Raw genomic sequence first — 102,311 nt, forward strand, 5'->3', positions numbered from 1 at the left:
CAACTGTTCCGAATAGTCCAAGGTAAGTTTATCATTTATTCAAAAATGATTCCATCAACGGTTTGTGTGTCATTACGGGTTTCGTGAGGTTTCACCCATTTTGCTGGGTTCCATATTACTGCATAACTTTGCTCAAAACAATTTCTCATAGTTAAAAACGAAGTTTTCGACGTAATCGAGTGTTTGAGCCTTTCGTCGGCCATTTTGAGGGTTTATGGTCAAGTTTAGGGCTTTTCTGGTCGAGATTTATTATTATGGGGGTCGAGCATATCTATTATGTGGTCGAGCATTTCATATTTACTGGTCGAGCATTCATATTTACTGGTCGAGCATTCATATTGTTTTGGTCGAGTATTCATATTTACTGGTCGAGTATTCATATTGATTTGGTCGAGCAATCATATTGATTTGGTCGAACATTGTTAGCTTATATTTATTTCACTTATTTTTTTTTATCTTAGGTTTATAATGGCTTACATGATTCCAATGGACTCAAAAATGTTGTGGGAACAATGGTTGGCAAAGTTAAAAAAAAGCCAAAGGTTGTTATAAATGAGATTGAAGAGGAGGAAGAGGAAGAGGAAGTTCAAACACATAGGGACATTCCACCTGTTACAGAGGTAGTAATATGAATTTTTATTGATTGAGCAATTAGTTGTGTTTGTGTTTGGTCGAGCATTAATTTTTTTGGTCGAGTATTGTATCTTATGGTTGAGCATTAATTTTTATTGGTCGAGCATTATATTTTTTGGTCGGGCAATAAGTATTTATATGGTCGAGCATTATATGTATTGGTCGAGCATTGAGTATTTATATGGTCGAGCATATTTTCAGATTAAGGTCGAGCATTTATATCTATTCTAGTTTAGCATTATTCATTTCTGGTCAATCACAAACTTAATAATCCAATTTGTATATTTTCCATTTGCAGAAATATGTTTTAAGGGATAATATTACAAGCAAGATTGATGTATTTGATAGTTTGCTTAAGGATCACTCCAAGAAGCATAAAGATCTGAAGGTGGAATTGTGTTTGATGTTGCAATTCATTGAAAAATCCATGGGGACTCTTCTAGAAGTTGTTAAAAAACAAAATGCAGGAAATGAGGGGGATGGGAATGCCATTGATGGTTCAAGTGTGTATTTCTTTCTCAACATCTTCTTGAACAATATCATCATGAAACCAATGATCCTCAAATAGATAACCCTCATTAGGCTTATAATGATGTTCATTGTCATCATCACCGCCATTATCCGGATTTGATGATGCATCTATATCGTTGAATCCACAATCAACAAAACCCTTACACACGTTTGCCGATTGTCTAATAAACTCCTCCTGCGTTTGGGGAATGAAACTCGGGGAACATTATCTTCATGTATAGGAAGAATTGATGCACAAAGTGGAGTGGCAGGTCTTCGAGGATCATCATTTTGCCTTAAGAAGAATTTGAGATCACGGTCAGTACTTAAGACCATTGGTTCCATGTCAAAGTGTGTATTATATGCAAACCTCAACTCCAAAACATGTGTATTACTATCAACTCCAAACAACTCATAGATCATATCCACCAACTCCGAATACGTAATGCTATCATTAACAATGACACCTTGACTTCTTCCACCTTGGAACTTGTACATACCGCGAAAAATTTCCCATTGGCCATCATACAAGACCACGAAATCAATTGATGTCATCCCTGCAAAACAAAAGGTATATGATAAATGATTGATGACCAGAAAAAAAGGTTGATCGACCACTAAAAACATTTCTCGACCAAATATTAATTATTGCTCGGCCAAATAATTTCGTTATACTCATCCAAAAAAAAAACAATGCCCGATCAGATAATTCAATGTTGCTCAACCAAAGATAATGCTCAATCAGATAATTCACTATTGCTCGACCAAATAAGTTCACTATACTCGACTAAACAAAATAATGCTTGACCAGATAATTCACTGTTGCTCGACCAAATAAGTTCACTATACTCGACCAAACAAAATAATGCTCGACCAGATAATTCACTGTTGCTCGACCAAACAAAATAATGCTCGACCATATAATTCACTGTTGCTCGACCAAACAAAATAATGCTCGACCATATAATTCACTGTTGCTCGACCAAATACTCGACTAAAAATAGATTGATCGACTATATAAAATGCTCGAGCAATTTGCTCAACTATAGCAGGGCAAGTAAATGAAACTGAAGACGACCATTGTATATATATGTACTTACTTGCAATGAGAAATGTGCGAAGTAACAACGAATATTGTCGACACAATGGGTATTTCCGATATGTGCTTTCCGATCAAGGTTTTAGTGTTTTCCAGTGCAGATTGAGGTGGAGTAGCTGCGTCGTAAGGTAGAAAGATTGTTATTTTGTGTTTCGGGAGAGAAGGATGAGAGAATGATATTCAGATCTGTGTTTGTTTTATAAAGATAATGGTATATTTTACTTTAAAAATTAAAAAGAGGTCATTTTTTCAGTTTTTAACAAAACAGGTTATTTTTACAGTTTTGTTAGTGGGTGAGGTCATTTGGAGAAATTTCCCCGGGTTTCAGTCTAAAACAGACCAAGCACGCAAATCCGCCCAGAGACGCAACGATCAGGTTTGCGGGAGACACAGCTTAGCTAGCGGAGCAAAGTTGAACAGAAGAGAAGTAAATTGATTTCGAGATTCAAGTGATTTTTCTCTTTCTGTGAACAAGTAAGCTTTCTCTCTTTCTCTCTCTCGCAGCCATTGTAGCAACGGAGGTTGTTTGTTTGATTCTGTGCGTTTTAGTGTAATCATTTTGACCTTTTATTTTGTATTTGGATAAGGTGATGGAGTCGAACGAGTCATCATACATGTATTCACCGGAGGCGCCGAGGATGGGATCTCCACCACCTCCGGAATCACCGACTTCAGGTGTCCGATCTGATATGCTCTTGATGTGCAGAGAATTTTATTGTTTCGTCAATGGCATTTTCATTTCGTTGATTCATTGTTGACTTTATTACGTCTTTTGGAATTGTGGAGTTAGTGTAGAGATGATGTCTGCTCATTCGAATTTTAGTCTTGTTGCCGTAGCTGTTCCATAGCTGACGAAGTTGTGGGAAAAAGAGTTAGAGATTTGTTGACTGTCTCATTTTCTTTTCATTTTAATTGCAAACAAAGAGAAAAGTGAAAACCTAGGGTAATCAGTTTTGCGAGTTATGTTTTGATTTGGGATTTATGAAGTGAGGAGTCTTACAATAAGCTTTTTTGATGAGTAACAATGTGAACTGAGTTGTTTATTTCCGGTCTCATAGGATTGAACTTGACAAATCATGGTATGTATTCTGAGTCCTCTTGCATGTGTATGAGAAATCTGGAGGGAGCTGATTCTATTTCCCGAGGGAAATAGTTTCTTTTGTTTGGTCTATTGTCTCCATGATTTTATAGACTGTCTTTTTGTTTCTGGAGAGAGCAATGAGAGATGTTTAAGTATAGGGAAATTGGGTGCTGAGGAAGAATCTTGACAGTTATTAATTTCGTGAAGCATTTCTGTTTCTTTCTGTCAAATCTTTGTGGTGTCACAGATGTTGAGTGTGAGATAGTGTAAGATCTCTCTTTGTTCAAGTAGTTTTCTTCCCATTTCATTTCATCTGATCAGATGCATATGGTTGTGTAATGTGGATGTTAGGGAAAGCAAATTTATGGGTGAGTTGACTTTGAACAATTATCTTACTATACCCTGTCAAGTGGGGGGACTGAAGCACTGCTGTAAAATTCTGAGAATTGTTGCATGTTCGTGGGTTCCCCCCCCCCCCCCCCCCCCCCCCCTCAATTTTTAGAATTTACGGTTACTTTTGCATGATGGAAGGAATACATGGTAATCACTGTTTTGCCGTACTGGTATTAAGGAGAAGATGTTTATTAAGTGATATACGTAGTGACGTTGATAGATACCATATTTAGGTGGAAGATGGATCATTTTCCTTCTCAAAAGTTTTATATCTCTTCATCTTGCATGCAGCTGTTATAGATCATTTGGAGCTACGGAGTTCAGTTATGCGATATATTTTAACTGGTTTGCAGTTTTAAATGCCACCATGCATTTACTCTCCTGAAGTTCAAGCAAGTGATTGCCACTGCTTTATTCTTCAAATATTTTTTATTGTCTTATGATTTAACTGCCGCTTCAAAGGTCATTCATCAGCTCTGTACTCTAGTATATGCCTAGAAGTATAATCTGCTGCAGATCGTTTCCTTCTAATTTTCTTTATGAGGAGGGAATTTTAGATGTTCTGCTTTTTTGATGAAATCATCCGACCCAAATGATATTACCATAGAATGCTTGTGTCAATGATGTCAAATACCAGCACTTCAGTAACTTCTTAGGTTAGCTTGTCATGATGTTTAGCTTGTCATGGATTGAGATTATGTTCTTTGTACCACAGTACTTGCCTTTAGCGAGACATAAGGGTGTCATTTTTGTCCGTAGAGAGAATGCTGATAATGCTACCCAAATGATAAATTGAAAGTGTTAGCAACTCCATCCAATTCATTCATAAGTTAAATCACATATTCATTTATTTCGTGCATAATTTTATTCCAGTTTGGACAATTCTACTACTCATCTTTCTTCTATCTTTCTTTTTCATGTCAGATTCTGCAGAGAAGCAAACATATGTTAGGTTTCTTGTGTCAAATGCTGCAGCTGGTTCTGTCATTGGAAAGGGTGGCTCGATGATAACTGATTTTCAGTCTCAATCTGGAGCCCGAATCCAGCTATCACGCAATCATGAATTTTTCCCGGGAACCACAGATAGGATAATTATGATATCTGGAACATTTGATGATGTGTTAAAAGCTATGGAACTTGTTCTTATAAAATTGTTGAGTGAGGTACTACATCAGAACATGGTTTCTTCTCCATAGATGTTATAAAGTCTTGATGGTGATTTAGTCTCCTTTTTCTGTTTTGTTGATCAGCTTCGCAGTGAAGAAGGCAGTGATGTTGAACCAAGAACAAGAGTGAGACTAATTGTTCCAAATAGTTCTTGTGGTGGCATAATTGGGAAAGGAGGGTCGACAATAAAGTATGGTTTTTACTGCTTTTTCTGTAATAGAACTAAATAATTAATTTAGTTTACTTGGTCTGGTAGCTTTCAGATGAAGTAAGAAAACTTTATTGGGTTAGGAAATTTTCAACCACCTCATGTAACTTTCTTTAACTATTTTTAAAACTGGGTAAGCAGTTGCATCAGTTGTATTTATTTATCCTGCTGTTTTTTAAAGAAATTTGCCTTGAAATTTTCAACAGCAAAACAAAAAATCTTCTATACGAAGCGTACATTTTAGTGTTTTTTTTTATAAAAAATTTAGTTACGTGATTATATTCTTAATTTTTTGAGGATGAGGGGAATCAAACCTTTCAGTTTTTGCATACGCGATGAGTTCTATGGATCATTTTCAATATGGACTAGGGTACAAGTCAGCAGATTTTTAGTTATAATCATAAATTAGCAAGAACTGTCAATTATTAAACTTAGTTCTGTAGTTGAAACCCGGGTAGAATATATTAGCATAATATGGAGCGGCTCTGTGCAAATGTTTGGCATTTCGCTTAGCTGATCTAGTGTATGACACGTTACGAGTGTTTGAGTATGCATGTTGCTGATCTTAAGGAAGCAAAAACAATACAGTTTTTTGCAGGAAGAACAGCTTTGAAACATGCACACAATTATTAAATGTATTGACTGTTAAATTGCATCTCCATAGAGTCATAGAAAATCATTTCTCAATGACCTTTCTGGCAAGATGAGCAGCCAGCCAATTTATGCTTTTGGGTCCCTTCTTTTATTTTTGAATCTGGATAGGGAAAAAAATAAAAAATGAGGCTGATGCTGATCTGCTGATGTCAAGGTTTGTCGATATGCAGGTCATTTATTGAAGACTCTCAAGCTGGGATTAAGATATCTCCTCAAGACAATAACTTTTATGGATTCAGTGACAGGCTAGTGACACTCACAGGCTCTCTAGATGAGCAAATGCGCGCTATTGAATTGATTTTATCAAAGCTATCTGAAGATTCTAACTACTACAAAACTATGAATGCCCCTCTGGCATATCCAGGTTTGTGTGTGTGCTATTTTTCTTTTCATCTTAAGTCAAATTTTAATTTCCTCGTTTTCTGCTTCAAGTCAAGTTACTGTACTTTACAATAATTTTATGTTTTCTTGATCTTTCTTTGTCCTTTAAGACTCAATTTCACCAGATTTAGGACGACAACTGTGTTCAGTGCCCCCAACACACACATAACAAAGGGATAAGTATTAGAGAAATTGTAAATGATTTCAAGGGAATCGGTTTTACCCCATGGTTGCATGTTCTATTAGGTGTTTCACGGGCTTCAATTTATATTGCCCCTCTTTTTTTCGATAGGATCAACTTTAACATTCCTTAAGATATGTGCATCCAAGTGAAATTGAAGCCGTGGCATGTACTCTGCACAATTTTGGTGTGGAGGGAGATGGTATTAAGTTTCAGATAAACTTTTAGTGGTTCAAATAATTTTCTAATCTGACATATGGGCCCACTGCTATTGCCTAGTGGCATGTCCAGACAAGGCTGCAAGGTTCAAATAAACCTGAATGCAAAAATGTTGCCTTTCATGCAGCCTTAACTTCTCCATGGGTGCTCTATTTGTGACTTCTATATGTATGGAGTATGATGCACAAAGTGATTGGACTTTTGCTAGCTCTCTAAGCACCTTCTCTTACTTCAGTAAGAGCTCTTATTGCTACAAGACTGCATATTATGCTCAACTACACCATTCATTTTATCTGTTGCATTAAATTATAATTTTCACCATCATCAAAATTTGTTCAGAAGGGCTTTGAATGAAGGCCATGACATGAAAGTGTTCATTTGTTGGAGAAGGTTATTTAGTTTGGAAGCCAATAGGGAAGAAACTGTGGACTCACTGCAAAATGTTAATGATTCCTAAGGAAATTCTCCCATACAACATATAAAAGTAATCCATTTTAGCATTCTTTATTTGGATAGGGAATCAGTAATGTCTGAAATGAGAAGTGCCCATACTATTGGTAAATCTATTCAACAATTCAGGAGAATTTCTCGCAATTTAGCTCAATAATATGGTTGAACACTTGTGCCGATTTGTCATCTTTTGTAATTTTGGGATCTGTATGAAGTGCTTCAAAAGTTGAAACACCATTGTCCTTTATCTCTTGCTGATATTGGGTTATGTTGATTTTTTGTGAAAATTTTGTGATAGGTAACAAGAAGTAATAACTCGGAAACAGAGACAAATATTGATATAGATAATAATAAGATGATGAACAACTGAAAGTACCAGGGAGCATAAGGATAACAGAAACCCTAGCTTTTGAGAAGCATTGGACCTCCAATATTTACGTCCTTACCTATCTAAATACGCATAAACCCTAAAATAACAAAATACACCAATTTCAAAGCTACAAGTGTTCCATTCCACATCAGCCATGTGTCCCAACTTGTTGTGCGACCCTTTCCTATTATAGATCTAAGTAATAGGTCTATCATTTTGGTTCATAGTATTAGCTTGAATATCTTGGTGTTATTTTGTTTGGTTTTTGTGGTATTTTACATTTAATATTTGTTTCTTTCTGTTTTAGCGGTGTCATACAATTCGATGAGCTATGGACCAAGTGCTGCTGTAGGGAAGTTTCAGAATAACAAGGTTCATTATATTCAATGTCTTTCTATTTCTAATTTTACTCTTTGACAGTGTTATTTACTTCATCGGTTTTTTAGTAAATAAACTTATTATTCAGCTTAATTTACATGATATTAATAGATTGTCATTGTGAATTTTGATTGGGGTATAGAAGCCATCTTTTTGTAAATTCTTATTATTCAGCTTAATTTACATGATATTAATAGATTGTCATTGTGAATTTTGATTGGGGTATAGAAGCCATCGTGTTGTAAATTCTCTTCTTTTGTTGGTTGGTAGGGTCGCAACCCCTTGCTGTCTCTTTGATAAATCCTTTTTCGTTCAAAAAACAACTTGTATTTTCTTTGGAAAGTCCATTTATTCTTTGTCTGGAGTTACAATATTTGAACATTCATTAGGATGGTCCAGAGTTTCAAACATGGAGTTCTTAGGAGGTAGAACGACAATGAAGATGGTGCCTCTGTCTCTACCCCCAGATCCATTTCAACTTACAGAGGAGCATATTCAGTTTCGTTTGTAAAATTTTTTGGGTGGTTTGGCTGCCTCAAAACTATGTTGAATTAGATCTTGCAGAGGCTACCAAACCGGATTATTGAGAAGTCTCTATGAGGAGGGCTACTCTGAAACAATGAAATAAAAAAAAGGGTCCGTATAGATATATGGGCAAGTTAATCTATAACTAGAAATCAACTTGCTTTTGGTGGCCTCAGTGTCAGAGAAAGGATTTAGTTATAAAAATATGTTGCATTGGGGAAATTATTGGTGGCTCCAGGAGAAGATGTGAGCTACATGATTACTATTGGTTTCGTCAAGGATAGAGATTATGATGAGTTTTGATAGGCTATGGTAATATCCAAATACTTGTAGAAACTGATCCCTTATGTCTTCTCTTTTGCAATTTATGCATAGGGTGGCTTTCTGTGAATTTCAGGAAAATATTGTATAACTTCAACAATATGTTCACATTTGCATGTGGTAGCACATACATCTTGTAAACTTTGATGAGACAAGGCTGTCTGATATTTTCCAGGAGGATCGCTTTGACTCCATAACAATTGGTGTTTCTGACAGTCACATTGGGTTGGTTGTTGGTCGGGGAGGAAGGAATATCATGGAAATCAGCCAGGTCTGCTAGTGGCAAACATTTCAAATTTGTCTGTTACCAAGCATAGACATTTTAAGACATTTGTTTTTGCAGGTTAGTGGAGCCAAGATAAAAGTATCCGATAGAGGTGATTTCATGACGGGAACAACTGACAGGTATGTATCCAAGGATTTTGGGTTCATCAATCCGCTGATTAAGAGGGGGGAATTTTTGGGTGACAAATATTCTAAAATTTGGTTCTCTTTACCTTTGGCAGGAAAGTCACAATCACTGGACCTCCTAGAGCAATCCAGACAGCTGAGTCCATGATTATGCAGAAGGTGGCGTATGCTGCGGAGAAGGCAATGGATTAGGTTTCAAGTATCCATTGTTATTGTTAATTCTTTCTGGACATGCTTGCTATTTCCTAATTATTTTGGCAATCTTTACAACACATCCACATAGCTTGTCCTAATGAGTTTCTTTGAATGCAAAAGAGTGTGATAAGTCTGATAGAGAAACGAGAACTGGAGACAAGTACACAGGCAAAGTTCTTTACAAGAAATTTTCATGGGAATACATACTCTCTTGGGGAAAAAAAAAAACAAAGGAAGAAATGTTGTCGGAATAGGTCAGTGTCAACTTGACCAAATATAGAATTAGCATAATTTAATTTTTTTTTCACAGAGTTTGTAAGTGTCCAGTTAGCTAAGTGTTGTCTTGTGTTTTCCTAGGATGCTATGGTTGAGGATTTTGCTGTTGTAACATTTGTTCATTTGGTTATGTGCTTCTTCATTTACACATTTGTTCTCAGATATTATTTTAGAACTTCTAAACATACTTGTCTGCTGTTCTGAAGTGCATTAAATTCCTCATGTATCTGTTTTGGTAGAGGCTTTAATCTTTCTGGGTCAAATCACAGTGGAGAGGTCCAAAGTATTGAATATTTAACACTGAAGATTTTGAAGAAGGTTCCATAATATAATACTTCCATGGTCTTGGTGACTAGGAGTGAAACAATGTCTCTGAGGGATGCATCAATCAGCATCCTAGTACCTCACTTTTCATGCTACCGAGTGCTCTTTAGGACAACCCCATTATAAATGTTGAACCATTTGTAGAATTGAAATCCCAAGAAAAGTGTATGTTGCTGTTATGAATCTAATAGTTATTTTAATAAGTATGTAGTAGGTTAAGAATCTAATAGTTATTTGAGTTATTATCGAATTAGTTTGATTTCATATTTAGCGATAGATATAGGTTGGCGGTGGATGTTCCGACGATCAAGTTAATCTCGAGATCAAAGAGGACAAATAATCACCGACTCACCGAGTAGTGTCGATCTTTTATAGCTAATTCTTCTCTCTTTTTATAGCGAGTGATATGAATGCTCATCCCCTCAGTTCGATCGGCTGATCTTAATCACTAAATTAAAATCTGATTTAATGGACGATCACTTGTGGATATCTCTGGGCTTTCTGATTTGAGTTTGGTCAACTTGACTTTCTACCTAATGAGAGCTTCACACGTGTCTAATGTGAAATAACCCCAGAAAATAAATAAACATAGCCATGTAAAAATATTTTTGATAGATCTCTGCATATGGAAGGCAGGCGACCACCTTGACTGAAACTGCTGGAGATTAGCTAAGCATGCAAATTACATCTCTTTTGCTCAATGAGAGAGGAGAAAAACAGCATCACTGCATCAGCACGTGTAGAATTAACCGTAACTTTCATTAATTTATTCATGTAATGCATAGTACTGGGAATTACAATATTATGACTTATGATGATCAGTGGTGTATATATAGATCATAGACATACATAAACATAGTTTTTTCATGCATGGCTGGAAGCTAAGTAACTGTATACGTACGTATACTTTGCATGCACTGAAAGTCTATGCTTTATTTCACCAAATACAAACCCTAAAGATGGAAATATTTTGCAAACCGAAAGAAAGTAGGAACCTCTTGTAATTGATAATATTGTTCATGGAGACTCATAACCTCCTGCTCCACCTCCGTACCCGCTGCCATAACCCGACCCGCTACCATATCCTGATCCATTACCACCACCACCTCCTCCTCCGCCTCCTTCACCTCCACCACCGCCTCCACCTCTGCCACCACCATTTCCATATCCGGATCCACTACCATATCCAGATCCATACCCGGATCCACCACCATTTCCTCCACCACCTCCTCCTCCTCTACCACCACCTCCACCTCCACCGCCTCCTGTTCCACCACCAGACCCGTATCCAGAACCGGACCCGTAACCTGATCCATAACCACTACCCCACCCACCTGACCCTCCTCCACCACCACCACCACCTCCTCCTCCTCCTCCACCACCTCCTATTCCACCACCAGACCCGTACCCAGAACCGGACCCGTACCCTGATCCATATCCACTACCCGACCCACCTGACCCTCCACCACCTCCTCCTCCTTCTCCACCACCACCACCGCCACCACTTCCTTTAAGTACTCCCTTAGGGACCCTAGCAGCAAAGGTAATGTCCAAAAGGAGCAAAGCCAGGAATGCCCCAGCTATGATCACCTTTGAAGAAGTGGCCATGTTTTGCAGTTTCAAAATTAACTATGCAAGTATATATCTATATAGATGAGTGTATAGGTATATATCTTACGTGTTTGAGTGAGTGACGATGTGGTAAGGCAGGGTTCCCTTTATATAGGCATTGTGTAAAGTGTCACGTACGGCCAATTTCTAGCAGCTTCTTTTCACATACATTCAGAAAATATTAATATATATTTTGTGTGTGTGTGTGTGTATATATATATATATATATGAATCATAACAAGAAACGTGTGATTTGGTGTGCGTGGTAGTGGTGTTGTTGGTGGTGGTAGACTGACTTATATTTGTAAATCTTGTCTTGTGTATTTGTTGGTGGGGTGGTGGTGGTGGTGGTGGTGGTGGAGTAACTTATATATTGTATATCTTGTCTTGTGTTTCAAACAAAGTACTGTTTCTGTTTCCCACTTTTGACTTGTATAATTTATTTAAGCTTTTTATATATATATATATATATAATGCTTTCACATTCTTGTCGATGATCTGTTCACATCCCGATCGAACATACCAATTTCTGAGTTTCTGCACTGACACTCTTGTGGCGATATACGATACACATGTCTTCTTAAGTAATCTATCAGTGTTTCGACTCATTGCTATTTGAGTCGGACTTATTCTTAAAAAGAGACGAGGCAAGAGGCAAATAATTGAGACAAATGGAAGCTAAAAACCCTAAAGCTATCAGTGAGATGGCGTTACTAGTCGGTGCGCCCGAGTAATCAAAAGTGGTTGCTTTATAATTCTTACGCGCATTATATGCCTATAGTAGTACATTGGGGTTTCAAATGATGGTGATAATTGACACCATATACTTTAAAGAAACCCTAAAATTCGATGCCACATAATCCCACTACCTACCTCACCTAGCCTAATATATATATATGTATGTATATTCCATTCCACTCTGTCAAAATCTGTAATAGTTGGGGTGTGGTTCTTGGTCTAATATTGACGCAGAGAATGACAGCGTTCGCATATCTCTGCCTATGTTAGCATGCTTGCGTAATTGCGTTCAATCATATCTTTTCTTTTTTATCAAAACATGCACATGATAGGTTACCATCACTTTCTTGTCAACATTGCAGGCCCTTGATTGATTGTTTTATTCAGTGCGGATCTGGAAAAATGGATTAAGGTCATTGTATGGATGAAAAACTTCCACATGCGCCAGAGTGGCAGGGAGTGATCGTCCCTGTTTATCGGGAGGCTAACCAATGTGCTGATAATCTTGTTTCTCATGCTTTTGACTTACCTATGGACATTCATCATCTTTCAAATCCCCCTTCTTCTTATTGTAATGATCTCATTCGAGCTAATATTGTATGGATTGCCTATCCCATAATGGTTTTTGAATAAAGTTGATCATATATCCTTAGCATTCAAAAAAAAACCGTCCACATGCAAGTCTACTCTACAAGGTCCATGAGAACTTCAATCGACAGATACTAGATCCATGAGAGTCTAAGAATTCGATAGACCAAGACCCAAGATCTAGTCAACACTAACACTAGACCCACGAATGTTTAAGTTGAACTTGGTAAGCCCAAAATCAATTGACAATTAGACCCATGAGCAGGGGCGGCCCTGGGCCTGGGCGAGCTGGGCCGCCGCCCAGGGCCCCCAATTTTTTAGGGCCCCAAATTAAAAAAATTTAGTTATAGGATAGTTTATTTTAAAACTAATCCCAACCTACTTTAAAGCCTACAAAAATCACTTATAAAGCTCAAAAAGAATTGAGAGTTAAAACAAACTAATAAAAGTGAGGGGCCCAACCCAATTAGAAAGTAAGAAAGACCACTTAAGGTTTTAGACTCTTAAAAGTTAGATCAGCCCATAAAGAAATTAAGGGAAAAAAAAATCAAAAGTCTCTTCAAAAATCACAAGACTTTTTAAAGTGTGACCCTTTTTATGATACTGATGGAAGATTTAATTTTAGAATCAAAAGTTTTGTGTAACATTTTACCTAAAGAAATAAAAAAGCCTATTTAAATACTAAATCATTTGCAAACAATGGATGATGGTTTTTTAAATGCATGGATTGCATATAAAATATTGTTGACTATTCCAATAACGGTAGCATTCGCAGAGAGAAGTTTTTCAAAGTTAAAGTTGATAAAATCATATATTCGGTCCACTATGTCGCAAGAAAGGTTAAATGAGTTAGCTTTGTTGTATATTGAAAGTGATTTGATGAAAAAAGTTGATTATATTAAAGTAATTCATGATTTTGCATATCAAAATGTTAGAAGAGTCATATTTAAGTAATTTTTTTAGAGTTAAACTTTTAAGAACTATATGATAATAACGAAAAAAAATTAAGGGGCCCCTTTTTTAAAGTTTGCTCAGGATCCCCGTAAACTCAGGTACGCCACTGCCCATGAGAGTCTAAAGCTTAGCTCAACAAGTCTCATGAGCTAGAGTCTTGAGCAATCTACAAGGAGGTCCATGAGAGCCAACTCCAACAGGTTCATAGACGCCCATATATTCCTCAAAGGCTCAAGGCCCATGTTGTCAGGAAGCTCCCTCAAAGGATCTTGAGTCCAATCAAAACCCAAGACCCATCCATACAGTCGACACATGCCAAGTCACGTGACCTGGAACACTACAAATGCAGGAGGTCTTAGCCTCATTAAATTACTTGAGGTATCTCTTATTGCTCTCTAAAAGACTCCTCTCACTAAATACCTTCACCGTCTATTGACTTGACCGTCGGTACTTCTCCGGTCGGTACCACACCGGTGTCAAGCTTCACAGTATACCTATTGTGTTCTTTGTAGGGTTGTCGAAAGTCTCGCTCGACATTTTATTTTGATTGCAAAATTTTGGGTCTACAATAAATACCTTCTCAGAATGAGCTATGCAAATCGATAGAGAGTGGCTTCAATCCTTGCCATAAGAAGTAAGAACGGATTCACAGAGTTAAATTATTATCATTTCAGCTCGATAGCTTTGGAGGGAGCTTAGCGTGCCTATCATCTCTATCTATAGTAACCGAGGGACTGAGAGTTGTCGGTGGAGTAGAGTTTAGAGTTTTTCATCTTTCTTTATCGTGTGGCTAGATATGCTTGAACTCATGTCAAGAGAAGATAAATGTTTGGGTTGTGGCTAGGGCTCGGCATCGGATCGGACCGGCCCGGAAATATGAGGTCCGGACCCTATTTTGAGAATTGGGTTTCTGGTTGGGTCCGGCTTGGCTCTCAAAATGAGGCCTAGGCCCGGCCTGAGCCCTTAAGGCTCGGGCCTTTGGGCCGGGCCGGGCCCGAGTTTTTTATTAATAATATTTATATATGTATTTTTTTGAGGAAAATGTATTATGTAATATATATGTATTATGTATATATATATATACACACACACATACATTGTAATAATATATATATATATTATATATGTATATATTACATTTACATATACATATATATATGTAGACAGTGCATGCACTGTCCGTGTATGTGTGTGTGTATATATATAATGTATATCACCTAATCGGGTTTGGGCCTGATCAAAATTGGCCCGAGGTATCGGGCCTAAAATGGAACCCATGCCCTCCCAAGGTGTCAGGTCGGGCTGTCCAGACCCGATCTAATTTCGGGTTGGACCGGACTTTAGCTTGTAGGTCCGGGTTGGGCTCGGGCCGGGCCTAGGCCTACGAGCCAAATGGTGACCCCTAGTTGTGGCCTATGGATCAGATTATGTGGATTTATTATTCCTTTGATGATGTGGGCTTTCATCAACATAAGAAGCCCATATGTGAATTAAACATGGCTGAAGTGCCCAGCCCATAATGTTTTTATATTCAACAAGTCATTACCATTTGGAGCTATGGTTACTCAAGTTTTGGTCATCAAACTTAGGTTTGCAATCCCTATTTTATCATATATATATAGTAGATTGCTCGGATTTGCCCTGTGGTTTTTCCCTCTACACCAAAGGGTTTTTCACCTAAATTTGGTGTTCCTTTGTTCTTGTTTTTTTGCTCTTATCCTACTTGTTTCCTCCAAAACTAAACCACCTTACCTCTTGAGGAGGCTCAAAACACACACCCCTCGCCGAGGAGGTCAAGCATATATATCCCTAACAAGTTATTGTAGTAAGATAGCCAACAACATATTATTATGAAAAGTTAAGGAAAAAGTGCGTAGCTAAATAGATAGGGGGAAGGCAAGAAGGATTCACCCAAATGGCTCGAGAGGTGAAGGCTTGAAGATGGATATGGAGAAGAGAGATCTTGGCATTTACCCTCTTGTAGTAAACATAAATATTCTTTTGTATCATCCAACAAGAATATATTGATCTTCAATTTTATGGAGTGGTAAAGGCTTGTGTCTTTAGTTTTGCATAAACTTTGGGATATTTAGTTGATCAGTAAGATTGTTCTTAATAAGTAATTAACGGTTTCCAATGCTAACGAGGCAAAATTAGTTGTCATTATTGCAATATTTAAGTCACGTAATGACCTGAATCTGTTGTGTGTCGAGGGTGGTTGATAGTCGATTTCAATCAATGTCTTTGACATATATAAAACCGACCGAAGGGTTGTCAATTTTTTCTTTGGTTTGGTTTGGTATTTAATGGATAAATATGTAAATTTTTTTAAAAATTGATCAATTGATTCGGTTGCGGTTGGTTTCGATCTTGACAGTTTTTTTTTGAACAACTCCAAGTCTCCAATTTATGTGTTGCCCTTTAAAAAAGCGAAAAATGATAAATATTTACACATATAATTTTAATATCCCAGATTTTCAATATTTGAACACAAAATTCAAGTCAATTCCTGAACTCACATATGTTTTGTACATGCAACTTAACAACAAATCTCAATTGTTGAGCCCAAAATTAAATAAATCTATGAACTCCACATACTCCACGCATAAAATTTTGTGCATCCAACCAAGCAAATGAGATCCGAGCTCCATCCCTATCACTATACGTGTGGGAATTAGATCTAGGTGGGCCCTATGGCGTCTTAAATACAGAATTGAGTGTTTTATTATGGTCTCTCAAATCCTTCAATTCTGTCTGCACAAAGACATCCAAAACCGCGGACTCTAGACCCGACTGGCACGATATATAGATCTTGACGATTTGGTGTTGGGTTCTTCGTCTCGACGAAGAGTCAACGCTCCCAGATCATCTTTCCCCGCATTGTTCATACTTTCTCAGATCTCCGTCTCACTTCCTTTGTCTCCTCCAAACAACTATTTTCAGGTACGTCACGGTCCAATTTGGAATTTCAATCGTTGCCTTTGGAATTGAATTGATTCAGATCTCCATGAATTTAATTGCATTACCGTTCTGTTTGAGATAATTTGAGAATATTATGTGAATTGTATTCTCTGTTTGGTTGCTGAGAAATTGGAGGTTCACAAATTTGATATTTGGAGTGGTTTTCAGTCTTGGAGTGATCTTGTATTTAAATTAAGCACGTTATCGGCTAATTATGCTAGGTTTTAAGTTAATTTCTTGAATTCTTGAATTCTTTCACTCTTTGGTTGAGTATTTTAGCTGAGGGATCTCTTATAGTTTGCCTAACACTTAAAACTGGTTAATGAATTAGGATCACCAAATTTTACATCTTTTGATTTCCCTGGTCATTCTAAATGCAATCCATGGGGGACATTTTCTCTCTCCTCCTGTTTCTGTGTTCCTTATCTAATTAACACCTATAATTTGGTCATTTGTAACTTAGATGATTTTCTTTGACATATAAGCTGATGAATTTGAGCAACATGGAAACAGCTTCTATGGCAACGGAAGAGATAAGGAAAGAGATTGTTATTGGCACTGGGAATTTAGAATTGGCCTATGACCAGTGGGTTGCCCTCCCTGTTTCTGGTACACAACCATCCGCTCGATACAAGGTGATCTTTGTTTTAGAAATTGACTGAGCTTTTGAATCAAGCACAATGTTTCCTTTAGTATGCTTTAACCAACTTTTAGCTCGTCATGTCAATTTTACATTAGTATGCTCTCATATAGTGTCAGTGATGCAGATGTAACCGTTAGAGATGTTGTGATGCAGTAACTTACTAACTTCTACTGTAATGACGTTTGGGAATTATCAAGTGGTGGTGCATTCTTTTAGAATATCAATCTGTCTTGGTATCTTACTTAGTTATTGGGAATTATCTATCATTTATTAGTAGTTTGACTGCCTGTAGGACTCTTAGTTTCTATCTATAAGTTTATGCTTCCATTCCATGTTAGTGAAGGCAGACAGCGTGATAAGCATATTTTATGAATGAAATTCAGAACATTCAGCTACTTTAAAGTGCTGTTCTGTTTTCTTTAGCTATCATTTCTCCTTCAACTCCGTTTAGTTGACGATCCCATTTTGCTTCCTACATCATGCCATGACTAGATGGAAAAATGTAAAGCATTGGAAATATAATTGTTATCAGCATTGTTTTAGAATGATCACTTTATATGCTTCATCAAAAATCTGATTCTTTCTCCGACGTTTTGTTGTTTAATTGTAGCATGCTGCAGCAGTTGTTGATGAGAAGCTATATGTCATTGGCGGAAGTCGTAATGGTCGGTACCTGTCTGACGTTCAGGTATTGGACATGCCAATGCGTTTATGCTTATGAAATTTCTCTCTTGTTTGGTCATGTGCTATTTTGCTTTTCTTGAAGGTTTTTGATCTTCGAAGTCTGGCATGGTCTAGTCTAAACCTGAAGAGTGAAAATGCTGATAAGTTGGGGGATAGTAGTCCACAGGAAGCTCTTCCAGCCATCTCCGATCATAGCGCGGTAAGAAGTTCATGATGTGCACAATTATCCCCCGCGAATGCACACACCTGTATCCTTCTTCTTGCACTCCCATACAACATGCAACCTGTACTCTTTCCCTCTCTTCTTTGACTTCTATTATTATAATTACTTCTGCTATTCATTAATATTTTGACAGGTTAAGTGGGGAAACAAACTCCTCCTCCTCGGTGGGCATTCCAGGAAACCTTCTGATAGCATGATAGGTTTGTGTCTTTCAAAGCCATTCTGATTGCCTCTGATCATCTATTCGACTGGTCGATGGTTCCATGAAATGCTCGATCGTTAGACTCTTATGTCATGTAGTTGTATTTGTAGTGCGGTTCATTGACCTAGAAACACACATCTGTGGTGTGGTGGAGACCTCAGGGAAAGTTCCGGTAAGTAAATCTATTGAATGCCATATTATGACTCCTTCCTTCATCTTATTGTTTTCATAATCTGCTTTATTGGTTCAATTCTTGATTTTAGTTATCTTTTCCAAGTGTCAATATATAATTTGGTTAGTGGAAATTTGATTATTTGCTTATGGGGGCATATCTCAGGCAGCTCGTGGGGGACATTCTGTGACGTTGTTCGGTAGTAGATTGATAGTGTTTGGTGGAGAAGATAGGAGCAGGAGATTGATGAATGATGTCCATGTCCTGGATTTGGAGACAATGACTTGGGATGTGGTAGAGCCAAGGTAAGTGTTTATTCTATTTTTATGGACATTGTAATTGCTTGCTTTCAGTCATTTGGACCAGTTTATTGTATTTTGATAGGCAGACACCTCCAGCTCCGAGATTTGACCATACAGCTGCAGTACATTCAGAGCGGTACCTTCTGATATTTGGAGGTTGTTCTCATTCGGTCTTCTTCAATGATCTTCATGTCCTGGACTTGCAGTCGGTAAGTATTTCTTTTTCTCTTTCTTCTTTTCTCTTGTATCCTCTCTTTGTCCTTTTGGGGGTATGGGTGGTAGTTTTTCTGATCTAACTTCAATAAGTGACCTTTTGACACATGACCTTGGGGGATTATGATGGATCATGTGGTTCCCAAAATAATAACTTAACAAACAATTTGTTAGAAGATAGTGTGTTTGATAATGCTTTCTATTCCTTGAAGTATATGGTGTGGAAGGTTAGTTTATTGACCTCTAGCTTTGACCTAAAGTCGACCAAAACATATTTTCTTTGCTGGAAGGTTTTGGTGTGATAATGTCATTATCTTTTAGTAAGTTGTTGCTAGCATCTTTCTCTCCCTATTTCCCAGTGTTGAACATGCCTATATTGCAGATGGAATGGTCTCAACCAGAAATTCCGATTGACTTGGTGGCTCCTAGGGCGGGTCATGCCGGTATTACCATTGATGAGAATTGGTATATTGTTGGTGGTGGAGATAACAGGAATGGTATGTAAAAATGTGGAAATCTTTCCTGACATTTGATGTGCCTATGATCTGTTTTCTACATTGCTTCCTTTATTAGGATGAATGAAATTCACCTCTGTTCCCAGGTTGCCCAGAAACCCTGGTATTGAATACAACTAAGCTTGTTTGGTCAATGTTGACGAAAGGAAAAGAAAGGGATCCACTTGCCAGTGAGGTCAGTACTTTGTGCCTTGACTATCCCTTGGCCTCCTTTTGTAAGTTTTGTTTTGGGCTGGGGATTTACTTGTTTATCACCATGGATTTTCATAGAGAAGTTTGACTGTTCAACAATTTCAGAAAGTTGAACTTTGGTTCCTGCCATTGATTTAATAGAGATAAACTATGCATGGTGGAACATATAAATTATCTTTATTCTAGGGTTATTTTCATAACTTAATAGAATTGCTCAAAGCTATTAATTTCCTCAAGAATAATGTCCTAATGAGACTATGAGTTATATTCTTATAAATAGCTATCTATTTTGATCGATGAATGAATGAATGAATACAACTTTGATAGAATATGCTAGCATGTGATTTGCTTTCCGATTGTGTGATGCAATCATCCTTTGGTGTGATGCCGAGGTACCCTAGGTGTGATACACTGATACTTAGGTCATCTTTTTATTTTCTTCATTTCTTCTATATTCCTTGCAAATTCAGACCTGATTCTGCTATTCTGCTATTCTAAACGAGGATTGCGAAGGCTGTTCTACGTCAGATATTCTTTCTGCTTTTCTTTGCAACCCGACAAAGTATCAAATCTTGACTGCTTGCGACATATTTGTTTATTTTTCTTTAGATTATGGTCTTTATAATCTCTAACTTGTAGCTTTCAGCTCATACTTTTGGTTAAGAGTCATTACTATATTTTTTTGTGGCTTGTGCATCCATTTGATATGTAAAGGAATTCCCATAGATGGGTCTTTATAAGATTGATTCTGCTATGCGTCATGTCAATGCATTATTTGTCAACAGGGACTCAGTGTTTCCTCAGCATTGATTGATGGGGAGAGGCATTTGGTTGCTTTTGGTGGTTACAATGGGAAATATAACTCTGAGGTATGCTGTCTGTTAAACAGTTCATATTAAGAATTTAAATGAACTATTTTTTTGAGTTTTGGCATCATTTTCAACTACTGTTCCGCAGATCTCTTGGTGCTTTTTCATGGTAACATACTCGATCTTATGGTTTCATTTCTAGGTCTTTGTCATGAGACTCAAACATAGAGACTCTTCACGTCCGAAGATCTTTCAGTCACCAGCAGCTGCAGCAGCGGCAGCATCTGTTACTGCTGCATACGCACTGGCAAAATCTGAAAAGTTGGATTTCTCACATTTCAATTTGAGCTCCAAGGGAGTTGAAAATGGGCTTGTAAAACAAGATGTAACAATTGAAATTGATGCACTGAAAGAAGAAAAGAAGACATTGGAAATGTCACTCGGAGAAGTCAGAGCAGAAAATTCTAGGCTTTGTGAGAAGATTGATGAAGTAAATGGTACACACGCTGAATTGTCCAAAGTATGCTCTTACTGGAAATTTTGTTTTCAAAGTTGATCTCTGTCATTTAAATGTCTAACATATATACCGTTTTCTTGCAGGAACTACGCTCTGTCCAAGGTCAACTGGTAGCTGAGAGATCGAGATGCTTCAAACTGGAGGTTTCTTTATTATGATTCTTATATTTCTTTTTTCGTATGCTCAACTCCATAACTCTTCTTGTAGAACTCGGACACAAAGTTTCTCTCGTCACAATTTAATTCTGTTTGAATGATGGTGACTGCCAGGCACAAATTGCAGAACTGCAGAAGATGCTGGAGTCCATGCAGTCCATAGAAAATGAAGTGCAATTGCTTAGGAGACAGAAGTCTGCATTTGAAAAAGAACTGGAGCTTGGTAAAGCCAGCCAGAAGCAAGGTTCTGGTGGTGTCTGGAGTTGGATAGCTGGGTGAACGGGCCACCGTATCAGTTCCAACGGTCTGTACCTCAAATTTGAAGATATGAAGTTTTTGGCATTGGTAGCTTCCTGTCCAAAAACGTTACTTGTTTGATCTCGAGCTGAAGCAGACATCAGAGTGATACTTACTTCAAGATCCCCTGCTCTGATGAGTGTGTCTGGCCACTGCGCCCAGGAAAATATTTCAAAAACACTTGTTAATTCTTGGCCATTATAAGAACTTCCTTAGGACATGTTCTAATCAAACTAGATAAAAGATGCAGGCTATTCTGTCAAATTATAGTTTTCCTTGGTCTAATAGGATATTTTATTTCAGTACTTTCTTGTGGCATTGAGTAATAAAAATCTTTGTTTTACAAAGAGCACTTGACCAAGCCTGGCTGTACATTATGCAGATACAAATACAATTGTTCCGAGTCTATAAACCTCTTGAACCAGGAATATCAATCCATTCTAATTGCAGTTCCAATTCGCCGCGCTCCACATTTTTCAGTCTAAGAAACAGATTTTGAACCACTTTGCCATTACTCCAAATAATGCAGCTCTCTTCAGCAAGGCAGTTTTCCCTGCTTGGCTGGATTTTTCTGATTATGGTTCCATTGGGAAGCCCTGCCAACCCCATCTTCATAGCTTCAAGAAATGGACGCAAATCAAACTCTGCGTCGCCCATTTTGTCATCCAAGCTGAATGTGTCATGGTCATAAACTGTCTGCATTTACATTCCAACAGAGTTATTCATTGGATCTTTTCAATGATATTCCAAACACAAGTCATCTCCAGAACAAAGTGCAAAGCATAAACTGAAGCTAGAACAATTTACTCACGAGATTGACTGGAAGATTTGGGTCTGATATTGAGAGAGTCAAGTCCTCATTCCACACAGGATTGATATTATGCTTCACCACACGAGTTTTCAGTTTCTGCAGTTTTTTTTTTGTTACATCAGCAATTCACAGATTTTAGTGGGTAATAAGGACAAAATTAGATGATAGAAAGAGAATTAGTATCAGAAAACGAAAACCCATCAATTAATTTTACAGGAAAACAAAAGGAATAAGAAGAGACAGTGAAAATAGTAGGACCTGTTTGCCCATCTTGAACAAAACATAAGGGTCACTGGCACCAGTGACATCTCTAACAGCAAGGTTTACTCCTCTCTGCACATGAATTCTGAGAAGACCCATCAGATTCTCCATGATTTTTCAACTGATAAGAGATCAGAAACACAACAGAGAGAGATGTTGACTGGTTATGGATTGGTTCTCTGCTTTGTATCAACAGGGAGTCTATGAATGACAGAGTAGTTGACTGGAGGTGAATATATACACACACACACACACAACCTTTTGCCTACCTGATCATTAACCTTGTGAACAACTTTTTTTTAATATGAGAAAGCAATGTTGACCGATTCTCTGAGGCTGCTACAAGTTTGGTGGCTGGATTTGTTTCACTCTTGAAAAGAACATTCAAATGACCAAACCCAATCTTTCTGATTTTACAAACAATTTTTGCAGTTTTGATGGGTTTTTTTAATATATGTATTAGTTGTAGAATCTTTCCTAACAATAATTCAATATTTGGAAGCTGAAATTTTATTTTAAACAATCATATTTAATCAAATAATAATACAACTATGTACTCAAAAAAAAAAAAAAATAATACAACTACTGGTATGTCCATAATTTTTAAATGTTTTTTTTTAAATTTTGGAGCACCAAAATGGTCTTCCTGTGGACTATCGGTGCTAAAAGAACCGGGGTGCCCCTCATCCATTATTTACAACCTTGGGCCAAAGGAACATAGTTTTTGACCTTATTATTATATTATTATCATGTTACACAAAAATAGTTTATTTTTCTTACACTTTTTTGGTAATCAATAATACTTCAGCTCAATATGTCCACGAGACAGCTTGGACAGTTCTAAACTCAAGCTACAACTTAACCCACCCCATATTGGTGACAGGAGAGACTAGGGGCGGACCCATGGTTTAGCTTTTTCTTAATATATATATATATATATATATATATATATATATATATATATATATATGATTTTGACACCACTAATAATAACAAATGGGCTCAATCTTATTGTAAATTGTTACTTTGTTAGTATGCTCTCATAAGGCCATAACTATAAGCCCATAACTTAACAATAAATTAATATATAAGTTTGAGATGGTAAGCACCAATCATAGCATTTTTGTTTCAATGTCTTTAATTCTTTCCCTCTTTGGAACTATTCGTTGATAAGGTATATAGCCCATTTAGAGTCCTTGAACTTTTAAGTGCTCATGTACACTTGTTTCTTTCTTATACCTCAAATATTTAATGGATATATAATGTACAAGCTAGATAGTTAAACAAGGATTTCTTTTGATAATCATATCATAGAAAAGTTGTTTAACTATAGTTGATTCAACCCACCAAATTGATTAGGTCTAGAAAGTGAGTCCAGCTAGCTAGAACAACTTGCTTTTGATTAATTTGAAAGTGCGAGATTTCATTTTCAAGCTTTTTTTGGGGTGAATTTCCTTTTTATCTTAATAATGTTTTTTTTAAAAAAAAAATATTTGTAATCCTATATACTTATGCTTTGAATGGAATCAAGTCAACCAAATTGATTCCTTGCTAGATTACTAGGTCACTGTTTAACCTTATATTGTTTGATGGAACAAGATTCTATAGGATTAGGGTTTTGTGTTAGATATGGCTTTTCAAGAGTAAAAAATCACACGGGGCATGGGCATTTATTTCGTTTGTATGGAGAGAACAAAATTGTTGGGTGTGAGAGTTGAATTTGTTATCTCTCGCTTTTGTAAAGATTAACATAGTAAATATTGATGGGGCTTTTCGAGTTAATGTAAACTGTGCTACTGTTGGATTCGAGAGTTGGGCTAGAGGAGGGTTATTTGTTGAGGTGGATTCTAAAATGGTTTCAGTCTTTCTGATACTCTGAGTAGTCATTCAGTTCTTGTGAATGCTTTATCGCATCCAAGAGCTTTTACCCAAAACTAACTGACGGGTTGATGTCAGACATGTTTATGATGAGGCTAATAAATGTGTTGATAATTTAGATTCTCTTGCTTTCAATTTAGCTAGGGATACTCATTATTATATCTCTCCTTCTGCTTCCTGTATTTCTTTCATGAGGACTCACTTTGTAATGATATCTTACCCCATAATAATTCATGAATAATAGTTTTCTTTTGGATTAATTTAAAATGTTTAATAGGTGTACATTCCACTGTGGCAGCTCTGGTGCCACGTGTGCAACTTTCGGCAATCACAGGCCGAAAAATAAAGATCGGGACATAATTGCTAATTCCATACCAAATTGAAACTTCAAGACATAATTGAGAAATTTTAAATATGGAGGATATAATCGAGAATCTAAGGAAACATCAAGGACATAAACAATGTTTTTGCCTAATCTAATCATAATAATTACCTTTTGGGTGTCAGAGTTCAATTTACAACCTCACACACGCACCCACTCTCTCACACATTCTCATTCTCATCTCTCTCTCCCTCACTCTTTTTCTACCATCCTTCTCCTCTCCCTCTCCTGTAGTGGCAACATCAACAATTTACTCTCTGTACTGACAGATGTTTCAAGCAACTCCCTCCTTTGGTTGCCACTAAACATCCTATTGGTTTTGATGGATACTAAAGAAAGGAGCAACTCTCGCTACAAGTTAATTCTGCTATGCTTAATGTATTGTCCAAAAGCTTGTTTTGATATATGCCGTCTCTGTATTGCCCCTACTTTTGATTAGTCCTGCCATCTGTTTTCTTTTGCTTGATTAGCTTGTACTTGGGTCTACCTTTGATTAGCCCTACTTTTGGTTTTAGACGATGCCATTTTGTACGTCTTCTGTTGATTAATATATTGCTTGCTTATACAATAAAAACAATTAGCTTTTTCAGTTCGTCTAAAACCATCTGCCCCTCTCTTATAATTCGTCTAAAACCCTTCTGCCTCTGTTAGGAATTGAAGAAATTGAGTGAGGAGAAGAATGGGGCAATAGAAGTTTGGACCAATACACACTCGAGGATTTTTGGAATCCTATCCTTAAAATTTAATAATTCAAGTATTCAACTGCCAGCCACTGCAAATACAGACCATGCACCTACTTTTCACCTTCAGGCACTCGGCCTTATTTGCAGATTCACGCACAAGAGGTGACGCCAAATACTTGGAGGTATCAAGCCACATCCGTAATTCACCACTCCCTAGGAATCATGAAGCACAAACTACATGTCCATTATCATTCACGCAAATAAGAAACATCTTCAGATGACATGCAATTTCTTCCTTACCATCAAATAACTATGCTTCCAATGAAGAATAGATGGAATCGAATGCCACAAAAAGGCAATGGATTTCTAAGCAGAACTTGATGACTGAAAGGAAGTAAAAAACTACCAAGTCTTGACGTGTTAACAGGATTATAGAGCAAATAATGTCAACACCTACCACCGTAAGACCAAATAGCAGGGTATACAACAAGAAGGACCAGTGACGAAGTCAGCATTACCTACAACGAGATAAAAGAAAGAATATCGGGCAACATTTTGTCCCAGTCGACCTTATTGAGCGTTCAACCAGTAGCTGACCTAGTAAAATACCTAGAGCCCATTTTTTTTTCTTGGAATTTATCACCATGCTATTGATAAAATATCAATTGGCACAAATATGGGTTCCAACTTTAAAACTCACTGCAAGAAGCAGGACCCAAAACAACGTCAAGAAGAACCAGCTCCATGATGTCCCAGATCCTGTCTTCCCCGAAAATAAGCTATCCATTGGCACCAAACTGGCAGGACTTTGTGAAATGCCAATAGAAAGGATGATGCTGAGGTCTCCATTCTTGCCAGATGACCAAGTCATGTTCTCTATTGTGATTATACCAGCAGTAACCCTAACCGAACTGGAAGATGATGACGCTGAATTTAGGCGGAGAGCTGCATCCTTCATAGGCAACTCAGAAGCAAATGCAGGAGGAGCAGAAATGCCTTCCAATAGGTGACTGGCCTTTTGAAGGAATGGATAGTCCCCTTCTGCAATACATGAACACAGCATGAGGAACTCTTGTACAACTTTAAAACCCCATGATTTACTATGAATGTAGCAAAATGGACGTAGTTGGGAACTGATGGAACTCATCAAATTTATATAAAAACTTACCAGGCTCAAATTGTTTAGCATCTTCATGCTTCTGCTTCGAGGAAGAAGCATCAGCATTTCCAAGTGTTTCTAATTGATCTTGGCCTTGCTTGGGTGTGTCCTCACAGACATCCTGTTAACAAGAGAAAACTTGTGTGAAGGCTGAAACATTAATCACCTAGGAGTTAGGACAGCTCTCAAATCATAAAATATAAATATCAACTTCACCTTTTGATTTTGAGGAACCTGTTCATAGGGAATGCTATCACTTTCCAGAAATTCTGAAGGATCAAAAAGAAAATTGTCATTTTCGGCATCGAAAAAGTTGAGGTACTCATCAACCATTTCAAAACCTCCATCATCTGCCTCAACGGAATGTGAAAGATCATTAGCTTCCAGGTAGAAACCATCAACAAGTGAAGGATGATCTGTAGCATCCATGTACGATTCAGAAACCAAGTAATTGACATCATTAGGAATCCCATTATTGCTCGATTCAGCAGCAAAATATTCATCTTTGACTGGTTTGGCATCAATCTCATATTGCTCAGGTGGTAAGTTACCAACGCCGGTCACTTGACCATACTGCAACCCACCATTGCCTATCATGGGCTTTTGATCATCTTCACTGAATCCCCTCAAATGGTCAAAATTATTACTTGTATCTTCATAATAGAAGTCTGGTGGGTAAGCAGGGTCCTCGAAAAATATACCATTTTCATTCTGGCAGGAAAAATATACCAACTCAATCAGGGGAGCGGAATACATAGAAGTGCAAGAAAAGTAAGTAGTGATGACTGATGCAGAGGAAGCCCAAAATGTCGAAAACAAATAACTGGAAAAAAAAAATTCCCAAAGAAGCTTGTGCAAAAAAATCCCATAGCAGCTTCTATAGTCATACAAATAAACTTACCAAAGTTTTTTAACAAGGATTCCACATCTAAACCAAGGAGCACAGCTTGAGCTATAGTTCTTGAATTAAGTTTTAATCTAAATATATACACAAAGGAAATACCTGTTCCAGGTTATCAGCCTCAACGGGGGGACCATAACTAAAATCAACCTCATCAGCAGTTGGCAGGGCTTTCTCAGCAGGCAAGGGCACCTCCTCATAGTCGTCCCATTCCTCCTCAATAAAAGGCGCTCCGTATTGCTCCCCATTCTTTGGACCCGAGCCACTCTTCTGAAATATCCTAACCAAAACAAATGCATCCTACCCAAACCCAAAACCCACAATCAACAACAGACAATCAAATTTAATTGCAACAGATAAAACCCCAAAAAAGGCATGATATCTGAGCTCATTTGAATTTCAAACCAAAATTTAATTGCTTAGTAGAAAACATAGATTGAATTTCAATTAGATTTTTCTCTCTCTTACCTGGGCTATCCCAGCTTTTTCCAGATCATCATCAGTAAGGCGGTACTCGTGCATGACCCAATTGGAGCGCTCGCCACGGGGAGCTCGGCCTAGATGATACACGAGGGTTTTCTTCATACCGACAGTCTTGTTATTCCAGCTAATCTGCCGGTCCTTACCAGTGGTCTTCCAGTAGCCTTTCTCTGTGGCCCGATTCGTCCTCGAGCCGTTCCCATACTTTTTGTCCAACGCACTAAAGAAATACCACTCCAAATCTCTGCTCTTCAGCTTCGACCTACCTAAAACCCCAAAAGAAAGGAAAAAAAAAAAAAACAACTATCAGCAACAGCACCGAAGAATTTCACCATCGCTATTGGAATTCACATATATCGAGTAGGAGAGAGAGACTTGGAAGGTCCCAGGGCTCGGATCTGTAGACGTCGATGACCGAGATTGGGTCGAAGCGGAAGGGTTTATTGCAGACCTTGCGCTTCAGGTAGTATCGAACGAGTTCCTCATCGGTTGGATGGAATCGGAACCCAGGAGCGAGAGAGGTCGCCGAATCACTGCCACTACCCATGCGATTAATCAACCAATCATAAAAAAAAGAGAAATCGTTGATGAATTTTACAAAAGAGACATCAAATTTACGATTCTAGAATTAGGTTTCAGATAGACGCTCGATGAGAGTCAGGAAGAAGGGAGAGAAAAAGCCATTGATCCGAACGAAGAGAGTCGTTAATGTATAGGGCCTGTTCATAATTCATATGGGAGATATTTCGTGGAAGAACTGATGGGGCCAAGCTAAAGTGACGGATAGTGCATCAAGAGTTCGTGACTTTCCAGTGGGCCCAAAATCCCATTTGGTGACGACGTGGCCGTGTTTGGTGTATGATGTAGCATTTGCTGACTTGCCACGTCGGATTGAATGGGATAACGTGTGGTCTCACGTTGGGAACTGATGGTGCTCTCTGCCTTCCCTGCGAAGGCACTGACGTAATAGCTCCCGTCAGGATTCTATTGAACGGAATGCAATGACAGATGTGCCCTTTTCTGGAATGTTCTATTTCATTTTTTTTTTTTCAATTCGACACCCCTTTGGAATCAGACCAAAGATATTTCAAATTACAATCACGAAACTAAAGTCTTGCACAGATTTTGCCTATGGTAAAAAACACTCCCAGGGGCGGATCCAGTCTCTCGGGAGTCTGAGATCGAGTTTACACTGAAAGTGAAAAATATTTGTGGAGACAGCGTCTTCAATTTTTTTTTTAGATTATTTATTAATTATGTCTTTAAAAATAAAAATATTATAAAACATATGTGAGTAATAATTAAAAATTGATCTACAAATCTTATCGAATATTTTGAAAGTGGATTATCGGGCCTTTTCATAAGGACTCTATTATGACTCTATCAAAGGATAAATAATGGGCTCTATCAATTGATAAATTATGAACTTTTAAAATACAATAATAATAATTTACTAATCTACAATACTAGACTAAACTCATTTATTGAGCCCTTTAAAATTTCTTATGGGTTATTGATGCCGGAACCAAGTGGTCAACAAGTAGTTAGAACAGTTCCAAGTCCCAGTTGATAAAATTGATCTTCCACATAACCTCCAAAACTACAAACAATCAACGTTAACAGGCAGCTAACAACCTCCTGAAGTTCAGACCAACTCACCACTCAAGAAGATTCGCTTCCTGAGATACAGAGTATTGACATATCAGCTAAGGACTCTGGAGATACAACAACACCACGCCAGAAGTGACCCTAGGAGCTTCCCAAATAGACACGGTCGCAGCTGTGAACATTCACCAAAATCAACCAACTCCTCCCCCTCTTTCGCTGCCTTAGATAAGGCAAAAGGAAGGGTTTCCAAGTACTAGGAAAATACTAAAAACACCCCAAAGAAACAAGTAAAGACTTAAAACTCCACTACTAATAAAATAGCAACAAATATACTAGCAGCTACTAATAGGCCCTTGGCATCCTTGGTCAATCTCCCCCAGTTGAGAAAAAGCTCGTCCTCGAGCTCACTTCGTCTTCGCCTTCATTGTCATAATAACGTGAAAGATCAGCTACATTGAAAGTTGCAGACACACCATAATCTCCTGGAAGTTCAACTTTGTAGGCATTCTCACCAAGACGCTTTAACACTTTGAAGGGACCGTCAGCTCGGGGCATTAATTTCCCGTGTTTACCAGGTGGAAAACGCTCCTTTCTCAAATGAATCCATACCAAATCGCCTTCGTGAAAAACTGCTGGTTTGCGGTGTTGATTCGCCCTCACACGATATTTTTCATTTTGTGTGATAATCTTCTCCCGGATTTGCTCATGCATGTTCTTGATCACTTTCACCCTCATATCAGCAGCTTCATCAAATTCTTGCATTGAAACAGTAGGAGCGAGGTCAAGAGGAGTAGTGGGATTAAGGCCATATACCACTTCAAAAGGACTACAACCCGTGGTTTGACTAAGTGAACGATTATAAGCAAATTCAGCTTGAGGTAGCACCAAATCTCATTGACGAATATTCTCCCCAACAAGACTTCTCAAGAGATTACCCAAACTGCGATTAACAACTTCGGTTTGCCATCGGTTTGGGGGTGATGGGAAGAACTAAAGAGTAGCTTAGTACCAAGCTTCCGCCATAAAAAACGTCAAAAATGACTTGTGAACTTTGTGTCACGATCTGAAACCATCGACTTAGGAATGCCATGAAGCCTCACAATATGCTCAAAATATAAATCTGCAATCCGTGAAGCCTCCATAGTCTTGTTGCAGGGCACAAAGTGTGCCATTTTTGAAAAGCGATCAACCACCACCATTATGGAATCCTTGTTTCGTTGAGTTCGAGGCAACCCCAACACAAAATCAAGACTAACTTCCTCCCAAGGAGCGGCTGGAACTGGTAGTGGAGTATATAGACCAGTACTCTTCTTGTGGGTCTTGGCAATATGGCAGGTCCTACACCTCTGGACATACTTCATGATATCACGTTCCATCCGGGGCCAATAGAAATGACAAGATACCAACGAATAGGTCCTGTCTCGCCCAAAATGACCAGCCAACCCTCCGCCATGAGCCTCGGATATGATGGCCTCCCGCAAAGAGCACTGTGGAATGCATAGCTTAGTACCCTTGAAAAGATAACCCTCTTGCACAACAAAAGTATCAAATGATGCTTTCAGACACTTGGTTAAGACTTCACCAAAGTAAGGATCATTTTGATAAAGCTCCTTAAGAACCTCAAAACCCAAGACCTTCACTTGAAGAGTAGTAAGTAATGAGTATCTTCGACTATGAGTATCAGCCACTTTATTCAACTTGCCCGCTTTATGGTTAATAGTGAAAGAGTATGCTTGCAAAACTTCCACCCACCTAGCATGCCTTCGATTGAGCTTATGTTGGCCATTAATATATTTGAGAGCCTCATGATCCGAAAATAATACAAATTCCTTCGGCAGTAAATAATGACTCCAATATTCGAGTGTACGAACAAGGGCAAAGAATTCCTTGTCATAAGTGGAGTATTTCTTGCGATGATCATTCAACTTTTCACTAAAAAAGGCAATGGGTCTTCCTTCTTGACTAAGGACAGCCCCATATTCCCACACCAGAAGCATCACAGTCCACTTCAAAAAGGGCTTCGAAATTGGGTAATGCCAAAACGGGAGCTTCGGTCACCTTTCGTTTAAGCAAATCAAAACTGTCTTGAGCTTCCTTTGACCACCGAAAAACTCTACCTTTCAAACAATCAGTGAGAGGAGAGATAAGGGTGCTGAAATTTCTAATAAAACGTCTATAAAATGATGCTAGACCATGAAAGCTTCGCACACTATGTATAGAATTTGGAGTGGGCCAGCTAGTTATGGCTTCTACTTTGCTTTCATCCATTTTAATCCCATCACGAGAGACCACAAAGCCTAAGAACACTAGGTTTGAAGTGCAGAAATGACATTTCTTTAAGTTGGCATAAAGCTTTTGCTCCCGAAGCTTCTCAAAAACTTGACGTAGATGAAATAAGTGCTGGTCTATGTGCTTGCTATATACCAAGATGTCATCAAAGTAAATGACCACAAAAAACCCCATAAAAGGCTTAAATATCTGAGTCATGAGTCTCATAAACGTACTTGGCGCATTAGATAGACCGAAGGGCATCACCATCCACTCATAGAGACCATTTCGAGCCTTGAAAGCAGTTTTCCATTCATCACCCGGTCGCATTCTAATTTGGTGGTAACCACTCCGAAGATCAATCTTTGAGAAGACACAAGCTCCATGTAATTGATCCAATAGATCATCAAGGCGTGGAATGGGAAAACGGTATTTCACTGTAATCTTATTAATTGCCCTACTATCAACACATAGGCGCCAAGATCCATCCTTTTTGGGAACTAATAGGGCGCATGGACTCATGCTCTCTTTCACTATACCCTTTGAAATCAGCTCGTCGACCTGTCTTTATAACTCCTCTTGCTCTTTTGGGTTCAATCGATAAGCTGGCTTATTGGGAAGACTCGCACCAGGTGAAAAATCAATACAATGATGAATATTTCTCATAGGCGGAAGTCCTGGAGGAATCTCATCAGGTATCACGTCAATAAACTCATGTAGTAAAGGTTGCATGATGGCTGGAATATCACTACTCCATTGATTCTCCTCTATCGCCACGAATGCTAATAACCTTCATGATTCAGAAATGGCTCTCTCAGTTTCTTTCCTGGTCAACAACCAGCTGCTCTTTTCTTGAGGGATCTTTACAGAAACTCCCTCCTTTGAAGGTCCTAACACCACCTTCAACCCATCCTTCGTAAAGGAGTATGTATTCTTGTGTCCATCATGAGTAACCCACCGATCATATTGCCATGGTCGGCCTAATAAAAGGTGACAAGCATCCATAGGGACCACATCACATAATACCTCATCCGAGTATTTAGTGCCAATGGAGAATTGGACTCAGCATTGCTTACTCACCTTCACATCATTGCCCTTACGAAGCCATAAAAGCTTATATGGTTTTGGATGATCTTCTATCAGTAATTGAAGTTTCTCCACCATTGTTTGGGCAACCACATTCTCACAACTTCCTCCATCAATGATCACGTCACACACCTTTCCCTTGCAAGTGCACTTAGTACGGAAGATATTATTTCGCAGCCAAACATCATCATCTCCATGGAAGGTACTCAAGCTCCGGCGAATAACTAAAGACTCTCCTTGATCCGCATAAGTAATCTCCTCTTTCTCTTCCACCTCGTCATACTTTGGTTCACCTAATGCAACATCATTCTCAACTACGTCTTCTTCCACAAAAGCAATGATCTTGAGATTTGGGCAGCTAGAAGCAATATGCCCAATGCCTTGGCATTTGAAACACCGCCGATTGGTGATTGAGTTGCTTGTAGTAGGCCTAGCTGCTAGATTTTCAGGTCTCCAAGGTGGTTTTGAAGGGGAAGCCTTGTTAAAAATAGCCTTAGAAATGCCTGAACTTCCCCGATTGAACGAAGTCACGGTTTACACGAGAAGGGGTACTTTTAGATCTAGCTAGCTGCTTTTCAACTCTCTCTACTAGCTTACAAACATCCCTATAAGTCCAATAAGGTTGTAACTCCACTACATCTTTAATTTCAGTTCGTAACGAACCAAGATGACGAGCTATTATTTCCTCCTCCGGCTGTATTAAGTCACACCTCAACATAAGGTTATCAAACTCTGCTGTAAAATCAATTACAGACAAGTCACCTTGCTTAAAATTATGATATTTGTAAAAGGCATCATGGCGATAATGGTCGGGAAGGAACTTCCCCTTGAGTAACTTTCGCATCTTTTCCCACGTTTCAATTCGGCTCTTGCCTTCTAGTGACCTCCGTCTTTTAAGATTTACCCACCACATAGAGGCATGCTTCTTTAACTTGATGGCAACAATCTTCACCTTCCGCTTCTCAGGTACCTCCTTGTAATCAAGCACTCTCTCCACTGTATTAAGCCAATCAATAAAATCATCGGGATCACCCTTCCCGTCAAAATCAAGTAAATCAACTCTCAAGTTAAAGGTTTCTTGCTGATAATTAGACTGCCTTCGGGAAGGAGTTGAAGGATCGTCTGTGTGAAAGGGATTAACATCTTCTTCTTCCTGACTGGAAATCTGACTCGCCAAATCATCCCTTGAATCCGGAGATCTCCCAATATGATTTTGTTCTAGTTGCTGCTGTAACGCATCTACCTGCTTTCTCAGCTCATCTATCTCTAGATCTCGCATATCACGTTCGTGGTTAGTCCGAGTAGCGGCTGCTCCACGACGACCACGACCTCTTGTAGCCATAATGCACAAACGAGCTAAACCTGGAGCTCCGATACCAAAACTGATGCCGGAACCAAGTGGTCAACAAGTAATTAGAACAGTTCCAAGTCCCAGTTGATAAAATTGATCTTCCACATAACCTCCAAAACTACAAACAATCAAGGTTAACAGGCAGCTAACAACCTCCTGAAGTTCAGACCAACTCACCACTCAAGAAGATTCGCTTCCTGAGATACAGAGTATTGACATATCAGCTAAGGACTCTGGAGATACAGCAACACCACGCCAGAAGTGACCCTAGGAGCTTCCCAAATAGACACGGCCGCAGCTGTGAACATTCACCAAAATCAACCAACTCCTCCCCCTCTTTCGCTGCCTTAGATAAGGCAAAAGGAAGGCTTTCCAAGTACTAGGAAAATACTAAAAACACCCCAAAGAAACAAGTAAAGACTTAAAACTCCACTACTAATAAAATAGCAACAAATATACTAGCAGCTACTAATAGGCCCTTGGCATCCTTGGTCAGTTATGGGCTTTAAAATACATTAATGCAATAAGAGCAACCACTATAATTATTGTTTCTTGGGGACAACAAAATGTATTAAGATATGTGTGTTTTGTTAATGTGATTGAGTGTTTTGTTAATATGATTAGGCCAACAAAATATATTAGTATAATGATTTAAATTTGTTGACTTGATTTTTATATAATAGATGTAGGATCCGTATTACTTTTAGTGTAAAAAGTGTGAATGTGAATGCTTTAGGACCCACTTAAGGGTAAACATGTGGGCATGTGTTTTGCCATGCCCACATCAATGCCACACCAAAATGAGGCCATTAGAAATGCATTGTTGGAGCATACATATTTTTGTTGACATATTAGAAATCCACTTTTTTCAATCCATGCCCCATCAAATGGCAACCATTGAGGTTGCTCTAATGCTTTTCAGCTATCGGGCTTACAGCACAAAAGACCACAGAAGAATCAAAAGACAAAGCCCAAAGAACAATTTATTAGTTATGGGTTTTAAATTACACTACATATTTAGATATATCTATTGGTGGGGTCAAATTTCAAATTTGACACCACTTGCTTAGTCATGGGTCTGCTCCTAAACACTTGTGCACAAGGCTCCTATGATGGAAGAGGTTTGGGAACAAACAATATGTATGCATACTTTATCCTCATATAATATGCAGAGAAGTTGTTTCCAAAAGTTGAAAATGTGACATTTTAGGTTACAACCATGCAACTCTACAATTTGGCAGCATGTTATGCCTATGGTAAACAACACCCGTGCACAAGACTTCTATGGTGGACGAGGTTGACAACATATAAAATATACACAGACTTTACTCTCACATAATATGTGGAGAGGTTTATTCCAAAAATTGAACATGTGACATTTGAGGTTACACCATGCAACTTTGTGTTAAAGAAAAATGTCGAGCACTCTTATGCGGAGGTATTTTTTAACAAGCTCTCTATATTTGTTCTCTAAAATAGAGAGAAAAAAAAAAAACCTTGTTCACCTAATATGATGTGGATACTTTTATACCTTCTATTTTCTTCCCATTTTCCTTTAATGAGTTTCTCCTCATCCCTCAATTCAAACACCTCAAGAAAATCATCGTCTAAAAATCTCATGTGTCTGGCCTTTTAGGTATTAAACGCTAAAAATAAAATTATTACTTATCCCAATAGATATTTAAACTTTATTTTACGTAATAAAACACCGTGCTTGGTATGAACACCCTGCCAAGTATAAATAAAAAATCAACCTATTCCGAGTTAAAATCCAAAAAGGAAAAAGATTTAACTATACTTTGTTATATTTATTTTATGAAAAAAAGAACCATAAGAGTACTTATTCATGTGTTTGAGCCACAACTACTGCCCAAATGACGAATCCGTCACTACAACCTCAATAGGGTACCAGCTGACAACAAGACCTTCTCCACAAGTATATGTGATGCGAAAAATTCTCGCTTCACTGAGTCTTGAACCCGCAATCCCCTTGAGTAAGAAAAAACTCTTGTCAATTTCCCTACCATTCCGTAGGGAAAGTATAAAGTTAAAAAAGTTTTTAACTTAAATATCCATTAAAGATTTAACAAAATCCGACACTCTGCTGCTTCTACAACAGAAAACATCACCACCCTTGTTTTACGGACACGGTCCCATCAGTGAGAGAGTAGTAGTCTTCCTCTGCTTCAGATCCTCGTTTTCCTTGCTCAGAGAATCAATCCGGGAACGAAGAATGTTAATCATCGCATGAGCATTGAACATATGACGCTTCAAAGTCTCCCTCTCAACATGCAGTTCATTAATCAACTTCACACACCTTGGAGGCATCGATGTGTCAATCTTGACATCAAAGGAGGGAGCGTGAACACGAGTCCCCTCTTTGGGTTCCACAGACGCCAGAAGTGAGAATTCCAGCATTGCAGACATCGCTGTTGTTGTTGCAGCATTAGGAGAACTTGTAGAAGAGGAACCATCTTGAGTTGTCCTCGTTGAATTATCTGAACCGTTTGAGTGGTTCGGACCTGAATCAGTATGCCTTCTCTTGCGCTGGAGTTGGGAGTCTCTCACAAGTTCGTTGCGACCAAGAGGGTCCTTATCCATGACATTACAATCCTGAAAAGAATATTGAACAAAGTAAAATTCACATATCAATGATTGGAAGTAGAAATCTGAACATCATAAACCAAACAAATCACGTTAAATGACTTCATAAATATAAGCAGTAAAACCGACCGAGCCATCATCGTCACTACTGCTTTACATGGCTCGAACCTATGAAGTGAATGTTGCAATAAGACAACTATTATTGTAACTATACAACTACGCCAAGGCTATTCTCAGAAAAGTAAATATCAATGTCACAGTCTAATCACGTATGGCAAAGATGAAGCATTATATCCAATCTTCCTGCATGCATCAAGGACGAAGACCTTGTGTCTCTCTCCACAAGAACAAAATACAAAATATATACAAAGGTAAACAGTTCTCGTGCACAAGGCTATCGCAGTAGTCGAGGACAGATATAATATGTACGCAGACTTTACGCCACATAATATGTGGAGCCACAATTTTCAGGAATTGAACACGTGTTTTCTACGAGCATCCCGACATAAAAATCTATAAGAAAGAAACAAAAAATGTGGTGAATTTTCTCATATCTTGGGTAGCAGTGCCAATGATGAAGAAAGTGATCATACTCATGGAATATCTAAGGAGGAAAAGACTCTCATTCATAATGATGAAAAATAATTAATCATAAGAAATAATCTCAAAATATGGTAATCTTCATTATCATACAAGAATTAAAAAGATTATCGCACAGCATAGAAAATTAGGAAACTTCAAAAGCCCACTATCAATCAATGAACAGGAACCTTTGACACAAGGATCACCACCCCATAGTAGTCTCAAACAAGTTGATTTTGACCCAGTAGTGGCGCATGCCTCAACAAAACAGGGTCATTGGCAGAAGAATCTAAAGCAATCCTACCTAACAACATATTTGAATGACCTAGGTCCCATGTCAAAAGTTCAATTACACAAGAACACACTTGTACAATCTTCCCATAACTAAGAACCAAACATCAGTCCACCTTGAAGAAGGCCCATATATATCTTTGTACCTTATGGTTTGCAAAATGTTGCTATAACTCTATGGTATTATATTATATCATCCATATGAATTTTAAAAAATTGCATATGAAAAACATGATCAGTTTTGCATTCCCAAAACAAGGAAATTCATTAAGATTAAAGAAGTTGTCTATTGCAAAGATTAAACAAGAAAATAGACATATCATATTGGCAACAGTAAAACATAGGAATTTTTTCAAAAAAAGATTAGGAAGTCATCAAAATACTAGGAATATAAACAAAAAAGGCAAAGTGTCATGCTCCTCATAATACAAATTTTTTAAAACAACTCCTGTCTACAAGACTCCCGCAATGGGCGGGGTCGGGGACAAGCAAACCACTAAGCCACATGTTCCCGCAACGAATGGTGTCGGGGACATGCAGGATGTATGCAAACCTTACCCTACATAATATGTGAATAGGTTGTTTTCAGAAATTAAACCTATAACCTATAGGTTGCACCCTTGCAACTCGATCACCGAGCCACATGTTCACTTATCTCCTCATAATATAATGCATCAAAAAAACGAATGAACAGGAACAAAATGTCCTGCAACAATATGTTCTTTAGATACAAGCAATTATTGTCAACTTTAATCATATCAACTATTTCAAACAATAGGATGTATCTGACAAATTGCGCACCACAAGATGGCAAATAATTTGGGCTGCTAGCCTCACATCTGAGTACTGCAGCAAGATGCTCTATATTCGTTGTTGTAGCGCCCGACTCTAGTGGGCGGGACCGTGCTGCCTGGGATAGCTACCAAGTAGACAATTGGCACAATGCTCTAAATCCCTATCATCCATGGGAAGAAGTAAAGTGCAGAATATAAAGGTCAAACTTCCAAACTAGTAACAATTGATTTTCAGTTGCAATTATGTTTCCATACTTTGGTTTCTTTAAAGCGGCTGCACACTAATAATCAATACATAAAAAATATTTCATTCAAGGCATGAGCTTCATACACCAACAGGATTCTTATTTGTTGGCTTCTGTCAAGCTGAAGGGCAAACGAAAATATTAATCGATTTTTATAGAGCATCTTTTTTAATCGATTTTATTCAATTCATTGACCAAACGAAAATATTAATTTATTATTCAATTGAATAATAAATTAATACAGAAATTAACATAATAATAATTAACATAATATAGGAAGGAAATAGAATATAAATAGAAAATCAAGTTCAATTTAGTTTAAATTACATAAACTTAGATTAACCAAGTATTGACTGATATTTCTATGCAATGCTTCGCACTAATGAATTGATCCATTTATATTGATCACCCCGGAATAATAAAAAAAAATCGAAAGGGTTTGTTTAGTCGAGGGGGGTCGAACTAGGTGTATGCAATAGAATTCCAACTTCCTTTGGTGGATGGTGGGAAAAAACAATTTCTATAGTGTGATTGGGTCTACGATACAAAAAGTGGGTTTACGTTATAGAAGAAGCACATGTATATGTGAGATTAGATATTAACTAGTTATATCTGAACTAAGTTATATCTAAAAGATATATCAAATCTGCCTTACTATATGTATATGTGAATTTCGATAAGGATTGAACTAGAAATCCTTCCCTTTCGCCTATAAATATAAATTGAATATTGAATGAAGAAAGAGACTCAATCAAGAAAAACCAAATGAAGAATGGTTCATAACCAATAAAGACATGGAAAAGCAAAAGTCGTATGGATTTAAAAAAACTCGTAGATAGGAACTAAAAAATAGATATCGAAGTAGTTCTGATGATTCAATCTTCAATAGTATTATTATACTTCTATTTCAACTCACTTCAATTCGGAGCTCTTAGTTCCTTCGACTGGATGAATCTTAGCGATGGAATAATTAAGTCATAGTTTTTCGGTTGATTGTATCATTAAGTATCATTAACTCTTTTTTTTTGGTACGAGGAATTTATCATGAATCCACTGATTTCTGCCGCTTCTGTGATTGCTGCTGGGTTGGCCGTCGGTCTTGCTTCTATTGGACCCGGGGTTGGTCAAGGGACTGCTGCGGGTCAAGCTGTAGAAGGCATTGCGAGACAGCCCGAGGCAGAGGGAAAAATACGAGGGACTTTATTGCTTAGTCTGGCTTTTATGGAAGCTTTAACAATTTATGGATTAGTTGTAGCATTAGCGCTTTTATTTGCGAATCCTTTTGTTTAATATTTCATCTTAATCCTATAAGAAAAATACGTATTTTTCTTATTGTTCTGGGCTTGATGCTTCCTTTTTCGAATTAATATCAAGAGTTAACTACTACAATTACTTTTATTCGTTGGGACAATAACCCATGGGAAGGAATGATTTGAGGATGAGGAATTAGTGATTCACTTTCGTCCTTCCCCCTCGATTTATTCCTTCCCCTTCTTATTCCAATAGACCCCTTTTTGAGGTGGAAGAGCAAAATTATTCAAAAAAAAGTCGACAAATAGAGAATTAGTCTATTTTATCTATAAAAGGAGATCATATGAAAAATGTAACCGATTCTTTCCTTTTCGTGGGTCACTGGCCATACGCCGGGAGTTTCGGGTTTAATACCGATATTTTAGCAACAAATCCAATAAATCTAAGCGTAGTCCTTGGTGTATTGATTTTTTTTGGAAAGGGGGTGTGTGCGAGTTGTTTATTTCAAGAATAAACTGGATCCGACCCGCTGCACTTTTTTCGTTATAAGGGTGCGTGATCCCGCGAATTACTTTTAAGAAATCCTCTTTGAGAACCATAGCATTTCGTGATTCATTGGTAAATCTACTTTGATTCTCTCTTAACCAATAAGATGGGACTATGAATATGGTTAAAGCTAAATCGTTTGAAGTCCAGACGCAGCATGTACTCTTTCTACTACTATGTTAATAAAAAATGGTTTAAAAATAAAAATGAAGGGTTGGAAGAAATTGTTTTCGATATAGAACACTCATGTCAAGAAAATGATTTGAGTCCATTATTAATTATTAGAAAAAATGGCTATTTCATCCGTTTTTATACAATGCTGAATTGATGACCTACGTAGAACGTAAGAAGAATTCTTTGGATTTGAAAAAAAAAAAGAAACAATTTTGCTGACAATTACTTTCTTTGTCAGAAGAGTCCTCCGAATATTCTGGTTTTGGATTAGTAATAAGTTTTGATATCTTTTTTTTTCAAATATGACTAGAGAAGAGAAGATAGGCTCATTACATTCAAGAAAAGATATGGGAATTTTTAATAAATAATTGAGCGTGAGAGCCAACTGAATCAAAAGATTGATATTTGGTTTGGGAAGGATTTTGAAATAAACGGAAAGAGAATCTACTTTCATTAAGTGATTTATTAGATAATCGAAAACATAGGATCTTGGATACTATTCGAAATTCAAAAGAACTCCGCAAAGGAGCTATTGAACAGTTGGAAAAGCCTATCATCATTTACGGAAAGTTGCACTGGAAGCAGATCAATTTCGAGCAAATGAATATTCTGAGATAGAACGAGAAAAATTAAATTTGATTAATTCAACTTCCAAGATTTTAGAACAATTAGAAAATTACAAAAATGAAACCATTCATTTTGAACAAGAACGAGCGATTAATCAAGTTCGACAATGGGTTTTTCAACAAGCCCTACAAGAAGCTCTAGGAACTCTGAATAGTTCTTTGACCTACAAGTTACATATACGTACTATTAGTGTTAATATTGGAATCTTTGGGACGATGAAAGAAATAACTAATTAGTCCTTGTATTGTAGGCATTATTTTTTTTGAATAAAAAAAATAATTAAGTACTCATGGTAACTTTTCAAGCTGACGAAATTAGTAATAATATCCGTGAATGTATTGAAGAATATAATAGAGAAGTAAAGATTGTAAATATCGGTACCGTACTTCAAGTAGGTGACGACATCACTCGTATTTACGGTCTTGATGAAGTAATGGCGGGTGAATTAGTAGAATTTGAAGAGGGTACAATCGGCATTGCTCTTAATTTGGAATCAAATAATGTTGGTGTTGTATTAATGGGTGATGGTTTAATGATAGAAGAGGGAAGCTCTGTAAAAGCAACAGGAAGAATTGCTCAGATACCAGTGAGTGAGGCTTATTTGGGTCGTGTTATAAATGCCCTGGCTAAACCTATTGATGGTCGAGGCGAAATTTCAGCTTCTGAATCTCGGTTAATTGAATCTCCCGCTCCAGGTATTATTTCGAGGCGCTCCGTATATGAGCCTCTTCAAACAGGCCTTATTGCTATTGATTCGATGATCCCTATAGGACGTGGTCAACGAGAATTAATTATTGGGGACAGACAGACCGGTAAAACAGCGGTAGCCACAGATACGATTCTCAATTAACAAGAGGAGAATGTAATAAGTGTTTATGTAGTAGCTATTGGTCAAAAAGCATCCTCTGTGACTTAGGTGGTGACTAATTTACAGGAAAGAGGACCAATGGAATATACTATTGTGGTAGCAGAATCGGCGAATTCTCCAGCTACATTACAGTACCTCGCCCCTTCTACCAGAGTGGCTCTAGCTGAATATTTTATGTATCGTGAACAACACACTTTAATCATTTATGATGATCTCTCCAAACGAGCACAGGCTTATCGCCAAATGTCTCTTCTATTACGAAGACCACCTAGCCGTGAAGCTTATCCGGGCGATGTTTTTTATTTGCATTCATGTCTTTTAGAAAGAGCCGCTAAATCAAGTTCTAGTTTAGGTGAAGGAAGTATGACTGCTTTACCAATAGTTGAGACCCAGTCGGGAGATGTTTCAGCTTATATTCCTACTAAGTAATTTCCATTACAAATGGACAAATCTTCTTATCCGCCGATCTGTTTAATGCTGTAATTGGCTCAATTCGCAGAATTAGAAGCCTTTGCGCAATTCGCTTCTGATCTCGATAAAGTACTCAAAATCAATTGGCAAGAGATCAATGATTACGTGAGTTGCTCAAACAATCCCCATCTGCTCCTCTCGCAGTGGAGGACTAGATAATGACTATTTATACCGGAACGAATGGCTATCTTGATCGTTAGAATTGGACAAGTAAGAAAATTTCTTGTTGAGTTACGTACTCAAAAAAAATAAACCTTAGTTCCAAGAAATCATATCTTCTACCAAGGTATTCACTGAAGAGGCACAGGAACAGATAAAACGTTTTCTACTTCCGGAACAATTATAAAATAAAAGCATTGATCACCCTGAATTTAAATACCAATTTAAAGCTTCTATCACTATCATTAAAAAAACGTCGAATAAAAGAAAATAATTTTAATAAAAATAATTAATCAAATTAAAGATATAAATTATATACCATAAAAAAGCTATAGCGATAGTCTAAGTGTCTACACCATTTAAAATGCTCTATCAACAACGAGATATCACGTCCTCACACACCCCTGCTGATTCTACCACTAAAGGTACGTGTAGTTCTTTATTCAAGGTATGGATTATTAGTTCAAACAATAAACATCAACCGAAGAAAGAATGCAAAATGCAAAACCAAAATGTCAAATTCTACCATGAGGACGTTGGCTTATTCCTGCATGTCAATGAAGTATTAGATTGCTCATCACCATCCATTGTTATTATTTGTGCTCTCTCGTATAGTTAGAACACTTCATACCTAAAGGAACGAATTATATGGAGAACAGACTCTACAAGAAAACTCAGCACTCATGATAAAGTTAAATAACAAGCTAAAAATGTAAGATGCAAAGTACAGACCTGCTGAAATTCGTTTCTGTCAACATAAGCATCATCACCAGCCACTCCATCTTCTGCAGCATCTAACCCTGGGACCAAAGCTTCTTGGCCATCATCCCATTCCTCTTCCACAAAAGGTGCATATCTATTCCCATTGGGCGGCCCTATATTATTCTTGTGAAACACTCGACACAAAACATAGCCGACATAGCCGTCCACCTTATACACAGGGGAGAGAAGAAACATCCATAAGATTCCAGTTAACAAAATGAAATAAGAACGTTTTTTGATGAGAAGAATTCAGAAAATGAAGTCTTGCCACTTCAATATGAAATTCCAGTAGGCGACCCCCAATAAACCAGTCGACATCCTAATACCTTCAAACAACAATTATTCTAAACATGGAATGACGTGCATTTTCAACAAAGTAGTTAGCACATGCGAGAGCTATAAGACTTTCTACCATCCCCAAATTTTACACAGCAGACAAGGTTTAGTCACAAATATGTAGAGTTTTTCAATCAGTATTATACCAAAGAGCAAAAATTGTATCGTATAAGAACTTCACTTCATTTACTAAAGCTTCTCGGGCAATCAACTTGAAAACATAAAGATGATCAAGACCATCAATGACAACTTTATTACAAGATCACCTGAGATGCTCCAATCCTTTCCAATTCCTCATCGATAAGTCGATACTCATGCATGACCCAATTAGTACGTTTCCCATCCGGTGCTCGGCCAGTATGGTACACAAGAGTCTTCTTCATTGCATTGACCTGAGAATCATGGCGAACCTCACGGTCCTTGCCAGTTGCCTTCCAATATCCTTTTTCAGTGGCCCTATTCATTCTTGCTCCATTCCCATACTTTTTGTCCAATGCACTGAAGAAGTACCATTCTTGGTCCCTTGTCTTCAACCTCGTCTTTCCTGACACTCCAAAACACACAAGCATCATAAACAGCAGAAGAAAAAAAATAAATTTTCAGGAGTGCCAAGAGCAACAATCCATTCCTCATCCCACCGCAGCGCCAAAAAGAATCTGAAATCCTAGCCTACCTTCTCCAGATGAAGTTCATAGAAAAAATTGCAGGGGACATGTCTTCTTGAAACAGGAAAATAGACCCATACATTCTGAACCCAGTCGAATTTTTTTTACCATGTCTCCAGGATTTAGAACAAAAAAGATAGATTAAAAAAATCGGAATAAAAATATGCAAACAACAAGCAAATTTTCTAAGAAGATGTGGAAACAACAAACAGGGAGACCCATCACAGAAACCCAAAGAAAAGGGGACAAAAAAAGGACTTTCTTTTAAACATAAAAATAAGCGGAAAAAACAGAGTACAACAAAAATCAATACCTGCAAGCTCCCAGGGCTCGGTCTTGTAGATATCGACTTCAGCAATGGCGTTAAAGCGGATGGGTTTCTTGGTGACTTTCCGCTTCAAATAATAACTCACAAGTTCCTCATCAGTCGGGTGGAATCGAAACCCAGGCGCCAAAACCGTCGAAGTCGCCGTTTTGGGCGTTCTAGCCGCCGTACCAGATGATCCCACCGCCACAGTTCCTTTTCCAGATATAGCTTCAACTCCGGTCGGCGATGGAATTGAGAGGGTTAACTCAGTAGACGTTTCACGACCCATGAGCGGCGGCTAGGGTTTGATTAGGTGGAGAGGAAGAGAAGGAAAAGATAGGGATTCGGCTTCGATTGATGGACGATGCAGGTACAAAGGACCTGCAAATGCCTTCAATGGCAAGCAAGTTGCTCCATTTCTGGAAAATTATTAAATTACAATATTTTTCTGGATTTACCATTCAAAAAAAAATTCCATTTCTAGAGATATGGACAAGACGATACAGTAGAATACATCAATACACCTCAAGACCATACAGTATAGTAACCCCCGTATGGTTGAGCATTTCAGTAGTTAATACGCAATACACGGACCAAACGACGTAGTTTTTAATCGGTTCACGATCGGGAATACGTGGAGGAAGGAGAGACGGGAGGACGGCCGCCCGCCGCCCTAGCAGAGTCAATTCGGATTTGACTCCACGCTTCCAGGAAGAAGTAAGCCCTACATAGGATCCATTACACGCTTTGTTCTCTCCAGAAACAACCCAGTGATCATCTCTTCTGGGTTATAGTGTTTGTGGCTTCTCTCGTTATCCATCTCTTCTTCATGATTCTGGGTTCAATTTTCGTTGGTTTATCATATGTTGATTTCGCTGTTTTATTTCTTCCTTGAATCTTGTTCTTATCTTTAAATGGCTCAGAATTCTACTCATCTTTTTCAATAGCAAGGCTCTGTATTGTCTGAATAATCATAACCAAGTGCTAAACTGTCGGAAACACAAACTAGATGAACTAGAAGAAAAGATTATACCTGCTGGTCATTAAATCATGAGATACCTAGCTGGTTGGCTTAGCTTTCTTAATCACAGTAATATATGAAGATTTCGCATGTCAACAGTCTTACAATATGGCGCCTTTTTACATCATTGCATTTCACCAGTCTTTAGCCATTGCATATTTCATCAGTTCACAATATATCGGTCGGCTCATTGTACTGAAATACTTTAGTGTCCTCTGTGTCAATGCTTATTTGTCCCTTTTGGTGATTGTTTTCACCAAGTTTCATACTATAAGGTGACACAGTCGTGTGGGCCTCTCTCAAGCATGGAAACCATATCCTTGCTAATAACTATATATATATATAAATAGTTGTATGTAAGTGTACTTCTGGTGCGAGAGGAAAAAACCTCATATTCACAGCCTCTCTTCGATTTCTTCAGCACCTAGTGGCTTATGCAGCTTTGCTTGCAATCTTATTTGCCAGTGCCAATGCAATTGATATCTTTTCGAGAGTGGAATGTTGCCATTCACACCACCGTAAAGCCTGTGTCTGTTTATCAACCAGTATGATCTATCGTGTTAAAAGAATTTTAGCATTATATTGAGTACTGTTTTGATTAAGATACATAGTGGTTATGGTGAATTGACTATATGCTTGTTTGTGACCGGTAATTATTGTCAAGGAAAGTTTCCAGAACCTCTTGTCAAAGCCACGTTCAACTATTTTGTCCATGTGAATGTGTTCAACAATCTGGATGAACCACTACTCTTTACTTGGTATGCAGTACAGAACAATGAGTCACATAGATGTTTTAGTTCAATTTGAGATAATGTTGAAGTGGATGTGGTGATGGTGCAGGAATGGCATACAACGACGGCTAAATTCATGGCAAGGAGTATCTGGCACCAACTGCCCAATTCTGCCAGGCACAAACTGGACTTATGTGTTCAAGACCAAGGACCAGATTGGTAGTTTCTTCTACTTTCCCTCTTAACTTCCAAAATGCTGGTGGAGGATTCAGTCCAATTTGGAGTCAATAATCCTGCAGTCATCCCTGTACCCTTTGCGAACCCTGAAGCTGAGCTCGATCTTCTCATCGGTGATCGGTACTATGATGGATACAAGGTAATTATTTCGAAAACAAAATTTCTAAGCACCATTTGGGTTCAAATAATCTGTCATGGTGATAGTAATTAGCAAACAAGGACAATGAGTCACTTAGACATTTTAGTTCAATTTGAGATAATGTTGAAGTGGATGTGGTGGTGGTGCAGGAATGGCATACAACAACGGCTAAATTCATGGCAAGGAGTATCAGGCACCAACTGCCCAATTCAGCCAGGCAAAACTGGACCTATGTGTTCCAGACCAAGGACCAGATTGGTAGTTTCTTCTACTTTCCCTCTCTTAACTTCCAAAATGCTGGTGGAGGATTCGGTCCAATTTTGGAGTCAATAATCATGCAGTCATCCTTGTACCCTTTGCGAATCCTGAAGCTGAGTTCGATCTTCTCATCGGTGATTGGTACTGTGACGGATACAAGGTAATTGTCTCAAAAAAAATGTTCTTAGCACCATTTGGGTTCAAATAATCTGTCATGGTGATAGCAATTAGCAAACAAGGACAATGATGGGCAACAAAGTGGTTGCATATGATAGTATTCCTGATATGAATGGCAAAGGCCCTTATGGACAATAATTTTCAAAAGCCTATGAGTCTTTCACTGTCACTCAAGGTATATATATAAATTGAAAAGTCAGTGATGCTACAATTCACATTGATCTAATTCATTGAGGTGTAGAATGAGTTCTGGGTTTTTCATTATGCATGGAAAACCTACAGGTACAGAATATCAAATGTAGGAAGTGCGTTGAGTTTCAATTTGAGGATTCAGAATCATCAAATGGTGCTGGTTGAAAGAGAAGGGTCTTATACCAGTCAGATAACCCTGGAGTCTCTTCATGTTCATCGGCCAGTCATACTCGATTCTTGTCATGGACGATCAAGCCGATGCTGATTAATACATTGTGGCTAGTCTAAAATTTCTCTATACAACCAATTCTACCAGCCTTGTGGGTTTAGGTGTGCTACAATATTCCAATTCCAATACACAAGTTACTGGTCCTCGGCGTAGTGGACCAGATCCATTTGATATAGATTTTTCAATCATTCAAGCTCTGTCTATCAGGAAACCGGCAATGTTAAATTACATATCTACACTAAAACCTTGTTAGTTGATATTTTAAAAATATAATCAAGACTTATTTGTTGATCTTTGGCTAGGTGGAACTTGACAGCAGGAGCAGCAAGGCCTAATCCGCAAGGAACCTTCAATGTTGCAAATGTAATGTAATCCTGTCACATACCTTCATCCTTCAAAGCTCAATGGGTGAGATCTATGGCGTGCCACGATATCTTGTCAACAATGTCTCAGATCAAGACGGGGAGACACCCCATTGAAACTTGCCGATGACTTTGTTAATGGATCCGGTGTATACCAACTTGATTCGCTTCCCATTCTATCTGTCAATGCTGCTGCATACGGAGTATCTGTTGTTACTTGAAACATTAAGGGTGGATAGAACTTTTGTTTAAAATAATCTTAACGCCATGGATTCTTGGCATTTAGGTGGCCTTGGGTTTCACGTTGTTGGATATGAAACAGAAGCAGCTAAGGAATGCCAAACTCAACTTTTCCATAAGAAAAAAGAGTTTTTTTTTTTTATTTTATTAATGATGGCCTTTTAGGTTTTGCTATGGAGATTGGACAACAGATTCTTGCAGTACCTACAAATACAATCTTGTTGATTCTGTGGTCCGCTCGATGGTGCAAGTGTACCCTGGAGGCTGGATTGCAGTTATTGCATTTTTATAAAATCCTGGAATGTGGAATTTGAGGTCACAACTCTTGAAAAATTTGTTCTTAGTCCAAGAACTCTACATAAGAGTCCATAATGATGATCCCAACCCTGTCAAGGAGAACCTTCTTCTATGTGGTTAGTGCACCATATTTTCGACTTTTTGGCCTTGACATATGACACCAGAATAGCTTTAGTAAATTGTTGCTGCAATCAGTCTGGCTCCTGCTCTTGAGGCAGGAATTGTCGGTGACTGTTAGCGATTCAGTTAGTTCACCATCTCCTGCTCCTTGGACAGCATAGTGATATGGAATGCTAACAACGAAGTGATGGTTAGTACAGACTAGTTTCTTGATCAGTTTTCTTAATTTGTTGCATCATTACAAACTTCTTGTACCATTGTAGTTAGTTTAGTCCGACAATTCTGTGATGGTGGCTGCACAATAATGAGAAGATCCAACAATTGTTCAACATTGGATTCTTATTTCTTATTAACTTTCTGATAAATATGTGCAAGTAAATTGTTGACGTAAATTAAATCCGGATTTGGCTCAATTGGTGTGGAAAGTCTGGTGAGATTAAGGACTCAAATCACATTTCCAGGACGAAACAGCTGATAAGGCACTTGTGATTGATGGAATATATAAATTGCAAAACCAGATGAGGAAGTTGTACCTTGCAAGTACGGTCAGATGGAATAACAGAAACACATACTATAAACTGACAGAATCCTTATGAGAAAATACAAAGAAAGACATTGTTCCAACAAAAGAACTTTGATAATCTACTTCTAAAACAGTCATCAAAACACCATTCTATATCGTGTAAGCTTATGCAAGTAAAAAATTTATGGTGAAGGGGAAAAAATCAAGGTCACAAATCAAAAAAAAATAATGATATAATTGCAGAATAAAAAAAGTTGGCTTTATTTTGATAAAGTTAAGAATTTTAAGAAATGATGTAATATGAAAGTTTATTAGAGTAGCAATGCATTTACTTCATTGAAATGCAAATCAAATACTAGTTTTGACTCCTATAATGGCAGTACCTAGTGTACAGATTGAGCCGGAACAGGACTTGTTGTAGAGTGCATAGGGAACAAAATAACTAATCTTTGTATTCTTTTGTTAGCTGTAACTAACTGGATCATTGTGATGAGGAAAACAAGACATTAGCTGTAACTAGCTGGATCATTGTGATGAGGAAAACAGGACATAAATCTTGTTCACTAATAATTTATTGTTTCCATCAATGTATTCTAGCGTTGCTTAATCCAAATCATTTGGGAAGATAATACTGGTAATAATCTGTGATATGGTATTCTCCGGTGAGCGCCCATGGCCGATCGTTAGTTTGGCAGTTTTGCTTGCACTCTTTGTTCCAAATGCTAATGGTGAAGGTCACCACATTTTTTATGAATGGCATGTAGCAATCGATGCAACAATCAAACCAGTGTCTTCAGACCAACCGGTACGAGTTCTTTCTATGTTATACAATCCTTTAGTCACCTGGAGATAGATTTTATATAGGTTGGTTTTTAATTTGATTCAAAGAAATGCATATGTTTTTAACAGGTTATTACCATCAATGGAATGTTCCCTGGACCCCCAATCAATGGAACAACTAACGATATCGTTCATGTCAATGTTTTCAATGAGATGGATGAGCCTCTCCTCTTTACATGGTATATAATCTAGAACAAAAAAAATTGTAGTGAATTGATAGTACTAAGTTTGGTTACATTGTCTTGTATTTGTGTAGGAATGGCATACAACAAAGGTTGAATTCATGGCAAGATGGAGTATCGGGCACAAATTGTCCAATCCTGCCAGGTATGAACTGGACTTATGTGTTTGTGCTCAAAGACCAAATTGGTACCTTCTTCTACTTCCCTTCCCTCAATTTCCAAAAAGCCGGAGGAGGTTTTGGTGCGATCAGAGTCAATAATCGGGCAGTGATTGAGGTACCTTTCGTTAGACCAGAGGCTGAATTTGATCTTCTTATTGGAGATTGGTACCACATGAGTTACAAGGTAATCCAACTTGATAGCTTTATTGCAATTTATGAGTTACAGGTTCAAACTACGAAATCAATCTTTCTGCTATTTGAGTTTAGGCTACATAAGCAAATGATTAATTGCAGTCCTCCTTGTGACAGATTGTTAGGTCCTTGATAAAGACTAAAGACGACTTACCCCAAACTGGCATACCTATTTGGATGCTCATGAATGGTAAAGGACCATATAAGAACCCTAAGTCTAAAACTTACGAGTCGTTTACAGTAACAAAAGGTACTAATACTTACAAATTCTATGACCCTTTTATGATTTACCCCATTGTAATCATTCTGCAACAATTTGATCATACTTGCTGTTGTACAGGGAAGACCTACCTTTTCCGGATATCGAATGTTGGGAGTACATGGAGCTTCAATTTTAGGATTCAAAACCATATGATGATGTTGGTTGAGACAGAAGGGTCTTACACTAATCAAATAATATTGGACTCTCTTGATGTTCATGTTGGACAATCTTATTCTGTTCTTGTCACAGCTGATCAAGAAGTCAAGGATTATTACATTGTGGCTAGTCCTAGTATGTATGAAACTCCTGAGTCAAGCAGCTTTGTTGGTGTAGGAGTTCTACACTATGACACTTCCACAGTCACTCCTAGTGGTCCTCTCCCTGTTGGGCCTAATCCATTTGATCTAGCGTTCTCGCTTAATCAAGCTAGGTCGATTAGGTATTTCAACTTTATAAATGAATCCTTGATTCAATATCTGTTTGATTGAATTTGACATTTTCCATAATTTGCTTAAGTTTAGAGTTTAGGGTCTAGGATTTAGTTCAACTTACTTTTCCTTTTCTGTGAACATCTATAAAGGTGGAACATAACAACGGGGGCCGCAAGGCCAAATCCACAAGGAAGCTTCAACGTCTCAAATGTGACACTTTCACAAACCTTCTACCTCCGCGGATCGAAGGCGATTATCAGTGGTGCACCTCACTACATAGTCAACAAGGTGTCTTACCTTACTCCTGATACCCCACTGAAACTGGCTGATCAGTTTTCTGACGGAGCAGGTGTGTATGTCCTTGACCAATATCAGACTAATACCAGCAATGCAGATTATGTTATTGGAACTTTTGTTGCAACCGGGATCCACAAGGTGTGGATTGAACTTGTATTCAAGAATGATTTACTGGTTATGGATTCTTGGCATTTGGATGGATTCGGATTCTTTGTTGTTGGGTAAGTTACATATATATAGTTTTTCTAGTTTTTGTAGCTCAAACTAGTTGAACTAATAATCCAATTGATCTTCGATTTTTAGATTTGGTGATGGAGAATGGACACCTGCTTCCCGTTTGACATACAACATCCATGATCCCGTTGTTCGCGCTACTGTTCAGGTTCTTTTCTTTTCCTCTCTGTAACATATCTTACTAATCCAAAGTTTGTACCTTTCTATGCATTGTGAACGGTTTTATCTATAGTCTGTAAATTTCTTATTTTAGGGTCTTATTAACGAGAAACAATTACTTTCTCGCCATATGGGGAAAGAATAACTCAATCAAAGTATATGGTTTATCGTTTCCCGATTCCGCATGTACACAGAAGTTGTTTACCTTTTTATATGTATTGCAGGTGTTTCCAGGAAAATGGAGTGCAGTATATGCATTTCTTGATAATCCTGGAATGTGGAACCTAAGATCTGCAACTCTGAAGAATTGGTATCTAGGGCAAGAGCTGTACATTAGAATTTTCGATCCCGATAAAAACCCGATCAAGGAGACCCCACCGCCGGATAATCTTATTTTGTGCGGTGGGTATCATGGTGCCTAATTCTTTATCTTGGATAATACAGAGTTTCATGTCGAAAATGCCATCTAATGTATAGTCTGTTCATGGCCTATTTACAGGGAAGTATAAAGTTGTACCTCCAGCTCCTGCTCCATCTCTGCCCTGATAGTGCAATATCTGCGCCAGCATTTGCTGCAACGCCATGGTAATCAAACTTTTGAACCATAACGATGATAGTAATAATAATAATTCATGGCATATACGTCATGAGAGAAGCTGAAGCAGATGTAATCTGACTTATGCAATTGTTCATTTTCATTTTCATTTTATTTGCTTACTTTAATCTACCTATATCTATTGTTTACTTTTTCAGAAAAATAGAACATGTAAGAATAATTAAGCTATACCAAATGCAAGCCCATAAGCCTGCAGATTGTGGTCAATTTTTGGCAATTAAATACAAAGCATTTATAATGCAGAATACTATTTTTTTGTTGTGTTGTGCCATATTTTTCAATTTTGTGAAGCAAAATATTCACAATAATAATTAAATTTAAGTAAAATCACTGCAATAAAATCATTATTTTAAACCTTTTATATTTTTAAAAAATGGTATTTGTAAAATGTTTTATAGTCGTCATCGTCTTCATGCGGGTTATGTGCACCCCTAATTGTCATCGTCTTAAGCTGGGTCGGGTTGGATCGGATTGTCGGGGTGGGGTCAGGTCGTGTCGGGTCACATGCGGATTATGTGCACCCCTAATTATCATGATACGAACGCAAAGAAAGATGCATACATACATATCGTTTCATTCATGTTTCTGTATATTGATCGGTTTGAAATCGTTATGAATGTGCTTGGTTCTCTGTCTAGTTTTCGAATTCACACACACGCACACTCAATAATTTGCAAAAAAAAAATTAATTTTAGATCAAATATAATTATAATGGTGCCGATGAAGACATGCAAATGTACAAATAAAAAAAGAACTTCCGCTGTCGAGAGTTGAACCCGGATATCTTAAATAGATTCCAACAGCATAGTGCTCCAGCGGATCAATCACTTTTAACATGTTAAACAACGTGAAACAAATTAATTAAAAACTCTTTCTTGGAGTGGATTAGTTCGATGAAAAGAATTTTAGCTCCATTCAGAATAAAATTCACCTCAATTTTAGTTTAATTTTTTAAATAAATAAGAAATGGGGCGATGCCAAGTGAGTACTCATTAGTGTATTGTCAGGATATTTAGGTCCAATAAAAAAATGTATGGACATAAAGTACACATAGAATGATCATTAGTGTTTTCTTCCTCTCTTCTTCGTCTGTTTCTTTCTTCTTCTTGTCTCTATTATCTTTCTTCTTTGTCTCTTTCTTCTCCTTTACACTTTCTTCTTCTTCTTGTTTCTCTCTAGATCTATTTTCCATAATTTAAAACTTAAAAAGCTTTAAATATGTTGTTTCTATTTTCCTTTCCTTTCATTTAGATGAACATTATTTACACCTCATTTTTTACTAAATGCACCCCACTCTAATGTGTTTTTAAATGGGTTAATGGGATGCAAATAATGTTCATCTTCATTTTAAGCATAGATGTTGGGTACTAAATTTTCATCCAACATTTTCTTAAGTTTATGATTGTTGAATCTGAAACAATCTACGAAATTCTCTCGATATATTCATGTTACTGTTTGAAACAGTAACATAAATAAACAAAACCTTGTCATATTTCATGTTACTGTAAAAAAAATTGCAATGTCAATATATTAATCTAATATTACTTTTTGTAAAACAGCACCACATGTTACTGTTTCAACAATAATATTAACATTAAAAAGCTCATCTGAGGCCCTAAAAACTAGAATTTGGCAAAAATAGAGTGTCTCCAACATTCATCAAGAGGATACTTACATGAAATTTTCCGACAAGAAAAAAATTAAAATTTAACATGAGAACTCCTATCTTCAAATTAAATATAATGGCCATGCAAGTAAAACACAATGTCGCAGAAGGGAAACCTATCGGTATGTAAGCCAACTATTAGTTCCCTAGAGGAAGTTCCTCTCAAATGAACCGGATGAGAACCTGCCAGTCAATCCCTCAGCCATGTTTTCTGAATCAAGTTTTATATTTTTCCTTCCAGCTACAAGATCCTTTTCACGATCCCAAGGTTTCCATGGATGGTTTCCAACCCACTCTTCTTTCTCTTTCACTTGCTTGGACTTTTTCTTCAAACGACTCCCCGACTCTTCCTGATGCTTTTGTACCAACGATTTTGAACGTTTCGCTTTGTTGTATTGATCCACCAAATCTGCGTCTGTATTTGCCTTCCTCTTTTGCTCGTTATTAGAAGCAAGGGCTGCTGCCTCATTGTATGCTTCTAGATAACTGAGATATTAAATTATTATTACAAACCATCATGAATTGCAGATATAAAACCCATAAGATATCAATAAATAAGGACCAGTCAAACCATTTACACCGTCAAAAGAAAATTCTTACTTCATTTTTGCTTTCTGGGCTCTGTCTGAGGGAGTGTCTGTCCAAACACTGGTATCACCCCGTCCTTCTTTAGTGCTTTTGCTAAATCTCGTAGTAGATTGCGAGGTCATACCAGGCTAAAAAAGAAAGTGTGTGTGAGGAATGAGGACTAGGCAAAAATTATTGAAAGCAGGAAAAGTAGAGTTGCAATTATTTCTAGTCATAAAAGCTTATTCACAGAAAATGAGTACATGATTGATGATCACCAGAAATGCTTAAATTTCAGACATGGGGATGACTCATATTGCTGGCCTACAAGAGTTTGTTTTTTACAACGTGCCAATAATGGGTTTCTAAAGTCCTCGTAGCAACTATAAACCACTGAAGAAAGGAGCTCACTTTTCATGAACATTAAATGGCATGGTGCTGGCAGCTTTCAGTACCAACTACGAACATCAAGTCGCTTCCCATATCTAACAATATCTCCAGTTTACCTAAAAGATATCCAGGACCTTGTTTACCTAGAGTCTTGACCAAGCACCTGACTCATACTCGAAACAATGTACAAAATACCCATATGCATGGTGCATGCCATGTTATGCCCATGATAATACCGCCATAAAAGGCACGTATAAGGACAAGTGGAAGCAAATACATGTCAGGCAGGCAGCACCATGATGGAGCTACAGCAATGCAGGGCATTATGAAACTATCTAGTTGAAAAAGTGCGTTCAGGTCTGGGGATGCATGCAATATGTTGGAAGGGATAAGATGAGCTGGAGAGCTCAAGAGTCAGAACCTCATACACCTCAAGATGCTTGCGTTCACCCATCCTTCAAAGGAGGAGTAGCCTCCATGCAAAATTCTTGATATGGTGACATGAGAATATTGAACAATGGATGTGGCAGGGGACATCCTAGATAGGTCAAGAGCCCTCAATTAATTCATGAATAACCAGAACTCACTGTCCTGAATTATAGACCAACAATTTAAGGGAAGGAGTTCTCAGCACACAACAGAGCCCTATTAAAGAGTTCAGGATTAAGTTGCAAGAAAACCACAATTCTTCAAGCGATCATAGTATTGTCAAAAATAAAACAAAATTAAGATGAGCCTCCCATTAGAAAGATTACAATTAAGATCATGGCTTAATGAGAACTTGACCTGTGCAGGAAACTTATAAACACACAGCAATAGGTAGAGAGGTCTTACCTTTCTCTCAGGAGGAACCGTTGTCATCCATTCATCTCTTTTTGGTGCTACTTTAACTTCCATCTCAGCCAGGAGCTCATCATCACCTTCCATTGATATACCTATGAGCACAACAGCATTTTTTTTATCATTTTAAGATCCAAAAGTTTTACCACCATGCAGTAGCTGGACCCACTCTAGAAAATATGGATGGAGGAAAATAAAATGCTGAACAATCCTGAAGTGTCAAGTACCTCATTTTTCCACAATTAAAAGGACCTAAACTTTTACCAAATGCTTAATTATTATTGAGCATAAACTATGATGGTTAAAGAAAAGGTTGTGCATGCTGGTTGATGCAAGAAAAAAGATATTGTTTGCAGTAGCTCAAATCACATCTACCATACAAAGCAATGGTCAGTACAATAGGTGTATAATAATGGAAAGCATCATATGACGCAATTTGCTCCAGCCAAATCAATCAATTCTAAATTTTGTGTAACAAAAGGTCCGCCAAGTGGCACCCAAAAACTATGAAGGTTACTGGGACTCCCCACTGTGACATTGTGCAAAAGAGTTGCAAACCTTGTAATTGTCTCCACCGTGCAGCTTCACGCATTGCTCGTAACTCAGCCTATAGAAGCAGGATACATTTGGATAAAAAATTGGTCTACTAAGTAAATTGCAATTCTATAACCACACTGTAACTTGGGGCTGACAGTCACACAAACCTTAAATTGTTCCTTTTCATCCTCAGCTTTAATTTTTTCGTCCAACATTTTTCGCTACAAAGAAAGAAATATCAAGGTCAAACACTGCCTCACAAACATAAAGCAGAGTTCAGAATATGCATGATCCACCAAACCTATCCAACTAACAATTTGCATTAACTTTCATATAATGAAGCACAAATCATCATGGCATGAAAACAAAGCATAATTTACAAATAAATTATTGGCTCATAACTTCAATTCTAAAATGCTGGCTCTGCAATATGATTTGATCCAGTTGATGTCACAAAAATTTCTTATTACTAGAAGAGGAAATATCATTTTGGGCGGATAATATAAAGCATCTTTCCATTTCCAATGTAAATATTGTCATTAGAGGTTTCACCTTATCTGGATCTTGCAATTCTTTAAAAGCTTTGTTTAGTATTATAAATGCCTGGTGGGCTTGAGGATGAGGGCATTTGTCTGGATGCACCAAAAGAGACAGCTTCCAATACCTGATAGCAAAGCATTTCACAAACTCACAATTAATTCAGAAATTCACTATCACATGAAAAGGCTAGGTATGAATATCAACTCGATGACCATTGAAATTATAGGACATTCTATAACATGTTCTAGCCTCACAAGCTCTGCTATTTCAGTTTCCTAATTCAAATTTGACACAAGATTTATAACAAATGCAAAACATAGCAAATCCAAGATGCAGACTTTTGAGTCTTGACATTATGTTAAAAGGTTTTTTTATAACATTTCAGCTTAGCGGAATTGGTATAAACTATAAAGTCCCACAAGATGGATGTTATAATATCTAAGCGAAATAGTAAAAGAAAATGGCCAAAGAAAATAAGAAAAGCTTAGTGAAAGGGGTACCTTCTCGGTGCAACCAACTCTCAAGAGTTTGATGTTATTCCTAGAGTCGATTTTCAAGAGTTTAATGTTATTCCTAGAGTCATCTAGTTTACCCTTGCCTAATTGTTATATGCAAATCATATTCTACCATGATCATATCTGATTTATACTCCATCAAACTCTAAAATTTCAGTGTCCCTTCGGGGACATCCAATTAAAAATAAAACTGTAAAATTTCCACAAAGCATTCAACAACTAAAACTCTCAATTTAGACAGATCCTTGAAACCCAAAAGTATTGACAGCACCTGGATAATTCCCAAAAAAGACGAAACACCAAGAAAACAAGATTATTTACCTACATTGAAGTACAAATCACATTATTTGAAAAGGTAAACAAGATGGAACATAAAACAGGCTTCAAGCAATTTGAATACGAGGATATAGACATGCATGTTGATTAGTAAAACTGAATTTTCATTTCCCAACTTAATTAAAGTGGGCCAGTTATTGACATGATTCACTAAGAGCCAAGGCCATTCATAATCTTTTAGAACCAACTTACGGCTTTGCATATCAAGCAATGAACAGAAAGTGAGGATAATAACTGGGCTTTTTGAAGCAGATAAGCCTCCTATAATAACCTTACCTTTTTTTAATATTATTCATAGAAGTGTCTCTGTTCAATCCTATAACATCATAAGGAGAATCTGCCTCTGCACTCATAATTCTTGTCACCTGTAAAAATAAATGTAAAAACTAAATCAGTTACTATAATTAAATGCAATTATAATGCATCATTACAACATTTAGAGGACATACAAGGCAAGAGGACAACAATTTGAACCACATATGCCTACATCTTATAAAAAGGCACATATACTAAGAGGTATATTATTATCCAATATATCTCAAAGTGGGCCATCAATTTGGCATGTGACATCACAAAGGAAAATTATGACAAAGGAGAAGGAATAAGCATGGATAGAACAGATAGAGAAAGGAGCTTTTCAGTTATGACAAACATAAAAAGAGAAACACGAAATAGAAGACAAACTTTAATAAAAAACTGACTGCAGAAGGAATATATAATCCAACTCCAAAAAACTACCACTATTTGAAAACATACCGATGTTAAAATGCTGGAATACTTATGATAATGGCCACAAAAAATGCTCTATTTTCTGAATCATGATTTCCTGGCTTGTTTAAAACCCAATTTACCAACATAAATAATAATGACTTCTAATCACCATAAACATCCCTTCGACGAAAGTTAAAAATTGAGAAATTTTCCAGATTAGATACATGGTTATGGTAATTGAATTTAGGTATCGCTGGTATGAGTAATGTAGCAACTCACTATTATGCAAGAACAAACATAAAACTGCTTAGATATTTTAAAGAGTGAAATAAAGGACCTCTTCAAAACGTTCAGCCTCATTTGCTGATTCAGCTTCAGCAACCATAGCAGGTGGTGGAGGTCCTATAAAGAGCTCAGAATCTTCCTCCAACTCTGCTTCTCTGGTAAATTATATTAAGTGAAAATAAGAAATTAAGAAATGCCACATCAACAAACATCACCATTTTGATAGGAATGTGACAAAAAACATACTCAATACAAAAAATAGTGTCAATTCATGTCAAAAAGAAAACATACTAGCTATTCAATATCTAATGTACCAACAAAAAAAAATTTCTTTATGAAACTCAATTAAACCACAAACCTGAGCTCCGCCTGTGCTTCTGTTAATTTGGCCGCTGCAGCAAGTAAATCAGCTGATGGCATTTCAGGGCCGATTATTCTGCAATGCAATGCGAGCAAGACAAGAACGGTAAGCAAGACTAGTGTGATTAAGGTAAACAAATGTATAGTGTCAAACTCAACCAATTTCAATTCTTCGCATCTCACTTTTTCAATACATGAATATAAGTACTCACTACAATTGCTAGACTGCAGGCTAAACTATTTGCTTGTTTGAAGAGAAAAATTATATCAGAACAAGAGCAATCACCTTCTTTTACTTGCAGACGAATTGTCACTTAGACCCATTACCGGTGAAGAGTTTTCATCTAGGGCTGGTATGTGATCTGGATTAGGAGGTACTGCATGAGCATCCTTCACTGGTAGAGAATGATCACATTGTTTATCTTTCCCCTCTACATTAGCTTCAATCAACGGTCCAACAACATCCAAAGTTGGACGGGCATTTGACCGCAGTAAGAAAACATCATCGCCACTTTCCTTGAGATTCAACGAAAGGAACAGCTTCTTCAGGTGCTTGATCAAAGAGCTTTCAGATATGCCTTTGATGTCAACAGCTTGTCCATCATCAATCATTTGCAGAAGCTATGGCAACAAGATTTAGGGAAAAGAAAATAGAGCCAACCATAAGTGAGGTTGGAAAAATAAATGAACTAATTAGCTGTTTAGAGAAGACTGTGAACCAAAACGAACATCAAGAAAATGAAACAAGGGGCACAAAAATATAGATTCAACTACAAATGCCTGTTATTTAGGTATATAATCATTCATACCACATCAAGAACCATAACGAAATTTTCACAATTCAAGAATATAATAGTCAGCTTGGTTAGCTTGCATTTGATAGGGGAGAGAGCCAAAAAAACTTTTTGGAATATAAATATAAATGGTCGGGATGATTTTCCGCTTAAATCCCATCTGAAACTGTTATATTGCCCCATATAATGAACCATTACCTTTTGCTAAACCAACATCTCTCATTCCTAACAAATCAACCTAGAGCCATAACTGCCAAATTGGAAAACCCAGGGTCATTCCCAATTGCAGATATGCATAATGTCTCATGCTCTTCATATAAAAAAAGAATATATAGATTTTTCTTTGATATTAAGAACTTGAATTTTGCTAATATGAAACTAAAAGGAATGGGTTTTATGCTCGCAAAGCTCTGTATTGGGTGGTGACACGAGGTCCCAAATAAAATGCATCAAAAATAATTGTTGCATTTGATCTTAGGGTTGAGAATTTTAGGGAAATGCCTGAGCCTGGAAATATGGACAAGAAAACGATCGCGAGAGATCAAGCAAAGCAATTAAGAAACAAATAAGCAAAGAGGAGAGAAACTCATAGTCACCTGCTTTAGGTCGCCACCAACGTTTGGAAACTCCCTCAACATATCTCGCATCACAAATTCTGGCCCAACTTGCGCGCTCTGAGGATCAGGATAGGAACCGCTCAACGCAGACTCGGAATCAGACTCATAACTTTTCTTTTTTCTTGATTTCGAATGTTTTCTATCTTTTTCCCTTCCCTTCTTCCTCTCCTTTCTCCTCTTCCTCTTCTCTTCTTCTCTGGCTCTCTTCCTCTCCTTCTCCCTCCTTGAGGAAGCGTCATGCTTACGGTGCCTTCGTCGCCTTCTTGAGACGTCGGAATTGGAGTCCGAATCGTCGGAGGAGGAAGTAGACACAGATGACTGTGAAAGCTTCCTCTTGCTCCCACTGCCCATTCTACAAGCTGAAAATTGTCGAAAGCCTTTACAAATAAATATTTTTCTTTAGTATTTCAATTAAATATATAAATTATATTTTGTCTCGTCATATCTCATGTTTTCAAAGAATATTTTTGCAACTATTTTATTTTTTAACTCTCACTTTACGGGAATGACTATAATACCCTCATTTTCTCTCCATATTTTTTCATCTCACCTTTCTAGTTTGGATTAGTTAATAATTTAATTCTTTAATTATTTTTTAAATAAAAATTATTTAAAATTATTTGAAAAGTAATTGCTGCTAGTATATTTATTTTAATTTTTTATTTATTTTATAATTTTTTTGTTATTTATTTGTAATCTATTACAACTTAAATGCATAATACTCCTAAACTTAATTTACACAACAATTTTAACAATATATATGCTATCAACAAAAATACAATCAAACACTATCTACATTTCAAGAACCATATTTGTTACCATTTTTTTTTCCATATGCTACCGTCAAAATTGTTTATTAAATGGACCCTTAAACAAGTCGAGCTAGGGTAATTAGAGCCACACAATTTTATATATCTCAACTGACCTCTCTCTCCCAACTAACAACCCATACATCCAACACTTTTCTCCGTCATTCGGCCACCGATCGAGGCAAACAATCTATCAAATCGAAGCTCTTGATCTTCATAAATCATTTTCAACCATCAACTGTCTCCAAAAGCTGCTCGTTTCACATGAATCACGTGCGCAAATCAGTGTGGCCGACGTGAGAAAAGAAGTCCAATATCGCCACAGTAGACCACCCCGCCGCACGCCACCATAGCAGAAAGGTTACCTAGCCCTAGCTTTCTACTCCTTTTATCTGCCAAAATAGAAACTGAAGGCTTGAGTTATAGTTGCTTGGACAAAACTGTAATAACTATTGTACATGAGGGCATAAATGAAAAATGTCGCGTGTTTTTGGCAGCAATAACGCGTTGCAACACCCTCAGAAGCAGCTAAAATCCGCTCACCGTCCCACGCAAATTGTTGTGGCAACACCTCGACAAGACTCACTACCACACAAGTTCTTCACCAACGCGATGAGAATTCGCTGCAACGAGGTGCGTTCAGCATTGTGAAAAACAAACTGCCAACAACACCCATAGAGTTTAGGGACGAGCATCCACGGTGGTGGACACTTGAGAGACACTCCATATACATAAGAACTTTTGCAACGTTGTTAATATCAAGTGCTAGATAAAACTACAGCCACAACGACACACACTATCAAGCACTTGAGAATCACCAAAACAAAGGGAAAAAGGGAGATGGGAGAAATTGTGGCTTATGTACATTGCTAAGGGCCCTTTTACTAAACAAGCCCAGCTATATCAGCTCGACTCGGCTTGTTTATAGCTTTTGCCCGGCTTGTGAACTATAATACAAATGGAGTAACGTATAACTCCATATATATTGAATTGATCAGGTGGTGTATCATGTATGGGGTAGGCCAGCAGTAACTGAAAACCAACAAAAATTAGGTATTGGGGTTTATATAGGACAAGAACTGGATTTCATTTTTGTGATTGCTGTTACTTACTGGTTTTAATTTCTTTAGATTTTTATTCTATTATTGTCATGATAGAGAGACACAACCAACTCAACCCAACACTTTTTGGCATGTGGTGTTGTCAATCCCAAACCTCTCTCTCTCTCTGAGTCTGTTTTTACCTCTCCAAGTTTGCAAGTGTGCAACACATTCTCTTCCACTGAAAAAGATCATCAGAAGCAATGGTACAGAAGAAGAAGAAGAAGAAGAAGAAGAAGAAGAAGAAATAGGTGGTTTCCTAGCATGCACTTTCTATGAATCAATTAGTGCCCTTTTTGTGAGCACATACAAAGAATGAATTCAAGTATTACTATTGATCAAAGATTAAAAATAAGAAATAAAGAATGTTCTAATCTGGGAATTATAAAAATATGTTTGACAAAAGAAAACAAATGAATCTCTGTAATCAACATTGATTTCAGCTTCAAGAATTGGTCAAATTGTAGGCAATTAACCTTGTTAGTAATGACAGTCAACCAAGGCCGGGGTGGAGAAGAAAATATTGGGTGATTGCTGCTGTTGCTTGGAAGCGAAGGCGAATTTGGATTCACTGTTGTGATTATCGTCTTGAGGGGTAGAAGGAGGAAGATTCAGATCCAAATCCAATGAAAGTACCTTTCTTGGCCGCTTAACTTGCTCCGATTCCAATTCCATTGTTGCTTTTGTTGTTATTGTTGTTGGAGTCGATGTCAAGGCTTTGTTGTTTATCGTCCCAACACTACTCGACCGGTGACGCCTCATGTGACCTCCTAGGGCCTGCCCCGATGCAAACTCTGCTCCACAAACAGAGCATTCATGAACCTTATTATTATTTCCACCACCACCACCACCACCACCACCACCACCAACCTTGTACAAATTTCTGGTATTGTGACTCAATTGAAGAGAAAGTGAAGAGATGTTCTTGTAACGTTTATCTAATTCTTTGTCCGAGGACGAGTCGAACTGTTTTTTCTTCTCTTCAATGGAGGAGGACTTGTTGTTAGGCTTCTTGTGACTAGCCCTGTGACCTCCCAATGCTTGAAATGATGGGAATGTTCGGTTACAAGTCTTGCATTCATAAACGTAATACCCTGCCTTTCCTTCACCATTCGAGGCCGTTTCCATCAATTTTCTGCTGTTAAACTTGTAACCTCCCAAATGTTGTTGATGATGATGATCCTGTTTGTGTGGAGAAATTCTCGACTGGCCTTGCGCAAGAAGGAGTAGGCAATTCACCAAGTCCATGTCCGCGTCCTCTGCTTCCAATAATCCATCTTGATATTCATATTCATAGTCTTTATCCCCACTTGATGAATTGGTGATGGGGGTTAGACCAGTTGGGATTAGAGACTGGACCCTTTGTCGCTTGGTTCGCTTGCCTTTGACGATGTGGGTCTGGTCTTTGGACGACGATGACTCCACAATTTCTTCTGGAGCTGGAACTGAAGCTGGAGCTTCCTCCATGGTTAATTTCCTCCACCACCTCAAAGAGAGACAGAGGAGGATTTATTTATTTGGTTTTTGGTGAGTTGAGGGAGAGAGAGGAAGCAAGGGTTGTGGGAGAGAGTGGGATTGGATGTGTATAAATAGAGTGAATGAGTCATTGTGAGTCAAAATTGGGCAATAGAGAAGAGTAACTATTGTATCAATGTGTGTTGTTTAAGTTCTATTTATTGTTAGAAGAGCCAAAAACAAAGAAAGAGATGAATTAATGTAACAGAAAAAATGGCAAAATTAGAGGGTAAGAGACAGTGAGGGAGTTTGTTAACGTTTTAGAGTCCGTTTCACACTCTCTTTCTCACGCTTTGACAACACATATATACACACACATACACACTTGAAAGAGATATATATACCAGTAACACCATGTATACAACCACAACCATTGCTTGTGCTTGCTCCTCCAACACCCATCAACCAGTAAATGTAAAAACAAATTAGCACTCTCTACCCTATTCGCATCAAGAAGGCTTGCTATATATAGTATATGTATGTATTTGTATATATATAGGACCATACGTAAACTTGTCTTATCATGGTTGTGTTAAGGTCGTTTACTATTTAATAAAAAGGATAAAGACATTCTGTTGATTTTACTAATTCCAAGTCTATCGAATGTGGATGAGTTGGGGAAAACAAGTGTGACTCGCTGTATTGAAACCCTACACAATTTGTCTGAAAACTAATTACAAGAAGTTAAAAATATGAATAGCAAGTCAATGGGATAATGGATGGATTAAGGAATGCAAGTACTTTGCCGTGAAGTATTATCATTAGTAGGTTGTGTGTGGCACGTATATATATAGGGCTTTATTTAGCAAGCAGAGGATCTCCTATTCTTTTTCTGATCATATCCATATCTATATTCTATACTATATGTGTGTGTGCACACCCTAACACATAATGCATACACAGAAAGTGTAGAGTAGAAAAGAAAAGAGAGCTAGCTTGAAAAGCAAAGGTGGCAAATGACCAGTGAGCATGGTATACGCTAGCTAGTTTATACAGCTCACCTTCCCAATATTTTATTTTACTGGGTATCACATCACTAGTCATCCAGAGATTCAGAGTCAATGGAACGTATATGTGGCAGATAAGCAAACACAGAGACTACAAAAAAAAAAAAACCTAAATTCCTTAGAATGTGCGAGGGAATCCACCCACAATTCATGCACTCCATTATATGCTCAGTCTGTCAACAAAGCAAGAAGTCTTGTCCATTTCCATGCGTAGCAAATTGTTCACTAGGCATATCATGATCATCATTCTCAGGTGGCTTAAAAATGAGTATGCTCCATTCTATTGGTTTGCTATTGATGAATCTAGAAAAGGGTTGATGATTTAAATGAACCTATTACAAGAATTATGGGAATTCCTAGGTATTCTTGAGTGCTGCCCAAGTTTTGAAATTTACAGTAACCATCATGGACCTTACCAGTCTCTTCTTGCAGGGAAGTTCCCATCTTTACCGGTCTCTTCTTGTAGGCTACTCAACAAACTGCAAGTCAGTTTGTAACACAATCCAATCACTCCGTTCTGCGCATCTTTACCTTACGAGAAATTTCCTTGTATGAATGAACATTCTTAGCCGCTTGACGTGAGGGCCTCCCGATTGATGGCCTTCCACAAAACTCTTGAGCATCACCTTCAGTGGAAGGATCGTTTGCATTGTCTTCATCTTTGGCTGCTACGCTCACTGATGTTGGACCGTTTTCAAGCACCAAATCATCACCTAAAGTAGAAACATGAAATTTGGTCTCATCAATCTCGAACACGTCTTCCGAGGTTTCACCTTGTGATTTAAACCTAGCAGATTGCCTTCGTGAAGAGCGCCTGTTATGGAGAACATGAAATGATCCATCAGTCTACTTGCTTTACATTTTTCCCGCAACAATGCATATGCAAACACAGCATGCAGAAACTAACCTCTTAATATCAACCTTATCTTTAGCTTCAACCTTAAGAGAAGCTTCCTTGCATGAATGAACCTTCTTAGCTGCCTGACATGTGGGCCTCTCAATTGATGACCATCCAAAATCTTGAGCTTCATTTTCAGGGGAAAGACTATTTGCATCGGGTTCATCTTTGTCTGATACACTCACTGATGCTGGACCGGTTTCAACCACAGAACCATTGCCTAGAGTAGCAACAGGAAATTTGGTGTCATCAACTTCCAACACATCTTCTGATGGTTCCCCTTCTGATTTAAACCTAGCGGATTGCCTTCTTGACGAGCGCCTGTTATAAAGTACCCAAAAAACCATCAGTCTACTTCGCATAACATCTATTTCCCCAAAATTGCTTATGCAGAAACAGCAAGCAGAAACTAACCTCTTATCATCAACCTTATCTTTAGCTTCAACCATTTTAACAGTAGGATTGCCCAAAGCTGCATAATATTTGAAAGAGAAAGAAACGTGAAAGAACAACAATAATTATAAATCTAAGAACAAAATTCAAAGTAGGATAGTTACATTGAACTTTCGATGGCCGCCTTTTCTTTGTACCACAAGGCTTATCCTCACCCTTGTCTGCTTGAGAGGAGTCCCAAGCCTCATTGTACTTGATTGTTTCTACCTTATAGCAGTGAAAGAAATTGTAGAAATGAATTAGGATTTGGACCCAAGAAAAGCCACACAAATTTTAATATGCATAATTGCAAATTATTCACATGACTTGGTTTAATACCTTATTCCCATAGGTTTGACGTTTTACTATCTTTGCTTTCTGCATGAGAGGGCAAAGAAGGCTTATTATCTGCCACACATACTCTCATACATCATAAAAAAGAAAATCGGTTAAGCTGACCTCCATTTCTAGTTTTCTTGCATTAAGCAATCCATTTTTGCATCCAAGCTCATGCTGAAGTGCTTTTAGCTGCAAATGAACAGAACTTAACTGTAAGCAAACTAAAATTATTGCAAGAAGGATAGTAGAAAAATCAACAGTAGCACACTTATCTTAGAAAGAAACTTACCCTATCTTTACCTGAATTCAGTTCCTGCAATATTAGAAGTATTCATCGATCGTATCAGGGGCTTGAAATTTGTACAAGAAAATCTCTATATAATCTAAATATTATCGAAAATTTGATTACCGCAAACATTTGGGTGTTTGTCTTAGCCAGCTGCAAATTCTGCTGCTGCACTTTCTGCAAATTGATTCTTAGTTTCTGTAACTCGATTCCACTCAACTCAATGATTTTACTGTCAACTCAGAATTAAGGAAAGCATTCAGAAACCAAAAAAACCGGGGCACATCAATAAGCAATAATATCACAGAAAACAGAGCTGGTCAGGGAGGATACTTTCTGTCTGCTAGTACTTTGATCAGTGCCACCTTTTCCTACACAACATAAAAGAATCATACTTAAGAAATCAAACTCAAAGAGAGGTAGACATACAACCAGAAATATAAATATATACCATTTGCAGCTTGTCTATATACTGTTTGGTGTCAAAAGAAATGGATTGTTTCTTTGCATCAAGCGTAGCTGATTTAGGCTGCTGTGGTACATTGCTTATGTCAGCAAGCCTCTTCCTTGGTACTGCCATTTTCTCTGCTTTTCTGTTGTTGCCTGATAAGGAAACCCATACCAATTTCTCGGTCAATCACCAACCTAACCAAAACCCTAACCCTAGCTCAGAACTATGTCCTACTTTGGCTGCTGTAAAAACTAAAGAGAAGGCTACTAGTGGCAAAGCTCTCAATAAAATTCACGGCTCAGTTGAGGCAGTTCTGTATTTCTCACGAATTTATAGAATCACTCTTACGAACCCAGACTCTCAAACAAAAACTAAAAACTTGGTTTGCTTGCCGAGAAAAAACATAAGAAAGAAATAATTCAGACAGTGTGAAATCCATTCAACGTGGAACCAATAAGAACTGTAATTTCAGAAATTCTACAGATAAAGAGCAATAAAAAGCCTTCAAATCCGAGAACTATCACAACAACAAAGGATAATCCCACATCGAACGATATACAGACACAAACGTATAAAGAAAAAAGCTTCGAAATTGTAAGTTTACCGACAACAAAAAAGATCGCTACCTGCAACACCACCGCAACTTTCTACGCCAAGAACTGCGTCGCCGTCCATGGTTGAGATTTAGCTAAAATCCCAATTTGCCGATCTCCTTCTGGCGGTGTTGGGGAAATTAGGATCCAGAAGAGAAAATACAAAATGAAGGGTAAATATGGAAATTACGTTCGTTTTCGGGGATCAACGGTATGATCGGATTTCCGAACCAAAGTCCGAGCCTATATTTCAAAAGAGTTACGACAATGATAAAACAAAAGGAGGAAAGGAGGTTTGTCATCTCTTATATATTAAAATGTGGAATTCTCATCAATCTTCCCTCTAATTGTCGCCTTGCCAAGTTCAGGGGTCTAGGGTTTTTCCAGGGTCAGTGGATCTAGGTTTTTTCAGTTACTTTTAACGAACCCACTCACAATTGACATAGCCCACTATTTACTAACCCCAACTCCACAAAGGAATGGGCTCTAGGGCAAGCCCGCCTATGATAGTGTCAACCCACGGGCCTGTACACAAGCTCATGCGTTCTCAATGAAAACACCAATGATTAATACCCGTCTCAAGGGATAGGGCCCAAGTCTAGCATCACAAGTTTAAGTCTAACTCTTTATTGAAAACCTAGGTTGACAAAAGGAGGTTTGTCCTCCCTTTATAAACTAAACTCCAAATCCTCCATCTTTCGATGTGGAATTTTCATTAGACAGACTGAACCCATGAGTGGTGGATTGTGGAGTGCGTGGTGTTTGTCTCATAATAGTAGGTGGGGTTTACCATTGATCGATTTTATCGCTTATTACCGGTTAACCAACCCATTATCGACCAGCCGATAATCAACCATCAACCGACCCACACAGTTTGGCCGATAATTTCATTCGAACCATGAGAGATGTGTCAGATGGTGGTTGTCAATATACTCAAAAGTTAGTTGGCCAAATAATTATCGACCAATTGATTTTCATAATTAAATATTAAAAAAATTTGTTAATTGTTAACAACTATGAACCCAAACTAGACTAAGCCCAAAGATTTATCCACCCCAAAGCTCAAACTAGTCTAACTCTCAAGAAGAAAGATTTACACATTCTAAAATCCAAACCAACTATTACCCGACTTAGAAAATTGATTAAGGTAATGGTTTTGCATTTTAATCAAAGTCAATCGGTCAGGTCGATCGGATTATCGATCAATCATCAAGTGTGGGATCCCGCACCTGAAAAACCCTCTTCATTATTAGACTATTATTATCGAAAACCAATAACTTTTAGACTAGGTTGTCTTGGCAGCCGTAAATTTGTTTCCCTTCCCAAAGATGAAAAGAGTAGAAGGCAAGATTTTTCTCTTCAAGTTGCCATGAATCAAAAAATAATTTAAAGCACCTACTTTTTATAATTATAATAAAGTTGTTCATTGAAGTCAAACGTCACTAATGATTGACATCAATTATAAAGCAAGATACGATATAAAAAAGAGAGAGACGATGACATGATGAAAATGAGCATTTTAATTTTTGGAATAAGTATCACATAGGCCTTTAAGTTATGAAAAGTGGTTAATTCAGCTCTCTATCTTTTTTTTGTCCTAAATAAGCCCCTCAACATTTATTGATGGGTCACGTTTGCCCTTCCATCTATGGTTCATTAAAAATTATTGACGTGGAGACCATTTTCTGACGTGTTATATAATTTATTAAATATGAGTAATAAGTGCATTTTTTGACATGGAATTTGATAAAAAAAATTAAACTGAAATCGATTATACAAAACCCAATTTCGATTAGGGTTTCAGTCTTTCACATAGCAAGAGCCACTCTAGCTTGCTGCACTAGGGTTCTTGCAAAATCCAGATCTAGCTTTGATCTGGTTGATTTTTTGACGTGGTTGATCTTCATCTCAAGTCTACATCTTTGATTTTTTGACAAAATCTAGGTCTATGTCTTCGATTGTACAAGTGGGATGCTTAAAACGATGGCAACAATGGGCAGTGGTCTCGGAGAAGACAAGCGAGAGCCAGACGGTGGTGAAGAGAAGAAGAGCCTCCATCGTCGATTCTTGGGTCGATTAGGAGTGAGAGGGGACAGTACTTTCCTTATTGGAGTACCAGAATCGATGAGATAGTTTAAGAGATCCTGATAGCTTTGTCGTTGGCGGCGATCCTGATAGTTTAAGAGAGCTTCGTCGTTGAAGGCGAAATTGTGCAAGAGGTTCTAGGTGATCAGTGAAATTTGCAGTGGTGATGAATAAAAAGGGGTACCAATACCAACTTTGATTTTTTGATTCTGTTGAAAAGATTTTCTGAATTTTTATTCGCTATTATACACATGGAATTTGATTTAAAAATAACAAAATTACACCTCAACAGTTAACTACCACGTCAGCAATGTTTTGATGGAATAGTGCTCCAAAGGCTTGTGAACTGTGTGTTGAAGTCGAGGAGCTCATTTGGCACGAAAAAAAAAAAAAATTGTAGAGGAGCGTTATTGCAATTTAATTATATACACATCAATATTTTGCAAAAAAAAGATTTTTTTTGTCCAAAATAAACGAGAAAGTAGAAAACCCACTAAAACCCTAACCAGAAAGTAGTTCTTCTAGTAGGCAAAAAAAGGGGTCGCAATTACAACAAATGCCGAACTGTATTGTTGTTATTGCTCATCCAAGGATGCTTCTCAACACCTGCATTTTCTTGATATGTCTCTTCTCCATCTCTCTCTTTCCTCTTGTGAGAGGGAAAGACCACCACAATTTGACCCTCCTACACCAGCATCCATACCCTGAAGCTGTTGTTGAAGATTTGCAGAGGTAAAGCCCCTTGTGTCCAACACTCAAAATCTCAGAATTTTCCATCTGGGTTTTTCTTATTCCACTGTTTTGCAACATTTTGTTCCAAGCACAACAAAATGCCTTCTGGGTTTTTGGCATTTATGGGTTTAGTCAATCTGTTCTTCTATGGTTCAAAAACTGGGTTTGATGGGGGAACTGAAAAAGCAGAGCATTAGTCTGTTTCCCCTGTTTTCAATCAATTTAATGTCACCGATGAAACTTCCAACTTGACGTTCATTATCTTCGACTATCTCCACACATTTTCTCACCCTACATACGGCACCTAACTCGACATTTTGGTTATTTTTCGTCTTTGCAGGAAAGTCGATGCGTCACTATCAAGAAGACACCTTCTGTCTCTCAAAGCAAATGACAAACAATGTCTAACCGGAAACCCAATCGACGACTGCTGGCGGTGCGACCCCAACTGGGCAAGCAACCGCCAACGCCTAGCTGACTGCGCAATAGGGTTCGCACAGGGAACTCTAGGAGGCAAGGGCGGCCAGATCTATGTAGTCACGGACTCCTCCGACCGGGACCCAGCAAATCCCACTCCGGGAACTCTCCGCCACGCTGTAATCCAGAATGAACCCCTCTGGATTGTCTTTGCCTCAAACATGCTTATCAAGCTCAAGCACGAGCTCATCTTCAACAGTTACAAGACCGTCGATGGCAGAGGCGTCAATGTCCAAATTACCGGCAATGGCTGCTTTACCCTTCAATACGTGTCCCACATTATCATCCACAACATCCAAATCCACCACTGCAAGCCTTCGGGCAACACAATCATAGCCTCCTCACCTACCCACATTGGCTACAGAAGCAAGTCGGACGGCGACGGAATCACCATCTTCGGAGGCCAGAAAATCTGGATCGATCACTGCACACTCTCTTACTGTACTGACGGGCTAATCGACGCCACAATGGGATCGACGGGGATCACGATTTCGAACAACTATTTCTCGCATCACAATGAGGTCATGTTATTGGGGCACGACGACAAATATGTTGTGGACACCGGAATGCAGGTCACGATAGCGTTCAATCGATTCGGCGAGGCGCTGGTGCAGCGTATGCCTCGGTGCAGACTCGGGTACATACACGTGGTCAACAACGATTACACTTCTTGGGAAATGTATGCTATCGGCGGTAGCGGTAACCCCACCATCAACAGTCAGGGTAACCGATATATTGCTCCGGCGGACCCTGACGCTAAAGAGGTAACTAGGGTCATTTTTGTCATTTCGTAAATTTTCAATTATTGTGTTTGCTCGCGGGTCCCCCTGACGTTTCTTTGACTTTTGTTTTGATATTGGACGCGTGATTGTTGCATAACCCATTTGCCTCGGTGGCGCGTGGGAAGCACGCGCCCTTACATTGGGTTTTATTTATTTTTTGGCGTACATAGGCGCGTGGGCTTCAATCTGTAACGGCTACGTTGGGATATGTGAATGCAGGTTACGAAGCGCGTGGAGACAGACCAGCAATGGACAGGATGGAATTGGAGGACAGAGGGGGACATAATGGTAAATGGAGCGTACTTTGTGCCGTCGGGTGGTGGGTTCACGGCCCTGTACGCCAAGGCCTCCAGTGTCGAGCCCAAGTCTGCAGCTCTTATTGAACAGCTCACCACGAACGCCGGTGCGTTTGGTGGCCCCAGGTACATCCATCACTAACCTCTCTTTCAAGCGCATTATCGTCATTTGGCCAAATATCTGTTTGACTTCTTAAATGACCAGAACGCCCATAATAATGCTTTGGCATCGCTTCTGTTTTACCCCCGTTGATTTCACATTTCTTTCATATATCGATTAATTTTTTACCTTTGGGTTTCATAGGGCCTCCGGCACGTGATCTGTCCCTTGGCCCTGTATAGGAAATCTGACTGACTAACAACTTTTGACTTAACCTAACACAGATTGGTTTAAATTCTGATAAGTAAACCGAAAAACATGTATGCATGTGTGTAAACAGGGGAAAATTGAGAGAAAAGTACAGGTAGGGTAGCTAGCCAGACGCACCAGTTAGGGCAGTCTGTGTTTTATGATGATATATGAGTGAGTGAATGAGTGAGTTATATTCTCTCATTGATATGCTTTACAGCCTATGTCAATTTGTGGGATGCCTTGGTCCATGTGGGCCGTGGCTCCACTTGTGGTTTGAATTTAACTTGAACTAGACAGCTTGTTGTTGCAATCAGCATTGGAAAAGGAGGCTCCTTTGCACTCCCAGTTGGCTTATGACCCCCACCTAATGCCCTTTTTATGGCTTTTACTCTCTTTTTGCGTTGAATATGAACACATAGTTTCATGATCAAGCTCTGTAATTACTATACATTGTGCTTTTTTAGTGGTTTTATGTTGTTATTAGCTGGCCTTTCATAGTGAAGATATATATATATATATAAAATATGTAGGACATAGCAGTCTGTCACATGCATTCTTTGCAATTTATTAATGTCTTTATCAACTATTTCTGTTACAGGAAACAAAGGACCTGCATTGACATTATAAGATAGCATATTACTTGATTGGTGTCTTTTGGGATTATTTTTGTATTGATTTGGGCGTTTTGAATTGTTAATTTTGATTCAGGTACAACAGTGAGGACAATTATAGTCCTGGAACCACCACTGGTGGGACCAACGGCGGCAGTGGTGATGGTGACTTCTTAGGAATGACATTTGGGACCGCGGCGCCACCGTCATCCCCACCACCAACATCATCTATATTTTTGTCTCTTGTGATTATTTTAATTTTGTGTACAACCACCATTAATGGTGCTCCTCAATTTGCATTATAGTAGAAGATTGAAACGTAAGTAAAATCATTGAGCTTGAGAAGGTACATACGAATGGGCAATTAGCAACCACAATGGTGCACATTTAGTTGGCCATGGGCAAAAAGTGTGTTTTATTGACCCAATATAGGAATAGATGTGTCTCAGAGCACTTATAATAGTGTTAGTTTAATGGCCGAACAAAAATCAATATTGGGTCTATACATCACAAAAACACTATCTTTACATCATTTTTAATTTTTTCTTAGTTTACATAAATATCTTGTATATAATGAGCATATTAACCCTTAAACTAATTCCATGTTGCTATTAGAATGGCAGGCATTGAAGAGCGAACCATCAGAATCAAACTCAAAACATTTGGTCCTGGAAAAAGCACTGGTTTTATACTTTTGGTGGTTAGTGCATGTTGTAGTCGAGGTTTTAAATGAAAATGTTGTAGGAATTTGCTTTATTGCACAAGATCTTATAGGCCAAAAGATGATTCTGGGCAAATATACCTGTCTGCAAGGTGATTATGTTGGAATCTTGAGAAACCCTTGTGCACTTATACCTCCAATTTTTATGGCTGATGAGCATGGACGATGTTTTGAGTGGAACGATGCAATGCAAAAATTGTCTGGTTTAACTAGAGAAGAAGCCATGGAGAAAATGCTTTTAGGGGAGGTTTTCACAGTCAACAGTTCTGGTTGTCTGGTCAAAGATCATGACCGTTGAATTAAACTCAGGATTCTACTGAATAGGGTAATTGCAGGAGAGAATGCAGACAAAATTATTGTTTGGGCTCTTTGATCGGCATGGTAATTACGTTGAAGCTTTGCTTTTTGCAAACAGAAGAACTGATGCAGAGGGGAGGATGACCGGGGTTTTGTGCTTTTTGCATGTGACTTGTCGGAACTTAACAATCGAATTTATAATATTTTATACATCAAAGGTAAATTGGTCTTTTCTCTATAATTTTGTGAAGAAGACTTATAATTTTTGTGTAAACGTCTTATGTTAAAAAAATGAAGTAAAAATAGTGTTTTTGTGATATGTAGATAAAATTTTCTTTTTTTTAATGGATTGTGGAAAAAAAAAATTGGTCTCCAATGGATGGTATTTGTTGGGCTCAACTTCTAAGCGTGGAACATGGTTGGTGTCCATATTGGTAGGGTTTGGCAGTGTGTTTCAATTGTGTTCAGGTGCATCGCACCTCACAGAATCACAGTTTTTTGTAACACGCCAAACAGCTTTTGTGTTCAAACTAACCTCACAGCACCACAGTTTTTTACCTCACAACACTCTCAAACGCTTACAATATACGTTGAATTGTCCTACGTAATCAAATTAGGTTAATTATTTTATGTTAAATTAATGTACAATGTAAACGTTAAGTGATTTTATATTAATATTATTAGTCATGTAATATAACCGTAATTTAGATACGCCAAACGCACTTCACAACATCGCACCACAGTTTTAAAAATGACGCGTCAAACAACTTTTTGCATTTCAACTCACCTCACAACACCACAGTTTTATAACTCACAGCACCTCACAGTAGTTTACGGCACTCCCAAACAGGACCATTAGCTCCGAACATGGGCCACATTTCTCATTTGAGCCACACTAGCATATGTTTCTCTCTCCTCTTCCCCAATTCTTCATTTTCTCTCACCTTTCGTTATAATCAAACAAGATAAGCTTCAAAAATTGGAAGTTATAATCTCCATAATCAGAATAAGGTCATTCTGCATCTTCTCCTCATTAGATTTAGCTATCATGTCCACCAGGTTAGAAAATTGAATAAACCCCAATTCCGAGACTATTCCAAGAAAGCAAAGAGAACATGGCGATTTGTAGCCAGAGTCGACTTTCTCAATCTGACCCCCGCAATAGAAAAACAACATGGGAACAACACAATTTGACAAGGCCAACCAGATCCACTACCCCATAGAAAAGGAGACTGATTGTAGGAGCTTCTAATCGAAACTGTAATCTCCATGATTATTATTTGTCTAGACAAGATTATTATCTATTTGGATTATCCAGATCTCTTAGATCTGTTGACCGGACCTCTATTTTGAGGTCCTAATACTATCTAATTAGGATGTTCTAGTGCTTATAGTAATTCATTTGTGTTTAAATAAAGTAATTTTACCCTTATACATGTTTCCCGTTGGTTCTGCAGGAAATCGGGCTTAAATGACTGAATTGGGCACTTTTTGCTGTGAGGTGTCGGGACTTAGATTATGAAGATATTCTTGAAGACTACAAGCTCCAACGGTACACTAATCTATGGCCGAGATTGAATTGTTTTATGAATGGATTAGATTACAACAAGACTTGAAGGGTTAAGATGATCATTTAAAGGTGAATCCAATGGTTGTGCATAAGACAACATTCTTGCTTGCAATTTTTGACTTAAAAGAATATCTTACTTGATTTTTGGAGTCAAAGATGGCTGCAAGTTGCCACACATTTAAAAGGAAATTGTTGGAGATACCAATGCCAAGATTTGGTGCAAGTTTGATCAAATGGTCAAAGATGACAAAATTGTTGGAGATACCAAGGTCAAGATTTGGTGCAAGTTTAATCAAATGGTCAAAGATGGCTGCAAGTGCACATGACAACTCAAATCTTGCAAAGCTAGACTTGGAAAATAATGCAAGTGCAACGACTACATATTGCAAGGTTGAGATTTAATGAATGATTCATTGACTTCTCCAAGAGGAAGCCACCATAGGAGTATTGTTTTTTCTCTCTATTTATCTTTCTAAGTTTTTCTTGGTTTCTTGTGATTTCGTGTGTAGACATTGATTTTCATCTATAAAATTGATGTTTATGTCCATTATGATGAGTGGCTAAGTTCTCTTTCTAGTTTCTAGTCCCAAACGGTGGGTGCTCGGTTTCGATTACTTAAGGTATGCTCAAAGAATCGTAGCTTCGATTTCTCTCTTTTAATTTCGTGATAGTTGTGTGATTGGATCTATGGGAATGACATATTTGCTTGTATTCTTGGATTGTCTAGTCTAGGGATTGCATCTAATGCGTTCGATTGAGAATTGTTAAACCCATTGCATGATTTCCTTAATTAATTGAGTTTTTCATTGCATAGCTATTAATTATGTGTATTGATGATGGGGTTTTGGGTTAAATTAGGAATGTGCATGGGAGAGTTATGGTTAATTGATCTTTGAGTGTAAAACTAGGGTGTTAGCCGAGCCAAGCCCCAAGGGGGAATATTAATTCATAATATTAGGTGCTTATCCCTTTGCGTTCATCGTAGATTAAGAGACCCGATGGCCTACATGTATGAATTGAAGTCTTATAACCCAATTCTCTTTGCATATGCATGATTGATAGTATCACACAATGCATTGTGTATGGTTGTGTGTGTTTGCAATGATACCTTGAGTATGAGAACCGAGTAGTCACCGGGACGGATTAGAGACTAGGTTTTTAATTAATTGTTTTAAATCCAATTTGTGCTTACTTTGATTACAAAATCGCTCATGCTACCGAGTCATTCGGCCCATTTCTTTTACTTGCTTTAATTTGATATTCATTGTGTTTATTAGTGTTAGCTAGTCATTTGCATATCATTCACTTCAAATTTGCATTGCTTCCTCGTGGATCGATACCGGACTCACCGGTTTATTACTTGACGATACCCTACACTTGGGGTAAGTACACACACACACTTTGGTGTCGATCAATCCACTACCCCATAGAAAAGGAGTCTGATTGTAGGAGCTTCTAATCGAAACTGTAATCTCCATGATTATTATTTATCTAGACAAGATTATTATCTATTTGGATTATCCAGATCTCTTAGATATGTTGGAAGGGAATATAAGAGAGAAATATATGAGGATTATAAAAAAGAAAGAAAGAAAGATACATATGAGATAGCATGTCTGTAAAAAGCAAGCACAGTGGCTTAGTGAGAAGGATTTGATAGATTTGTGTGAGATCTGCAAAAAGAGATTAGGAGAGAGAAACTTATGAGGGTTAGGGAAAAATAAATAGAAAAACATAGATTAAAGGATTAAAGGGTGAATCGTTGGATTTACTTTATAAAATCTAACGGTTCAAAAGCATTACCGGTCAATAGTCTAGTACCTTGGTACCCCCAATCCATTGTACATACCATATTTTTCTTCCTACTCACACCCCACTTTACACATTTCCCAAATTTTTATTGGCCCAATTGACCTAAACTCCATTGTAGTTGTTGCTCTTAGAGTCCTATATTGCACTACCCCACTTTGAAAGTTTTGTGAGTTACACATCCTATATATGCAAACAAGTGAACAAACGTTCAATCATTTTTGACGAAAATGTCACTATTCAACTTTTATTTGTTAGATTCCTTTTCTTAGCAAATGCAAAGAAAATAATGGAAGGAAAGGGAAGAAATTTGGGGGGATAAGATGTGGGTGGCTGAGGAGTCAATCTCAAAACTTTGTGTCTTTTGTTTGTAGTTGGTTTTTGTATTGTTTGTTTTTTCACATGGAGTGTGTAATAATGTAAGTTAACATGGCATTGTCTTTGGGTGGCTGATGTCGCCAAACCGACAAAAGTGGGATTTTGTAATGCTCAAGGAATCAAATCAATCTATCTATCTATCTATACAATGCTTCAATGAGTTTGCTCATTGTAGATGAGAGTGTGTTGGTTCACAGTGGACATATCGACACAGTAGAAGATGTATGTGATGTGCAAAACAAGGCAATGAAACATCAATTCGAGAATTGAATGCCACAAGTAGTTCAGATGATATTCATAAGTATGGTATTTCATAAAGATCTCAACAAACTCCCTCACTGTCTCTTACCCTCTAATTTTGCCATTTTTTCTGTTACATTAATTCATCTCTTTCTTTGTTTTTGGCTCTTCTAACAATAAATAGAACTTAAACAACACACATTGATACAATAGTTACTCTTCTCTATTGCCCAATTTTGACTCACAATGACTCATTCACTCTATTTATACACATCCAATCCCACTCTCTCCCACAACCCTTGCTTCCTCTCTCTCCCTCAACTCACCAAAAACCAAATAAATAAAGCACTCGAGAATTCAAAGTCAGAGAAAAATATGTGTGGATTGTGTCTAATATCATACACTACATTTCCCTTTATTGAAAAGGTGGTCATGAGATTGTAATTGTTATGGGCCGATTTTGTCCAACGGACCTGTTTAAGAACTATACTTGGGCTCTAAGCCCTTCAATTTATAAACCTTAGCAAAACAAAAAAAAATCAAAATCGCCGTCTGTGGGAATCGAACCCACGACCACGTGGTTAAAAGCCACGCGCTCTACCAGCTGAGCTAAGACGGCTTGGATGTTGAAAACTTATTAAAAATGAAATTTTAATCCTGAGCTACTGAGTTGTAGCACCAAATCAGTTGCCCAAATTAAATATCCAACTTAAGCAATCAACCAACAAACAATATCCAAACGGTAAAGAGACAATACACAATGATATATGTGGTTCGACACACAAAGACAATGTCCACAGGTAACAGAGAAATAATTCCACTATATGTGAAAGTTTACAAACGAGAGACTACCCAATACAAATAAAATAAGCTCATCCTATGTACTATCTTGTTCCTACAAAAAAAAATCTTGTTCCTACAAACTCTCTCAACAAACAACCCAATGGAGAAGACAACAAACACAATATATCCACTTACCCACAAGGCAATTGGGTTCGAAAATACTGCAGATTTTCTGATTTTTACAAGCTAGCCCCGACAGGCTCAATCGATCGAACCATGGTCGGATGGTCCTGATTGATCGAGATATGCCACTGCCACAAAACAATTCCACCCAGTCAAAACAACAAGACGCGAACAACAGTACAACACAAATGCTCAACCAATTTAGGCAAAACATAAATGTCATCTCTCCCTCTGCCTCCCTCACACATGCACTGATGCACATGCCAAGACACAAGTAAAATTTGACAGTTCAAAACAGAAGAAAAATCCCACCATGAACAATATTAATGACTGAAGATACCCAGTGCTACTGTAACATATGAAAGCAGATATTCACAGGGTATATGCTCTGCCGTCCCCCTCCTCTCCCTCCCACCTCTCTCACTTAAAAAGTACACTCCCTACAGACGTCCCTGTTGAAATAGTGCAAACTAAAACCTGAAGTCTTGAACAGCTTATATGACACGATCAGTTTCTATCAAGTAGCAAGCTAAGCCTAAAATTAATTTAGTGGGGTCTATTTGGAAGTATTTTGACCTATCCAGATGAGATGTCGCGAGGTATAAAATTGTCATGAGGTGAGATGATGAGTGTTTGGGGTGTCACTTAATAGGTGAGGTGATCATGTGATGTGCTCTTTGGCATTTGAATTGAGATCAAGTATTATTGTATTTAGTTTAATTTTAAATATTATTGAATTATGTCTGATAAATGAGAGAAATCATCTCTTGTGGGGATAATTATAGGAGACTTCTATACAAGTGAGCAATGACAGTCACGAATCACACCACCATACAACTAATTAAATTGTTCCATTTGGTGGTTGTTAGGTTCCTATGGGTATATCAAACCTGCACGGTTTTATTTCTCTCAACCCTAACAAGTGAGTTAAGCCCAATTATCACAAAAATAAGGAAAATGTCGAGGTGATTGTAAACGAGTGTAAATGAATAATCCCTATATCTTTTGATGTGGGATAACAAGGACTTGAATTTATTTATTTTTTGGATTATTTAGTTTTTATAATTTGCTCGTTCTGAAGCTCATGAAAGTAGTTATGGACATGCACTTGGTGATTGGATTTTTTTTTTCTTGTGAATTATTTTAAAATTTCCAGCTATAGATTTATGAAGATTTGTTTGTACCTTGTACAGATTTTTCCAACTCCTAACTTCTATTTCATGTGCAGAAAATTAATGGGATTAATGACGAATTGATATATATGGTTATTGCTGTTTTCTTGTCAATATACCTAATAAAGCAGCTTCCATGCACCATCACAACATTTAATACTTGACTAAGGTCAATTGTTAGATTGGTTTGTAAATACACTTCTTGTCTAATAAAAGAAATTAATTATTCTCATCTACTAATGCAGCTCGAAATTGTCTTATCTTGGTACATTTAAAACAATATCAGTGACAGGTTTAATTATCATGTACAAAAGTATGCCCAAGTTGGTGAAGCATAATAGGAGTAAATGTTACTTTTGGTCACTAACAGATACATTATTGTAACTAAGTCACTTACGTTTTAAATGTTGCAAATTGGTCATTGATTTTACTGAGTCATTCCACGGTCAATTTTTGTTGAGTTTCGATCAGTTAACATGTTTACCTGGCATAATAGTCAAATTTTTTTTTTTTTCAATTAACACTTACTTACGTGAAAATTTTAAACAAATTATTTAAAAAAAAAAACACATGTGGCACAATAAGGTCATAACATGTGTGAAGAACAACTAATTGACTTTGTAGTCTATCTAAATTGTAATAAAATGTTCACTAACAAATTGATAGTGTTTTAAAATGACCAGAAAATTCAAAGTTCCGCAGATCAGAAGTGTCATCTCCATCCTATAAAAAGGTAAGAGTTATTATCTATACATTATGCAAAAATATCAAAATCAGTAGAATATATGGCACATATTTGCTAACATTTAATTGAAGAATTCAAGACTGCAAGAAAATTGAATAAGCAATTTATAAGAAAAAGAAAAAAAATTCAGGCCCTAAAATTTTCCCCAATCAGATTTCTTGGAAACCCTAGATGAAACAAAATCATTACAAAGTTCAGGACCAAAAATTCAATCGAAGTACTATTTTGTAATTAAACGATCCATAATCCTCTCCTCCCTCGACAAAGCTAGAAAACGTCTTTCATATTTACACTCGTGGCCAAGTACTAGACTTTGACTCAATTTATCATGTTGTCATGTGAGAAATTTATGTGCGTATATCGGACTGACAGTCTGAGTTTATGGTTATTATCAAATATTTAAAAGAGAAACTTATATAATGACAATTATAAAAGAAAAAAATAAGAATAAAAAGTGCTTTATCTATAGTAATTGTGTAATATTTATTTAAGTCATCCTGTCTTTGCAAAAATGGATTGGGTGCTTAGAGCTTCTGTTAAGGAAAGCTACCAAATTAAAATAGTAGGTGGACACATTGAAGTCAACCAATTGTGTTTCGTTAACTTTATTTGTAATTAATGAAAAGTTGGGACTCAAACAACATTGTAACCATCAAGCAGAACTCATAGAATCTGAATAAAGAAACTCTAATTGCTTGAGAGTGATTTATATTCTAGAGAGAGAGAGACGACATTTGTTTTTCTCTTAATTAGTGAAAGATCAATCGAACCATAATAGCGTCTAATGAATGTTTTTTTTGAAATACCGTTAGAGAAATATAATTCTCATTAGAATCGAACTTTCGACACATGCTTAATCCAACCCGATTGTCAACTGAGTTAGTTCTCGTTGGTAGTGTCTAATGAATGTGAAAGAAGATAAATGATCAAAACCGACTCTCTCTTTTTTCTCCCAATAAAATTCTTTCCACAAATTTGAAGATTTTTGGTCAAGAGAGATGCATAGATTGGATCTATTAATGAGTGTTTTGACTTTTGAGAACAATCAATCATTGGTTGAGATGGTAAATTTGACCGTGCTACTTCTTAACCCAAACAAAAAATCGTGAGTTCAAATCTCATTGATAATATTATTATCATAATTTACGAGATAGATAATTACTCAACTAAGTGTGTGAAACAACACCGTTTTTTTCCGATATTGTTCAGTTATGGTCCAACACTCCAACTACTTAAGTGTACCCATTTATTGATCCCTCACATCCCTACTTTTACAATTTTTCACTCTTTCGGTGTTTTGAATTGTGGCCCAGAACAAACGCTGGGTCTTCCAGTTTGACTTTTGCATGTTCATATTTTCTTCCTAGAAGAAGAATAAAAATTCTGTCGGAATCCCATGTCAAGGTCCTTTACATAAATCCATTACAGAGAATTAATCATTCAATTCCATCAAAAAGCTATACACTTGACTAGTGAGGCCAATTAAATTTGTCTAACCCTCACAAACCCAGATGAAATACCACTCTGATAAACCCCCCAAAACCTTCTAGACGACAGTCTTTCTCTGACCAGTCCACAGTGCCCATGCCAAGGATATGGCTTGCAGACGAACCATCCTTGCAGTTGCAGGGCAGTGAATTCAATATGGGGGGGGAGGGGGGGTTGGTTTTGTTGGTTGTCATTGAATTCAGCTCCAATAGATTTTACCAGACTTGGTCTTCAACCCATAAAAATCCAAATCGGGGGGTATAGGATCAATACAATCCACTGAGACAGAGTGGTTGCAGGTCATAATGATCTCTAACTGTGACAATGTCGCTTTTCCTTGCTCTGCTTTTATGGCTTAACGTGCGGAATCCTTAACGTGCACGCACATATACACACAACTCTGTGTTTGTTGATTAGATTTCTGTCCTCCGCATTAAACCCACACATCCACCAACACAGTGACGGACCTCTTCATATGGCTTTCTTTAAATTAAACTCCCCACCTGCAATTTCATGCTCATTCTCAACTTAATACCTTTCTCTCCTTCTGAAAACACAAAACGCTCCCCACCTAAACAATGGCTTCTCTTTCTCTTGACTCTTATTATCATCTCCTCCTCAGTGTCCTAGCTGTCTTTGTTTCAGGCCTAATCTTGCTACTCTCCATCAAAAGCAAATCAAAACGCTTGAATTTACCTCCTGGACCGCCTGGATGGCCGGTAGTTGGCAATCTTTTTCAGGTTGCTCGTTCTGGCAAGCAATTCTTCGAATATGTGGAAGACCTTCGCAAAACGTATGGTCCTATCTTTACTCTCAAAATGGGGACAAGAACTCTAATTTTCATCAGCAATGGTAAGTTAGTCCACAAAGCACTTATGGAAAATGGTTCTCTGTTTCATTCCAGACCGAGGGAGACCCCGACTCGAACCATATTCAGCTGTGACAAGTTCACCGTTAATGCTGCTGTCTACGGGCCAGTGTGGCAGTCGCTGAGGCGAAATATGGTGCAGAACATGCTTAGTTCGAGCAGGCTTAAGGAGTTTCGGGATATGAGGAATGCTGCCATGGATAAACTAATCAATCGACTTCGAGACGAATCGGAAGCCAACAATGGTGCTGTTTGGGTGCTCAAGAATGCCCGTTTTGCGTTTTTTCGTATACTTTTAGGGATGTGTTTCGGGATCGAAATGGACGAGAAGACTATTGAAAAAATGGATGAGTTGATGAAGACTGTGTTGATGGTTCTTGATCCGAGAATCGACGATTATCTCCCGATTCTAAGTCCGTTATTCCCCAAACAGAGAAAGCGAGTCCACGAAGTTCGACAACAACAAATCGACTTCATTGTCCCCTTCATCGAGCAACGACGGGAAGCACTCAAGAACCCAGGATCGGACAAGACGGCCATGTCGTTCTCCTACCTCGACACACTGTTCGACCTCAAAATCAAAGACCGGAAATCCGCGCCCTCGCAGGCCGAACTCGTCACCCTCTGCTCAGAGTTCCTCAACGGCGGCACCGACACGACGGGGACTGGAATCGAGTGGGGAATCGCAGAGCTGATTTCGAACCCCGAAATCCAATCAAAACTCTATGAGGAAATCAAACAAACAGTTGGTGATCGAAAAGTGGAAGAAACCGATGTGGACAACATGGTTTACTTACAAGCTGTGGTGAAAGAATTATTACGCAAACACCCACCGACATATCTTTCACTGACACACGCAGTGACGGAGCCGGCGAAGTTAGGAGGCTACGACATACCAACAGATGCAAATGTGGAGATATACTTGCCAGGTATAAGTAAGGATCCGGAAGTGTGGTCGGACCCGGATAAGTTTGACCCGGAAAGGTTTCTAAAGGAGGAGGAGACGACGGTGGCAGCGGTCGCGATCAAAATGATGCCGTTTGGGGTGGGGAGGAGGATATGCCCAGGATTGGCAATGGCCACAGTTCATGTGCACCTTATGATTGCCAGGATGGTTCAGGAATTTGAATGGAGTGCATACCCACCCGAGAAGAAGTTGGATTTCAGTGGTAAATTGGCATTTACTGTGGTAATGAAGGACCCTCTTAGGGCAATGATCAAGCCTAGGGTGGTTTAATAAGGGCATATCAAGTATGATTGATATTTTATATATATATATATATAGATATATACTTTGTGGCTTTCATGTGTGATGGTAAGTTTTGTTGGGCTCTGTTTATTTGTTTTACTATCTATGTATAAGAGGTTTTCTGCTTTGGTTATGGTGAATGGGTCTCATTTTCTTCATGGGGAGTTGGGGACCTTCTAAAGAGGCTCTATTTCCTAGTTTGGGCTGCCAATTAAGATGGGTGGTAATTGAGGGTGACTAGCTCTAGCTCATATCGTTTTGCCATAAAAGCTCTTTACCAACTATTCATGTGCTCATTTAGTCTTGGTAGCTAATTGGATTGTCCCACCCTCTGTGCCTGTGCACAGGTGTTCAGTGATTGAGCCGACGGCTTACCTGAAGGGGAAAAGAAAGAAAGAAAGAGAAAGTATGAATGTACGTTGTGGGGTATTGAGATTTGAGAGAGGTGTGCATCCATGAATGAAGTGAATAAATTTAAGTCATAAAGTTGACGTGAATGTGGATCTGGTAATCAAATGAAGAACAGGAAGGAAAAAGCATTTATTGAGAGAGTATTACCTCAGAGGTCCTTCAGCGCTGATTAACTAGATATGATGGTAAACATTTCTGTCCATGGAACCAATTGACGTTTTGTCATGCATCAAGCCAGCAATTACTCAAATACGTCCTGCCACCAGCAGTTATGGCCAACAACCAACGCTTGCTTTAATTAGTTGGTTGTTGCACTAAACAATTTTTAAGACTTGTTCATGAATGCCCCCCTTTTCTTCTCTCCTCTGGTCTTTTATCATGGAATTCAATTAAAAAAAAAAAATTCCCCACCTTAGTTTGATTGTATTGTTTGGAATGTAAGAGCAATAGTAAAACGGGTCGTTGACTAAGATCGTGAATATGATTATGGTAATTTTTAATGATTATGGTAATTTTTAACGTAAGTGAGAAAGGTCCTGAGTTTAAGTTTTCATTATCGTAATTTGTAAGATGAACCCCATGCTTAGCTCCGTGTGTGCCCACCCTGTGTTGTCTTCCCACACTCGGATTTACTAATTAGTTGTCTAGTGGGCCGCTCAGTGGGTTCCAGGTTACCCAAAAAATAGAAAAAAGTAAGAGCAATAGTAGCTTTAACAAGGGTGATTCAGAATCAGAGCTAGTGACTGCAGGGATCAATCAACCTGCCCTTGTGACTCATTGGGCTACAAGCCCAGCAAACACTCATAGCTCATAATTAAGCGCAATGGGCTACGTTGGTCCAACCAAAGAAACTTTATAAAGAACAACGGACGGCAAATATCATACCTCGTGTTATGCACACTCAGGAAGATGCAACAGATTTGAATACAAGAAGTACTATATCATCCAATACTAGTAGAGCTTTTTCTACCCATCTAGTTTTACAAATGAAGCTAACAAAACTGTCCAAAGACCAGCCACTTTTGAGGGATGAAAATACAAATGATTTCTGCAATACGTACAGTGAGCTACAAGCAAATGGTGGAATTCTGCGAGGGTACTTCTAGTCGAACTCTGTTTTGAAGTAGTTCCTTTTTCCCATTTCCAATGCCTAACACAGCAGAGGTCTAAATTAAGAAACTCTGCCACATTTAAGAATTAGATGGGCTCTCTGCGTGCTTCGTTCTCGAGTCCTTCGTGATCTGATCACCTTCTGTTATTGGGGATACAATTTCCCCTGCTTCTGCTCCATCACCCCCAGACACAAAATGATCTTCCTGATTGGAGTCCATCCCATGGTTGTCATGGGTGCTGGATGGAAACTCACGTCTATTCAACAAACGATGATGAGAACGAGTATCATAGGACTCTGAGGCAAGCTGAGAACGAACAGTTGAACTGTACATTGGTTGCATACCACGTTTTCTATCTGAAAATTCACGTAATGATATTCGACATACAGGACATGTGGAATGCTGTTGCAGCCATATGTCTATGCAGTTTACGTGAAAGAAGTGCCCACAATAGGGAAGAATACGCAATAGATCTTCACTCTGGTATTCTGCTAGGCAGACAGTACATCTGTGATGTAAATAAATTGGCACATTAGTAAAATGAAATCTCCAAATAAAAAAGGTCTGCACAAACTACAAATTCCAAGCGCTGCCACCAGTCCACTGCCAGTAATTGATGTTGGCATTTGTCTTTCTAGTCTTCCTAAAGCCTAACAGTTCTTGTCTTTCTAGTCTTCCTAATAAACTGCCAAAAAGATGTTAGCCTTTGTGTTCTTAAGGGAGATAATTGCAGGCTCTAGGAAAACTAGAAGGCAAGAAAGATACGATATCATAGTTCTGAAGTCAGGACAGTTAGTAGAGATGCTTCATTCACAAACTTTATGAAAGAGCAGTTCTCTTTTTTACATCAAGGGAGTGCAATCCACAGTACAGTCAAAAGGATGCTAAATTAATAGCATCTATGATATAACAAGAATTAAAATTATACGTGACCAAGCATTTCATGATACAATCAACCATAACAGAATAAGAAGAGAAAAATGAGGAAGAAACACAAGAATTCAATCATATACAACACAAAACTGGTATGGCCCAATGAGGTGATCCTGACACCAGACAAATTCAGATCAATTGAAAATAAAGTGCAATGAAGACATGGAAAGTAAAGAATGAATTAGAAATACATAATTCAGGTATCAGTTCACTTCATACCCCAAAATCAAAGAGAAGATATCAAAGGCCCAAACTTAAACTAACATAGAACAAGTTTGCTGTACTGTGCGTCATATAGATATCAAGCATAGACATACAGATCCATCCCTGTGTCATCCAGAAACTATGATATTCACAACCATATGTAATGGTTCACTGCAAATCTTAATTGCTGATCATCTTTCATCACTAAGCAAAACTCCTTGCTGAATTCTCACAGAGCTGCCTAACTCCCTCTATATTTTGCAATGTCATTCTAATAAGCGGTTTCAGTGATCCTAATCATTGGAGAGTACAGGAACATCAAAACACCTGAAAAGAATATTTAGTAAGGCAAGCTTTTGTCTTAGACAATGATACGTAGAGCACTTCCATTCTCCAATAATGAGTCAGCTTTCATTTGAAGTACCTCTACTGTAATATTCCTAAAGATGTGTGCAGACTTCATGAACTTCAGGGGCACCCTCCCAGCAGTAACTAGAAGACCTTTCTCAAAACAGCTCCACCAGATATTATTAGCCTTCCGCCTCTACTTCACACCCTCCTCCCCATTCCTCAATATCGAAAACATTCAATCAAGTTATATAATTCCTTCCACACTATAAGAGTATGTCCTCGTGCATCTAACTTAGTGGTGGCCTAACATCAAGAAAGAATTGTGCCACACATGTATTTCTTTCAAGTCGACCACTCCTCTACCAGGGAAAAAATGCCATGGAAAAAACATGAGCGAGAATAATCACCATGATTTCTTGACAAATAATGATCAAGAAATACAATACAGAATCTGCGAGCCATCTTACAACTGTCTCCTATAAGTAACTAAAGAAAGAAGATGAGAACATACTGAGTGTCTTCTGTACTGGAGAAAAAAGAATCACTGTACTTCTTCGTAGGGAAGTTGGCATAAACTACTGGCTCAAGTCCATTTAACCCCCGTTCCAACTGTTGCAAATAGCAAAGAGGGCCAACAAAGATTATTTCATGAGCAATGTACTGACTCCAATTCTAAGCAAACCAAAATATAGCTGGAAGCATGCTTAAACAGATTGGATTAAACCGTGCATTGACATTCATTAGATCCCATAAAAGAGTAACAAAACTCTTCATCTATTTCAACATGGCTTTTTCCTTGTTTCCGCAACCTGGATTAACATTGTTTTGCTTAGATTGGTTTGGCAATACATTGAACAAGCAAATTCCAGAGCTTACAATTGACTGACAGGACATAATCAGGCAACACAAGGATAAAACAAACAGAAATATAATTCGGATCAAAAGATGGGCAGAAAAAACCTCCGCCTTTTTCCACAAAAACCTAAATAATTAAAAATTAAAAGAAGAACTATACAATTGAAGCGTAAAAATATGTAATATCAAACATAATTTAACAATATGCAAAAACAATAATATCCAATTAAAATCAACAACTAGTATCTATTGAATCACAAGACAAGGAAAAAAGCCAAGAGAAGAAACAGAATTGACAAAGTGATCGAGAGAATGCATACAATGCTAAGATCAGATCTGACGGCGATGGGAAAGGAACGCCTCGTTGCGTTCAACTGAATCCGAGCACAAACAAGTCGCGTGCAGACGAAAACTATGAACATAGTGCTCACTGCGAATCCAATAACCGTCATCACCAAATTAAGCCCCGAAGATATCATTTCCTCTCCCTCCAGTCAAAGCCCCCCAAATTCACCACCAGAACCACCTCCTTCTCTCATGAATCTCCAACAATCCTTGTATAACTTAACAAGCCAGTGTTATTCTTCGGGAGAGTGACCGAGAAAGACTGGACAGAGAAGCTGAGAGACTGAGAGACCCCATCGATGGATTTGCAGGAGAGAGAGAGGGGAAGATTTTTTAGAAATTAATGGAGCGAGATTCAAGGGCGATCATGGATTCTCTGAATTGATTTGGATAACTAAAGTGTTTGGAAAGTTTTGTTGAGTTGCGTTTTGGTGGTTGTGGTGATAATGATATGCATTTTCTTTGATGGCGGAATATCGATGTCCATGTCCTATAGGGCTCCATTTTTTTTTCCCCTTCATTTAAACTTTTTTTTTTCCTAAAATAAAAATTAAATTCATAACCATCCAACAACTGATGATGTTGAATTTATATCCAACGATTTATAATTATTACATTTTTTATGCTTGAATTTAATTTTTATTTCAAACAAAAAAAATAATTATCACACATTTATATCTTAAAATTTTGTTATCACAGTAGGGCATGCCACTTATCTATATAGATTTACTGATGTAGTTTGAAATTAGAATTGAGTTTAGGTTTGAGCAACCAAGACATTAAGGGTCCGTTTGATAGACAATTTTGACAGTAACATATATATGTTGATAAAAAATGGTAACATATATGATTCCTGAAATGCTAATAGGTGTTGATTGTGTTTTTGTTGATAGAATATTGGTGTTACAATTATTGTGAAAATGATATGTAGTCCATCAATTTGGTGGCTCATAGAAGTCCGACAAGTTTATTTCATTGATTTAATCAATGGAATGAATTTATTTTATTATTTTATCTCATAATTCGTTGTTCAAAATTTATTGCTTTAATACAGATTCCATTATTTTTTAAAGCACATTTTAGAATTTATTGATTAGTTTTGAATTCATTACTTTTGAAATTACATTAAAAAAACAATGGAATTTAGATTCACCCGATTAAAGTCATCGACAATGGATCTTGTTAGAAAGAGTTTTATGTGTTGATTTCGAATATGAATTTTTTTTTTAAAAATCTAACATGTATTTTGAAAGTTAAAACTTTTTAAAATTTCGTTTAAGAGAGTTGAGCTCTCATGCTACCACTATATGAGCTACCTAGCACTACTGGTGACAAATTACGTTCAGGGTATTATGCAATCAAGTGATAACATATTCAAATAAATAACAAATAATTTATAATATTAATAAAGACATTGAAATTAATTTTAAGATCTTTATTTATGATGTTAATAATAAAAGTCTCATTATCCATTGAGGACATAACATTAATTTATTAATTAATTTTATTTACAATATTAATAATAAAGGTCTCATTATCTCGGCGAGGACATAACATTACTTTATAATATTAATAATAAGAGTCCAAATAACATCAAGGACATAATAGGAAAATAGACTCAAAATGGTTTGAGAATGGTTGGAACAATTTTAAAATGATAATAAAATGGTTTTAGAATACTCAAAAATTGTATGGGAATTCTAACCCCCCAAAAAATTTGTTTGGTGAGTCAAAACAATGGTGATGTTTGGGAGTGCTGTGAGGTGTGGTGCGGTGTTGTGAGTTGTAAAATTATGGTGCTGTGTGGTGAGTTGAAACGCAAAAGCTGTTTGACGCATCACTTTCAAAACTGTGGTGAGGTGATGTCAACCGCAGTTTCACGTTTTGTGTATATAATTCATTAATAATATTAATATAAATTAATAATATGAGATAATTAATAATATTAATTTTATTATAAATTAACAATATTAATTTAAATGTTTCAGTAGATAATTAATAGTATTAATAATATTAATATAAATGTTTCACTAGATAATTAATAATATTGATATAAATTAACAAATATTTACATTGCATAGTAGTTTAACACAAAGTACTTTACATAATTTGATGACGTTGGACAATTAAGGAAAAAATGTAATCTAATACGATGCAAAAACTTCAGCCGCAATCATATCGCGGATAGCTGACATCTGTATGTCCTCACTGATAAATGGTTGGTACTCCGAAACACTCGCTCCAGTCCCAGTGTCATGAAGGCGCAATTTCTTCCACAATTTGTAATCCTTCTTCAGATTGTTCCATTTGTTCTTGAATTGTGGCTGATCATATCGCTTCCCTGTTTTCTCAAAAAATCCAGCAGCTATCTTCTGCCAACCTTCTTTGGTGAAGTGTGAACCAGGTCTACGTCCTTCATTTACTTGTTCGACACAAAGATCAACAAACACTTTGGTTTGGGCAGAGTAAAGTTTAAGAGCTATTCCTCCTGTAATGTGTACTCTTTTAATTATTCTAGTAAATGTTTTTCAAATGCTTCCACTGAATACATATATCTGAATACATATATATGTGCATATATGGAGTGGAGGAGGTAAGGCCAAGGATAGATTTGTAGGTGGAGGAGATGCCAAAGTCATGGAATAAACCTTCCTCTCACATTGTAGTGTGTGCGCAAACCAAAACAGTAAATCCCAAGTAGACATGAGGGTAAATGAAGTATAAGTCTAGGCACAATGAAGTATAAATACCCATTGGAAGATATTTGGCAGATAAATATCACCATTGGAAAATTAGTGGGAATCCATATAAAGGATAGTTCACAGAAGGTGGAAACATATACTTTTTACCAAACAAGTAAACAAGTCAAGGTCTTTAACTGCATCACTCTGGAAAGTTGCCTAAGTACAATAAAAGAAAAAAAAGCTCAATGGATCCACTTAATTTCACAAACTAAGATGACAATATAGAGTTCTTTGGTGAAAATACAGGTGAATCTCAGTTGCAAGCATGCTGGATTATTCAATAAATTTAATTATGGCAATGATCACTTAACTACTTGCAATAATCAAGCTAATCAAACACTTGTATACTGAATTCAAATATCCACCACTGAACAATAACTTCAAAGGTAAAAGGATACCAAATTCAAATATCCATCGACGAATCAAGCATCACAGATTAAACAAGAACATACCAAGGAAATCGTAACTCACACACTCGAATAAAAAAGGCATAGATCGAAGTAAAACCTAAGAGTGACTAGATCTCCTATCAGTTACAATAAATGAGTATAACTATAAGAGCACAAAGGGAAAGATAAGTTACTTCTCCTGTTTCAGCCTAATGGCGGAGCACAATCTAACTTTAATTATCAGGTTAATTGAAATTAGGATTATAAGAGACTTCGCCTGGGTTGGTGAGATGGATGTCTTTAAAGCACAATAAAGTGTGAATAAATTCATAAAGAAAGGGAAGTTGCAATTATCAGAGGGATGTGGAGAGCAGTGGATTGAAACACGTAGGAGAGAAAAGGGAGTAAAATTGAATGCAACACCACAGATATTTGAGGAGAGTGAGGAACAGAGGGTGACAGAGAGTAAGCCATACCTGATTTTAGTTGAGTTGGTCACGAATCCCGTGGTGGTGCTCAGTCGTAGCAGCGGATGTCGTGGAGGTCGCGAGGGGAGATCATCTTCTTCGAGTCACGAGAATGGAGATTTAGAGTGAAAGAGATCGGCGTTGTGTGCTAGAACGTGGGCTGGGACGTGGACATGAACTTTGTTGGCTGAAACGCAATGGGCTGCACAACCAAACACTTATTAAGCCCAACGGGTGTAACCGTGACACAAACACAGTGTTAATACGCACTGCCAAACTGGGTCAATATATTGTTGTGTAAAATGATTGCCCAAACGGGCCCTAAATTTTAGAACAATTTGCCCTGAATCTCTCAAATTGGATTGAATAGTCTCACCTTTTACTCTCAATCTCTCACTGAGCTTGTAAAGGAACCTCACCTATTGCAAATATTACTGTGAAATTTCATACTACTCATTACTAAGGCAAACAAGCCTTTAAATAGATGTTACAATGAAATCCTAGTAGTATTAGGAAACCTAGAAGCAAGTATGCATGCTTATTTAATTTAAAAGAAATACTGCAATTTCAAGGAAATTCTACTCTAATGAGGACTTGACCTGCAATTTAAAGAAAATATTGCAATTTAAAGGAAATTCTAATTTAATAAGGATTCCTAACCCTGCATCAATTTCCTCGTCGCCTCAAGAACTCGACTCGGCTGAAGCGTTGTCACCATCAGCATTTAATTTTATTTATAATTGAAGGCTCTATATTGCTATAATTTTATGGGATGCCCCGGAAGGACTAGTGAAGGATCCATATATATGTTAATTTCACAACAATAATCCTTAGAAAAGAGAAGAGGTGGATCAATTGCGAATCACTTTGGTGTTCTTCTTTGTCAAATTATATAGATTCGGAACGTTTTGAGTTTATTCTCATTATGAGCAATATCTTTGTAATCACTCGTCGAAGTTTGCACCAATTTATCGACTCAATTTATTCGAAAAAATTTATGTGCTCGTAGGCTGGACACCTCGGGTTTATGCACATATCAATATTATACCCTCTTTTATTTATATATATGTTATATACTATTATTTTGGTATATACATAAAAATAATAAAAGAGTCAAAGAATAACATTTTTAGAACTATTTTTTTTCCATGAGACATCAACAACTCTCTTTCTTTTTTTTGGTGGCCATATAAAATATCTATTTGGCACCACCGCCATTCTTAGTATCACTCTGACTCTGACCACCACTACTACCACCACGGTCACCCGGTTCACCACCACCAACAACCAACGTACGCACCTTGAACCGCTGGAGCCTAAGGTCTTCTTCCCCTCTGGTACTACTCGGCGTTCGCGGCGAACCAACGCTTAAACTCCTCTGCAGACTCCGAACTTGTGTTTGGGGAAAATTATTGAATTCCCCTTGTAACAACATTGCATCAATCCTCTTAGGCAACTCTATAAACTCATCATGAAGCCCTGGGAATATTTTCTCGAACAATTCACTTCTTCTACTGTAAAGCTCCCTAGAAAATTCCAACAACATCAGCAACCTCGGATCAACTGTACTGGTACCTGCGTGAGACTGAATTCTCTGGTAATAATAATCATCCATATCATTGCATCTTCTGCGGAATAAATGACCTTCTAGTTGTCCTAAATCATCAAATGTTCCAAGAAATGGAGATTGGCCAGAATTTGAGGTACTAGTACTTGTTGTTGCAGGTTGAGTTGGATATCCGTATCGATGTATGTCATTCAATTCAGGTCTTGACATGATTAATCTGCTGGTTTTTGACAGTTGAATGCTTGAAGAAAGGTGTTGAATATGTAACTTGTCTGTGTTTTTGGGGGGGATTTGCTTGACGAGGTTGTTTGTGGGTATGTGTGGATGTGTGTGTGTGTATATATATATATATATACACACACATAGATTGGGCACTGGGCAGACTTGTCGATCACTCAAAGATTGAAATATGAGATTTTCAAGCATTTGAATGGGCTAAGTACGCGTTGATGACTGATTATCAATTGAAGATAAGATAGCAAATCATGACCAAATAAGTTATCTAGAACCAAGTACTTGTGAAGACTTTTCAATAACAATGGAAAATTCTCCAGGTTGTGTTGGGAGGATCAGGTCAACAGTCTTGGTCAAACGTAGAATTTCTCATAAGCATAATAGTCTTGGGCTTTGCTGGTTCCGAAACCGAAAATAATTTTTCGAAAATGATAAACATCCTAACAATGGACATCTCAATTATTTCAATGGCCGACTTAAAACATACATGATTCAAGTATATTCGTGAATTCATATATGACGCACATGAAATCCTATGCATACAACTAGCAATTGAGATAATTGGAATATCAACTACTGAGATCCCTATCATTACCGATAATCTTTTCCATTATAGGATAGGAATATTTGAAGAAATATTATTATGGTTACATTTCTTTACAAAACTAAAGCTCACACTACAGAATACATAAACCCCAATTGACAACAGATAATGGCATTCCAAGAGCCACCATATAAGTATATCATTCTCATGCTACAAAACCATTGTTCAGTATCCCTTGTGCATTGGCAACTGGCAAGTTGAAAAACCCTAGCAAAAGTTACAGAACCCACTATCTGTTATACATATTTGGTCTGATATGGTCATTATACAACAAGTGATCAGATGGAGGTATGCTAACAGTCCTACTAGACAAGGTTCTTGACAATCCTTCACTAGTGGGAATCCGCGGCATCATGTCAGGGTAATGGAAATTGGTAGGGAGAGGGAGAGTAGGGTATGTGTATATACTTGGAGAGAGCATACCTCTATCCATGTAAGGATCAAAATGTGACATCTGAGCAGCAAATCTTGACCCACTCTCCCCATTATGGCTGACAAGGAATCGATCGTCAGCAGAAAACCTTGACCTCATATCCATGTAAGAACTGGGAAAAGGATTACCAGTATCAGTAACCTTAACTCCAGTATGTGGGTGGTAGTTTCCCAAACTCAATTCGGTACCTGGACTCACAAATTCCGTTCTATTTGCTTCAATTGAATAATCAGTAGGAAGTCTGAAAAGCCCTGCACATCCAATCGGAATCTCTGCTCGGTTCCCAGCTTTCACTGTAGGAATAGAAAGTCCAACAGTCCTTTCAGCAGATCCACCTTCAATTAATTGCAATCCACCGATTTTTTGTTTCAGAGATTGCTTTGCTAGTTTAAGTGCCTCCAGTACACCACCCACACCACGTTCTCCGTGAGGCACCAAGGCAAAGTGGCCGTTTTGGCTCCCAGAATCTTCTCCTTTGAAGCCATTCAAATCGCTGTTGGATGAAAAAGCATGAGCTGACTGGTTTTTAGGGTGATCATGTGAGACATGTGAATGTTGACTATTTTGGGATATGTGTGAAGAAGGATAATAGCCTTTTTCTGGGATCTCCTGATTGCAACTTCTTTGAGTTATTGTAACTTCTGTGGGGAATGCAAATTCTTGAGTCGAGGAAACAGAAGCATGGCCACTGCTGCAGTTTTGATCCTGCATACAGTCTGCACATGGAGTTTGGAGATCTGAATCCATTTTCAAATGGAAGCAACCATCTTGCTTGTCCGGTTTTAACTCATGGGCTGAGGTTTGTGCCTTGATCTCATCTCTCTCCTCAGTAATATCTGAGTGGCTTCCAGGATCACCCGTATCCTACATAATTTGCAGTGAGGAAGAGAACAAAACGTCAACACATGAACTAGATCTCGTATGAAAGGCAAGAGATTGAAACAGCGTATTTCAGGTACAACATTAACATATGTTAGATAGACAGAGTGTGCTTCAAATAAAGAAAACGTTTCACAAGAAAATAAAAATTACAGTAACCTAAACAGATCACAGAATTCTTAGTATCACCTACATAGTTTCATAACATAACCTTTAAGAATATTTTATTTGTCTTGTCTTCCTTGCACTAGCCACTTATTTTTAGTATTAAGATTCATCAAAGGAACCACATCAAGTTTCTTATAAAAACATCCCATATGAAGGAGGAGAGTTACAACAGGTGGAACAACTAGCACAAAACTTTAGTGAAAATCTATGAACATAAATTTAATACCCCAAATACCTGGGAATTAATGTGTTAATCACAAACGATGAACATTGAAATTCAACAAGCAAAACAACCCAAACTTAGGCTCTTTTCAATGTAATTTACTCTCTCTCTCTCTAATTGCTGAAAGGATATGAGTGGGTCATGGTATCTGGTACCACCCCCTAGCTTGACACAGAGATGATATCTATTTGTATTCTTTTTTTAAGAGGCAATAATGTATTTGCAAACAAATGCAGATGCTTCTTATATCCACATTTCTTGCAAAAATTCCTTATGTTACGGAAACAAACTTGTATTCCCTTTAAAGTGGATTCTTGTCTCAAGTGGCAAGGTCTTTCCCCCACATTTTCTTCAAATTATGACACTTGACCCTACAATTTAAAAACTAAAAGGGCACATTAACCATGACATTGTCTTCAAGCTGCAACCTTACGACTTATGGTACGACAGACAACACCTCCGGGAGTCATAAACAAACACAGAAGGTGTATGGAAGGTGTCCTAAGTTCTCCCCACTCCACAGCCTAGGTTATAACACTTTCCAAACCCACTTCACGAAGCTGTCAATGGAAATGTCCAATCCTCCCATCTTCTTATCTAGCAATCTATGCTGTCACTATTATGCCCATCCGAACCAATCTAATATGCACATGGCAGCGGAACACATGCATAAAAATGCAAACATGCGCAACAACGACACAGCTGCTAAAACAAATTCCAAATTAATGATCTCAAGATCCTCTTCCTCTAGATTTTAATCCTCCCCCCCTTGAGCTCACAAAAAAGAATAACACGTTAAAAAGCTCTATGACCACACTTTCCATAACAAAAATAAGAAGACCATATAACAAGACATACAGCCAGAAATATAAGCAGTCATGAAGCATTAATTCAGAAAAATACCACAAGTATTTTCCTTTTTTTGAGAGGCAGAAAACTAATGCAAACTTCCAAACTCAATCAAATAACAGAAGATAGAAAAATTCAATTTACAACCAGAAAAATTCAAGTTTCCTAAAGCTAGTGAAGATCATTTTAACTCCCAGAGTAAACAACAATATACACAGTACTTTTATTCTATCAATTTGAAATAAAACAAATTCAATAATGTGTGAGTAGAATACATAGAAGTCCAGCATACCGGTGTGCTGCAATTATTTTCTCTGAACTTCTCTTCCCATTCTCTTTGTGCGTTCTCCATTGCTTCATACTTGTCAATCAGTTTTGCTTGATCTTCTAGTGCCTGCTCCATCTTTCTTTCTCTCCCAGTGAAATCAACTTCATTACTAGTTAACCTTTTTCCATTTTCCGAGCCATCGTTCTCTAGTAAACTTTTCTCATTCTGACTTTCAGCAACTCTTTCTGAGATTTCTTGCCCACCATCTGAGGGGGTAGGACAACTCTCAGAAGCAGTTGAAAGTCCATTTTCTTGAGAATCGCCTTTGCTAGAGTCATTCTGTGAATCTACAGATACTGATCTGTCAGCAGAAAACAACCATGTAACTCTTGTGAAGATAGTATAGAAAGTTCACATCACAGAAAGTAAGAACAACGCTTAGGAACATATACAAAAATATATATATATAATCTATGACAGGCAAACTAGGACAAGAATCGGAGGGATAGGGTAAACAAATTTCTCCATTAAATTGTTAATTTCCAGGAAAATTAAAGAACTGCAAATCCTGTCATCTTCTTCTTCTTCTTACTTTCAATCCCTTTCCTTTCTTTCCTCTTTTTCTCCTTTACAAGAGGTGGGGTGATGGACGCTGGGATGCCCTTATGGTTTTCCACATTATATTAAACTTTCCAAAAGGAAACCAGATGATTATCGCAAGCATTATGAGGTCAAAATGAAAGTTTCAAGATGGGAAGCAACAGAGAACTAAAAGTCCTTCAACAAGACCGACGGGTTTCCAAATGTGAACAATGTTAACCATAATACAACTACATATCAGCAGAACAGCAAAACCAATATTTTTCTTCCCCAGCTCACAAAGATCAGAAGATCAAGGAAAGAAAATTAATCTTAACACCAACCTTGTCTCATTGCGTCTATTCCGTCGGCATGAACTCCCCCGACATTGCTTTGAAGAAGAAGAGCCAGTGTATGAAAAGCTGCTTCTTCTATCTGACAAGGAATCCTTGTACTTTCCATTAGAGCGCGAAGGATCCTTGCGGCCTTTCCAAGACAAGCTTCTTCCAGGCAATGGAGAAAAATCAGGGTCAAATCCTGAAAGCTCATCAGACTCATTTTTTCTCACTTTCGAATCAACAGGATTCTCATTTTTAGGGGAAGTGTTGCCCGTTTTAGATTCACAAGGTGTATCCTGCTCAGAGCTCGAATCAAATGCCTCAGAAATATCACCTGTCCCATTGTTCTCTAAAATAGAAAGAACATCTGCTGTTGCCTTCTCAGCCTTCTTTCTTTGGAGAGAAACAACCTTCAGTTGTTCCTCCAGCTCTGCAACCTGTTTTACAAACAAAATCAGTATTGTGCAGGGACAGAATGGAAGTATGATAAGGAGAGGATCACTTATCCAAATATTAGGTTGAGGCCAAATATTTTGACAAAAAAAAAAGTCAAAAGAGAAGAAAAACAATAAAAAGCATACCCTTTTTGCAAGATCTTCCGCTCTCTGCCTTGCACTTTTTGAGACGGATCTTTCAGCCAGCAACCGTGCACGAAGGAAATCAATAGTCATAGTTGAATCTTCCATGGTAGAATTTGTCCTGATAAGTGACAAAAAGAGAATCAAGGAAACCATAATCTATTTCAAACCAAGGTCACAGAACACTTGCACATCACCAGCACAAAGAGCTGCAAATCCGCAGAATCTTAATAAAGCTGCCAAGCCACAAGTTCTTGCCTGCACAACTCTGTGCATCATGCGGGGGTGAACCACACGCACTTGTGCACTAACACATATGATTATCTTCAGTTCAAGACATGCAATAGTAATTTGTCTGAAACGGAATTAAACAACAATCCACTGTGTTAAGCTATGTACAATGTCCAAACATTAAAGCTGAATTGGCACATCAAATGAAACCACTAGAACTCGCAGGATACGAAAAGCCTTTCTAAACCTCCACCATGGAGTAGTAGTTGATGAGTGATGACTTGACGTAAGAAGTAGCTACACCCATAAAAACCTAGTTTAAAAATGAACTTAAATTCTCTAAGCACAGAGACTTAAACTTCATTTTCCAGTCCATTCATTAGGCATTAAGCCTTATCATTTCCATACCACAGAGGCACAGAGCAATCAATCACCAAGTACTTTATAGAAGTTCATGCGCATAAGGAAAGAGAGAAAAAAAAATCAAATTTAAGTATGATATTTTTCTGGTCTTGAAAAATCTGGATCTCACTTCAGTATATCGCATCAGTAGATTACAGGCTCAGCTGCTTCTATGCTTTACGTCTTCAATTTTTATCATTCCGATTTAGATTTCCACGACTTTCTCAGCAAAAAAACAAAAGGGTAAGCCGTGGAATACTATTTCAAACACTCAAAAGCACTTGAGGACAGACTAAATCAATCCAGATGCCACCCAAAAAAAAACCTTAAGAGGAAACTAGAGCAAAAAAATAGAAATCTAGGGAAAGGAATCCAAAAATCCTGAGCATATGGATTTTACCTCTGATCTTGCTTGCCATGACCAGAATTAGACATGTTATTGCACAACACCACCCACAAAACTCCAACTTGAACAATCCCTGTAACAGAAAGAGACACAAATCCACTTTAGATTTCACAGCACTCCAGGATTGTAGCGGTGAGAAAAATAAAGAATTGGGAGAAGTGGGGGGGGGGGGCATACCTTAGAGAGACGGCAAACACATTGAATGAACCCTATTTATGAAGACTTCAACTTTCACGCACGCTCAAAGTCTTTTAGAGAGAGAAAGAGAGAGAAGAGCTTCTGGATCCGTTGGGAACGAACAAAGAAGCTTCTTTTAGTTTTTGTAATGGACAAAGAAGAGGGGCCATGAGCATCATTATGCATTACAAGTTTCTGCTATGCAATGCTCTTCTACGCTTCTTTTGATGTCGTTTTGAGTGTGTGTCTTTTTTCCCTTTGTCAAAAACATCTGTCGTGTTTGTTTGGCAACACTGATTTTGTCGGGAGTTGTCATTACGATCTGCTCTTTAGGAGATTTTTGTGGTGAGTCACTTCATAACGACTTAATCAATGGTTTATGGATTTGAATCTCTCCGATGTCAAATTGTATAGACTTGAAAGGGCGGTCGAGTCTAGTCACATATAATATCTTCAAAAGATAATTTTGTATGGCGTAAAGAGTTGTAAACAATCTATTTTTATCTTTGAGGTTAGTCCAATAAATGCTTATTAGTTATTTGTATTAAGTGAAGCTTCATAAAAAGAGCGAAATGATATTTATCTCAATAATTGGAATTTCAATGATACCAGTTATTGAGGTATATGAATCACATTTAAAGAGCATGTGATGGGCTTTACATACTCATACGCATTTAAAAAACATGTTATGGCCTCTACATATTCTTTAATTTCTAACCATACACCTTAGCGACTGGGTTGGGTTGTTGGGACAAGCAGTAATTCTATAAAAAAAGAAAGGAAGCCTAACCAACATAGATCAATGAAGTCTTCAATCAATCAGATGAGGTTAGCATCATGCAAATTGCAATTATTAATTGATTAAAATATATCAAAGTGTAAAATATAAAACATATATTACATTAGAATAATGTGATGAATCTTCAAAGTCCAACTAGATTGACCAATATTTCATCAATCTCTTCCTCTTCTTTATGAATCAAATGCTCACTAATATCCTAATATTTCCTCTTCACTTCTCCATCTCTCCATCACTACCTCTCAAATCACCTTTGCTATCTCTTCCCTTTCAAACATCCCACTTTTGTTTCTTTTCACTTCTAAACCAACCCCAACTTCGTTAACCACCTAGCATT

The 102,311-nt window shown here is 37.7% G+C and overlaps 16 protein-coding genes, 1 non-coding gene and 1 pseudogene across 24 annotated transcripts; 8 read left to right on the forward strand and 10 right to left on the reverse strand.

The window, feature by feature from the left end:
- Positions 1–2,566: 2,566 nt before the first annotated feature.
- On the forward strand, positions 2,567–9,651 carry LOC120005599 (protein BTR1-like). The gene is made up of 9 exons (XM_038855330.1): positions 2,567–2,716; positions 2,830–2,917; positions 4,641–4,879; positions 4,967–5,073; positions 5,916–6,109; positions 7,654–7,718; positions 8,746–8,841; positions 8,914–8,975; positions 9,077–9,651. Exons 2-9 carry the CDS (start codon positions 2,833–2,835, stop codon positions 9,171–9,173), a joined length of 945 nt encoding a protein of 314 aa, XP_038711258.1. The 5' UTR covers positions 2,567–2,716; positions 2,830–2,832; the 3' UTR covers positions 9,174–9,651.
- An 863-nt stretch (positions 9,652–10,514) lies between these two features.
- On the reverse strand, positions 10,515–11,571 carry LOC120006442 (putative glycine-rich cell wall structural protein 1). The gene has a single exon (XM_038856481.1). The coding sequence runs from the start codon at positions 11,382–11,384 to the stop codon at positions 10,794–10,796; it is 591 nt and encodes a 196-aa protein (XP_038712409.1). The 5' UTR covers positions 11,385–11,571; the 3' UTR covers positions 10,515–10,793.
- Positions 11,572–16,408: 4,837 nt separating this feature from the next.
- On the forward strand, positions 16,409–21,899 carry LOC120005835 (acyl-CoA-binding domain-containing protein 4-like). 4 transcript variants are annotated; one of them, XM_038855686.1, is made up of 14 exons: positions 16,410–16,610; positions 17,092–17,263; positions 17,882–17,959; positions 18,038–18,154; positions 18,312–18,378; positions 18,491–18,552; positions 18,718–18,857; positions 18,937–19,063; positions 19,450–19,564; positions 19,669–19,757; positions 20,560–20,643; positions 20,786–21,103; positions 21,184–21,243; positions 21,370–21,899. In XM_038855686.1, exons 2-14 carry the CDS (start codon positions 17,117–17,119, stop codon positions 21,532–21,534), a joined length of 1,569 nt encoding a protein of 522 aa, XP_038711614.1. In that variant the 5' UTR covers positions 16,410–16,610; positions 17,092–17,116; the 3' UTR covers positions 21,535–21,899. The 4 variants fall into 4 exon arrangements, with proteins under 4 accessions (XP_038711616.1, XP_038711614.1, XP_038711613.1 ...); XM_038855685.1 differs by having other exon boundaries at positions 17,114–17,263; XM_038855687.1 differs by having other exon boundaries at positions 17,142–17,263.
- Positions 21,823–22,879, reverse strand: LOC120005836 (protein C2-DOMAIN ABA-RELATED 1-like). The gene is made up of 3 exons (XM_038855689.1): positions 22,622–22,879; positions 22,364–22,459; positions 21,823–22,248 (listed from the first exon to the last, which is right to left on the reverse strand). The coding sequence occupies exons 1-3, from the start codon at positions 22,733–22,735 to the stop codon at positions 21,958–21,960; spliced, it is 501 nt and encodes a 166-aa protein (XP_038711617.1). The 5' UTR covers positions 22,736–22,879; the 3' UTR covers positions 21,823–21,957.
- A 2,966-nt stretch (positions 22,880–25,845) lies between these two features.
- On the reverse strand, positions 25,846–28,820 carry LOC120006183 (NAC domain-containing protein 53-like). The gene is made up of 6 exons (XM_038856118.1): positions 28,483–28,820; positions 28,096–28,373; positions 27,730–27,927; positions 26,943–27,437; positions 26,736–26,847; positions 25,846–26,608 (listed from the first exon to the last, which is right to left on the reverse strand). The coding sequence occupies exons 1-6, from the start codon at positions 28,652–28,654 to the stop codon at positions 26,229–26,231; spliced, it is 1,635 nt and encodes a 544-aa protein (XP_038712046.1). The 5' UTR covers positions 28,655–28,820; the 3' UTR covers positions 25,846–26,228.
- Positions 28,821–36,203: 7,383 nt separating this feature from the next.
- LOC120005306 (NAC domain containing protein 50-like) lies at positions 36,204–45,429 on the reverse strand. Its single transcript, XM_038854873.1, has 4 exons — positions 45,109–45,429; positions 44,397–44,674; positions 43,765–43,962; positions 36,204–37,033 (listed from the first exon to the last, which is right to left on the reverse strand). The coding sequence occupies exons 1-4, from the start codon at positions 45,389–45,391 to the stop codon at positions 36,560–36,562; spliced, it is 1,233 nt and encodes a 410-aa protein (XP_038710801.1). The 5' UTR covers positions 45,392–45,429; the 3' UTR covers positions 36,204–36,559.
- LOC120005305 lies at positions 41,373–43,755 on the forward strand (annotated as a pseudogene).
- A 253-nt stretch (positions 45,430–45,682) lies between the features above and the next one.
- On the forward strand, positions 45,683–49,452 carry LOC120005307. Of its 4 annotated transcripts, none has more exons than XM_038854877.1 (5): positions 45,684–45,819; positions 46,793–46,881; positions 46,964–47,230; positions 47,380–47,648; positions 48,389–49,452. In XM_038854877.1, the coding sequence occupies exons 3-5, from the start codon at positions 47,108–47,110 to the stop codon at positions 48,456–48,458; spliced, it is 462 nt and encodes a 153-aa protein (XP_038710805.1). In that variant the 5' UTR covers positions 45,684–45,819; positions 46,793–46,881; positions 46,964–47,107; the 3' UTR covers positions 48,459–49,452. The 4 variants fall into 4 exon arrangements, with proteins under 4 accessions (XP_038710806.1, XP_038710805.1, XP_038710804.1 ...); XM_038854876.1 differs by having other exon boundaries at positions 45,696–45,819; positions 46,788–46,881; XM_038854878.1 differs by lacking the exon at positions 46,793–46,881 and having other exon boundaries at positions 45,683–45,819.
- Positions 49,453–49,830: 378 nt separating this feature from the next.
- Positions 49,831–53,252, forward strand: LOC120005308 (monocopper oxidase-like protein SKU5). Of its 2 annotated transcripts, XM_038854880.1 has the most exons (10): positions 49,831–50,290; positions 50,393–50,433; positions 50,538–50,647; positions 50,725–50,995; positions 51,121–51,253; positions 51,344–51,704; positions 51,846–52,214; positions 52,297–52,375; positions 52,611–52,788; positions 52,886–53,252. In XM_038854880.1, exons 1-10 carry the CDS (start codon positions 50,278–50,280, stop codon positions 52,930–52,932), a joined length of 1,602 nt encoding a protein of 533 aa, XP_038710808.1. In that variant the 5' UTR covers positions 49,831–50,277; the 3' UTR covers positions 52,933–53,252. The 2 variants fall into 2 exon arrangements, with proteins under 2 accessions (XP_038710808.1, XP_038710807.1); XM_038854879.1 differs by having other exon boundaries at positions 49,831–50,433.
- A 1,277-nt stretch (positions 53,253–54,529) lies between these two features.
- LOC120006573 lies at positions 54,530–61,541 on the reverse strand. Its single transcript, XM_038856644.1, has 11 exons — positions 61,140–61,541; positions 60,036–60,370; positions 59,748–59,825; positions 59,442–59,544; positions 58,670–58,758; positions 57,555–57,666; positions 57,170–57,223; positions 57,024–57,072; positions 56,460–56,560; positions 55,269–55,384; positions 54,530–55,154 (listed from the first exon to the last, which is right to left on the reverse strand). Exons 1-11 carry the CDS (start codon positions 61,509–61,511, stop codon positions 54,815–54,817), a joined length of 1,749 nt encoding a protein of 582 aa, XP_038712572.1. The 5' UTR covers positions 61,512–61,541; the 3' UTR covers positions 54,530–54,814.
- Positions 61,542–63,430: 1,889 nt separating this feature from the next.
- Positions 63,431–64,536, reverse strand: LOC120005924 (zinc finger protein ZAT5-like). The gene has a single exon (XM_038855808.1). It carries the CDS (start codon positions 64,534–64,536, stop codon positions 63,550–63,552), a length of 987 nt encoding a protein of 328 aa, XP_038711736.1. The 3' UTR covers positions 63,431–63,549.
- A 1,170-nt stretch (positions 64,537–65,706) lies between these two features.
- Positions 65,707–68,838, reverse strand: LOC120006702 (SHUGOSHIN 2-like). The gene is made up of 11 exons (XM_038856837.1): positions 68,624–68,838; positions 67,998–68,149; positions 67,880–67,917; positions 67,670–67,778; positions 67,550–67,573; positions 67,381–67,449; positions 67,261–67,299; positions 67,047–67,149; positions 66,904–66,961; positions 66,499–66,810; positions 65,707–66,405 (listed from the first exon to the last, which is right to left on the reverse strand). The coding sequence occupies exons 1-11, from the start codon at positions 68,670–68,672 to the stop codon at positions 66,099–66,101; spliced, it is 1,260 nt and encodes a 419-aa protein (XP_038712765.1). The 5' UTR covers positions 68,673–68,838; the 3' UTR covers positions 65,707–66,098.
- A 2,322-nt stretch (positions 68,839–71,160) lies between these two features.
- Positions 71,161–74,276, forward strand: LOC120004905 (probable pectate lyase 5). The gene is made up of 4 exons (XM_038854249.1): positions 71,161–71,407; positions 71,748–72,648; positions 72,886–73,088; positions 74,023–74,276. The coding sequence occupies exons 1-4, from the start codon at positions 71,232–71,234 to the stop codon at positions 74,228–74,230; spliced, it is 1,488 nt and encodes a 495-aa protein (XP_038710177.1). The 5' UTR covers positions 71,161–71,231; the 3' UTR covers positions 74,231–74,276.
- Positions 74,277–74,541: 265 nt separating this feature from the next.
- LOC120005925 (phytochrome C-like) lies at positions 74,542–81,242 on the forward strand. The gene is made up of 4 exons (XM_038855809.1): positions 74,542–74,608; positions 74,670–74,893; positions 74,982–75,161; positions 81,135–81,242. Exons 1-4 carry the CDS (start codon positions 74,542–74,544, stop codon positions 81,240–81,242), a joined length of 579 nt encoding a protein of 192 aa, XP_038711737.1.
- Positions 79,487–79,559, reverse strand: TRNAK-UUU. Its single transcript has one exon. It is a non-coding gene; the product is annotated as a tRNA-Lys (tRNA).
- A 1,997-nt stretch (positions 81,243–83,239) lies between the features above and the next one.
- LOC120005102 (cytochrome P450 77A3-like) lies at positions 83,240–85,925 on the forward strand. The gene has a single exon (XM_038854569.1). It carries the CDS (start codon positions 83,890–83,892, stop codon positions 85,414–85,416), a length of 1,527 nt encoding a protein of 508 aa, XP_038710497.1. The 5' UTR covers positions 83,240–83,889; the 3' UTR covers positions 85,417–85,925.
- A 747-nt stretch (positions 85,926–86,672) lies between these two features.
- LOC120006575 (RING-H2 finger protein ATL8-like) lies at positions 86,673–90,110 on the reverse strand. Its single transcript, XM_038856645.1, has 3 exons — positions 89,615–90,110; positions 88,951–89,048; positions 86,673–87,459 (listed from the first exon to the last, which is right to left on the reverse strand). Exons 1-3 carry the CDS (start codon positions 89,771–89,773, stop codon positions 87,030–87,032), a joined length of 687 nt encoding a protein of 228 aa, XP_038712573.1. The 5' UTR covers positions 89,774–90,110; the 3' UTR covers positions 86,673–87,029.
- A 5,554-nt stretch (positions 90,111–95,664) lies between these two features.
- On the reverse strand, positions 95,665–101,345 carry LOC120006382. The gene is made up of 6 exons (XM_038856404.1): positions 101,176–101,345; positions 100,993–101,071; positions 99,963–100,080; positions 99,388–99,818; positions 98,489–98,825; positions 95,665–96,941 (listed from the first exon to the last, which is right to left on the reverse strand). Exons 2-6 carry the CDS (start codon positions 101,025–101,027, stop codon positions 95,874–95,876), a joined length of 1,989 nt encoding a protein of 662 aa, XP_038712332.1. The 5' UTR covers positions 101,028–101,071; positions 101,176–101,345; the 3' UTR covers positions 95,665–95,873.
- Positions 101,346–102,311: the final 966 nt, after the last annotated feature.

This window comes from Tripterygium wilfordii, chromosome 9 (assembly GCF_013401445.1).
Source record: "Tripterygium wilfordii isolate XIE 37 chromosome 9, ASM1340144v1, whole genome shotgun sequence".
Lineage (NCBI taxonomy): Eukaryota > Viridiplantae > Streptophyta > Magnoliopsida > Celastrales > Celastraceae > Tripterygium > Tripterygium wilfordii.

Excerpts from the sequence above, each read along its gene's own strand:
- LOC120005599 (XM_038855330.1), top strand. The coding sequence starts at position 2,833 with ATGGAGTCGAACGAGTCATCATACATGTATTCACCGGAGGCGCCGAGG. Across the intron at positions 2,918-4,640 it reads TCCGGAATCACCGACTTCAG|ATTCTGCAGAGAAGCAAACA; the intron begins GTGTCCGATCTG and ends TTTTCATGTCAG. Across the intron at positions 7,719-8,745 it reads GGAAGTTTCAGAATAACAAG|GAGGATCGCTTTGACTCCAT; the intron begins GTTCATTATATT and ends GATATTTTCCAG.
- LOC120006442 (XM_038856481.1), bottom strand. The coding sequence starts at position 11,384 with ATGGCCACTTCTTCAAAGGTGATCATAGCTGGGGCATTCCTGGCTTTG.
- LOC120005835 (XM_038855686.1), top strand. The coding sequence starts at position 17,117 with ATGAATTTGAGCAACATGGAAACAGCTTCTATGGCAACGGAAGAGATA. Across the intron at positions 17,264-17,881 it reads AACCATCCGCTCGATACAAG|CATGCTGCAGCAGTTGTTGA; the intron begins GTGATCTTTGTT and ends GTTTAATTGTAG. Across the intron at positions 21,104-21,183 it reads CACACGCTGAATTGTCCAAA|GAACTACGCTCTGTCCAAGG; the intron begins GTATGCTCTTAC and ends GTTTTCTTGCAG.
- LOC120005836 (XM_038855689.1), bottom strand. The coding sequence starts at position 22,735 with ATGGAGAATCTGATGGGTCTTCTCAGAATTCATGTGCAGAGAGGAGTA. Across the intron at positions 22,460-22,621 it reads TGTTCAAGATGGGCAAACAG|AAACTGAAAACTCGTGTGGT; the intron begins GTCCTACTATTT and ends AAAAAACTGCAG. Across the intron at positions 22,249-22,363 it reads CAAATCTTCCAGTCAATCTC|ACAGTTTATGACCATGACAC; the intron begins GTGAGTAAATTG and ends ATGTAAATGCAG.
- LOC120006183 (XM_038856118.1), bottom strand. The coding sequence starts at position 28,654 with ATGGGTAGTGGCAGTGATTCGGCGACCTCTCTCGCTCCTGGGTTCCGA. Across the intron at positions 27,928-28,095 it reads AAAAAGCTGGGATAGCCCAG|GATGCATTTGTTTTGGTTAG; the intron begins GTAAGAGAGAGA and ends GGGTTTGGGTAG. Across the intron at positions 26,609-26,735 it reads TGCTAAACAATTTGAGCCTG|AAGGGGACTATCCATTCCTT; the intron begins GTAAGTTTTTAT and ends CATGTATTGCAG.
- LOC120005306 (XM_038854873.1), bottom strand. The coding sequence starts at position 45,391 with ATGGGTCGTGAAACGTCTACTGAGTTAACCCTCTCAATTCCATCGCCG. Across the intron at positions 44,675-45,108 it reads CGAGCCCTGGGAGCTTGCAG|GAAAGACGAGGTTGAAGACA; the intron begins GTATTGATTTTT and ends TTGGAGTGTCAG. Across the intron at positions 37,034-43,764 it reads ACAGAAACGAATTTCAGCAG|GATTGTAATGTCATGGATAA; the intron begins GTCTGTACTTTG and ends TATTCTTTTCAG.
- LOC120005307 (XM_038854878.1), top strand. The coding sequence starts at position 47,108 with ATGCTGGTGGAGGATTCAGTCCAATTTGGAGTCAATAATCCTGCAGTC. Across the intron at positions 47,231-47,379 it reads GGTACTATGATGGATACAAG|GAATGGCATACAACAACGGC; the intron begins GTAATTATTTCG and ends GTGGTGGTGCAG. Across the intron at positions 47,649-48,388 it reads GGTACTGTGACGGATACAAG|GTGGAACTTGACAGCAGGAG; the intron begins GTAATTGTCTCA and ends ATCTTTGGCTAG.
- LOC120005308 (XM_038854879.1), top strand. The coding sequence starts at position 50,278 with ATGGTATTCTCCGGTGAGCGCCCATGGCCGATCGTTAGTTTGGCAGTT. Across the intron at positions 51,254-51,343 it reads GTCGTTTACAGTAACAAAAG|GGAAGACCTACCTTTTCCGG; the intron begins GTACTAATACTT and ends GCTGTTGTACAG. Across the intron at positions 52,376-52,610 it reads TTGTTCGCGCTACTGTTCAG|GTGTTTCCAGGAAAATGGAG; the intron begins GTTCTTTTCTTT and ends TATGTATTGCAG.
- LOC120006573 (XM_038856644.1), bottom strand. The coding sequence starts at position 61,511 with ATGGGCAGTGGGAGCAAGAGGAAGCTTTCACAGTCATCTGTGTCTACT. Across the intron at positions 59,826-60,035 it reads TCGTCTGCAAGTAAAAGAAG|AATAATCGGCCCTGAAATGC; the intron begins GTGATTGCTCTT and ends ATTGCATTGCAG. Across the intron at positions 55,155-55,268 it reads GCCCAGAAAGCAAAAATGAA|TTATCTAGAAGCATACAATG; the intron begins GTAAGAATTTTC and ends TTAATATCTCAG.
- LOC120005924 (XM_038855808.1), bottom strand. The coding sequence starts at position 64,536 with ATGGAGGAAGCTCCAGCTTCAGTTCCAGCTCCAGAAGAAATTGTGGAG.
- LOC120006702 (XM_038856837.1), bottom strand. The coding sequence starts at position 68,672 with ATGGACGGCGACGCAGTTCTTGGCGTAGAAAGTTGCGGTGGTGTTGCA. Across the intron at positions 66,811-66,903 it reads GATAAGGTTGATGATAAGAG|GCGCTCGTCAAGAAGGCAAT; the intron begins GTTAGTTTCTGC and ends ACTTTATAACAG. Across the intron at positions 66,406-66,498 it reads GATAAGGTTGATATTAAGAG|GCGCTCTTCACGAAGGCAAT; the intron begins GTTAGTTTCTGC and ends TCTCCATAACAG.
- LOC120004905 (XM_038854249.1), top strand. The coding sequence starts at position 71,232 with ATGCCGAACTGTATTGTTGTTATTGCTCATCCAAGGATGCTTCTCAAC. Across the intron at positions 72,649-72,885 it reads CGGACCCTGACGCTAAAGAG|GTTACGAAGCGCGTGGAGAC; the intron begins GTAACTAGGGTC and ends ATGTGAATGCAG. Across the intron at positions 73,089-74,022 it reads GGTGCGTTTGGTGGCCCCAG|GTACAACAGTGAGGACAATT; the intron begins GTACATCCATCA and ends ATTTTGATTCAG.
- LOC120005925 (XM_038855809.1), top strand. The coding sequence starts at position 74,542 with ATGGCAGGCATTGAAGAGCGAACCATCAGAATCAAACTCAAAACATTT. Across the intron at positions 74,609-74,669 it reads TGGTCCTGGAAAAAGCACTG|GAATTTGCTTTATTGCACAA; the intron begins GTTTTATACTTT and ends AAAATGTTGTAG. Across the intron at positions 74,894-74,981 it reads AGAAAATGCTTTTAGGGGAG|GAGAGAATGCAGACAAAATT; the intron begins GTTTTCACAGTC and ends GGGTAATTGCAG.
- LOC120005102 (XM_038854569.1), top strand. The coding sequence starts at position 83,890 with ATGGCTTCTCTTTCTCTTGACTCTTATTATCATCTCCTCCTCAGTGTC.
- LOC120006575 (XM_038856645.1), bottom strand. The coding sequence starts at position 89,773 with ATGATATCTTCGGGGCTTAATTTGGTGATGACGGTTATTGGATTCGCA. Across the intron at positions 89,049-89,614 it reads TCAGATCTGATCTTAGCATT|TTGGAACGGGGGTTAAATGG; the intron begins GTATGCATTCTC and ends TATTTGCAACAG. Across the intron at positions 87,460-88,950 it reads TCCAGTACAGAAGACACTCA|ATGTACTGTCTGCCTAGCAG; the intron begins GTATGTTCTCAT and ends TTTACATCACAG.
- LOC120006382 (XM_038856404.1), bottom strand. The coding sequence starts at position 101,027 with ATGTCTAATTCTGGTCATGGCAAGCAAGATCAGAG. Across the intron at positions 100,081-100,992 it reads CATGGCAAGCAAGATCAGAG|GACAAATTCTACCATGGAAG; the intron begins GTAAAATCCATA and ends GTCACTTATCAG. Across the intron at positions 98,826-99,387 it reads AATAGACGCAATGAGACAAG|ATCAGTATCTGTAGATTCAC; the intron begins GTTGGTGTTAAG and ends TTCTGCTGACAG.